This window comes from Schistocerca nitens, chromosome 10, assembly GCF_023898315.1.
Source record: "Schistocerca nitens isolate TAMUIC-IGC-003100 chromosome 10, iqSchNite1.1, whole genome shotgun sequence".
NCBI classification, from domain to species: domain Eukaryota; kingdom Metazoa; phylum Arthropoda; class Insecta; order Orthoptera; family Acrididae; genus Schistocerca; species Schistocerca nitens.
Genome location: NC_064623.1, coordinates 132858594 through 133002772, shown reverse-complemented (window position 1 = coordinate 133002772; position 144179 = coordinate 132858594). Strand labels below are relative to the sequence as shown.

At 44.7% G+C, this 144179-nt stretch overlaps 1 protein-coding gene across 1 annotated transcript; it reads left to right on the top strand.

Moving 5' to 3' along the window:
* The first annotated feature begins 24650 nt into the window (after positions 1-24650).
* LOC126209935 (uncharacterized) lies at positions 24651-27171 on the top strand. Its single transcript, XM_049939052.1, has 2 exons — positions 24651-25535; positions 27037-27171. Exons 1-2 carry the CDS (start codon positions 24651-24653, stop codon positions 27169-27171), a joined length of 1020 nt encoding a protein of 339 aa, XP_049795009.1.
* Positions 27172-144179: the final 117008 nt, after the last annotated feature.

Below are 144179 nucleotides of genomic sequence, written 5' to 3'. Positions count from 1 at the left end.
TAACAGTCGTCTGGAAATAGAAAATCGAGCTGCACTTGCATCAGAAATATTAATGCGGTGGTGCAGTGACTCTAAGTTACAAATTGCACCACATAAGTCATCATATATATTGTTAAAGGGAAAGCTTGCACGTGATCCCACAGTAAGAATAAACAACAGAATAGTGACAAGACAGAAAACCTTAAGATATCTAGGTGTATATATTGACGAGGCTTGGTCATATGCCCCACATATAGGACATGTTGCGATAAAGGCCACAAATATCTTCAACAAGCTGATAAGTATAGACCAAAGACGTTTCCATGTACCTCCTGTGGCTACCAAAATGTATCACAATTCCATCCTCGCACCGATTGTGGGGTATGGGGCCAGTGCGTGGGCCCACAGGCTCGCTCTGGTGAGACCCGCACAGTCGGTAAGACGTATACAACGTAACATCATTATACGTTGTGTTGGTGCCTTCGGCACCACACCCACAGATGCTCTACTTGTGCTAATGGGCTTCTGCCCGTTAGACATACTTGTACGACAGAATGCTTCAATAATTTGGCTTCAAAAACAAGCGTACGGCAAAATTTATGAGATAACGGGGAGACATCTAGTAAATGTAAAGGAAATAAAATCTTGGGCCTTGGATACGTGGCAAACAGAATGGCAAAATTCGGACACTGGGAGAAGGGTGTATAACCTCCTCCCAAACGTAAGACAAAGATTAAAGATAAAACATCTCTTGCCAACGCAAGGAATAATTCACTTCCTGACTGGGCACGGACGCTACCCGACGCATTTGTGTCGGATAGGAAGCCGACCCTCACCAGAGTGTGTCTGTGGCGCCCCTGAAGGGACGCCGGATCATGTAGTTTTTGAGTGTCCAGCATTCGAGCACGCTGTCTCGGAGCACAGGCAGGAACTTCGTGGTCATCAGTTAATCGACATAATAAGTGATCCAGACAAATATAACAGTTTACAAAGATTGGTAGATCAAATTTCAAAATCAGCAAGAACAGTGTTTGAGAGAATTACTGACGAATAAAACTTAGGGGAGAAACGCCCTACCTTTCAGCAGGTCTGAGTGGTATCGGCATCAATTAATGACAACACCAAGAAAATACAGACTCCCACGGTAAGTGGATTGGCTGGCCGGGGCCTGACCGCCCCGATGGGCGGTAATTCTTCTGCCCCCGGTGGCATGGCTGGTCCGGGGCCTGACCGCCACTGCCCTGGGTGTAACACGTATTATACAGGACAGCATTGAGGGCAAGTTGGGGTGAGTAGGTGAGACTCCCCTATCTATTGCGAAATACACTCCTGGAAATGGAAAAAAGAACACATTGACACCGGTGTGTCAGACCCACCATACTTGCTCCGGACACTGCGAGAGGGCTGTACAAGCGATGATCACACGCACGGCACAGCGGACACACCAGGAACCGCGGTGTTGGCCGTCGAATGGCGCTAGCTGCGCAGCATTTGTGCACCGCCGCCGTCAGTGTCAGCCAGTTTGCCGTGGCATACGGAGCTCCATCGCAGTCTTTAACACTGGTAGCATGCCGCGACAGCGTGGACGTGAACCGTATGTGCAGTTGACGGACTTCGAGCGAGGGCGTATGATGGGCATGCGGGTGGCCGGGTGGACGTACCGCCGAATTGCTCAACACGTGGGGCGTGAGGTCTCCACAGTACATCGATGTTGTCGCCAGTGGTCGGCGGAAGGTGCACGTGCCCGTCGACCTGGGACCGGACCGCAGCGACGCACGGATGCACGCCAAGACCGTAGGATCCTACGCAGTGCCGTAGGGGACCGCACCGCCACTTCCCAGCAAATTAGGGACACTGTTGCTCCTGGGGTATCGGCGAGGACCATTCGCAACCGTCACTTCCCAGCAAATTAGGGACACTGTTGCTCCTGGGGTATCGGCGAGGACCATTCGCAACCGTTGGGCCGTCTTCCGCTCACGCCCCAACATCGTGCAGCCCGCCTCCAGTGGTGTCGCGACAGGCGCGAATGGAGGGACGAATGGAGACGTGTCGTCTTCAGCGATGAGAGTCGCTTCTGCCTTGGTGCCAATGATGGTCGTATGCGTGTTTGGCGCCGTGCAGGTGAGCGCCACAATCAGGACTGCATACGACCGAGGCACACAGGGCCAACACCCGGCATCATGGTGTGGGGAGCGATCTCCTACACTGGCCGTACACCACTGGTGATCGTCGAGGGGACACTGAATAGTGCACGGTACATCCAAACCGTCATCGAACCCATCGTTCTACCATTCCTAGACCGGCAAGGGAACTTGCTGTTCCAACAGGACAATGCACGTCCGCATGTATCCCGTGCCACCCAACGTGCTCTAGAAGGTGTAAGTCAACTACCCTGGCCAGCAAGATCTCCGGATCTGTCCCCCATTGAGCATGTTTGGGACTGGATGAAGCGTCGTCTCACGCGGTCTGCACGTCCAGCGCGAACGCTGGTCCAACTGAGGCGTCAGGTGGAAATGGCATGGCAAGCCGTTCCACAGGACTACATCCAGCATCTCTACGATCGTCTCCATGGGAGAATAGCAGCCTGCATTGCTGCGAAAGGTGGATATACACTGTACTAGTGCCGACATTGTGCATGCTCTGTTGCCTGTGTCTATGTGCCTGTGGTTATGTCAGTGTGATCATGTGATGTATCTGACCCCAGGAATGTGTCAATAAAGTTTCCCCTTCCTGGGACAATGAATTCACGGTGTTCTTATTTCAATTTCCAGGAGTGTAGAACGACCAAAAGGGCGACCTGTGGCAAAACAAGTGGTAACATTAGAGAAACAAACAGTACAAGACAACGCAATAAGCAGTACATCAACCGCTATAAATCATCTCACACAAAAAGGTTCGGTCGTAGATCCCAATAGGGTATACCCCAACCTAGAACACGCATTACAACTTGCGCGCCTGGAGGAGCCGGCGGTCCTTACCACAGCCCTGAGGCATGTGGTACGTGTCGGTCATGAATACGGCAGAGACGTCACCTTCTCGGTAATGGAGGCTGTTGACAGAATACAGCTGAAGACAATGAACCTCCCCACTGACTTCGGAGCCCTGCGTGACCTAGTCGAAAAAGTTTTTTAAAGGAGAAATGAGAAATTCGATCTTGACGAAATTTACAGTCAATCTGTCATGACAAATGGAAGACTAGCTCACGATTGGAGCAAGAATTGGCCTGATTCACACATTAGAACATATTACGCACGTGACCCGTTTAAACGTACGACAGATTAACTCACACAATAGTAAATTAGTCATGCAGGAACTCCGCAGGGTCGTGGAGGAGAGGAGTCTGGATGTGCTCTGTCTGCAGGAACCATACTCCCTGGCTGGGCGAATCCCATTTGCAGCAGCTAATTGGCAAGTCGTTCACAGCGAAGCGGAACCCAGAGCGATAAGAGCCACAGTCCTGCGACGATTACTGCAACGACGTGGAACTACAAACACCAGCAGGAGTACTGTACATCATCAATATGTACTTCCAGTACGGCCGGGCAATAGATGAATTCCTAGACAAATAACCATGGCGTTGCGGGGACGTCCATGTGTCATTACTGCAGACATAAATGCCAAATCCCCCCTGTGGTTCAGCGGCACACGAGACGATCGAGGAGAAAAGGCTGAGGAGACCATCATGGCGTTACAATTAATGGTCGCCAACAAGCAAGGAAATCCACCCACCTACGTAGGAGGTGGGGGTGAGGGCACAAACATTGACGTCACATTGGTCACGCCCAATCTCGCCACCAGAGTAACCAATTGGATGGTCTGGGATCATGTAACAACCATGCAAAGATATAGAGAGGCAAAGGAACACTTCCAACAGGAGCTTAAGGCAGTAAGGCTACAGACCTGGGAGAAATATGTACGAACACAACTAGCTACGGACCCATGGGGTGTACCGTACAAGTTAGTACGGGAAAAGATTAGGTCACCCATGGTGCTGTCCACCGTCAGGGATCAGGGCAGGATGACGGAAACCTGGCAGGAAACTGCTGAGGTCCTACTCCGTGTCCTGCTGCATGACGATGACGAGAACGATGACTCTGAGGCACAGCAACAAATTCGGACACAAGACCAAGAAGAATACCAAAACAACAATATGGTATATCCCTTCTCTGAAGAAGAAGTAGCCGCTCAGATCAATGCCCTCAAAAGAGGCGAGGCTCCTGGTCCGGACGGCATCACCGCGGAGGTGGTGAAATTCCTGGCCCCCCAGTTGGTAGAACCACTTACAAAGTTATACAACGAGTGCTTGAGGCTCGGGAAATTCCCCCAAATTTGGAAAAGACCCACAGTAGTGATAATCAAGAAAAGCCCGGATAAAGATCCACAAGAAGCTAAATCCTATAGGCCCATCTGTTTACTAGACACACTGGGGAAACTTTTTGAGAGGTTGCTGGCAGACAGACTGGCAGCACACAGAGTTTTGTGCGGAATGAGTGACAGACAGTTCGGCTTCAGGGCTGGGAGATCGGCGTCTGACGCCATCGCCCTGGCTGCAGAGGTCTGTGCCACTACCCCGCACAAATACGTGGTCGGCATCAGAGGTCTGTGCCACTACCCCGCACAAATACGTGGTCGGCATCATGGTGGACATCAGTGGCGCCTTTGACAACCTGTGGTGGCCCTCGCTCTTCTCCCGCTTGCGAGAGGAGTGCCCAGGTTCGCTATATGAGAATAGATGGCTCACCAGTTCTTCGACGCCACGATGCGCGGTACTTGGGAGTAATCGTCGATGAGAGGTGGACTTGTGTATCACATATTAACACCGTCACACATAGATCATTAGAAACACTAAACAATTTCATAGCGATTGGTCACAAGCGATTCCACCTGCCACCAGAATTAATCAAATTATATCACAATAGTATACTGACATCAATTGTAGGATATGGGTCAGGAGTCTGGGCCCACAGACTCACGAGGGTTGTGCCTGCCATGGCTGTGAGAAGAGTGCAGCGGAACATACTTCTCATATCAGTAGGGGCATACAGAACAACACCGGGCGGAGCACTAACAGTGTTAATGGGGCTCTGTCTGCTTGATATAAAAATTAGAGAACAAGCGACATGGTACTGGGTTAAGAAGGGAAACAGGGAGAAAATAGTCGACCTAATGGGGATTCATGTGGGAAATAAAATGGAAATTAAACGCAGGGGGGAAGAACTTTGGCAAGAACAATGGGACAACGAAGAAACCGGTCGCAGAACATACGAACTGCTGCCCAACATCAGGGAAAGACTGCAATTAAAACACTTTACACCGTCACGAGGACTGCTGCACTTCCCCACAGGTCATCGACCCTACCCGGCATATTTATGCCGGTTTGGGAAACGGGCTACACCAGCGTGTGACTGTGGGGCCACACCAGGCACCCCAGAACATGTGGTGTATAAGTGCCACCTCTTCGACGACGTAGCAGCGCAATTACGTCAGCAGCTACCCAATTTCGACACGTATCACCTGCTCAGGCATGAGGACCATTTCTCAATACTGAATAAATTGGCGAATGAGATATCACTTAAAGTAATAAAGGAATATCTTAGGAACAACGACTAAGATGTCATCACACCAAATTTGACTCCGCGCACCTGTCCTGTTCCGCCGGGGCGTGGACTTGGCCAGCCGCCTCACGGCTGAAATCCGCCACGTCTGGGATTAGGGGGAGGGAGCGCCCAACTACTACCGATCTAGACACTCACCAATTTCGACGCTAGGCTAAGTTATGTTAGATGTAGGATAAGGTAGGATAACAAAAATAGTATAGTACTGCAGCGATCAACAACTCCGTCCAGCCCGGTGCCAGGGGCACGTTCACCGGGATTAGCTCGGTGAACAGGGCCACTCACATAGGTTTATACAACGCTGGCACGTCTGTAACGCTGCAGGTACATACGAAGTATGTAATAACTAAATTATCAATTACAAATGGTCAAAATTATGGTGGTGGAGGTAGTAGTAGAAGTAGTCAGTGGTTTCGGTAGATAGTAGAGGCCCACCTCCTTGCAGTAAGGATGGGCAACGTTCTGGGTTTAGCCTAGAGTGGTTAAGTGTTATGTAGTAAAATAAATTTTAACTATTGTCAGAAATGAAGTACTAGGCAATATTGTATTCAATTGTAATTATCATGGCCAATTACTAATAACACTGTACACTCAAATAAACAACACGAAGTGTATGGCCAACATTGTAATGTAGAATATAAGTTGGAAAATTGTAAAAACCACTGAGTAGTTAGTAGTAAAGTAGTAAACATTGTAAAGTAGAGCCCACAAAAAAAGTAGTTAGATAGTGGGCTGTAGAGTAGCAATAAAACCATGAAACCATGTAGCTATGAAACTAGTTGCATCAAGTTTTGAACGGTGCTCTTCCCGGCGGCCACGCTTTAACAGCGGGAATTGTGCAGAACCTCATCGCACCCGCCCACGCCTTAGAGGTGGGACAGCTTCGTCTTCAGTGCCGACTGGCGGACTCTCACTGCACCCAGCAGCATCGTGCAAGAATGTAGAAACCATTTGCGGACACTGTGCAGCACCTGGACATACTTTTAAGGAGTGTTCAAAGAAGGACCAAGTAGCCCAATGTGCAACCTGTAAGCAGACTAAAAAGGCACATACCACACCTCGTGCACGGAGGGCCAAACTGCCGCAAGCGAGACTCTGGCACGGACGCTCGTTGACACGAGTGAAAGTGACAGCGAAAAAGAACGCAAGGCAGCAGCAAGGAGGCAGAAGAAACACCTGCGGAAACTGGTAAAACAGAGATCGCAGAGTCCGGACGCTGCCACCGAGCTAACGCCGCCAACCGGCACCAAGAGCAGCGCCCAAGGCGGGAGATGAGTCGAAGCCAGCGAAGGTAGCCGGGCGCAAGCCCAGTGGCCCAGTTGGTGACGGCGCAACTGGGAAGTCCGACTCAAAGGCGGAGACGAAGCCCTTGTGGCCGACGACACCACTGACGGGAAAGACTGCAGGCAAGCCAAAGCTGGCACAGGTAGCTGGGCAACAACCCGGTGGCCCAGTCTGTGGTGGTATGTCCACCCTGCCTCGCCCAGCAGAAGAGACGGCGGCCACACAGCCTAAGTCGCAACCGCTGGAGACGGTGAATGACACGCAGGAACCGGCGAAGGTAGCCGGGCAGCAGCCCAGCGGCACAATCGGGGAAAGCGCCTGTAGTAGCCGTGCCTCTATGCCAATGTCAGGCACCGAAGGGCGCAAGTCCCGTAACTGACTGAAGAGGCAGAAATCGAACAAGCAACTGGAGTAGGCGCAGGTAGCCGGGCAACAGCCCAGCAGCCCAGTCGAGGATGGAATGTACCGCTGTAAGGCAAGCCCGAGCGATCTAGCGACCCTGAAGCTCATAGCAATGCAGCTCGAGGATGTCCTGGAATTCTTGGACGAGTCCTTCAAACCGGGGTAACTGGTTGAGGAGACGAATATGGACGACTTCAAGTGACAGCTGAGAGCCAAACTGTTTGATTGGGCCATGGCGCAGTCGGCCCTCACAGGAAGGGTGGAAGAATTAGAGGAGGAGTTGGCAAGGACGAAGGCGGCGCCCCCGGCGCAACCCAACAGCTTTGCACAAGTTGCCGCCGCTCTGCCCTCTCCAGAATGGAAGACCCAGGCCATGATAACGAAAGCCCAGACAGAGAAGGCAACATTCTTCATAAAGTCAAATGGCAACAAAAGCGGATCGGTAGTGAAGAAGTAGTTCACTTCCCTGGTCAAGCCAGAAGTCGAAGGTGTGAAGTTCTCACGGGTCATCACAAGTAGCCCGACATTCATCGCTGATGTGGCGTCTGAGACTGATCGTCAGAAGCTACTGGCTAACACCGAACTGACAGAAGCACTAAAGTGAGAACTGGCGAAAATGCTGAATCCGCAGATCATCATCTACCATGTAACTTTTGTCATGAAGAATGAGACTGTGGTTGAGCTCACTCGAAAGCAAAACGACCGCCGAGGACTTTAGGAAGCACAATTCCGCAAAGAGTTTAAGCCGAAGTTCTGGACTGGACCAAGGGGCAAACAGACATCGCATCTCGTGGTGGAAGAATGCCCCAGACTCAGTGTCGCTATCGTAAGGCAGAAACGACTGTGTATGCGCTTTGAGTCCATGCCAGTCGATGACTACCTGGACTTGGTTGTCTGCACACAGTGCCAGGATGTGAATCACTCAGTGAGGTTCTGCATGCAGGACCCGAGTATAGTAACGTGCGGGCACTGTGGCGAAACCGGCCACATGAGAAAAGTCGCAGAAAGGCAGGTGACCGAGCGGTCTGCATCCCGTGCAAAAAGCGAAACTGAACATGTGTAATGCCAGGCAAAGAGTGTGAGTAGTACAAGATTCTCACAAAGCGCAAAATCCAGAGAACAGATTATGGGAGACAAGACCTCTCGTCAACCGGCTCCTTACCGGCTGCTGCCTCACCTGTTCCCGACCAGACAGTGAAAACTCACAATGTTAGCATCGGTTAAAATAGGACAGCCGAACTGCACGCGAATGCAAGCAGTGATACACGAGGTACGACGCCGTGCAGAGGAGGAGTCTCTAGACATTCTATGTCTGCAAGAGCCCTACTCTAGAGATGGAAACATCGTATATATGCCTACTACAGCTCAGATCTTGGCTGAGGGAGAGCACCATATGGCAGCAACCGTTATGCTAAATCAATCTTTCAGTGTGGTGTCACCGCCAGACACCACACTTGCTAGGTGGTAGCTTAAATCGGCCGCGGTCCATTAGTACATGTCGGACCCGCGTGTCGCCACTGGGTGATCGCAGACCGAGCGTCACCACACGGCAGGTCTCGAGAGACGTACGAGCACTCGCCCCAGTTGTACGACGACGTTGCTAGCGACTACACTGACGAAGCCTTTCTCTCATTTGCCGAGAGACAGTTAGATTAGCCTTCAGCTAAGTTAATGGCTACGACCTAGCAAGGCGCCATTAGCCCATTGTAATATTGCATGTATCTCAAGATAGAGTCTCACTTGTATCATCAAGAATGCTGTATACCAAAGGATGCAGTAAAAGTTAAGTTTTCTAGTAGCTACGTTCTTTTCTTTATCGCATTCATTACGAATCCTGTTCCAGACTTCGCGCCAGTCGGCGTGTGTGTACGTGTGCCTTTCGGCTACCCGTCACTGTGGACTGGCTGCCTTGTCAGTCCACTACATTCAGAGCAGTCAAAGTGGCGCACCTAAGTAAAAAACGCAAGGTGTTAGCTGAGATAAACACTGACAATTTCACCTTCCTTGTGCTGAACATGTACTTCCAGTACAGGCACCGAGAGAGACCGTATACTGATCAGTTAAAAGAGGCGGTTGGGTTCTACCGCAATGACTTGCTCATTTGCACAGTGAACGCAAACGCCATGTCACCCCTATGGCACAGTGAAATAGACCCTCTCGGCGCACGACGCGCTGCCAGGCGAGGTGAGAGACTCGCTGAAGGAATTCACGAGGTCGGACACCCAAAACTACAAGAAGCAAAACGCTAGGCAAGCTGGTCCCTGACTATGGACAGCGGACAGCGCAGACCTGGCTATCAAGAGCCCTCTGATATATTAAATGATAGGAAATTAGATGTGGCTCTCAGACTGGGGGATACCAAAAAATGGTATGAGAGAGCGAAAGAGGGAACTACAAAACACTGGGCAGATGTAGCATTAGTAACTTCCATGAAGAAGCATCTCCATGCAGAACCTGAGGATTTACGAAAATATGGGTCCCATCCCTTACCGACCATATACAATAGGATCATTAGGAAACACAGGTGCCCTCGTAGTAGAGACTGGACTATAAAAGCTCACCCAGTTATTTGCAAAAATGTACAGATACAACTAGGTTATATGGCTGAACAAACCAGCAAACCAATAGCAGATCATATGAAAAAGGCTATGTATCAGCTGGAACATCTACAACTCCCAATTGAAGTTCAGAAACTTGCAACTTTCATGCCTCAGCTAGATCAGCTTGTGAAGAAGTTAAACAAGACACGACACAGCCTGCGTCGCCTATCCGAGACACAAAAACAAGAATGGTTAGTCAATAATGCTCATATGGAATTTAGGTCAATAGGAGTCTCCGTGATTTGGAATGGCAGAGTCTCTGTGATTAGAACACAATCTGAACTCCATGTTGTTCCGCAGGCCTATCTCTTGTTACTACACAACAAACTGGCAGATTTATTATCAGTCTTACTACTCGCTCATTACCAATCGGGGAAATCATTGGAGAAAACCGCATATGGAATTACAGTCAATTTTTTGCAAGAACTGGCTGATTTGGCAAGAAGACATCAGCAATCATACTACCACCTGGCCAAGGTCTTAGAATCCGTAGTAGCAGGAATAACATTGCAACAATTAGACGGGATACAAAACTCCTCCTATCTTAACACAGTCATAGAAGAATTACTAGAAACTACAGGGATAGATCTCAGAAACTCAGAAATCTTGACTATTCTCCGAGGTTGTTCAACTGCACTCAGACATGAATTGGGATGTTTATCCAAGGTCATGGGCCATCCATATGTCAACATGGAAGAAGGTGTTAGGAAACTATACAAAAATGTCCAAGAATCGCATGAAATAGACACTCATCTAGTGGATCTTACATTGGCCTACTGCATCAAAAATTATATAAAGTCACACCTGCTGCGGCACAAGAAATGGCCTCTAGTCAAGGCACTCCGAAAGATGCATCCCGGCCTAGAACTAGCCATGCTAAGGAATAAGGACCCAGATAGTGCTTTTATAACATCAAGATATCATGATATACCTATTGAAGCCTACCTTGACTTAGAATTGCAACCTTCACTGGAATTCAATTATCTTGATAACTTTATTCCTTACCTCAAGGACAGGACTATGTCTATTTTGAGAAGTCGGGTTTTCCAGTGTTATCTCAAAGACTACGCCTCTCGGGTAACATGGAAGGAGACACGTGTCCTTCTACATTACTTCCTTCAGTCCGAAATGTTGTCTGACCATGTCGAGTATATCAAGCAATACATTAAGAGCCCGGATTTAGAAGATCTACTAGATTACCTAGTAATTCGAGTGGTACCCAAGGAAAAGGAGCTTAAGGAAGCCTTTAGGGGATTTGGGTGCAAGACCTGGATGGACCGCGCCAGAAGCATTGCCCAGGAAGTGAACGTTAAACATTACCTGGACCTTTACTCTCACGAGCAAGCGATGACACTCACAGAGTTAGAGATTCTAACTAGACTTTACAGTTTCCGATCTATTCAAAAGGCATACCCCGGTTATACGCCCATCTATATAGTCATAGATGCGTCAGCTTGGAACAACCACTTCCGACGTGAGACGGTGGACCGGCTTATGAAAGATTACCTTGACAAATTATTTGGTGTCTCTATTTTCAGTAAGACAATGCTGGCGTTTGAGAAAAGTCTCATTTATGTCCCTGACACCGAAGGGGTCTGGTGGTGGGATGGTCAACTCGGAGGCATTGAAGGATTGAATCAGGACACATGGGTTAGTGTTTACATAGGGCAAATACATGCAGCAATGTCAGACTTCATGTATCCGTATCATGTTTTCTGCAAGGGAGATGATATGAGGTTAGTTGTTTGTGTACCAGATGAATCTCTGATATATGAAACCTTGGACCAAATCCGGACAGGGATTGTGAGACGGATCAGCCAAACATTAGCAAAACTCGGTCATAAAATTAACGTTCAAGAAAGCTATGGATCCCAGTTGTATTTCGCCTTCTCCAAAGTTGCCTCCTGTGGAACAATAGAGATGCCTGCAGCGTTTAGGAAAATCCAGAAGACATATGGAGCTAATAATGCCTTTCTGACAACACTGGATGATTACATAGGTGCATCCTTCAGCAATGCTCATAGTAGTTGCAAACAAACGGTGGATTACTTGCCGTGCTACTTGGTAGCATTAACGTGGGCTCTGTACCACTTGTTCCAGGACAAGTATTACAGACGCCTTACTACGGACCAACTGGCAGGGCTCATGCTAGTCCCAGGATTACTCGGAGGGTTCCCTATCATATACATACATAATATGATAGTAAGAGCTGAAAGTGATTTGTTAGCACCCTTCCTTGGAATCTTCGATTTTTGCTCTCGGCGACACAAGGAAGTTGCAGACTGCCTCAGAGCATTCCTCAAAGTTGACCTTCTCGGCAGGAAAGAAGCTTTCTCAGGTCTGTTACGAGATGAGTACTCTCTCCCACTACAAAAACCAGTGTCAGCCGCTAACATTCTACGTGCGCAGATCAGACCCATATTAGCATCCAAATGTAAAAATGAAGAAGTTCAAACTTTATTTGACCTGGCAGATAGAGGGATAACACAAAGTATCATAGATAGCTTGTATACGTGTAATGTGTACAATGCTAAGATCTTCGCGGCAGTGTATGCAGCCAGTCCAGGAGGATTGATAGACGAGCTAACAAGGAAATTCGAGACCGGGAGAAGTATACTTGAACTAATTGTATCTCAAGGCTCTTATGCGAAAGCTAACAGAATTTTAAGACGTGTCCGAGCTCAAGACCAACTGATAAATAGGCGTAGGGTGTCTATAATACGAGGCTTACAGGAAGGAGCTACTGACTTAACTAGAGTGATTAGCAAATATCGATGTCCAGCAGAGCAAGCACAACAACTGCGTGATTTTTGCTGGGGGAAACATATCGAGTCTATTACTGTGGCCCCACTACAGCACTGGTTATTTCTGGAACCGATCCAGGGAGGGCTTTTACCAGGATGGGAAGAGAACAACTTCTTTCAGTATATATGGCACAAACCCACACTCTGTGCGGATCGGTATACACTACCCTGCTATGCCACCTCAGGGCTTAGACCCTTCATCGGCCATATTACAAAGAATAGCATGACACAAGGCAGGCTCCATTTCATCGAAAAAGATTTAATCCTCTCTAAAGTGAAGGACTTGATTGATATAGTCTCATGGACTAATGTGACAGGCCTAGATTATAAAGGAGATGAGCAGGAGTCTAACTTCTCTGATCTCATATGCCACATATTGTCCTTGTACCTCGAAGCCAATCCCGAAGAGCTACTAGTTTTCAGAGCCAATAAACGGAGCGGAACGATAGCCCATCATGTTCGATCTCCAAATTTTAGAGAGGCTATAATGCCTAACAGCCTGTCTAATCTCTACCAGCAATTCTCAGCTGACAGTAATACCCACATCCGGTTTGCAGGACAAGGTATACATCATGCCTTCAATTTCCTCCATGCACTATGTTACACTATTGGTGTCCTGGGATTTAGAATTATGGAAGGTGGTCCAGAACCAAAGGCGTCAGAGATTTACTGGGCAGTAACCACACCGTGCCATTATTGCAATGAACCCATTATTGAGTCTCCATTAGTATTGGGAAAAATCCCACCTCGAGTCAAGGTCCCTCCTATCCGAGCATGTCGGATATCAGAAAGAACACTGAAGATAGTTAGCAGGTCCCTACAGGAGGCTAGAAGAGTGGTGAGATTAGATGGACCTCCACCAGAGTACCTGACAGTGGAAATGGCCAGCTACGCTATTGTACAGGAATTCTTGAATGCTGCCTTTTACAAGAGAATACAGATTCTGGATAATGTACGGCACGTGCAAGTATCAGATGAGGGTTACTCTACTCTGCAAGGGCTTTTCAACACTGGAACTCATCGGGAAGTGAGCACCACAGAATTGAATCGACTCCCGATTGGTCATCTGGCTTGGGGCATTGCAATGTCAATATATGATTATGCACTCAATGACTTAGGATGCCAGACCCTAGATGATCTAGACAACTATCTGACCAAAAATCCTGCAGAAGATCACCCGTGGTTCTTCATATTCCGGATACTTTACAGAAGTCATCGACTACCGGATGTCATCCTGGAATTAGACAGAAAGTCCCATCTGCTAGGTCTCCCCGCCACCAGAGATCTGCCTACATGTGCATCTTTCGCAGCAAAAGCGTCTTTTATATGGATGGGAGGATTATCCACTTCACCTCCACCTGTAGTCCATCTGTCTATGTATCATATTGAAAACTTACCGACACTGATAAAGCCGAGGATCAGATTAGCACGCAGAATCGTCAATCATCGTATCCTACAAATCACTGGATATACTGGTCTTAGTACCCAGGAACAAGAGCTTCTAAACGACCTATTGGACATGATGACCTTATATCAGCTGAATGACCCCCAGTATCCTCCAGAAGCTGAGACCACTTATGGGGTTCACACTATGGAAATTTACAGCATGACAACATTCAAAGATCATAGAGAAGGATTCAGGAATATGGGATTAGACCTTACTGCTTATCCACGACTAACCAGGGAGCGAATTGGTGACTTAATTGATTTTGTCGGAGATAGTGAGACAGACTTAACAACTTTCTGGCCTGTGCTTAAGGATGCGGGTCGGATTACCATAGTCTATGCAGACATACTAGCTTGCGTGTCACTCATAAGGGGCCTAGATCCTATTCCCATGATCAGAGAATTTCCCTCGGAACTTAGAACTGATCATGGCCTGACGGCCCCTAGAGGTATAAGGAGTGCATTCCATATCTCCAAGCTGTCGACAAAGCCCCCAGGACCGGGCAACTTTCGACCGCTAATGGGAGCTCCAGTTTACCAGGCACCACCTCTGTCAATCTATTGCAGAACGAGTATGTTGCACAGGCCCTGTACGGCAGGTAGTGCCGGAGTTAATAAACTGCTAGAGATTTTCCAATGGTTGAACATTCGAGCATTACCAAATTACAGGAACTTCTTATGTCTGGCTGAAGGTCTAGGAGGATTTGCTTGTGGACTCTCTATGCTGACTTTCCATAGCCGGATCATATACAACACTATCTTAATGGAGGATGAGGCTAGTTATGAATGCCTAGAACTTACCAGAATCAGTAGGCCAAGGACCAACGTTCCGGACTACACGTTAATACGGCAAGGCAACAGTGATTTGTCTAGAACCGAGTCAGCACATAATTACATGAACATCCTGGAGCAGTGTGTGGTTGTGACCTGCGATTGTAACGATGGCCCTGACTTCGAGACCGTCATCAGACATGCTATCCAGATTTATCTATCTGTTAGAACCCAAGGTGGAATGCTGATTTTGAAGATCTTCTTGAAGAATTGGCCATTAACCCTCCGGATTGTAAGGACATTAAGGGAGTATTGTGTTAATGTCTACCTAATCAAGCCCTGTAGATGTAGACGTGAAGTGTTGAAACGACCAAACTTCCCACCAACGTATGAAGGTCGCCGAGGGGCGACCTCGCACACTGATGTGACACTCAAGAGTGCACACGCTCTTCTCCGTGTGGAGAATTTGAAGGTATGGTGGGGAATGACACTAAGTGACCACAATCTGATCACATTCACTATAGGCTATGATGGAGAACCTCCTCAAGACCAAGTGAGCGGCATCGTCTTATAAAACTGGCGCAAGGCAGATTGGCATCGACTAAGAGGAAATGTAGTGGTATCAGATTGGCCAATGGATGGCGTTGTGGATGTAGACAACGCTGTAGAGGATCTGACGGTGGCCATACAGTCAGCAGCAACGGGCGCAGTGCCGGTAGCCCATACAGGGAAAACGCCTAGGGCGCCTTAGAACCCTGAGCTGCAGCGTCTCCGACGCAAATGGCGAAGGGCGCGGCGGCACTACCAGCGCAGCATTGGTGATAAAATGTGTGAAACCACGCTCGCGCGGTACAGGGGGGGCAAGGCGGTGTTTAAGCGGACACTGCACACAGTACGGACTGAGAGTTGGCGGACTTTCGTTCGCGACAGTCTGGCGGCTGACCACTGGGGCACAACATACAAGACTGCAGCGTCGAAGGTTCGATAACTGACCGTCCTGTCGACCCTAAGGAAGATCGATGACAGCCACAACAGGGACTGGCAAGAGTCAGCCGAACTCCTCATGAGCACCTTATTGCCCGATGATAGTAGCGAAGATGAGGAACACAGGAATCTTAGGCGGCAACTCAACGAGGTGTATGCCGACGAGACGCCGGTTGCTCCAATCACTGCTGAATGTGAAGTTACCATTGCACTTCTGGAATTCGCCGTAAAAAGGCGACAGGCCATGATTGAGTCGCTGCCGAGGCTCTCCAAGCCTTGTGCACGGACATCTGCCCCTACCTCACAAACCTCTACAATGAGTGTTTATATCAGGGAGGAGTACCAGTGTCGTGGAAGTTGGCCGAAGTGGTCATTCTGAGAAAGGGTGAGTACAAAGATCCGGAAGTGCCGAAGTCATACCGACCCATCTGTCTCATGAACTCCATGGCCACGCTCCAGGAGAATCTCCTATGCCTCCGGCTGGAGCACCACCGGGAGCTTAGGGGACGAAGTCCCGACCAGTATGGATTCAGGAGGGGCCTGTGTACGCTTGACGATATAAGTAAGACGATGTTGGTGGACATATCAACAGGCAAGTACGTTGCGGGGATAATGGTTGACATCATTGGGGCTTTCAACACCCTATGGTGGCTGGCACTGTTCGACAGTCCAATGAAGTTGGAATGCCCTGGCTCCTGTACCGGTGCCTGCTTCATTACTGCCGTGATCGGCAGGCAGTCCTGCGGCGCTGGGGCAGGTGGTCGAGATCACTAAGGGATGTCCACAGGGCTCGGTCTGCGGTCCCATATTCTGGGACGTAGGCCTTGAACCAGTGCTGGAGTAACTTGGAGAACTGCAACAAGGGCGAGGCATGATGGCGTACGCCAATGACATCCTTCTAGTGATAGAAGGTGACTCTCGGGTAATGCTGGAAGTAAACTGCAATGCAGCGCTCAATACACTGCAGCAGTGGTGCCGGAAAGTGAAGCTGAGGCTGTCTGCGGAGAAGACAGTATACATCTTGTCATGCGGGGCCAACAACGGAGTCATCAGGTGAACACACATACGAGATATCTGGAAGTCTATCTCGATGAGACCAGACTGTTCTCTGCACACATCGAAATCGTTGACGCAAAAGCCAAGCCCTATTTCACAAGATAGCCAGTATTGCGAACAAGCACTGAGACTGAATCACTCGAGTATTCTTGTCGCCATCACGGCCTATGGGTCCAGTGGGTGGGCTCATATACTGAGAAAGAGGAAGTCTGCGGCGGCGTTAAGGAGGTTACAGCACCTAGCACAGATACGCCTTACTGGAGCCTACAGCACGACTTCCGCCAATGCGCTACTTGTCATCTCAGCAATCCCCTCACTTGACCTGCTGGTCTGGGAAAGGGGTTCGCTGTATTGGCTCCGGAAGGGAAATCTGAAAGCGGTCAATAACATCATAGGCCGACTGGCAGACAGCGACTCTGAAGTCCGGAACTAGCTCCTTGACGAGTGCCAGCAAAGGTGGGACGCGCCCCGCACAAGCAGGTCCGTGCACCGTATATTCCCCAACGTGAGAGAGTGGATAAGGAATTAAACAGGAGAGATAAGGAATTAAGAAACTTTATTAAGAATGATAATATACAGTAACATCTCCCTGTACATCAACATATTTGGATAAAGTACCACTTATTTTACACCATAAATTAACTCTTTCATTCGTGTTAACCTTTCTTCTATAAGTGTGCTCAACACTCTTGCCTCTGCGATCTCTGCACAGGCATTAGAAGAATACTTGAAGCGGAGAGCCGTGGAACTCGTCAGGGAAAGGGCTAGAAGGCCCCATGACCCCGACATGACTCCAGAGGCCAGCAGCAATGATTCGGATGCTGACTCGTGGGCTGGCGATGACTTCGGGGTTCCTGGCCTAGAGTCCGGTCACATCTTAAATTCAGGGCTCGACGATGGGCAAGGCCTGGCTAGCCTGAGCCGAGTGCTGTTGAACCTGCTGACCGCAAGGTATGGCGGGGGAAACGTGCACCAGTTGATGCCCATTGTAGGCGGACGCTACGGCGGCACCACCTCCACACAGTTACCCATGGGCACCAGACAGCAGGCCGTGAGCCCTGACGCCCGGTGGCTAAGTGTGCTCCACTGAGGATATAGAGGGTCCGTACCCCCGCAAAGTGGTGATGGTGTAGGGGTAGTTTATCCGCGACTGCTTCCTGCAGTGGCAACGCTGGGGTAAAGTTGTTACTCGTCCTTTGGTAGAAGGCAAACATTCTGCTGTACATCAGTACTGTACTTACAGATCAGATGTCTCATGGCACTGCTTAGTAAATGATGTGGGGCCATATAGACAGATGATATATGCGAATGTACCTATGAAGCTATTTGTATCAAGTTTTGAACGGTGCTCAACGGTGTGAATTGTGCTGTCCCTCGCCACACCTGTCCATGCCTTGCAGGTGGGACAGCGATGCCCTCAGTTGCGACTGGCGTACTGCGACTGCACACAGCAGCAAAGTGCAAGAATGTAGAAACCATTTGCGGCCACTGTGGAGAACCTGGACTTACTTTTAAGGAATGCTCAAAGAAGGAACAACCAGCCCAATGTGCCAACTGTAAGCGGGCTAAGAAGGCACATACCCACGCAGTGATGGAGAAAAAAATGGTTCAAATGGCTCTGAGCACTATGGGACAACATCTGTGGTCATCAGTCCCCTAGAACTTAGAACTACTTAAACCTAACTAACCTAAGGACATCACACACATCCATGCCAGAGGCAGGATTCGAACCTGCGACAGTAGCAGTCGCGCGGTTCTGGACTGAGCGCCTAGAACCGCTAGACCACCGCGGCCGGCTGTGATGGAGAAATCGTGCCCTGAATACAAGAGAATAAATGCCATAATAAATAACACAATTGACTTTGGCATGTAATAACAATGCAGCAGTACAACCTGGAAGAAGACCACGGACACACACAAAATAATCGTCCCAGATCAACCGGCACAGCGAATCAGCGAAGAAAATATAAATGTGCTATTGATTCAGGAACCCTACTATGTAAATAATAAAGTATTTGGGTACCCACCAAACTTCCAGCTGATCTACAGCCCCAAAGGCGAAGCACCCACGGCAGCAACAGCAGTTAAGTCACAAACAGTAACAGCTTTGCAGCTGACAAGCTTCGGCAACATGCACATAGCTGATGCCAACATAGATGGAGCCTTTGGTGAGATTTACATAGCCAGCATATACTGCCAATATGGATCACCCATAGACCTTTTTCCCCATCAACTGGAGATTATCCTCGATAAACTCCCAGGAAAACCAGTTATTATAGGGATGGACACAAATGCGAACTCACCAGTCAGGCACAGCTCAACGATGGATGCAGCAGGCAGAATGCTTGAAGCCTTCATCTCACAACATGGGCTGATAATAATGAATGGGCCAGAGAATGTTGTTAGCTCTGACCTCTCAAAGGGGAAGAGCAATATTGACATCACACTCTGCACACCTCTAGCTGCCAAAGCGGTGTGCAAGTGGATGGTTCATGAAGAATGGACGTCAAGTGACCACAGGGCAATAACATACGAATTCATGGCACCTCAAAGAGCGAGAGCTACTGTGGAACTTGTCACTTACAACACAAGCTTCGCAAATTGGCCCACCTTTGACCGGCACCTCATCAGGTCCACAGGTCACTGGCCACAAAGCCAAAATGTAGGAGTCAATGAAATTGTCAGAAGGCTACAGGCAGCAATCCACGAGAGCTGCACCCGATCAGTGAGAAAGAGGACACAGGTGCAGAATCCAGTGCCATGGTGGAATGCAACACTTGCTAACCTGCAACGTGACACCATTTCAGCACGACGAAGATTGCAACGAGCGCACAAAAATAATAATGAACCCCACCTAGAAGTAGCAAAACAAACCTACAATAGAGTAAAAAATAACTACAACAAGGAAATTGCTAAGGCTAAAGAGGAGACTTGAAAGAAATGGGTCACTGACTGCGATCAGAATGATCCTTGGGCCATAGTAAGAAAGATAATTCGCCCAAAATATGGAACAGAAAACGTGCTGAGTAATATAAAAAGAAAGAACCAGACTCCTACAATGACATGGGAGGAGACTGTATGGTCATTACTACAGAGCCTACTTCCTGATGACAACCCAGAACAGGACACAGATGACCAACAAGCTGTGAAAACTGACAACAGCTATGACAACGGGGACCTTGACCCAGAATTCACACCAGAGGAAATAGGGGCAGCAATAAAGGCTTGCAAAACCAGGGAAGCAACAGGTCCTGATGGTATTGACGATGCTATTATAAAAAGAGTTTGGCGCACCAGTCCCCATCTTCTCTCAGAGTTATACAGGGTGTTACAAAAAGGTACGGCCAAACTTTCAGGAAACATTCCTCACACACAAATAAAGAAAAGATGTTATGAGGACATGTCTTCGGAAACGCTTAATTTCCATGTTAGCGCTCATTTTAGTTTCGTCTGTACGTACTGCACTTCCTCAAATCACCGCCAGTTGGCCCAATTGAAGGAAGGTAATGTTGACTTCGGTGCTTGTGTTGACATGCGACTCATTGCTCTACAGTACTAGCATCAAGCACATCAGTACGTAGCAGCAACAGGTTAGTGTTCATCACGAACGTGGTTTTGCAGTCAGTGCAAAATTTACAAATGCGGAGTTGGTAGATGCCCATTTGATGTATGGATTAGCACGGGGCAATAGCCGTGGCGCGGTACGTTTGTATCGAGACAGATTTCCAGAACGAAGGTGTCCGACAGGAAGACGTTCGAAGCAATTAATCGGCGTCTTAGGGAGCACGGAACATTCCAACCTATGACTCGACTGGGGAAGACCTAGAACGATGAGGACACCTGCAATGGACGAGGCAATTCTTTGTGCAGTTGACGATAACCCTAATGTCAGCGTCAGAGAAGTTGCTGCTGTACAAGGTAACATTGACCACGTCACTGTATGGAGAGTGCTACAGGAGAACCAGTTGTTTCCGTACCATGTACAGCGTGTGCAGGCACTATCAGCAGCTGATTGGCCTCCACGGGTACACTTCTGCGAATGGTTCATCCGACAATGTGTCAATCCTCATTTCAGTGCAAATGTTCTCTTTACGGATGAGGCTTCATTCAAACGTGATCAAACTGTTAATTTTCACAATCAACATGTGTGGGCTGACGAGAATCCGCACGCAATTGTGCAATCACGTCATCAACAGATTTTCTGTGAACGTTTGGGCAGGCATTGTTGGTGATGTCTTGATTGGGCCCCATGTTCTTCCACCTACGCTCAATGGAGCACGTTATCATGATTTCATACGGGATACTCTACCTGTGCTGCTAGAATATGTGCCTTTACAAGTACGACACTACATGTGGTTCATGCACGATGGAGCTCCTGCACATTTCAGTCGAAGTGTTCGTACGCTTCTCAACAACAGATTCGGTGGCCGATGGATTGGTAGAGGCGGACCAATTCCATGGCCTCCACACTCTCCTGACCTCAACCCTCTTTACTTTCATTTATGGGGGCATTTGAAAGCTCTTGCCTACGCAACCCCGGTACCAAAGGTAGAGACTCTTCGTGCTCGTATTGTGGACGGCTGTGATACAATACGCCATTCTCCAGGGCTGCATCAGCGCATCAGGGATTCCATGCGACGGAGGGTGGATGCATTTATCCTCGCTAACGGAGGACATTTTGAACATTTCCTGTAACAAAGTGTTTGAAGTCACGTTGGTATGTTCTGTTGCTGTGTGTTTCCATTCCATGATTAATGTGATTTGAAGAGAAGTAATAAAATGAGCTCTAACATGGAAAGTAAGCGTTTCCGGACACATGTCCACATAACATATTGTCTTTCTTTGTGTGTGAGGCATGTTGCCTGAAAGTTTGGCCGTACCTTTTTGTAACACCCTGTATGAGAGTACCAGACATGTGGAAGGAGGGAAACGTCTGCATGTTGCTGAAATCAATAGACAAACCTAGGGATAAGCCTAAATCCTACCGTCCAATATGCCTTCTCTCTATCTTAGGGAAAATTCTAGAAAGGCTAGTAGTCAGTCGTCTCGAAAAACGTTATGACGAATCAAACATCAAGGCCCAAAACCAGTTCGGGTTTCGAAAAGGTGCATCGACAGAAATGGCTATTAGGCAAGTGTTGGGTAGTGTGGATTGTGAGGAGAAGTATGTGGTAGCAATATTTGTAGATATAGCAGGAGCCTTCGATAACTCATGGTGGCCTAGTGTTATGAGGCGACAGAGAGCAATCCAGTACCTGCGTAATCTGTATGACCTAATGGCGGATTACTTTAAAAACTGGAAGGCCATGGTCAAAAATAGGGCTGGCTGTGTAGAAAAAATGGTCACAAAGGGCTGTCCACAAGGCTCCATTTGCCGTCCATTCCTGTGGAATCTCGTCTTCGATGAGATTGTAATTGAAAAAGAAGACGAGCAATGGACAAAAGTGGCATATGCGGATCACCTCGCAATCATCATTAAGGGTCAGAGCAGGAAACAGATAGAGGACAGAGCTAGAATCGCGCTGGGTGATGTAAGCAGATGGATCACCGAAAAGAAGCTAGGGATACCCAAACAAAAGACGGTTGCCATGATCATCAATGGCAGATTTGACAGTCACAGACCACCAACAATCTCTTTCGAGGGAGGAAATATCAAGTTCGTTGCAGAGTTTACATATCTCGTTGTAACTCTGGATGAAAGACTCTGGTTCACACCTCACATGAGGAATATCCAGAATAGACTTAGTGCTGTCTCAGGTTCCCTCCTGAGAGTAACTAGAACCGAGTAAGGTCTGCAGAAAAAATCTTTAAGGCTAATCTATCAGGGCTTGTGTGTCTCTGTTTGCAGATATGGTGCAGCTGCATGGGCAGATCGGACGAAGCACCGATATGTCAAACGAATAATTGATGCAATTCAAAGGCCATTTCTGTTACAGATGATCAGAGCTTGTAGGGCCGTATCGACAGAGGCCCTCCGGTAACATCTGTGTCTATAATGTTGCCCCCCGAGCCAAAACAATTTCCCACCCCTGCACCGAAAGGTTCAAGTCCAGGAACCGGAAACCGAACAAGCAGCTGGAATCGGCGCAGGTAGCCGGGCAACAGCCCAGCGGCCCAGTGGAGGATGGCACGTACGGCTATAATGCAAGCCCGAGCAATCTAGCGACCGTGAAGCTCATAGCAACGCAGCTCGAGGACGTCCTGGAGTTCTTGGACGAGTGCTTCAAACCGGGCAACTGGTTGAGGAGACAAATCTGGGCGACTTCAAGCGACAGCTGAGAGCCAAACTGTTTGATTGGGCCATGGCGCAGTCGGCCCTCACAGGAAGGGTGGAAGCCTTAGAGGAGGAGTTGGCGAGGACGAAGACGGCGCCCCCGGCGCTACCCAGGACCTTTGCACAAGTTGCCGCCGCTCCGCCCTCTCCAGAACGGAAGACCCAGGCCATGATAACGAAAGCCCAGACTGAGAAGGCAACATTCTTCATAAAGTCAAAGGACAAGGAAAGCAGATCGGAAGTGAAGAAGTAGTTCACCTCCCTGGTCAAGTCAGATCGAAGGTGTGAAGTTCTCACGGGTCATCACAAACACCCCAACACTGATCGTCAGAAGCTACTGGCTAACACCGAACTGACAGAAGCACTAAAGTGCGAACTGCCGAAAATGCTGAATGCGCAGATCATCTACCATGTAACTTTTGTCATGAAGAATGAGACTGTGGTTGAGCTCACTCGAAAGCAAAACGACCGCCGAGGACTTTCGGAAGCACAATTCCGCAAAGAGTTTAAGCCGACGTTCTGGACTGGACCAAGGGGCAAACAGACATCGCATCTCGTGTGGAAGAATGCCCCAGACTCAGTGTCGCTATCCTAAGGCAGAAACGACTGTATATGGGCTTTGAGTCCATGCCAGTCGATGACTACCTGGACTTGGTTGTCTGCACACAGTGCTAGGACGTGAATCACTCAGTGAGGCTCTGCAAGCAGGACCAGAGTATTGTAACGTGCGGGCACTGTGGCGAAACCGGTCACATGAGAAAAGTCGCAGAAAGGCAGGGGACCGAGCGGTCTGCATCCCGTGCAAAAAGCGAAACCGAACATGTGTGACGCCAGGCAAAGAGTGTGAGTAGTACAAGATTCTCACAAAGCCCAAAATCCAGAGAACAGATTATGGGGGACAAGACCTCTCGTCAACCGGCTCCTTACCGGCTGCTGCCTCACCTGTTCCCGACCAGACAGTGAAAACTCACAATATTAGCATCGGTTAAAATAGGACAGCCGAACTGCACGCGAATGCAAGCAGTGATACACGAGGTACGACGCCGTGCAGAGGAGGAGTCTCTAGACATTCTATGTCTGCAAGAGCCCTACTCTAGAGATGGAAAGATCGTATATATGCCTACTACAGCTCAGATCTTGGCTGAGGGAGAGCACCATATGGCAGCAACCGTTATGATAAATCAATCTTTCAGAGCAGTCAAAGTGGCGCACCTAAGTAAAAAACGCAAGGTGTTAGCTGAGATAAACACTGACAATTTCACCTTCCTTGTGCTGAACATGCACTTCCAGTACAGGCACCGAGAGAGACCGTATACTGATCAGTTAAAAGAGGCGGTTGGGTTCTACCACAATGACTTGCTCATTTGCACAGTGAACGCAAACGCCATGTCACCCCTATAGCACAGTGAAATAGACCCTCTCGGCACACGACGCGATGCCAGGCGACGTGAGACTCGCTGAAGCAATTCACGAGGTTGGACTTGAAGTGTTGAAACGACCAAACTTCCCACCAACGTATGAAGGTCGCCGAGGGGCGACCTCGAACATTGATGTGACACTCAAGAGTGCACACGCGCTTCTCCGTGTGGAGAACTGGAAGGTATGGTGGGGAATGACACTAAGTGACCACAATCTGATCACATTCACTATAGGCTATGATGGGGAACCTCCTCAAGACCGAGTGAACGGCATCGTCAAATACAACTGGCGCAAGGCAGATTGGCATCGACTAAGAGGAAATCTAGTGGTACCGGATTGGCCAATGGATCGAGTTGTGGATGTAGACAAAGCTGTAGAGGATCTGACGGTGGCCATACAGACAGCAGCAACGGGTGCAGTCCCGTTGGCCCATACAGGGAAAACTCTTAGGGCGCCTTGGAACCTTGAGCTGCAGCGTCTCCGATGCAAATGCAGAAGGGCGCGGCGGTACGACCAGCGCAGCATTGGTGATCACATGTGTGAAGCCATGCTCGCGCAGTACAGGCAGGCAAAGGCGGTGTTTAAGCGGACACTGCACACGGTACGGACTGAGAGTTGGCAGACTTGCGTGCGAGACAGTCAGGCGACTGACCCCTGCAGCACGCCGTACAACATTGCAGCGTCGAAGGTTTGGTCACCGACGGTCCTGTCGACCCTAAGGAAGATCGATGGCACCCACACCAGGGACTGGCAAGAGACAGCCGAACTCTTCATGAGCACCTTATTGCCCGATGATAGTAGCGAAGATGAAGAGGAACACGGGAATCTTAGGCGGCAACTCAACGAGGTGTACGCCGACAAGACGCCGGTTGCTCCATTCACTGAATGTGAAGTTACCGTTGTACTTCTTGAATTTCGCCGTAAAAATGCGACAGGCGATGATGGAGTCGCTGCCGAGGCTTTCCATGCTTTGTGCGTGGAGATCTGCCCCTGCCTGACAAAACTCTACAATGAGTGTTTACGTCAGGGACGAGTACCAGTGTCGTGGAAGTTGGCCGAAGTGGTCATTCTGCGAAAGGAACAGGACAAGGATCTGAAAGTACCGAAGTCATACCGACCTATCTGTCTCATGAACTCCATGGCCAAGCTCCAGGAGAAGCTCCTATGCATCCGGCTGGAGCAACAACGGGAGCTTAGGGGACGAAGACCCGACCAGTATGGATTCAGGAGGGGCCTGTGTACGGTCGACACTATAAACAAGGCGATGTTGTTGGTGGACACATCCATAGGCAAGTACGTTGCGGGGATAATGGTTGACATCATTGGGGCTTACAACACCCTATGGTGGTCGGCGCTGTTTGACAGCCCAAAGAAGTTTGAATGCCCTGGGCCCTGTAATGGTGCCTGCTTGATTACTGCCGTGATCGGCGGGCAGTCCTGCGGTGCCGGGGGCAGGTGGTCGAGAAGGGATGTCCACATATTTCGGTCTGCGGTCCCATATTCTGGGATGTAGGCCTTGAACCAGTGCTGGAGGAACTTGGAGAACTGCAACAAGGGCGAGGCATGATGGCGTACGCCAATGACATCCTTCTAGTGATAGAAGGTGATTCTCGGGTAATGCTGGAAGTAAACTGCAATGCAGCGCTCAATGCACTGCAGCAGTGGTGCCGGAAAGTGAAGCTGAGGCTGTCAACGGAGAAGACAGTAGACATCTTGTCAAGCGGGGCCAACAACGGGGTCATCAGGCGAACACGCATATGAGGTATCTGAGAGTCTATCTCGATGAGACCAGACTGTTCTCTGCACACATCGAAATCGTTTGTCGGAAAAGCCAAGCCCTATTTCACAAAATAGCCAGTATTGCAAACAACCAGTTCCACCAGCTGGTGCAATCACTGAGGCTGTATCACTCGAGCATCATTGTCGCTATCACGGCCTACGGGTCGGGTGTGTGGGCTCAGACTGACAAAGAGGAAGCCTGCGGCGGCGTTACAGCACCTAGCACTGATACACCTTACTGGAGCCTAAACCACGACTTCCGCCGATGCGCTAATTGTCATCTCAGCAATCCCCACACTTCACCTGCTGGTCAGGGAAAGGGGTGCGCTGTATCGGCTCCGGAAGGGAAATCTGGAAGGGGTCAATAACATTCTAGGCCGACTGGCAGACAGCGACTCTGAAGTCCGGAACTGGCTCCTTGACGAGTGGCAGCAAAGGTGGGACGCGCGCCGCAAAAGCAGGCGCGTGCACCGCATATTTCCCAACGTGAGAGAGTGGATGAGACTTTAGTTTCTGAAACCCTCATGGGGACTGGTGCACTTCATAGAGACATCAGGGCGTTACTCCGGAGCCGAGAGCACTCGAGTGTGCTCAACACTCTTGTCTCTGCGATCTCTGCACAGGCATTAGAAAAATACTTAAGTGGAGAGCCGTGGAACTCGTCAGAAAAAAGGGCTGGAAGGCCCCATGACCCCGACATGACTCCAGAGGCCAGCAGCAATGATTCGGATGCTGACTCGTGGGTCGGCGACGACTAAGATGTGATCGGACTCTAGGCCAAGAACCCGGAAAATTCAGGGCTCGACGATGGTCAAGGCCTGGCTAGCCTGAGCCAAGTGCTGTGGAACCTGCTGACCGCAAGGTATGGCGAGGGAAACGTGTGCCGGTTGATGCCCATTGTAAGCGGACGCTACGGCGGCACCACCTCCACCCAGTTACCCATGGGCACCGGACGGCAGGCCGTGAGACCTGACGCCTGGTGGCTAAGTGTGCTCCACTGAGGATATAGAGGGTCCGTACCATCGCACAATAGTGATGGTGTGGGGGTACTTTATCTGAGACTGCTCCTGCGGTGGCAACGCTGGGGTGAAGTCGATACTCGCCCTTTGGTAGAAGGCATACATTCTGCTGTACATAGTACTGTACTTACAGCTCAGATGTCTCATGGCACTGCTTAGCAAATGATGCGGGGCCATATAGACAGATGATATATGCGAATGTACCTATGAAACTATTTGTATGAAGTTTTGAACGGTGCTCCTCAACGGCGAGAATTGTGCCGCCCCTCGCCACTCCTGTCCATGCCTTACAGGTGCGACAGAGACCCTCTCAGTGCCGACTGGCGGACTCTCACTGCACACAGCAGCAAAGTGCAAGACTGTTGAAACCATTTGCGGCCACTGTGCAGCACCTGGACTTACTTTTAAGCTCAAAGAAGGACCAACCAGCCCAATGCGCTAACTGTAAGCGGGTTAAGGAGGCACATACCCACGCAGTGATGGAGAAATCTTGCCCTGAGTACAATAGAATAAAGGCCACAATAAATAACACACCTGACTATGGCATGTAATAACAATGCAGCAGTACAACCTGGAAGAAGACCATGGGCAGACACACAAAATAATGCAATAAGGATCCTTCAAATAAATGGGCATAGAGCAAAAATCGTCCCAGATCAATTGGCACAGCGAATCAGCGAAGAAAATATAGATGTGCTATTGAATCAGACACCCTACTATGTAAATAATAAAGTATTTGGGTACCCACCAAACTTCCAGCTGATCTACAGCCCCAAAGGCGAAGCACCCAAGGCAGCAATAGCAGTTAAGTCACGAACAGTAACAGCTTTGCAGCTGACAAGCTTCGGCAACATGCACACAGCTGCTGCCAACATAAATGGAGCCTTTGGTGAGATTTACATAGCCAGCTTATACTGCCAATATGGATCACCCATAGACCTTTTTCTCCATCAACTGGAGATATCCTCGATAAACTCCCAGGAAAACCAGTTATTATAGGGATTGACACAAATGCCAACTCACCAGTCAGGCACAGCTCAACGATGGATGCAGCAGGCAGAATGCTTGAAGCCTTCATCTCACAACATGGGCTGATAATAATGAATGGGCCAGAGAATGTTGTTAGCTCTGACCTCTCAAAGGGGAAGAGCAATATTGACATCACACTCTGCACACCTCTAGCTGCCAAAGCGGTGTGCAAGTGGATGGTTCATGAAGAATGGACGTCAAGTGACCACAGGGCAATAACATACGAATTCATGGCACTTCAAAGAGCGAGAGCTACTGTGGGACTTACCACTTACAAGACAAGCTTCGCAAAGTGGCCCACCTTTGACCGGCACCTCATTAGGTCCACAGCCCACTGGCCACAAAGCCAAAATGTAGGAATCAATGAAATGGTCACAAGGCTACAGGCAGCAATACACGAGAGCTGCAGCTGATCAATGAGAAAGAGGACACAGGTGCAGAATCCAGTGCCATGGTGGAATGCAACACTTGCTCACCTGCAATGTGACACCATTTCAGCACGACGAAGACTGCAACGAGCACATAAAAATAATAATGAACCCCACCTAGAAGTAGCAAAACAAACCTACAATAGAGTAAAAGATAACTACAACAAGGAAATTGCTAAGGTCAAAGAGGAGACCTGGAAGAAATGGGTCACTGACTGCGATCAGAATGATCCTTGGGCCATAGTGAGAAAGATAATTCGCCCTAAATATGGAACAGAAAAAGTGCTGAGTAATATAAAAAGAAAGAACCAGACTCTTACAATGACATGGGAGGAGACTGTATGGTCATTACTACAGAGCCTACTCCCTGATGACAACCCAGAACAGGACACAGATGACCTACAAGCTGTGAAAACTGACAACAGCTATGACAACGGGGACCTTGACCCAGAATTCACACTAGAGGAAATAGGGGCAGCAATAAAGGCTTGAAAACCAGGGAAAGCAACAGGTCCTGATGGTATTGACGATGCTATTATAAAAAGAGTTTGGCGCACCAGTCCCCATCTTCTCTCAGATTTATATAATAAATGTATGCAGGAAAGAACAGTCCCAGACATGTGGAAGGAGGAAATGTCTGCATATTGCTGAAATCAATAGAAAAACCTAGGGATGAGCCTAAATCCTACCTTCCAATATGCCTTCTCTATCTTAGGGAAAATTCTAGAAAGGCTAGTAGTCAGTCGTCTCGAAAATCGTTATGACGAATCCAACATTAAGGCCCACAACCAGTTCGGGTTTCGAAAAGGTGCATCGACAGAAATGGCTATTAGGCAAGTGTTGGGTAGTGTGGATTATGAGGAGAAGTATGTGGTAGCAATATTTGTAGATATAGCAGGAGCCTTCGATAACTTATGGTGGCCTAGTGTTATGAGGCGACTGAGAGCAATCCAGTGCCTGCGTAATCTGTATGACCTAATGGCGGATTACTTTAAAAACTGGAAGGTCATGGTCAAAAATAGGGCTGGCTGTGTAGAAAAAATGGTCACAAAACGCTGTCCACAAGGCTCCATTTGCGGTCCATTCCTGTGGAATCTCGTCTTTGATGACATTGTAATTGAAAAAGAAGACGAGCAATGGACAAAAGTGGCATATGCGGATCACCTCGCAATCATCATTAAGGGTCAGAGCAGGAAACAGATAGAGGACAGAGCTAGAATCGCGCTGGGTGATGGATCACCGAAAAGAAGCTAGGGATACCCAAACAAAAGACGGTTGCCATGATCATCAATGGCAGATTTGACAGTCACAGACCACCAACAATCTCTTTCGAGGGAGGAAATATCAAGTTCGTTGCAGAGTTTACATATCTCGTTGTAACTCTGGATGAAAGACTCTGGTTCATACCTAACATGAGGAACATCCAGAATAGACTAACAAGGGAACCTCCCCATCGCACCCCCCCCCCCCTCAGATTTAGTTATAAGTTGCACAGTGGATAGGCCTTGAAAAACCGAACCCAGATCAAATGAGAAAACAGGAAGAAGTTGTGTGGAACTGTGAAAAAATAAGCAAAATATGAAAACTGCCTAGTCCATGGGCAAGATAGGCAACATCATGGACAGTGTGAGCTCAGGAGCGCCGTGGTCCCGTGGTAGCGTGAGCAGCTGCAGAACGAGAGGTCCTTGGTTCAAGTCTTCCCTCGAGTGAAAAGTTTACTTTCTTTATTTTTGCATAGTTATTATCTGTCCGTTCGTTCACTGACGTCTCTGTTCACTGTAATAAGTTTAGTGTCTGTGTTTTGCGACCGCAAGGGTAAACCGTGCGATTAGTAGACGAAAGGACGTGCCTCTCCAATGGGAACCGAAAACATTTGATCGCAAGGTCATAGGTCAACCGATTCCTCCATAGGAAAACACATCTGATATATTCTATACGACACTGGTGACGGCATGAGCGTCACATGACAGGAAAATGTTGTCGACCCACCTAACTTGTACACTTGGCGAATGGGTAAAAGGATTCTTATACCTTGCCCGATTCAGGTTTTCTTGTGGTTGTGATAATCACTCCAAAAAAAGTGATGAAAACATAGACGGACAGATAATAATTGTCTGAAAATAAAAAATTAAACTTTTCACTCGAGGGAAGACTTGAACCAAGGACCGGTCGTTCCGCAGCTGCTCACGTTACCACGGAACCACAGCGCTCCTGAGCTCACAGTGTCCTTGATGTTGCCTATCTTGCCCCTGGACTACTCAGTTTGTATATTTTGTTTATTTTTTCACAGTTGCACACAACTTATTCCTGTTTTCTCAACTGATCTGTGTTCAGTTTTTCAAGGCCTATCCACTAAGCCAACTTATAACAAAATCTGAGGAGGGTGCGATGCGGAGGTCCCCTTGTAAGTGCTGTCTCAGGTTCCCCCCTGAGGGTAACTAGAACCGAGTGGGGACTGCAGAAAAAATCTTTAAGGCTAATCTATCAGGGCTTGTGTCTCTCTGTTTGCAGGTATGGTGCAGCTGCATGGATAGATCGCACGAAACATCGATATGTCAAACGAATAATTGATGCAATTCAAAGGCCATTTCTGTTACAGATTATCAGAGCTTGTAGGCCTGCATCGACAGAGGCCCTGCAAGTATTAACAGGATGCATGCAGCTCGACATGGAGATAGTGAAGGCAGCCTTGCAGTACTATACTCGACATGGTGTGGCTGGCTCGGTCGCAGGGTTCCAAGTTCCAAGAGCCACTGCTGGGCAAAGCCCTAGACGCGATACCAGCACGCAAATAGACATCATGTTGCAGGAGGAGTGGGAGAATAGATGGAATCAGGCAGAGAATGGTAGGGAAACCAACAGCGGGATACCAGATGTGGGAGGCAAGTTGTCGGAGGGCGACGATTCCACCATACTCACTAACATGCCTGCTGACTGACCACGGTCTAAAAAAAAAAAAAGATTTGCGGCCTGGGCATTGAAGACGCCAGATGTCCATGTGGTGATGATGAAGAGGATTCCAATCCTCTACACCTGTAAACAGTACACTGAGCCTAGAAATCAGCTCATACAAGCAGTGGAACACGCATCCTACCAGAGAAAGGAAACTCTGCTCCAAACAACAGATAGATTCTCAGCAATAAAGGCATTAGCTGAGGAAGCATTTGAAATCAGGGAAGTAGCAAGAATAATCAGTGAAGGAATTTAAATAAATATATAGTAAATATTCAGAAACAATTGCGACCAAGTACAAGAACTAGTACCAACTGGAAAACACAATATTTTCCTTGACCCATGATTCCGAAACAGCCCTGAAATCTCGCGCACATGGAGGAATCACGGCTGAGTGTGGAGGGGTGACGAGCTGTCTCTCAGAACCACCGATGGTGCCTCTACATAGCTCCTGGGACACCAGTGGCGAGAAGGGTATGTCGGAGGGTAATAATACCAGTATATGGACAGGAACTGGCCGAGATCCTGGGAAACTGGTGATCGACAGCATGTGGGCCTCGCCAGCCCGGGGGCTACAGGTTGTCCCCCTGAGCACCTCTGTAATTACGATCATGCTGTATGTGGATGCTATACTGCAGTTGAAAAGGGTCGCCATCAGCAGTGGTGGCGCCGCCTCCACGTGGTTCCCTGTGGGCACCCAAAAGGGTCGCTAAAGGAGCTCTTCAAATGGAAGGTCCATTCCCCCACAATGGGGGAAGTTTTTCCGAGCTGGTTCCCTTCTTCGTGGTGGAGTTGGGTAATGGATGCATGGGTTGCACTTAAAGGGAGTATGAGCGGAAGCTCAGGTATCCCTGATGGTGATCCACCTATGGCCAGAGGAAACCCAAACCAGAGACCCCATGTACAGTACTGTACCTATGAGACCATTTGTATCAAGTTTTGAACGCCGTTTTTTCCCGGTAGCCGCACCTCAACGGCGGGAATCGTGCCACACCCGCCCATGCCTTACAGGTGGGACAGCGAAGCCCTCAGTGCTGACCGGCGGACTCTCGTAGTACCTAAGAAACTGAGCTTGGTGGAGCAGGTGTTCGCTAGAAGGGGCCGAAAATTAGAAACTGAGAAAATGTATGGGCCAAGGGGACTGCGCCTGTTGCTGCAACAGATGGGTCCAGGGCTCTCTGTGGGAAAACATAGGTATGGTGAAACTTTTAAAAAACAAGTTACAAGCCGAAGACACAGACAGTGATATTCTGGATTTTCATTGTATTTTACATCAGGAAAGCCTCTGCAAGACTGCACTAGACTTAAAGCATATGGTGTGAATCAGAACAAGGGCACTCCATCACAGACAGTTCAAATCTCTTCTTGAGGAGGTGCGGGCAGAACATGAAGATGTGATTGACCGTAACATTGTGAGGTGATTGACCTTGGGCAAAGTATTAAAAAGCCTGCGCATTACAGGAAGAAATTATTTTATTTCTCGACACTAGAGAGATATCTCACGAAGAGTGGAGATATGAGATGATGTATGCAGCTAATATTTTTGAAAAACTGAATGAGCTGAATGTCACATTGGAGGGAGAGGGGTTGTTTGCTCATGAAATGTGGACACATGTCAAAGCATTTAAAACAAAACTAGGTCTGTTTGCAAGGCAAGCAAATGAATGCAAATTTTGTCATTCCCTTTTATTAGGGAAACAAAGTTCCTGGAAGTGTTTCAGCTAAGATTAGGGATTATCTGCAGAGTTTTGAGGCTAAGTTTACTATAAGATTTCAGGATTTTAAGAAATTTGAGCGTCAATTTAATGTTTTATCGTATTCCATCACTGCGGATATTCACACTGCACCACAGGAGCTGCAGCTTGAACTGATTGACATGCAGGCAGATCACGCAGTGAAAGAAATGTTTAGTGCTGTAACTTTAGTTGACTTTTATAAATCTCTGACAACTGAAAAATTTCCATGTATCAAGAAATTTGCAGGCAAAATGTTATCCATATTTGGACTGACCGATATTTGTGAAAAAAGTTTTTCTTGCTTGAAAATCAACAAGAGCAAATATCGAAGCTGTTTAACAGACAGTAATTTGCAGGCTGTGATGAGAATATCAACTAGCAGTCCGACTCCTGATTTCAAAAAATTGTGCAAAATTGTGATAGGATGCATTTGTACCATTAAACTTGTTTTGAAATTTAATGTACTTGGAGATGATATTACATTAGCAAAATAAATGAAATTGAACACAACTATCTTATTTCAGGATGTCAGAAGGAAAGAGGTACAAGTGACTTTAGTCTTATTAAAATTATAAGAAGAATACTTATACCCCTTTGCTTCTGACTCTTTCATTTATATATAACGATTTTTATGATACCTTTTATGAAATGTAAAGCTAACTAATGAACACATTTTAACGCTTTCAGTACTACACCCGAAACTGCAACTCTGTGTGTGTGATAAGTGATTAGAAATAAAGAAAACTTGCATTTTCATAAAAATTTTGGGAAAATATACATATATATGTCGCCAGTATATATACGACATTAGAAGTGAAAGATTTATAAGGTGCAGCCCTCCGGTAACCTCTGTGTATATAATGTGGCCCCCCGAGCCAAAACAATTTCCCACCCCTGCACCGAAAGGTTCAAGTCCAGGAACCGGAAACCGAACAAGCAGCTGGAATCGGCGCAGGTAGCCGGGCAACAGCCCAGCGGCCCAGTGGAGGATGGCACGTACCGCTATAAGGCAAGCCCGAGCAATCTAGCGACCGTAAAGCTCATAGCAACGCAGCTCGAGGACGTGCTGGAGTTCTTGGACGAGTCCTTCAAACCGGGCAACTGGTTGAGGAGACAAATCTGGGCGACTTCAAGCGACAGCTGAGAGCCAAACTGTTTGATTGGGCCATGGTGCAGTCGGCCCTCACAGGAAGGGTGGAAGCCTTAGAGGAGGAGTTGGCGAGGACGAAGACGGCGCCCCCGGCGCTACCCAGGACCTTTGCACAAGTTGCCGCCGCTCCGCCCTCTCCAGAACGGAAGACCCAGGCCATGATAACGAAAGCCCAGACTGAGAAGGCAACATTCTTCATAAAGTCAAAGGACAAGGAAAGCAGATCGGAAGTGAAGAAGTAGTTCACCTCCATGGTCAAGTCAGATCGAAGGTGTGAAGTTCGCACGGGTCACCACAAACACCCCAACACTCATCGCTGATGTGGCGTCTTGAGACTGATCGTCAGAAGCTACTGGCTAACACCGAACTGACAGAAGCACTAAAGTGCGAACTGCCGAAAATGCTGAATGCGCAGATCATCTACCATGTAACTTTTGTCATGAAGAATGAGACTGTGGTTGAGCTCACTCGAAAGCAAAACGACAGCCGAGGACTTTCGGAAGCACAATTCCGCAAAGAGTTTAAGCCGAAGTTCTGGACTGGACCAAGGGGCAAACAGACATCGCATCTCGTGTGGAAGAATGCCCCAGACTCAGTGTCGCTATCCTAAGGCAGAAACGACTGTATATGGGCTTTGAGTCCATGCCAGTCGATGACTACCTGTACTTGGTTGTCTGCACACAGTGCCAGGATGTGAATCACTCAGTGAGGTTCTGCAAGCAGGACCCGAGTATAGTAACGTGCGGGCACTGTGGCGAAACCGGCCCCATGAGAAAAGTCGCAGAAAGGCAGGGGACCGAGCGATCTGCATCCCGCGCAAAAAGCGAAACCGAATATGTGTAACGCCAGGCAAAGAGTGTGAGTACTACAAGATTCTCACAAAGCGCAAAATCCAGAGAACAGATTATGGGAGACAAGACCTCTCGTCAACCGGCTCCTTACCGGCTGCTGCCTCACCTGTTCCCGACCACACAGTGAAAACTCACAATGTTAGCATCGGTTAAAATAGGACAGCCGAACTGCACGCGAATGCAAGCAGTGATACACGAGGTACGACGCCGTGCAGAGGAGGAGTCTCTAGACATTCTATGTCTGCAAGAGCCCTACTCTAGAGATGGAAAGATCGTATATATGCCTACTACAGCTCAGATCTTGGCTGAGGGAGAGCACCATATGGCAGCAACCGTTATGCTAAATCAATCTTTCAGAGCAGTCAAAGTGGCGCACCTAAGCAAAAAACGTAAGGTGTTAGCTGACATAAACACTGACAATTTCACCTTCCTTGTGCTGAACATGTACTTCCAGTACAGGTACCGAGAGAGACCGTATACTGATCAGTTGAAAGAGGCGGTTGGGTTCTACCGCAATGACTTGCTCATTCGCACAATGGACGCAAACGCCATGTCACCTCTATGGCACAGTGACATCGAGCCTCTCAGCGCACGACGCGCTGCCTCCTCAAGATCGAGTGAACGGCATCGTCAAATACAACTGGCGCAAGGCAGATTGGGATCGACTAAGAGGAAATCTAGTGGTACCGGATTGGCCAATGGATCGAGTTGTGGATGTAAACACAGCTGCAGAGGATCTGACGGTGGCCATACAGACAGCAGCAACAGGCACAGTCCCATTGGCCCATACAAGGAAAGCGCCTAGGGCACCTTGCAACCCGAGCTGTAACGTCTCCAATGCAAATGCAGAAGGGCGCGACGGCACGACCAGCGCAGCATTGGTTATCACATGTGTGAAGCCACGCTCGCGCGGTACAGGGGGGCAAGGCGGTGTTTAAGCGGACACTGCACACGGTACGGACTGAGAGTTGGCAGACTTTCGTTCGCGGCAGTCTGGTGGCTGACCACTGGGGCACAACATACAAGACTGCAGCGTCGAAGGTTCGATCACTGACCGCCCTGTCGACCCAAAGGACAATCGATGACAGCCACAACAGGGACTGGCAAGAGTCAGCCGAACTCCTCATTAGCACCTTATTGCGTGATAATAGTAGCGAAGATGAGGAACACAGGAATCTTAGGCGGCAACTCAACGAGGTGTATGCCGACGAGACGCCGGTTGCTCCAATCACTGCTGAATGTGAAGTTACCGTTGTACTTCTTGAATTTCGCCGTAAAAATGCGACAGGTCATGATGGAGTCGCTGCCGAGGCTTTCCATGCTTTGTGCGTGGAGATCTGCCCCTGCCTGACAAAACTCTACAATGAGTGATTACGTCAGGGACGAGTACCAGTGTCGTGGAAGTTGGCCGAAGTGGTCATTCTGAGAAAGGGTGAGTACAAAGATCCGGAAGTGCCGAAGTCATACCGACCCATCTGTCTCATGTACTCCATGGCCAAGCTCCAGGAGAAGCTCCTATGCCTCCGGCTGGAGCAACACCGGCAGCTTAGGGGATGAAATCCTGACCAGTATGGATTCAGGAGAGGCCTGTGTACGGTCGAGACTATAAACAAGGCGAAGTTGTTGGTGGACACATTCACAGCCAAGTACGTTGCGGGGATAATTTTGACATCACCGGGGCTTTCGACACCCTATGGTGGCCGGCGCTGTTCGACAGCCGAAGGAAGTTGGAATGCCCTGGGCCCTGTACCAGTGCCTGCTTGATTACTGCCGTGATCAGCGGGCGGTTCAGCAGTGCCCGGGGCAGATGGTCGAGAAGTCGATGACTAAGCGATGTCCACAGGGCTCGGTCTGCAGTCCCATATTGAACCGATGCTGAAGGAACTTGGAAAACTGCAAGAAGTGCGAAGCATGGTGGCATACGCCGATGACATCGGTCTAGTGATAGAAAGTGACTCTCGGGTAATGCTGGAACTAAACTGCAATGCAGCGCTCAATGCACTGCAGCAGTGGTGCCGTAAAGTGAAGCTGAGGCTGTCTGCGGAGAAGACAGTATACATCTTGTCACGCGGCTGTTTGGCACGGGACCGTATACTCCTAGTCGCTGGCGGGGCCAACAACGGAGTCATCAGGCGAACACGCATGACGAGATATCTTGGAGTCTATCTTGATGAGACCAGACTGTTCTTTGCGGTCATCGAAATCGTGTGTCGCAAAAGCCAAGCCCTATTTCACAAGATAGCCAGTATTGCAAACAAGCAGTTCCACCTGCAGGTGCAAGCACTGACGCTGCATCACTCTAGTATCCTTGTCACCATCAGGGCCTACGGGTCGAGTGTGTGGGCTCATAGACTGAGAAAGAGGAAGCGGAAGCGTGCGGCGGCGTTAAGTACTGATACGCCTTACTGGAGCCTAAACCACGACTTCCGCCGATGCGCTGATTGTCATCTCAGCAATCCCCACACTTCACCTGCTCGTGAGGGAAAGGGGTGCGCTGTATTGGCTCCGGAAGGGAAATCTGGAAGGGGTCAATAAAATCCTAGGCCGACTGGCAGACAGCGACTCTGTTGCCACTCGTCAAGGAGCCAGTTCCGGACTTCAAAGGTGGGACGCGCTCCGCACAAGCAGGCGCGTGCATCACATATTCCACAATGTGAGAGAGTGGATGAGACTTTGGTTTCTGAAACCCTCATGGGGACTGGTGCACTTCTTGATGGGACATGGGCCTTTCCCACCTACTTGTGTAGGACAGGCAAACGAGAAACTACAGTCTGCGACTGTGGCGAGGAAGGATCCCCGGAACACACACTGTGGGATTGCCCACAAAAAAAAAAAAAAAAAAAAAATGGTTCAAATGGCTCTGAGCACTATGGGACTCAACATCTAAGGTCATAAGTCCCCTAGAACTTAGAACTACTTAAACCTAACTAACCTAAGGACATCACACACACCCATGCCCGAGGCAGGATTCGAACCTGCGACCGTAGCAGTCCCGCGGTTCCGGACTGCAGCGCCAGAACCGCTAGACCACCGCGGCCGGCTATTGCCCACATTTTGCTGACGTACGGGTAGGCGAACTGACCCCTAACAGAGACGTCAGGGCGTTACTCTGTAGCCGAGAGCACTGGAGTGTGCTCAACACTCTTGCCTATGCGATCTCTGCACAGGCACTAGAACAATACTTGCAGCGGAGAGCCGTGGAACTCGTCAGGGAAAGGGCTAGAAGGCCCCATGACCCCGACACGACTCCAGAGGCCAGCAGCAATGATTCGGATGCTGACTCGTGGGCTGGCGATGACTAAGATGTGACCGGACTCTAGGCCAGGAACCCGGAAAATTCAGGGCTGGACGATCGGCAAGGCCTGGCTAGCCTGAGCCCAGTGGTGTGGAACCTGCTGACCGCAAGGTATGGCAGGGGAAACGTGCGCCGGCTGTTGCCAATTGTAAGCAGACGCTATGGCGGCACCACCTCCACGCAGTTCCCCGTGGGCACCTGACGGCAGGCCATGACACCTGACACCTGGTGGCTAAGTGCGCTCCACTGAGGATACAGAGGATCCGTACCCCGCACAATGGTGAAGGCGTGGGGGCAGTTTTTCTGAGACTGCTTCCTGCGGTGGCAATGCTGGGGTAAAGTCGATACTCGCCCTTTGGTAAAAGGCAAACATTCTGCTGTACATCAGTACTGCATTTACAGCTCAGCTGTCTCACGGCACAGCTTAGCAAATGATGCAGGGCCATATAGATAGATGATATATGTGAATGTACCTATGAAACTATTTGTATCCAGTTTTGAACGGTGCTCTTCCCGGCGGCCGCGCCCCAACGGTGCTAATTGTGCCGCCCCTCGCCACACCCGCCCATGCCTTACAGGTGGGACAGCGATGCCCTCAGAGCCGACCGGCGCACTCTTGCTGTACCTAAAATGCGAAGGACGCATCAAACCAATCAAATTCATACAAGGTGAGACCTTGAACCCAACGGTGCTAAACACAACCGTAACGCAAGCAAGCACAACTGGAGGCCAGACGGAAAACATGGACAGATCAGACACCTCAGACTGTAATCAAATCAAACGCAAAATAACTCTCTCTGACTCACTGTCCGCAGCTCGTGGTCGTGCGGTAGCGTTCTCGCTTCCCACGCCCGGATTCCCGGGTTCGATTCCCGGCGGGGTCAGGGGTTTTCTCTGCCTCGTGATGACTGGGTGTTGTGTGCTGTCCTTGGGTTAGTTAGGTTTAAGTAGTTCTAAGTTCTAGGGGACTGATGACCATAGATGTTAAGTCCCATACTGCTCATAGCCATTTGAACCATTTTTTTCTGACTCACTGACAGAGGAAGAAGACGACGTCTATTATTGCCCTTACGCCAGAGATTGTAGTGTTCATAACAATGATATTCGAAACCGTAATACCGACCTTGAACAGGCCACAGCGCCGGCAAACACCACGAATGCCACACAAAAAGCCGCAGCAACAACCGCAACAAAAGTCTGCGGAGGGTCTGGCAACAGAGGCGACAGTGCGCATATCATACCAAAAGCTGTTATGTCTGTCACAGGTAGCGTAGACGAGCAGTCAAGTGGGAACCAAATCACGTCAAATCAATGCAGAATGGAGGCACAAACAACCAACACATCTGATACACATCAAGACTGCACAAACGAAACACACACAAAAAACAAACGAATCATCGCAGCCTTTAGGAAACTAAAACCGCATAGAAAACCCAAACAGCCTAAGAGAGTCCCGAAAGTGAAAGCGTGTGACGACCAATCGCGGCAATCGCAGGCTGCCTCAAAACCTAGTGATACGAAAGTGCATACCCCTGATGATACCAACAACTTCGCAGACCCCCAACCAACAACCTCAATGCCGACGCCCAAGGAAACCCCCACAACAACCAACGACAAGTCAATCCAGCGCCCCCCGCAGAGGTGCACAACAGCGCCACTACACCATCACGACACGTCACGGCTGCAGAGACGCCAACACACGCCATCGACACCAATAGTTTTAGTTACGACAAGCTAGATATAAATGTAAAATTAAGTAGGCTAGAAAAAAGAGACATCTTAGAGACGGCACAGCGGATGCTCATCCGCACCCTACACCCGTACGGCCAATCTGTTTGTTTCCGTACATCGGAGCAAACCGATAGACTGATTCTCAAAACGGAGAATATTCCAACAGATCCAGACAGCCTACTAGACCTGCTCATGCAGGTGTGCGCCCGCAGGGAGGAACCATCCGATATGGACAAGCTTTACAAGGATCACGTAAGGGTTCATGGGAGAACATACTTCGATCACAGTCAAACTGGCAGCAAGTGCTACGCCACAGTTAAACACCCAAACTGCTAATAGCACAGCTTAATGCTAAGCGGAGTATACTTGTAAATTCGGAGCTCCCACGGGTCCTACGTGAACTAAAAAGTGACATTCTGTGCATACAGGAGCCCTACACTAGACAAGGGCATATCCCCAACTTTCCTCGAAGTGCGGTGACAGTTGCGGAGGGGATAGGCTGCATGGCATCTGTCATAATCCTAAATAAAGAAATACATCCAGTCAAAATTACAGAACTCAGTTCCGAGCACCTAGTTACAGTTGAAGTCACACACAAGGGGGATACTTGGATCATCGCGTCGCTGTACGCCCAATTCTGTCATTGATCTACTCGTCGTAGTTTCAGCAAATAACCGTGCCCAGCTAGAAGAAAGAGCCAATGGAACACTTAGGACAATAACCCAATGGTGCACAGATAATAAATTAAAGATAACAGGAAACAAAACAACTTATACATTGCTAAAGAGTAACCTGCGCAGGAACCCAATAGTCAAAATCGGGGACACAAACATAAAAAGACTAGCAGTCACACGCTATCTAGTAGTATACATTGATGAACGATTGAACTTCCACGAACACATGCGAATATGCACAAACAAAGCAGAAAAGATACTACACAAACTGGCTAGGCTAAATTCGGAACAATTCAGACTACCCCTGTCAGTGACACGAACATACCATTGCGCTCTCTTCGAGTCAGTACTATGCTTTGCTGCCAGTACGTAGGCCCACAGGTTAAATCTCTCAACCAACAGAACCATTGTACGTCGAGGCCAAAGAAGTGTTCTACTTCGACTAACAGGGGCATTCAACACAACATCAAATGACGCACTGTGTGTCGTCATGGGAATTTTCCCCATAGATATCACCATCAGGTACCGCGCAGCAATGTACTGGCTTAGGATGGGGAGAATAGACCAGGTTCGGCAGATCACTGGTGTACCGATTGAGACAACACGCCAACTCAGAGCATGGCGAGTGGATACCTGGCAGAGCGAGTGGGCCAACAGCGATAAGGGCCGCCGTGTATACAACTTCTTCCCTGACATCCGGGAAAGACTAAAACTAAAACATATTGATCCCACCCGCGGTATGGTACATTTCATCACAGGACATGGCCCTTATCCCACGCACCTGTACCGCTTGAGTCTGCAGCAGACTAATAGATGCACATGCGGGGAAGAAGGTTCCCCTGAACATACTGTCTTCTTCTGCGGACAACGCACGAACATAAGACACACAGTACACATAAATCGCCTGAACACACAGAACGAACTACATGCCATAATACGCGACCCGGAAAGGTGGACTGAACTCAACAAACTAACGGACGAAATCTCGAAGATCCAACAAATAGAATACTTGCGCAACAGACCCTACCGAAGGCAAGTCGGTCCAAACAGACTTCACGATGCCCAGGGGGACACAGATATGATTAGCACCACGAGTGATGAAGAAGAAACAGATACAGACCAGGGCACCGACACAGATATTGAAGCGTCCAGCGCGGATGATCCATAGTGTCAACCAAATCAAATTCAAAGAACAGAGTGGAACAACCGACAAGAGGTGCACAAGTCACACACAATCCTAAAAACAGATTGCACCATATACATAAATAGTTAACAGCATCTCCATGTCCAATAAGAGCTTAAAGCTAGGTACCTCTTCAAGGGACCTACGCCTTCCGTTAAGAGGCAGCGCACAGTCTGTATGGAAGGAACTTAATTGTGGTCCCTCTCTTTTGAGCCCAACGCGACGGATACCTATGGTAGATCGGGGAAAACCACCGCTCAGGCTGTGTTGTCGGCGGGGCCGGGAGGTGCTTGCGCCTGATGTACTCTACTAGGAGCCTTGTAGGCTCAACACAAACCGTTAGCGTCATTACCTTATTACTTTTACCACGAGTACCCTTTCATTAGCAACTTTGAGCCAAGCACAAAATCAGTTACCTCTCTATTGTACATCGTAAATAGTTTAGCAGGCTGGACATGGAGGTCTTAGTCTTAGTTTCTAGCTTTAACGTACCCTAATCTCTTCTAGTTAAGGTAGTTTTTAGGATGGTAGTTGTTAAAGGCATGGTGAGCAACGGCCAGCGTCTTGAGGGTCATTCCAAGACCCGGGCCGCCGCCCACAACCAGGTGACGGGCAATATTATACCTATAACTTTTCTATTCAGTTCTCTTCCTTCCTTCTTTCTAAATATTCAATTTCGTTTTGTTTATTAATATCTTACTTGATTTTGTATTAGTTATAAGTTTTTCTAATGCTGCACAAAAAAAAGAAGATATCAAATGGATCTAAACAGAGCCCGCCTCCACGTGGCGGGACACGGGCAACGGTGTGAGTGGGGACGGGAGCCGGTGTGGTGTTACTTTCAGTCACTGCGGACCCCGGACCCAGTCACAGCGGCTAAGTGGCAATATACGACCCACCATAAGAAATTAGACGGTGGGTCATAAAATATAAGCAGCTAGTGAAAAAAAAAAGTGTACCTAACAATTGCAGCAGCCAGACATGACCTGGAAGCAACCGACTCGCTCATACATGCGAGACTGGAGGGCCAGACTGATATTCTCAAAGACGAGAATAGCAAGCTGTCCGTCCAAGTAGAGGAGTTCAGGCTAGAAAATTTCAATCTAAAAAGAGACAACCAAGAACTACAGAAAGAACTGGACGAGGCAAAAACAATTAAACCAGAGACAATAATCCCAGCACTACCAACCTTCGCCAGTATCGCCAAATCCCAACCGAAATCCAAAGAAACAGTAAAAATAGAACACGCCAAAGCTAAACAAGCGACAACACTGTTCCTCACCTCGACAGAAAACAAGGACCCAAAATTAAATTCCGAACAGGACCAAGAGGGCGGGGTTACAACCATTAAGTAATTGAGGCCACGCCGAATCTGCACAAAATATTGACAAAACGGGATAGAGTCTATATAGATTTTCAGTCTCTAACTGTCAAAAATTTCGCTTAAGTCCCCACCTGCTATAAGTGCTGTGATATAGGACACACCACAAAGCAGTGTAAAGACACAGAAATCACGTGCTCAAATTGCAAAGGGAAGGGCCACATAAAAAGTCAGTGCAAACTAGCAGAACAAGACATGTGCATCCTCTGCAGAATCCGAGGCAAATTGTGTGCCAGACGAAACACAAATTCCTCCAAGATCGACTGCTACAGAGCTTCGACTATGGAGAATGAAAGCAGTCCAACAATGCATTCTTGATTGGGGCAAAGAACGAACTATAAGTCACCATCAACCGAAACCACCAAAGAGCTATAAGCTGGCGCAGGCAGATGGGATTGCCCCCCAATTACATCACACATACAGACGATATCCCATCTCTTCAAGGCATGCATGCACTGCGTGACAGCTACATAAATACCGTAGACTTCATCGACGACATGGTATTTAATGGAGCAATACATTATAACATAGCCAAACAACTGAAAAAACAGATGCATTACTGGGTCTATTACCAACAATCACTGCAGGCGCGAATTAACAAGCTGGAGTTTGAAGTGCTATATAATGCACACAGCAACACTGACCAAATAGGAAACAATAGCACACAAACAAAAACACACACAGACAAGTCTGTAACCCCAAACAAACACACGGAAAATGAACAAATGGACAATACACAGAAATCTCACACAACACTCGACGATACCAAAGCTAACAGCGAAGAAAGAACAAATGACAACACACCAAAAATGTATTACACAAAAAGATGTACAGGTTATATAAAACCAGTGAACTTTGTGTCTGGAGGGTTAATTAACCCTGCAGATCATACACAACAATGCATAACACCTCAACAACATAATGAAACACGACAGCTGACCGGATGTAACGAAACAAATAGGAAAAAGATAGTAGTTCTTGACACAAACCTACTTGTAGGTGATCGCGATAGTGATGATGAAAGTACAGATAGTGGTAACAAAATGAAAGGTGATGATAGTGCAACAGGTAGCGTTAGCAAAAGAAAAAGTAGTGGTGAAAGAAGAAGAGCCGCAGGGAGCAGCTCATCAGCCTCAGCATCAAGGAAGACGGAACAAGACACCACACCGGTGACATCTGCACTTCGAGATAAATATAACGGAATCATCCCATATGTAGAAAAAGAACAGAAGGGAAAAGTCGGTCAAAAACCATGGCATGCCGACTACAACAATGTAGAACTAAACTTAAGACTAAGTAGGCTAGAACATAAGGACACATTTATCACAGCACAGAGACTACTAACTAGACTCCTTCACCCACTAGGCAGCTATGTATGCTTCCCGACCACCGAACAATCTGACAGAATGACTTTAAAGACCGAAAATATACCCACAGACCCAGCAGAACTAGAAAAATTAGTTATACTAGCGTGTAGTCGGAGGGGGGAAACATATAACCCACACCAGGTATACAAGCACCAAGTGAGGGCACATGGCAGAACAGACTTTGACTACTCGCAAACAGGAAACAAATTTTACCTTCATGTGAAACACCCATGAGAATAATAGAACTTAATGCAAATAGAAGCACACTCGTTAGTGCAGAACTGCCACGGGTAGCATTGGACTTGCAACGGATATTCTCTGCCTACAAGAACCCTATGTAACAACCCAGGGAAACTTAACCAACCTACCCTGGGACGCTGTCACAATCTCAGACAGTCAAATTACAAGGCTGCCATTGTTGTTCTCAACAAAACGTTAAACACCACAAAGATTACGCAGCTATGCAACAGCCATCTGGCCACGGCAGAAATAACCAAGGGTCAAGACACATGGGTGGTCTTATCATTATACGCACAGTACAGTGACAACGTAGAGCCATACCTACGTATGATACAAGACATTGCTGAGTATTCTAGAAATAAGAACCTAATTATATGTGCAGATATTAACGCCAGATCCACACTGTGGCACTCGGACAGAACGGGCGACAGAGGACGGAAAGTCAACGACGTCGTACAGGAGACGCAACTACACATTATAAACGAAGACGGACCTACACCTACATACAGAGTGCAAATGGTTCTGCCACTAAAATCGATATTACTCTGGTGAATGACAGAACATTAGGACGACTGCAAAGATGGACCATACACGACTCTCTGGCCACAAGTGATCATAACATAATCGAAATAAGACTCACAACAAACAATTATCGCACCACACACAACACAACACACTTCAACTTCAAAAGAGCAAACTGGGACAGACTACAACAAATTGTACAAAATGAAAATATATACAACATACAGGGAAGCGTGGACTACAGAGCACACAAACTGACACAAATCATCCAAAAAGCACAAGAAACAGCAATACCTATCCGCACACACAGCAAACAACGGGAAACACCATGGTCAGACGAATTAACCAGACTCAAACGTGACATGGCAAGGAAACGTAAACTATACCAGAGGACATGGATACAAAGAGACAAACTACTAAGACTAGCTGCATATAGGGAAGCCAAAGAACTCTTCAAAAAGACATTACTTCAGACCAGAAAACAACACTGGGAGAGCTTCTTGGCCACACACACACACACACACACACACACAACAGAATATCTGGGGGGAACAATACAAGATTCTGACAGAAAAAAATCAAGACCCCCATTGGCATTAAGCACGCTACGGCAGGATGACGGCACAATGTTCAGCAGATATTGCGCTGTGTTTCTCCATCCCACTGTCAAACTCCTCCCGGAAGACGCCACAGACACAGACACACAGGAACAGATCACACTCAGGCAAGAACTACACGAACAGTATGACACCGACGCCGTCACCTGTCCCTTTGCGCACGAGGAAGTTGCGGTAGCGATAAGAGAACTAAAAAATAAGAAAGCACCTGGACCTGACAGGATCCATGCAGAAGTGCTTAAGAGGCTAGCACCACAGATCACCCCACACTTAACAGAACTACTAAATGACGCCTTAAGGCTAGGCCGTGTACCGACAGTCTGGAAGACCTCAAATGCAGTCATCATACGAAAATCAGCAGATCCGAAATCCTACAGACCTATATGCCTCATAAACACCATGGCAAAAATCCTAGAGAGGCTACTGTGTGACCGCTTGCAGGCTCACAGAACCCTACTTGGAATGAATCCTCACCAGTTTGGATTTCGGAAAGTGAAAAGCATTGATGATGCAATAAACAGAGCTCTAGAAATTACGCAAAACACAGATAAAACATACTCTTTGGCAATCATGATAGACATCGCAGGAGCATTTGACAACCTGTGGTGGCCAGCACTGTTTCTGAGGTTACGCCAGATGAAAGTACCCGCAGCCCTATACAACAGTCTATTAGACTACTGCAGAGACAGAATAGTGGAATGGCGTGTTGTGACATTACAGCCTTTATCACTGCGATTTTTAACATGTAAAAGTTTTTTTTCTGTATTGGCGTCAGTATGTGCGAACTTTTAACATATACCAATGAATGTTGTAACCAGATATCTTTGCCGCGCTCCTGAAAAGCGCAGAATATCACGATAGCTATAAACTGTTATACGCTGCTATCGATCAGTAAAAAAACGATGCACCTATGTTTCAAAATAACAATTGCCAATTTTTTACTTCTGCAGGGAGCCGCGCCGCTCTCTAGCAGTTCTTCTGTGACTGTGTTGCGAGTCGGACGCAAAAGTATTGTGCTCCATACTGATATAATCATTTTATTGTAAATTTAAGAGTTTAAGTGTTTAAAAATATATGTAGCCACAAACAAGCGAGAATGTGTATCATGAAAATTCGCTCCACCGCCACAATGGGTGGCCATGTTAATGTAAGTTTCCGTTTCATAATATAATACTTGAAGCCTTGAAGTTTATTTAATTTCAAAGAAAATCTCTCAACCTTATTTTCATTAATTATACTTGTGATAATCTTTTCTGTTTAAAAGATTTATGTAGCTTATGATCCAGCGTGTGTTCTGTCGGAACAGGAGGCTGTCGTGACGACATCGTTATAGTAATTTATTCCAAGTTCTTTCAGTTCCGTTTATATGTTCGTACAAATCCAATTAGTTGGTCCCTTAGGTTTCTTTCATGTAACAGTGTGGGCAACCGGAAGGTAATAAAGAAAATTACCAAAGGATGTCCGCAGGGATCGATCTGTGGACCCATCTTCTGGGACATAATTTTTGAACCTCTCCTGCAACTGCTGGATGAGGATATGAGGACAGACGGTGGTGTCGCTTATGCAGATGACCTTCTGGTGGTTATCTCAGCAAATACCAGAGCCCAGCTAGAGGAGCAGGCGAGTGGCACACTGCAAACAATAACACAATGGTGCAACACAAACAAGCTCAAGATAGCGGGCAACAAAACAACATACACACTGCTGAAAGGACAACTCAGACGCAATCCATCAATTAAAATAGAGAACAACACCATAAAGAGAATGACAGTAACCCGCTACTTGGGCGTATACATAGATGAGAAACTGAACTTCCATGAACACATCAGAATAACAACAGACAAGGCAGAAAAAATACTACATAAACTGGCAAGGATTAATTCAGGACAATACAGACTTCCTCTGTCAGTCACACGAACTTACCACTGCGCACTCTTCGAATCAGTGCTAAGCTTTGCGGCCAGTACATGGGCGCACAGACTCAACCTCGCCACAAACAGAACAGCGGTTAGGCGAGGGCAGAGAAGCGTCCTTCTGCGACTATCGGGAGCCTTCGGCACTACATCAGTCGAAGCACTGTGTGTCGTGCTAGGAATCTTCCCGATAGATATTACAATCAAATATCGGGCCGCTCTGTACTGGTTAAAGATGGGTAGACTAGACCAGGTCAACATAATAACTGGTTCCCCGCTGAACAATAAGCGGGACCTCTAAAAATGGAAAATCGACACTTGGTAACAGGAATGGGGTACAAGCGATAAGGGACGGAGAGAGTAAACATTTTTTCCGAACATAACGGAAAGGTTAAGAATGAAACATGCCGATCCTAGGCGTGGCATGGTGTATTTCTTGACTGGCCACGGACCTTATCCCACGCACTTAAATCGCGTGAGTCTTAGAGACACGTCAACATGTACATGTGGAGGTATGGGAACCCCCGAACATACGATCCTATTCTGCGGGAAATACAGACAGCACAGGAACACACCTGGGATACAACACCTACAGACAGCGGAACACACATACGACGCGATCAGAACACCAGAACTTTGGGACGAATTGAACGCACTAACAGACAAAATTTCTGATGGATGCCACAAAGAGTACAGGAACGGAAGACTACACAGACGATAAAATATAAAACGACTGACACGCAATAGACTCACATGAGTAGTCCTGCAATGGACAATACCGACTAGATTAATGTATGAAATTAGGTATAAACAGTGTCGGCGCACCGTCGCAATTGCCATCAGCTACCACGGCACTTTAAGCCTGTATATAAAATAACTTTCTAGAAATAAATAGATATATCAATTGTTACAAATAGAATAGAATAGAACTTCCTAGGCTAAGGTTAGGAGACTGACGATCAGAGGCTTGAAGATACATCCCAAGGCACTCATCGTCAGTACCCTAAGGTGGAGGGACTATCATCTCTTCCTTTCCTATCGTCTTTTCTCTTCTTCAGTCTAAACTATTCCTTGTATTTCCTTCTTCTAATCCAAATTAATTTTGTAAAATTTTGTTAAAACGGTTTTGGGAAAGCTGCCAAAGAAAAGAAAGAAATAAGAAAAAAAAAAAAAAGAAAGACCCGCCTCCACATGGCGGGACACGGGTAACGGTGCGGCCGGATGCGGGAACTGGTGTGAGTTTCATCAACTACATTAGCACCCGTACACCGGTCGTAGCGGCCAAGAGGTCAAAATAGATCCACCTTAAGCACTTAGGTGGTGGGTCGTAAAATCAGGGCGGCAAGTGAGGAGAAAAAAAAAAAAAATTGTACCTATGCAATGTCCAGAAAATGTTCATTTTGGGAAAATTATTGGCGTATGAGCTGATTGTACGAAATGGAAATTTTGGAATTAAAAACTGAACTCAGATGGACTAAGGCTGCCCATGCTGAAAAAATACCAGTACAGGAAACATATGCTTCCAAGGCATCCACCAAAGTGATGCCCACAAACGAAATTCAATGCCCAAAATCTGAGCCCAAATTGTTAGTTGTGAAGCCAGCAAATCATCTCGAGGAGACAGTAAAGGAAGTCATCACAACATCGCTGAAAGATGTGAGGGTCACGAAATTTAAGACTACAAGGGACAAAAACGTCATACTAAAATCCCCAGATACTGAAGAATCAAATAGGCTGAAGAAGTGTGAAGAGTTTAGCTGTTCTGGGCTTACCATCCAAGACACCCCAATAAAGGAATCCCAGGGTAATTCTTTTTTAAGGTTCCAAGAGATACTGAAGAAGAACCGCTGAAAACTGAGCTGTGTGAAAGGAATCTGTCAAGGGCAGGCCTCACCCTTGAAGATGTAGTGAATGGAACACAGATCGCCTTCAAAACTGGACCAAAAAATCGAGAAGTGGTGAACCTAGTGCTGGAGGTGGCACCAAAAATATGGAACAGGCTGACTGGCCAAGGACGAGTGTATCTCCACTGTACATCCCACAGGGTGCAAAATTATACAAATATTAGCAGGTGCTACAAATGCCAGGGCTTCGGTCACATAACAACAACATGCACAAGTGCTGAAACAATATGTTGACACTGTGCAGCACCTGGACACTCCTTCAAAGAATGCAGGCATAAAGAACAACCACCAGAGTGTGCAAATTGCAAACGCTGGAGGAAACACTGCAAACACTCAGTTCTGGACCAAAACTGACCCGAGTACAAGAGAGCAAAAGAAGCAATTCAACAAATAACCGATTATGGGAAGTAATAACAACGATGTGGTACCTTCACAACATAGATCCTCAATGGACCAACAACTTAGCCCCTTAAAAGTCCTCCAAATAAATGGACAAAGGTCAAAAACAGTATCTGACCAACTAGTCATGAAAATGGAGGAAGAGGGGTTAGATGTACTACAGGAACCATACACAGTTGACGACAAAATCAAAGGCTATCCACCAGGTTAGAAAGGCTATCCACCAGGTTAGAAAGGCTATCCACCAGGTTATCGAATGGTCTACAGCTGCCAACATGGAACATCAAAGGCAGCTATAAGAACTTAAAAGCGTAAGTGGAGCCTTTGGAGAGCTGTACCTGGTGTGTGTGTGTGTGTGTGTGTGTGTGTGTGTGTGTGTGTGTACTGTCAGTATGGTAAACCTATTGACCGCTTCCTGAATAAACTTGCGGACATACTGCACAACACGGCTGGGAAACCAGTAATTATAGGCCTACAGGAAAATGCGACATCCCCATTATGGTATGGTGATATGGCAGATGGGGATGGTAGGAAGACTTCATCTACCAGCATGGTCTTGTCCTACTGAATGAGCAATCTCCATTAACGACTTTCAGTGGACCAAATGGAGATAGTAACATAGACCTCACTATCTGTACAACAATTGTGGCTAGAACCACAACAAAATGGAAGGTCCATGGAAGATGGACAACCAGCGATCACAGGGGCCACAACATATGAAATTTCCCCACAACAGATAAACAGAACAGCTATAGTGCAACAAAAATACAATACACAATTTTCAAAATGGGCGATTTTTGATCACTGCTTTGCAAAGGAAATAGAAAATCTGGGGAATATCCAAGCAATGAATGTTAATGAGGTCTGATGCGTGGAATAGGCAGTACGAGTTAGCTGCAAAGAATTGATAAGAAAAACCTGGCTACTGCACCCTATACCATGGTGGAACGAGACACTTAGACTACAGCGACATAACACAATGACAGCACGACGAACCCTGCAAAATGCCTGCAGAAATGGAAATGCAGAAGAAATTGCAGCAGCGAAACAAGAGTACAACAGAAAATGAAATGAATACACAAAACAGATGACCATTGCTAAAGAGGATGCATGGAAGAAGTCGGTATTTGACAGTGACAACAACAACCCCTAGGCAGTAACTCAAAAAATACTCTGACCAAAAAGAGGTACAGAAAACGTCCTTAGCAACATGAAACTTCCAAACCAGACTCAAACAATGACGAGGGAGAACACAATCCAGCATCTACTAGGCTCACTTCTGCCCGATGACAAACCAGAGAAGGATACAGCCTATCAGGAAGAAGTTAAAGTGGAAAACGTAAGTACAACAATATAGAAAACGCACCAGAGTTTACAAGAGAGGAAGTGGCCGCTGCCATAAAAGCATGTAAACCTAAGAAAGCCACAGGCCCAGATGGTATTGACGACCAAATAATCAAAAGAATTTGGTGAACACATCCAACTCTCCTAATGGATGTATTCAACTCTTGCCTTCTGGAACATACTGTACCAGAGCCACGGAAGAAAGGATTAGTGTGCATATTGCTCAAGTCCCATGAAAAGCCTAGAGATGAACCAAAATCGTATCAGCCTATATGTTTCTATCTATACTAGCGAAAGTACTTGAAAGACTAATGGTATGGCGCCTGGAGGAACAATGTGAAACCTCAGGTCTTAAAGCCCTAAACCAGTTTGGGTTCAGGAAAGGTGCATCCTCAGAGATGGCTATTAGACATGTGCTACACACTACTGTATGTGAGAAGAAGTATGCCATGGCCATCTTTGTGGATATCGCTGCGGCGTTCGACAATTTATGGTGGCCAAGTGTCATGAGGCGCCTAAGAGAAATAGGCTGCCCACTAAACATATATAAACTAATTGAAAACTATTTCACAAATAGGAAGACCATAGTGCAAACAAGTGCGGGCACAATTGAAAAATTAGTCACGAAAGGGTGTCCCCAAGGCTCCATCTGTGGTCCATTTCTTTGGAATCTAGTTTTTGATGAAATAGTAGCGGAAAAAGAAGGGAACCAATGGACCAAAGTAGCGTATGCAGATGACCTGCCCATTATCACTCTAGGCAACAGTCGCAAGCAACTTGAGGACCAGGCAACACTATTTTTCTTGGCCAGTCCCCAATCTCTCTCAAGGCTAAACTGCAAATCTCAAAACCGAAGACTGTAGCAATGACACTAAAAGGACACTTTGATAGGGAGAGGCCACCACAAATGAAATTCGGAGGGCAGAACATCAAGTTTGTGAAAGAATTTACATACCTGGGCGTTACGCTAGATGAGAAACTGTCGTTCACTCCACATGTGATGAGAATCCAACAGAAGCTGGGTGCAATATTGGGTGCATTAATACGGGTCACCAGATCAGAGTGTGGTTTAAAACGACGATCATTGAACCTCATCTACAGTTGTCTGTCAATTTGTAACTACGGTGCTGCAGCTTGGGGAGAAAGAGCGAAGACTAAGTACATCCAAAGGATACTCTATTCAGTCCAGAGACCATTCCTACTGCAGATGACAAAAGCCTGCAGGACAGTATCAAATGAAGCCCTACAGGTACTATCTGGATGCTTCCCATTGGACTTTGAGGCTAATAAGGGCAGCACTATTGTACCACACCAGACATGGTATGGTTGGAACTGTTGCAGGGTTTCCAGTACCCGGGCCACAGACACCTCGAACAAGACCAGCAAAGGCAATTGATTGCATGCTGCAACAGGAATGACAAGCAAGGTGGGAAGGCTCAGAAAAGGGAAGGGCCTCATATGAATGGACTCCAAATGTCTACACTGGCGGACAGGCTGGCGTAAAACTGTGACACCATCATACTCACTCACCTGCCTGCTCACTGGACATGGCCTACGGAAGAAGCTGCATCAACTCACAATTGAAGCTGACCCAATGTGCACATGTGGAGAAGAGGGCCATATCCTCTACATATGCAGGAACTACCAGGAACAGAGGCACAGACTCATAACAGCAGTGGGTGAAACAACTTCCGAGTCAAAACATATGCTACTGGTAACCAGTGAAACATACACTGTAATAAAACTGTTTGCTGAGGAAGCCTTTGAAGTTAGGGAAGTAACGAGAATATTCAATGAAACAGAGCAGATAGGATATGTGAATAGAGCAAACAACAGAAACATCCAAAGGATTCTAATTGCAATACAGAGAGCTTTTCTGCTACAAAAGACCAGGGCATGCAGAACAATATCTAATGAAGCCCTGCAGGTGCTTGCCTGATGCTTACCACTGGACCTGGAAGTCATTAGGGCAGCTCTCACATACCATACACGACATGGTACGGGTGGAAGTGTAGCAGGATTTCCTGTGCCTGATGCACAAACACCAGGGTTTAATCAAACCAAGGCCATAGAATCCCTGCTATAAGTAGAATGGCAGACAAGGTGGGAGTCCTCAGACAAGGGAAGAGACACGTACAAATAATTTCAACAGGTGTCACACTGGCGTACTGGATGGAGTAAAATGAAAACACCACCCTATTCACTTACCTGTCTTCTCTCTGGACATGGGTTAAAGAAGAAACTATGGGAATTAAAAATCCAAACAGATCCCACCTGCACTTGCGGAGACACTCGAGTGACTTAGCCCGGTTATCAATTACCTAGCTTAAAAAAAAATGTAAACCAGTAATAAATAGATATACTATAGAAATAAGTAAGTGGGCGACCCTGAATCTGAAACACGATGACAAATAATTAGGACTCCAGTGGCCTCTCCTGTCCATAAACTATGCAGCAGGAACATAGGAATTAGTAATTAATTGGTATAGTGTAGTAAAGTAAAGTGATCAGTCTGAAAGAAGTATAAAATAAAATAAAAATAATTAAAAATAAGTAGGTATAATATAGTATCATAAAAGTGAAGTGGTCCATATGAATATAAACATGCATATTACAATGAATGGCACGGAAATTTGGCCCAGATACAGGATTTCCAGTGTTCAACAGCATGCAGGCCTGGCCAACCTGGAGGGCGACCCTCCCATGCAAATGGCATGCTGTTGTGGATGCTTTATCTCTGGCTTAAGGGTCGGTGCCAGGGATGGCAGCACCGCCTCCACGTGGTTCCCCAATGGGTGGCTAAAGGTGCTCCTCCACGGAGGGTCCATTCCCCCACACTGGGGGGTAGTATTTAAAAGACAGTTGCCTTGCAGAAAGAAGCTAGATTGTGGACCACGGAGAGAATTAGAAGGGAGTATGAGCGAGAGCTCCGGTATCCCTAATGACAATTCACCTCTGGTGCAGGCTAACTCCTAAACCAGCGAGCCCATGTACGGTACTGTAGCTATGAAACTATTTGCATCAAGTTTTGAAAGCCGCTCTTCCCGGCGGCCGCGTCTCAATGGTGGGAGCTGTGCCACCCCTCGCCACACTCGCCCATGCATTACAGGTGGGACAGCGACGTCCTCAGTGCCGACCGGCGGACTCTTGCCATGCCTATGAAATAGGGGAAATCAGTCTGCGTGGCGTCACCTGGGGGAGGTGTGTTGCCTCCCATAACTGGGTTAAAACCGCCAGGAGACCCTCTGATTCCCTGAAATCTTCATACACACAAGGGCTCACAGGAACCTGAGTGGGGCAGGGACCATAATGTCCAATCCCGTGGCCTTGTTGTGGCACCCCGGTTCAGTAACCCCCTAGGATGTGGTGAAGCTAACATGTGATGGGCCATCCACACATGACGTTAAACGGCTAGCCCTTAACTGGGTGCAACCTTCACTGGTCCGCACTGGCCTACCATGAATTAAGAAAAGCGGTGGGCGAGACATGGTTGGTCATGATACCCCAGTACGTGTGGGGACCCTCCGGGGAACGTAATTCAGGTTTGAGTGCCGCACTGTCTCGATGATGTAAAACTCCACAAACATAAGACCCGGGCCACAACATCGCAAATCATATCATCATCAACATCACCTTCTCTGGGCTGCGTGATAGGTGAGGGTTGTCATTGTGTCAAGGCAGGACATAGAACTCCCATCATGGCAGGACGTTAAATGCCCCCAACCCAAGCGAAAGCAAAGGGTGCACGGCGCAGGGGGAGCTGCGTTACGAGAGACACACCATCTGTCTCTTCTGAGTTGAGCACGCTGGTTGGGAGAGGGTATGAGGATAAGTGTAACGACGATCCCGGAACCCTGCGGTCTGGCCGCTGCAGTTCCTCACATCCTGGACAACATTAAAGGTCCCCCAACCCAAAGCGAAAGCTAAGGGTGCGTGGCACAGGGGAAGCTGTGTCAGGTGGGACAACATCTGTCCCTATATACAGGACACAACAACATCAGTGCCCCATTCTTCCCATGGCCACATTCGCTGGGGAGCGATCGCAGCCTGAGCCGGCAAAGGCTCATCGCCGTGGACGGGATGCCCTGGACACGTTCCGCAAAGCCAAGGCATGGTGACATGTCCCTGGCTCGGTTAGATGGGCCAGACCCCCGAAAGTCTGGGGGACCGACCCAGCACCTGGGTAGGACTGGGTCCTTGGCCTCAGTGTGGCAACTCGGCGTAGTAGGAGGCAAAGGCTGAGAGGTGAATCTGCCTCTCCGGAATATGGTGGGCACTTGCCAGGGAGGGGTGGGTGAAATCTCCAGTGATGTGGTCATGATAGGGGACTAGCGCACTGGGAATCGCGTGCTAAACCCAGCAGCTCAAAAGGCTCTTGGTCAAGGTGCGGGACTGGTGAGTGAGTAATTTTGACATAGAGGAGGCCGTTGAGGCCCTGTCAGCATCGATCAGGACGGCAGTGGCTGTGCCAATACCGATGAGAAGGCATCTCATTCGTAAGATGACTTCTCCAAGGACTCCACAGCTGACGAGGTTCCAGCAGTCTATGAGAAGAGCGCGCCGCAATTATCAAAGGTCTTTTACCCTGGAGGAACGGCAATACCATCTCGCTAATTACAGACGGCAAAAAAGTGTATTCAAAGAGACCTTATTCCAACATCGGCAACAGAGATGCAACTGGCAATGAGACAACAACATCAGATCGACTATCACAACATAACACAGGTATACCCATTTTCATCAGCGGAGGTGGCATATGTCTGCTAGATGTAATGGGAAAGACCTTTGAGAAACTGCTGGTGTCTAGACTGTCGAGCCGTACAATTCTACATGGAATGAGTGACTTGCAATACGGCTTCCGAAAAAGCAAGTCAACATCGGATGCGATAAACCAGGTAGCTAGTATTGTACACTCATCTATGAGGAAATACGTTCTCGGAATCATGGCGGACATTTCCAGTGCCTTTGACAATCTGTGGTGGCCAGCTCTCTTCTCTCGGTTATAGGAGATGGAGTGTCTGGCAACGCTCTATGGTTGTCTACAGGACTACTGCCGGAACAGAGTCGCCAAAATAACGGCTCCTGGTGCTGTGGTGTCTAAGAACATCTCAAAGGGTTGCCCGCAGGGCTCGGTGTGTGGACCAGTATTTTGGGATATTAACATGAACCCGTTGTTAATAACCGTAAATGAGAGCAACATGGTACTGGGAGTCGTGTATGCAGACGACCTTCTCATCCTTGTTGACGGAGACAGTCGCGTTGCGATAGAGGCAAAAACAGCTCGAGTGTCGGAAATCTTGTCGCAATGGTGCAAACAATCCAAGCTTCACTTGGCACCTCATAGGTCAAACTATATGTTGTTGGGAAGATTGGCTTAGGATCCGGTCATAAGATTAGAAAACCGCATGGTAGGCAGAACACGATCCGATAGATACTTAGGCGTCTTCATCGACAAAACCTGGAGCTATGCTCCACACATTCGCTATGTAGCTTCTAACGCAATAACGTTGTTCAACAAGCTTATAAGCATCGCACAACGCCGATTTCATCTGCCTCCGGCAGCAACACAAAAGTATAACAACTGCATTCTTGTGCTGGTTGTGGGGTATGGCTCCTGTGCCTGTGCCCACAGACTCGTTCAGGTTAGGCCTGCAATGCAAATCAGGCGAATACAAAGAAATGTCATCTTACAATGTGTAGGTGGCTTTGACACCACTCCAACAGATGCTCTTTGTGTAATGATGGGACTTTGTTCCCTTGATTTGAAGGTTAGACAGCATGCAGCAACCTATTGGTTAAACAAGAGGGACTATGAGAGGGTATGAGGTATAATGGGGACCTACTTGTATAACGTTAAAGATATCAAACAAAGAACCATTCAATTATGGCAGGAGCAGTGGGAAACCTCAGACACTGGGAAGGTGGTCAAAGACCCACCTGCCAGTGTACACGAGAGATTGAAGTTTAGGAACATACTTGTAACTTATGGCATAGTACACTTTCTATCAGGACACAGCCGCTATCCGACCTACTTTCATAGGCTAGGAAGCTGGCCAACACCTGAATGTGTCTGTGGCACCCCAGTGGGGACGCCTGAGCATGTTGTTTTCAAGTGCCCAGACTTTGATCAGGTTGCCTCAGAAGCAAGGCGGGAATTAAGAAACAGACAAATAGTAGAAATACTAACAACCACTGACCTATACAAAGTTTTACAGGATCTAGTCGATCAAGTTTCTAAATCTGCGAAGCTAATTTTTGAATAGAAACACAGTTAATAAAGAAAAGCCGTACTCATCAGCCGGGCTGACGAGTACTGAGCATCAAGAGTTTAGAAACACACAATTAATGGCCCATAGATGGTAAATGGCGGTCTCGGTCCCGCCATCTGGAGATCCGTCGATGGGGCTTGGCTCTCCGCCCTCACCGAAGGGAAAACATCAGTCTGGGGATGGTATTGAGGGCAAAATGGAAAAAGACAGGTAGGCACCCCACTCTATGGCAACATAGAGAGGAGGGATGCCTAAGGGTGTTTCCAAGGCTGTGTTGCCTTCATGCCTTCCTAGATAATTCCTGATAAGACAATAAACCCGGCTAGATAACAGTATTGTATATGTATATGTATATTCAAGACTATTTTTTCAAGTACTCTATCTTTCTGTTGTAACGGCAACTGGAATGGAGCGGCCCGCGAACAACACCACAACGGGAGAGGACGGACACGACCAACTGAGGACCTTACGACACAACAAGAACAGACAACAGAGTCACGAACCAAACAAGACAACCACGTCCACTCGTATAGAAACACGAAAGTCAATACGCTGTCTGAGGCGATATGTCCCGAGACACGCGCGAGGTTAGACTGGCAGGCTGAGCAACAGGCAGGCTCTTAAGTACGCGATCGTGGACGCCGCTACTGGACGCTGCAACCACGTGTTCCCTGTGGCGCCCTCACTCTAAATGTGGGCCAGGAGGCGCGCGCCGCCACAGCTTACGGCGCCATGGTGCAGAGACCTCTATGGGTCTTCGACGTCCATGACGTCTGGCGGGGATTGAAATTCCGCGGCGCGCGGTACCAGACTTTCCATGTATTATTATTGTATGAACATGTTTATTAAGATTATGTCTTCAAAATTCTTATAATTACTATTTCATCATTATGTTGAAGAAAGTTAGTAGTTTGAGCAGAAGTACATGTTATTTGTTCTTAAAAAATGTAGATGTAGATATGTATATGTAGATGGTGTATCATTATGGGTGGTGGAGGGATGATATAATAATCAAATATACCAAGGCAGTGGTTTCGCGGTAGTAGTCGGCCCGCCTCCTCATGGCTAGGGACGGGCAACGCTCCTGGTTACTCGGAGCAGCTAAGAGGCCAAATGTTATAGATTGTTGCATTGTACATGTTAGGTAGAAATCACTGTTTGTAACAAGTAGCTGTTGTTTAGCTGTAGTACCCACTTTTGTGAACTAGGTAGTGGGTTATTGTATGTTACAATAAAGTTGTTAAAAAAAGTGGGCCAGCAACGGCCTCAGTGCCGACTGGCGGACTCTCGCTCTACCTATGATAGGCGCAATTAATGAGTGCAACTTATTCATATTAAATAAAGCAGGACAACCCCCAACTCTTTGTGGACATGCAGGAGGCGAAATCAACATTGACATTTCTCTAGCGAACACCAAGTCCATACCATTCATCAATACCTGGGAGGTTATGGACCAAGCTACACAGAGTGACCATAATCCCATTGTCATTGGGATAAACCGTTCTATGTACAGCACAGGGACACACGACATCAGCGCTTATTGATGAGTAGGGCAAACTGGCCAAAACTGAGGGATATGGTTACGGCAGCATCATTGTCAACAATCAACGGCAGCATTGACTACAGGACACACGTTATAACAAGTGTCATACAGAAGGCGCAGCATGCAGCTATTCCTACGGTACACGATAAGGGTGGTAAGCAGCTGCTATGGTCAGCAGAACTGACCAGATTGCATAGGGAATCTAGGGTCAAAAGAAAGCACTACCAGACCGCGAAAATGGCGCCGTAAAGACAAATTAGGCTTGAACTCTACAGAAATGCAAGACAGAAATATAAGGAGGAATTGCACAAAACCAGGAAGAATCACTGGCCCAATTTTGTTAAATCGCAATTACAAAAAGACATATCGGGGCAGCCATATAAACTTCAGTCAGAACGCCTAAGGGCACCGACTGTACTTTCAACATTAAAACAAACTGATGGTACCATGACAGAGGGGTGGCGGAGTTCGGCCGAGTATCTGTTAAGCAGACTGCTGCCAGACAATGATCATACACAGGATTAACAGTGTCATTTAGATCTAAGACGGAAAATGAGGGAAAATTATGTAAGTGACAGAATTACTTTGTTGATTGCCATTCTCACAAGAAGAAGCTGCAATAGCAAACTTAAGATTGGCAAAGCACCCGGCCCCAGGTAAAATTCTTCCAGAAACAATCAAACAAACAGTTACGCAAATTACGCCATTTCTCACCAAACTGTTTAATGATGCACTAAGCTTAGAATCCCACATTTGTGGAAAACAGCTGAGGCGGTTATTATTCAAAAATCTGAGGACAAGGACCCGACTGATCCTAAAACATACCATCCTATATGCTTATTAAACACACTGGCTAAGGTGCAGGTAAGGCTTTTGTGTGACGGGCTACAGTCACAAAGACGTCTTACCGGCCTTACACCCTTCCAGTATCGCTTCAGAGAGGAGACGTGCATAAATGATGCTATTAATCAAGCATTGCAAATTACGAATAGTACTCGTGACAAGTACGTGATAGCTATACCTATTGATGTAGCTGAGCCCTTGAGAATTTATGGTGGCCATCACTCTTTGCTCGCCTTAGTGAGATCCAGCTACCTACATCTCTATATAACAGTCTATTAGACTATTGCCACAATAGTGTGGTGGGGTTGAGGGAAGGCACGCGAAAGGTAGTTAAACGAATTAGCAAAGGCTGCCCACAAGGCTCGATATGTGGCCCGATTTTTTGGGACATCGACTTTGAGCCCCTTTTGGATATTATGGCCCGAGATCACTGTGTAAGAGGTGCGGTTGCTTATGCTGACGATCTCCTACTTCTGACGTCGGCAAACTCACGAGCTGTACTCGAACAAAACGGCACGCAACTCCTTATGAAAATCGACGACTGGTGGAGGGAAAATAAACTTCACATCGCTGCGAACGAAACGGTTTACATACTACGTAAAGGAGTACTGCAGAGAAATCCTAATCTAAAGCTAAACGATGTAAGCATACGGAGAAAACAGGTTCCGCGTTACCTTGGCCTACAGTTAGATGAAAAACAGACTTTCGGTGAACACACAAAACTCACAATAGATAAAGAAAGTAAAAAAAAAAAAAAAACGTTTTGGGCAAATTATCCGTGTATGAACAGATATTAAAAAATACGAGGCAGAAATAATAGAACTAAAAACCGAGCTAAGATGTCTCAAAAACGCCCACCTCAATACAGCACCAGTGCAGGAGACTTATGCTGCAAAGGTTTCCTCAACAGCTACAGTTCCAAAACGAGTTGCACCCTCAAAACCCCAGCACAAGGTTTTGGTCATAAAGACAGAGGAAAAGTCACAGAAGGATGCAAAACAGGTGGAAGAAACCACGAAAAAAGTTATCAAAACAACACTCAGAGATGTAAGAGTCTCGAAATGTAGGACCATGAAGGACTATAGCGTCATTATCGAAGTCCCAAACGATGAGGAGGCTCATAAAATTAAAACATGTGAAGACTTTAGGAGTTCAGATCTAATTTTCTCAAACCCCAAGAATAGAAACCCTAGGGTAATGATGTATGATGTCCCCAGAGACATGGAAGAAGAGGCTCTAAAATCCGAACTGCATTAGAGGAATCTCTCCAGGATAGGAATGACCCTAGAGAAAGTGTCAAATGGTACCCGAGATGTTTTCAAAAGTGGACGGAGAAATAGGGAAGTAGTAAACATGGTACTTGAAGTAGCACAAAAAACATGGAACCACATAACCCAACAAGGTCGTATATATATCTCAGCTGCACATCCCACAGGGTGCAAAACAATACAAACATTAGCAGATGATCCAAGTGTCAGGGACATGGCCACACATCAGCAAGGTGTACAAGTAATGAAACCATCTGTGGACACTGTGCAATCTCAGGAAACAGCTTTAAAGAGTGAGAAAAGAAGGAGCAGCCACCACAATGTGCAAATTGCAAGTGTGGGAAGAGGGATTGCAACCATTCAGTTCAGGACCAAACTTGTCCAGCGTATAAGAGAATAAAGGAACTATTAAACCGAAAAACTGAATATGGCCAAGAATAAAAATGAAGAAGCACCCTCTGGTAACAAAGCACAAGACATGGAAAAAAAACTCAGTAAAGATTTTGCAGATAAATGGCCAGAGGTCCAAAGCAGTGCCTGGCCAACTTGTTCATGGCTCCTGCACCAGTAGCACATCCATTCTTTTCACATCTACTGACAAAATCAAGGGATATCCTCCTAGTTTTCGAGTCGTTCACAGTCCTCAGCTTGTAACACAAAAGGTGGCCATAATAATCAGAATCAAAGAACTAAATGTGCTGCAACTCACCACCCTATGTGATGCACACACAGCTGTTGCAAGTATAGGTGGGTCCTTTGGAGAGCTCTACCTTGTAAGCATGTACCGTCAATATGGCCAACCTTTAGACCGCTTCCTTCACAAACTCGAAACAATTATAAACAAACTGTCAGGGAAACACGTAAATATAAGGATGGATGCAAATGCAATCTCCCCAATGTGGCATGGCAACACAACTGATGCTGAAGGAAGGATACTGGAAGACTTCATAAGCCAGCACAGCCTTGTCATAATAAACAAGGACTCACCACTAACAACCTTCAGTGGGTCAAATGGCGAAAGTGACATAGATCTCACCCTGTGTACAGCAACAGCAGCAAGAACCATAGCGGAATGGATGGTCCATGAACAGTGGACAACCAGTGACCATAGAGTAATATCCTACACTGTGATACCTCCACAAAGAACAAGAGAAGCAACAAAACAAGAAAAATACAATACACATAAAACAAAATGGCCAATATTTGACCAAGGTTTTGCAGGTGAAATAGCCAACCTGATGAGCAGTGTGGAAATGAGCGTAACTGAAAAAGTGAAGCGCCTGGAGGAAGCAATAAATTTAGGCTGCCACAGATCCATGAAGAAAAGGACACAGCTGCAGGATCCCGTACCTTGGTGGCATGACACCCTCACACAGCTTCGACGCAACACAACAACAGCCCGACAAAACCTACAACAAGCACCCAGGAATGGGGGTGAGACCGAGATTGAGGCAGCAAAAAGAAACTACAACAGGAAGAGAAATGAATACACAAAACAAATAACAAATGCCAAGGAAGATACTTGGAAAAAAAATGGGTAACAGATTGTGACAAAAACAACAATCCCTGGCAAGCAGCACAAAAAATACTTAGACCAGAACGTGACACTGATAATGTTCTTAGCAATATAAAACTCCCCGACCAGACTCACACCCTAACATGGAAGGAGACCATAAAACACCTGCTAAAGTTCTTGCTACCAGGCGACAACCCAGAGGAGGATACGGCTGACCAGGATGCAGTGAAAGAAGAAAATAAGAACTACAACAACATAGTCATTGCACCTGAATTCACATGTGAGAAAATTGCTGCACTCATAAAAGCTTGCAAACCAAAGAAAGCCACTGGCCCAGATGGTATCGATGACTAATCAAAAGGATATGGCACACACGCCCAGACCTACTAATGGACATATTCAACTCCTGCCTAAGGGAACAAACAGTACCAGAAGCATGGAAAGAAGGAAGAGTATGCATACTGCTGAAATCGGAAGAGAAGCCGAGGGATGAACCAAAGTTGTACCGTCCCATATGCTTGCTTGCCATACTCGGCAAGGTGTTGGAATGACTGATTGTTGGCTGCCTCGAAGAACAGTATGAGAAGTCAGGCCTCAAAGCCCCAAACCAGTTCGGTTTTAGGCAAGGTGCCTCCGCAGAGATTGCAATCCGGCAGGTCTTAAACACCACCCAATGTGAAGATAAATATGTCATGGCCATCTTTGTGGACATAGCAGGAGCTTTTGACAACCTATGGTGGCCAAGGGTAATGAGGCGACTAAGAGAAATAGACTGCCCACAAAACAACTACCACCTGATAGAAAGTCATTTTAGTCACCACAAAGCCATGGCAGAAACCAGTGCTGGCACAACTGAGAAGGTTATCACGAAAGGCTGCCCCCAGGGCTCCATCTGAAGTCGCTTCCTATGGAACCTTGTATTCATGAAATAGTGAAGGAAGACGACTGAGATAAATGGACAAAAGTGGCATATGCAGACAACCTTGCCATCGTGATAAAAGGCTGCAGTAGGAAGCAACTTGAGGAGAAAGGAACACAAGCTATACAAACAATAGGGAAATGAGCGAAAAGAACTAAGGTACAGATCTCCAGACCCAAGACTGTAGCTATGACACTAAAAGGTCATTTTGACAGAGAAAGAAAGGCCCCCCACAAATAAAATTTGAAGGACAGAATATCAGGTTAGTCTCTGAATTCACGTATCTGGGAGTCACCCTCGATGAAAAACTGTCCTTGACCCATCATCGAAGGAGGTTGCAACAAAAACTTTGTGCAATTTCAGGGGCACTGGTAAGAGTGAGGAGAACAGAATGGGGACTCAAACAACAGTCCCTGAAATTAATATACAGCGGGCTTTGCCTATCACTATGTAGATACGGTGCTGCAGCATGGGGGGATAGAGCAAACAACAGATACATCCAAAGGATTCTATTTGCAATACAGAGACCTTTTCTGCTACAGAAGACCAGAGCATGCAGAACAATATCTAATGAAGTCCTGCAGGTGCTTGCCGGATGCTTACGACTGGACCTGGAAGTCATTAGGGCAGCTCTCACATACCATACAAGACATGGTACGGGTGGAAGTCTAGCAGGATTTCCTGTGCCTGATGCACGAACACCAGGGTTTAATCAAACCAAGGCCATAGAATCGCTGCTACAAGTAGAATGGCAGACAAGGTGGGAGTCCTCAGACAAGGGAAGAGACACGTACAAATAGTTTCAACAGGTGTCACAGTGGTGTACCGGATGGAGTAAAATGTAAACACCACCCTATTCACTTACCTGTCTTCTCACTGGACGCGGGTTAATGAAGAAACCATGGGAATTAAAAATCCAAACGGATCCCACCTGCACTTGCGGAGAAGAGGACGACGTAGACCACATCCTCTATGTATGTGCTGATGCGCTATGTGCGCTGATGCGTCACCATGCCGGCTGCGCCGCACCGGGCCGGGCCGAGTGGGGTCAGGCGGTGCGAGTGCTGCTGGGTGGCGGGGGGGGCGAGCGATTGGTCACTGAATGACTGTCCACTCCTGCTGCTGTGCCGGGGCGGCTGTGCACAGTTTGGCCGGCCGCGTCCGGACAACTTAGTGGCGCCGCCCAGCCGAACGCAATGTTGACTGACGTCGGTGCACGCGGTCGGCGCACAAAGTACAGTGGGGAGTATGGGCGGTCACCGTTCCTGCGGAAACAAACTCATCCACAACGGAGGACTTAACGCGGAAGCAGGCCAGTGTCCACGGGTTGGGGAAGGGCGTTGACTGCGAGGTGCCCCCTGTCTTTCAGAGGATGCAACACGGGTGACGACTTGGCCACACTCGGAGGATTCCCAGTGCATGATTGCAAAGGGGAGGCCGGACGCGGCCACCGCAATGCGGAACTCACCAGGAGCTGCCCCCAGGAGGATGCTCCTGAGTGGTCTAAGACCACGACCATACGGACAGAGGGTAATGCAGCCTCCGTTTGGGCCTGGCAAACCCAGGGTACCCTAGCCCAGAGCTGGCAAGCAGTACCAGCGAAAGCTGTAATCCGATACTCGCGCCTCAAAGACCTCTGTGAGGCGTGCTGTGGAACATCATACATGTGTCGGACTGGAGTCTTGGGTTAATCGCCTGGGCAAGAGAAGGACAATCTCTATAATCACCCCTCACCCTCTGCATTAGCTGGTGGCTATGGGTGCAAGGCTGTTGAGTTGTGAAGTCATGAGTCGGCCACCTCCAAGGTGAGTGGGGCGACGCCTGGGTGGACCACATACATCCCTAGCTACTCATGGAAAGCATATGGATTCTCTCGAACACATCTCTCACGACGTAAACAGTGGGCCGCCGTGGAGTCATCACACTGACCATTCAGGGAGCGAGTCTGACACTTCGTGTCATAACGACCTCCCAACACAAGAGCAGTCGGAGGCCCCTTGGCCACAATACAATGACCCCACGCTTAGTGCGCCAGAATTGGATTTCCGAACACCTCGTGCACGGAGCGCCAAGACTGCCGCAAGCGAGACTCTGGCACGGACGCTCGTTGACATGAGTGAAAGTGACAGCGAAAAAGAACGCAAGGCAGCAGCAAGGAGGCAAAAGAAACACCTGCAGAAACTGGTAAAACAGAGATCGCAGAGTGCGGACGCTGCCAGTGAGCTAATGCTGCCACCCCGCCAACCGGCACCAAGAGCAGCACCCAAGGTGGGAGATAAGTTGAAGCCGGCGAAGAAAGCCGCGCGCAAGCCCAGTGGCCCAGTTGGTGACGGCGCAACCGTGAAGTCCAACTCAAAGGCAGAGACGAAGGCCTTGCGGCCGACGACACCGCCGGTGGGAAGGACTGCAGGCAAGCCAAAGCTGCTGCAGGTAGCTGGGCAACAACCCGGTGGCCCAGTCAGTGCTGGCATGTCCACCCAGCCTCGCCCGGCGGAAGAGAAGGCGGCCACACGGCCTAAGTCGCAACCGTCGGAGACGGTGAATGGCGTGCAGGAAGCAGCGAAGGTAGCCGGGCAGCAGCCGAGCGGCCCAGTCGGGGAAAATGCCTTTGGTAGCCGTGCCTCTATGCCAGGGATGGGCAAATAGCGGCCCACTGCCCACATGTGGCCCGCAGAGGGGTTTTGTGTGGCCCACCAAGACATTTACAAAAATCATAGGAAAAACAAAATTTCCCTTCCACGCGCGACTAAAAAAATCCGCGAGCGTCTGCACTACTTGGTAGTGCGTACTACCGACAGATGTCTCTACAGTCATGCAACCAACCTAGCTGCATGTTGGCGTGGTGGATTATGGGAGCACTACCATCAGCCGCCACGGGCACGGAAAAAAGCACTGTGCATCCTGCTATTGGCGCAAATTTATGCTCCACGCGGTGGCTGATGGGAGCGCTGTATTTCTCCCGCGCCGAGTGAATAGTACGACGTTCGGAGCAATTTTCTTCTTCTTAGGGTGGTTTACTTGTGTTTTGTCTGTGCAGCAGGTCGCCTATAACCTTGCTAAACGAAACAAACCTTTTTTGGATGTCAAGTTTATTAAACAGTGCATGGTAGAGTCTAGAAGTGTATTGTGTCCTGAGGTTAAAAACAAATTTGAGAGCATTTCGTTGTCAAGGAAGACTATAGCGCGGCAAATTGATTTAATTAGTGACGAACTTGCAGACCAGCTAAAAACTGTGAGCGAAGATTTTGTTTGGTTTTCACTGGCAATGGACGAAAGTACAGATATTGAAGACACTGCACACGTACTCATCCTTATCTGTGGAATTAACGAACATTTCGTCATCACCGAGGAATTACTTGGTATAGTATCCACGAAAGATACAACCACTGGTCAGGACTCGTTAGAATGTGTTGTTAATTGTGTGGAAACAAGTTGCTTATCCTGGAACAAAATGTTAAGCATTACAACAGATGGGGCCAGAGCTTTCTGTGGGAAAACTGTGGGTATGGTGAAACTTTTAAAAAACAAGTTACAAGCCGAAGACACAGACAGCGATATTCTGGATTTTCATTCTATTTTACATCAGGAAAGTCTCTGCAAGACGGCACTAGACTTAAAGCATGTGGTAGATCCTGTTGTTGGTGTTGTGAACACAATCAGAGCAAGGATACTCCATCACAGACAGTTCAAATCCCTTCTTGAGGTGGTGTGGGCAGAACATGAAGTAATTTACCATAACAGTGTGACGTGATTGACCTTGGGCAAAGTATTAAAAAGTCTGGGCATTACAGGATGGAATTATTTTATTTCTGGACACTAGGGAGATATCTCATGATTGTGAAGAGTGGAGATATGAGATGATGTTTGCAGCTGATATTTTTGAAAAACTGAATGAGCTGAATGTGACATTGGAGGGAAAGGGGTTGTTTGCTCAGGAAATGTGGACACATGCCAAAGCATTTAAAACAAAACTAGGTCTGTTTGCAAGGCAAGCAAAAGAAGGCAAATTTTGTCATTTCCTTTTACTAGGGAAACAGAAAGTACTGCAAGTGTTTCAGCTAAGATTAGGGAGTATCTGCAGAGTTTTGAGGCTGAGTTTACTGTAAGATTTCAGGATTTTAAGAAAATTGAGCCTCAATTTAATGTTTTATCGTATCCCATCACTGCTGATATTCACACTGCACCACAGGAGCTGCAACTTGAACTGACTGACATGCAGGCAGATCACGCAGTGAAATTAATGTTTAGTGCTCTAGTTGACTTTTATAAATCTTTGTCAGCTGAAAAATTTCCATGTATCAAGAAGTTTGCAGGCAAAATGTTCTCCATATTTGGACTGACCAATATTTGTGAACAAAGTTTTTCTTGCTTGAAAATCAACAAGAGCAAATATCGAAGCTGTTTAACAGACAGTAATTTGCAGGCTGCGATGAGAATATCAGCTAGCAGTCCGACTCCTGATTTCAAAAAATTGTGCAAAATTGTGATAGGATGCATTTGTCCCATTAGACTTGTTTTTAAATTTGATGTACTTGCAGATGATATTACATTACCAAAATAAATGAAATTGAACACAACTATCTTATTTGAGGATGTCAGAAGGAAAGAGGTACAAGTGACTTCAGTCTTATCAAAATTATAAGAAGAATACTTATACCCCATTATATATAAATGAAAGAGTCAGAAGCAATGATTTTTATGATACCTCTTATGAAATGTAAAGCTAACTAATGAACACATTTTAACGCTTTCACTGCTACACCCGAAACTGCAGTATACGGTCTCTTTCAGCGCCTGTACTGGAAGTACATGTTCAGCACGAGGAAGGTGAAATTGCCAGTGTTTATCTTGGCTAACACCATGCATTTGTTGCTTAGGTGCGCCACTTTGACTGCTCTGAAAGATTGATTTATCATAACGGTTGCTGCCATATGGTGCTCTCCCTCAGCCAAGATCTGAGCTGTAGTAGGCATATATACGATCTTTCCATCTCTAGAGTAGGGCTCTTGCAGACATAGAATGTCTAGAGACTCCTCCTCTGCACGGCGTCGTACCTCGTGCATCACTGCTTGCATTGGCGTGCAGTTCGGCTGTCCTATTTTAACCATTGCGAACATTGTGAGTTTTCACTGTGTGGTCGGGAACAGGTGAGGCAGCAGCCGGTAAGGAGCCGGTTGACGAGAGGTCTTGTCTCCCATAATCTGTTCTCTGGATTTTGCGCTTTGTGAGAATCTTGTAGTACTCACACTCTTTGCCTGGCATTACACATGTTCAGTTTCACTTTTTGCACAGGATGCAGATCGCTCGGTCCCCTGCCTTTCTGCGACTTTTCTCATGTGGCCGGTTTCGCCACAGTGCCCGCACGTTACTATACTCGGGTCCTGCTTGCAGAACCTCACTGAGTGATTCACATCCTGGCACTGTGTGCAGACAACCAAGTACAGGTAGTCATCGACTGGCACGGACTCAAAGCCCATATACAGTCGTTTCTGCCTTAGGATAGCGATTCTGAGTCTGGGGCATACTTCCACCACGAGAGGTGGATTCATAGGAAGAATTCTAAGAAAATGTGACTCATCGACGAAAGAAGTAGCTTACAAAACGCTTGTTCGTCCGATTCTTGAGTATTGCTCATCAGTATGGGACCCTTACCAGGTTGGATTAATAGAAGAGATAGACATGATCCAGCGAAAAGCAGCGCGATTCGTCATGGGGACATTTAGTCAGCGCGAGAGCGTTACGGAGATGCTGAACAAGCTCCAGTGGCGGACACTTCAAGAAAGGCGTTACGCCATACGGAGAGGTTTATTATCGAAATTACGAGAGAGCACATTCCGGGAAGAGATGGGCAACATATTACTACCGCCCACATATATCTCGCGTAATGATCACAACGAAAAGATCCGAGAAATTAGAGCAAATACGGAGACTTACAAGCAGTCGTTCTTCCCACGCACAATTCGTGAATGGAACAGGGAAGGGGGGATCAGATAGTGGTACAATAAGTACCCTCCGCCACACACCGTAAGGTGGCTCGCGGAGTATAGATGTAGATGTAGAGATGCGATGTCTGTTTGCCCCTTGGTGCAGTCTAGAACTTCGGCTTAAACTCTTTGCGGAATTGTGCTTCCGAAAGTCCTCGGCGGTCGTTTTGCTTTCGAGTGAGCTCAACCACAGTCTCAGTCTTCATGACAAAAGTTACATGGTAGATGATCTGCGGATTCAGCATTTTCGGCAGTTCGCACTTCAGTGCTTCTGTCAGTTCGGTGTTAGCCAGTAGCTTCTGACGATCAGTCTCAAGACGCCACATCAGCGATGAGTGTCGGGCTGTTTGTGGTCACCCGTGAGAACTTAACACCTTCAACTTCTGGCTTGTCCAGGGAGGTGAAATTCTTCTTCACTTCCGATCTGCTTTCGTTGTCCTTTGACTTTATGAAGAGCATTGCCTTCTCAGTCTGAGCTTTCGTTATCATGGCCTGGGTCTTCCGTTCTGGAGAGGGCGGAGCGGCGGCAACTTGTGCAAAGATCTTGGGTAGTGCGGGGGGCGCCGCCTTCGTCCTCGTCATTTCCTCCTCTAAGGCTTCCACCCTTCCTGTGAGGGCCGAGTGCGCCATTGCCCAAGCTCTCAGCTGTCGCTTGAAGTCGCCCATATTCGTCCCCTCAAGCAGTTGCCCCGGTTTGAGGGACTCGTCCACCAACTCCAGGACGTCCTCGAGCTGCGTTGCTATGAGCTTCACGGTCGCTAGATCGCTTCGGCTTACCTTATAGCAGGACGTGCCGTCCTCGACTGGGCCGTTGGGCTGTTGGGTTCTACCACAATGACTTGCTCATTTGCACAATGGACGCAAACGCCATGTCACCTCTATGGCACAGTGACATCGAGCCTCTCGGCGCACGATGCGCCGCCAGGCGAGGTGAGAGACTCGCTGAAGCAATTCACGAGCTCAGACTTGAAGTGTTGAACTGACCAAACTTCCCATCAACGTATGAAGGTCGCCGAGGGGCGACCTTGTACACTGATGTGACACTCAAGAGTGCACACGCGCTTCTCCGTGTGGAGAATTTGAAGGTATGGTGGGGAATGACACTAAGTGACCACAATCTGATCACATTCACTGTGGCCTATGATGGGGAGCCTACTCAAGACCGAGTGAACGGCATCGTCAAATACAACTGGCGCAAGGCAGATTGGGATCGACTAAGAGGAAATCTAGTGGTAACGGAGTGGCCAATGGATCGCGTTGTGGATGTAGACAAAGCTGTAGAGGATCTGACGGTGGCCATACAGACAGCAGGAACAGGCACAGTCCCATTGGCCCATACAGGTAAAGCGCCTAGGGCACCTTGGAACCCTGAGCTGCAGCGTCTCCGACGCAAATGCAGAAGGGCGCGGCTGCACTACCAGCGCAGCATTGGTGATCACATGTGTGAAGCCACGCTCGCGTGGTACAGGCGGGCCAAGGTGGTGTATAAGCAGACACTGCACACGGTACGGACTGAGAGTTGGCAGACATTCGTTCACGACAGTCTGGCGGCTGACCACTGGGGCACGCCGTTTAAGATTGCAGCATCGAAGGTTTGGTCACTGACGGTCCTGTCGACCCTAAGGAAGATCGATGACAGCCACAACAGGGACTGGCAAGAATCAGCCGAACTCCTCATGAGCACCTTATTGCCCGATGATAGTAGCGAAGATGAGGATGAGGAATACGGGAATCTTAGGCGGCAACTCAACGAGGTGTACGCCGACGAGACGCCAGTTGTTCCATTCACTGAATGTGAAGTTACCGTTGCACTTCTTGAATTTCGCCGTAAAAAGGCGACAGGCCATGATGGAGTCGCTGCCGAGGCTTTCCAAGCTTTGTGCGTGCAGATCTGCCCTTGCCTGACAAAACTCTACAATGAGTGTTTACGTCAGGGACGGGTACCAGTGTCGTGGAAGTTGACTGAAGTGGTCATTCTGCGAAAGGGTGAGGACAAGGATACAGAAGTGCCGAAGTCATACCGACCCATCTATCTCATGAACTCCATGGCCAAGCTCCAGGAGAAACTCCTATGCTTCCGGCTGGAGCAACACTGGGAGCTTAGGGGACAAAGTCCCGACCAGTACGGATTCAAGAGGGGCCTGTGTACGGAGGATGCTATAAACAAGGCGATGTTGGTGGACACATCCGCAGGCAACTACGTTGCGGAGATAATAGTTGACATCGCCGGGGCTTTCGAAAACCTATGGTAGCTGCCGCTGTTCGACAGCCTAAGGAAGTTGGAATGCCCGGGCCCTGTACTGGTGCCTGCTTGACTACTGCCGTGATCGGCGGGTAGTTATACGGTGCCTGGGGAAGGTGGTTGAGAAGTCGATCACTAAGGGATGCCCACAGGGCTCGGTCTGTGGTCCCATATTCTGGGACGTAGGCCTTGAACCAGTGCTGGAGGAACTTGGAGAACTGCGACAAGTGCGAGGCGTGGTGGCGTATGCCGATGACATCCTTCTAGTGATAGTAGGAGACTCTCGAGTAATGCTGGAAGTAAACTGCAAGGCAGCACTCAATGCACTGCAGCAGTGGTCCCGAAATAGAAGCTAGGACTGTCTGCGGAGAAGACAGTGTACATCTTGACACGCGGCTGTTTGGTACAGGACCCTATACTCCTAGTTGCTGGCGGGGCCAACAACGGAGTCATCAGGCGAATACGCATGACGAGATACCTGGGAGTCTATCTGGATGAGACCAGACTGTTCTCTGCGCACATGGAAATTGTGTGTCGCAAAAGCCAAGCCCTATTTCACAAGACAGCCAGTATTGCAAACAAGCAGTTCCATCTGCTGGTGCAAGCACTGAGGCTGTATCACTCAAGTATCCTTGTTGCCATCACGGCCTACGGGTCGAGTGTGTGGGCTCATAGACTGAGAAAGAGGAAGCCTGCGGCGGCGTTAAGGAGGCTACAGCACTTAGCGCTGATATGCCTTACTGGAGCCTACAGCACGACTTCTGCCGACGTGCTACTTGTCATCTCAGTAATCTCCCCACTTGACCTGTTGGTCAGGGAAAGGGGTGCGGAAGGGAAATCCGGAAGGGGTCAATAACATCCTAGGCCGACTGGCAGACAGCAACTCTGCAGTCCGGAACTGGCTCTTTGACGAGTGGCAGCAGAGGTGGGACACGCTCCGCACAAGCAGGCGCGTGCACCGCATATTCCCCAACGCGAGAGAGTGGATGAGACTTTGATTTCTGAAACCATAATGGGGACTGGTGCACTTCTTGACGGGACATGGGCTTTTTCCCACCTACTTGTGTAGGACAGGCAAACGAGAAACTACAGTCTGCGACTGTGGCGAGGAACGATCCCCGGAACACACGCTGTAGGATTGCCCACAATTTGCTGACGTTCGGGAAGGCGAACTGCCCCCTAACAGAGACGTCAGGGCACTACTCCGGAGCCGAGTGCACTAGAGGGTGCTCAACACTCTTGCCTCTGTGATCTCTGCACAGGCATTAGAACAATACTTGCAGCGGAGAGCTGTGGAATTCGTCAGGGAAAGGGCTAGAAGGCCCCATGACCCCGACACGACTCCAGAGGCCAGCAGCAATGATTCGGATGCTGACTCGTGGGCTGGTGATGACTAAGATGTGACCGGACTCTAGGCCAGGAACCCGGAAAATTCAGGGCTGGACGATCGGCAAGGCCTGGCTAGCCTGAGCCAAGTGCTGTGGAACCTGCTGACCGCAAGGTATGGCGGGGGAAACGTGCGCCGGCTGTTGCCCATTGTAGGCGGACGCTACCTCGGCACCACCTCCACACAGTTACCCATGGGCACCGGACGGCAGGCCGTGAGACCTGACGCCTGGTGGTTAAGTGTGCTCCACTGAGGATATAGAGGGTCCGTACCCCGCACAATGGTGAAGGCGTGGGGGTAGTTTTTCTGAGACTGCTTCCTGCGGTGGCAACGCTGGGGTCGAGTCAATACTCGCCCTTTGGTAGAAGGCAAACTTTCTGCTGTACGTCAGTACTGTACTTATAGCTGAGCTGTCTCACGGCACTGCTTAGTAATTGATGCAGGGCCATATAGATAGATGATAAAAGCAAATGTACCTATGAAACTGTATAAAGTTTTGAACAGCGCTCTTTCCGGTGGCCGCGCCTCAATGGCGGGAATTGTGCCGCTCCTCAACACACCCGCCCATGCCTTATAGGTGGGACAGCGAAGCCCTTAGTGCCGACCGGCGGGCTCTCATTGTACCTACGAAACTGAGCTTGGTGGAGCAGGTGTTTGCTAGGAGGAGCCGAAAATTTGACATTGAGAAAATATATAGATGTATGGTCAAAATGTACGGAATGAAGCCTTGGCCACTAGTTGATGGTGGCACCAAGAAAGTCATTGTATATGTTACCGAAGGGAAAGCTCAATAGAGACCCAACAGTACAAATTAATGAGGTAATTGTTTCCAGACGTGGCTCAGCTAGGTACCTGGGAGTATATTTGGATAAACACTGGAATTTTGGAGTACACATTCAGGAGACTGCTGCAAAGGCGTTGCCACTGTTTAATAAATTAATAACTATTGGGCAGCAGCATTTTCACTTGCCGCTGAAGGCTATACATATATATCATAACTGCCTTTTAGCTCCAATTGTTGGTTACGGAGCAAGTGTGTGGGCCCACAGGCTAGACCTGGTGTAGCCTGCAATGGCAGTCAGGAGAGTTCAAAGGAACGTACTTGTCAGATGTATTGGAGCATTTGGTACCAGCCCTACAGATGCCTTGCTGGTAGTGATGGGACTGTGTGTGTTGGATTTAATGATTCACCAGCAAGCTGCTATCTAATGGTTACATAAACAAAATATACAACGTGTTCGAGATATCATGGGTGTGCCTCTTACTAGCATCAGGGCGATTAAAGAGCAGCTACTGAATTTATGGCAAGAGGAGTGGGATCACTCAGAGACTGGACGGCAAGTTTATACGTATGTTCGAAGTGTAAGGGCACAACTCAAGAACAAGGTTATGGTGCCATCTCCTAGTGTCATTCACTTCCTGATTGGCATTGGACCTTACCCTGAGTACTTACACAGGACTGGAAGGAGACCTACGCCAGGGTGCGACTGTGGGTTCCCGAAAGGTACACCAGAGCACGTGGTGTTTCAGTGACCAATATATGAGCAAGCTACCTCAGTGGAGAGGCAGCTACTACCAACACAAGACGTAACCAACATTTTACTAATGCTGATAATTACAAGATCTTTTCTAAACTGGTTAACGCTGTCTCAAGAGGCTCAGCGGAATTTCCTGAAATGAATACTGTCACACAAGTAATAACTAAAATTTAAATAGAGCATTGTAACTGACGTGACACAGTTGGTCGGCGACAAGCGTTGGACCGCGCCTGGGGCACGGCCGCCGAGTGAAGAAGGAACGGTCAGCGAGAGGATGAGACGGGAAGCAGACGTATCACCTGTGAGTAAGTTTTATTTCAGGGTATGTTTGGTGTTGGTGATGGCTGCCTCTCGCTCCTTAAGTTTCTGTGTGATGATTATATAAACAAGTGCAGGAAGTATTGATTGTGTTTTGGAAGTAGTATGTAAACAGTTGTGAGTAAAGTAGTGTAAAGTTGATCAAAAGGGGTGGTGGAGGGTAGACAGTAGCGGCCCGCTTCCTCATGCCTAGGGACAGGCAACACTCCGGAAATAGCCTAGAGAGGCTAAGAGGCCAGTTTTGGTGGTTTTGCGAGCAGAATGCTCATTTTAGTTGTTATTAAATGTAACCACTTTTGTAATACAATAGTGTTGTGTAGTCAGCAGTACACCCACACATAATTGTTAGTCAGTGGGTTTTGTATGTATAATAAATTCTGGGAAAAAAAAAATTCTGTACATATGAAAGTTTTGAATGGCGCTCTTCCCCGCGGCCGCACCTCAAAGGCGGGAATTATGCCGCCCCTCGCCACACCCGCCCATGCCTTACAGGTGGGACAGCGAAGCACTCGGTGCCGAACGGCTGACTCTCACTGCACCTATATTATAAATTAGTATACACTTATCATGAACACGGTAGTATATATTATTCTTAAGCTTCCTTCAATTTCCGTCTATGGTCACAATTTTTTTGTTTAACAGATTACCGGTTTCGGTCTTTGATGACCATCATCAGATCTGTCACATAAAATCAATGTCCTAATGCACTGCAGCCATAGTGGCATAGTCAACTATTAAATGCGGAATCAGCACCAGCATCGTCAAATACATACAAATCACATCACATGCACAAGTCATATTATTCTTGTTTTCTTGTATGATTACTAATGCTTATGCTTCTTGTTTACAATAGAGTAACGAACATATATAGAGGTTCCAATGTACAAAAGCCAAGTCCACTATTACAGGCTCGAGGATTTGCCGAGCCCTCATGTGGGGTGTGGCTTTCCGTGGAATCAGAGCTTCCAGTTCTTAGTCATTCTTGTTTTGGCCATCTGCTAAAAAAGTAGATCGTAAGTTCACAAATTATCTCATGTAAATTTTATTTTTCTTTGATTTTATATATTTCTTAAATTTCAAACTTTCTAAATTGTTTTTAGAGTTTCTTTGTATTAACAATATATACAAAAAAAGCAATAATAAACAGAGGAAGACTAGTGGCACACCGTGCAAGAAATCTGGTCCGCCTCCACGTGCCTAGGGACGGGCAACGGTGTGAGAACTTTTATGACCATCTAGAAGTTCTCACACCGGCTAAGAGACAATGAGTGCCACTAACGCTACATATTGTAGTAGCAGTACAATCCACGATAGCTACTAGACGGTGGGTTTCTCTGTAAGTTAAATGAAAAAAAAAAAATTTAAAAAAAATAAAATGAATGTACCCTTGAAACTGTCTGTGGCGTCTCATACTGTGTGGAAGGTCCCTTGTTGGGCTTGGATGGTGCTGTAATGGCGCCGTTCTGGCCTGCTGGGTGGCCTTTTCCACCTCAGCGGGAAAAAGGCGTCGGGGCTCGAGACGTGGCGATTCGGCCGCCTCCAGATCGGTTCTCGATCTGGTCGTCGGGATTCCGGTTGCCATTGTTCTGGAGCTCTGGGGAAGGATGCGTTAACAGCCGGAGAGGCTGTGCAGATGTGCAGATGTTAAGCCTTCGGGCGACCAAAGGGTAGGGGTGCGACGGTGTGCTGAACATCTTGCACACCGGTTCCGGCGGCTGCATTTGTCGCGGCGGGATCCTGGTCCAAGTCGGCGAAGGTCACCCGCCTTGCCCCTGGAATTATGGGGCACGGTCCGCCAAGCCGGGGCGTGGTGACATGTCCCCGGTCAGGTTAGATGGGTCCAGACCCCTGAATGTCTGGGGGACTGGCCTGGCACCTGAGTGGGACCGGGTCTTTGGCCTTTGGTGGGAACTCGGCCTAGTAGGGGGCGAAGGACAAGAAAGTGAACCCGCTCTCCCGGAATGTGGGGGGCATTCGCCAGTAAGGGAGCGGGTGAAAACTTTGGTGCCACAGGGCTAAGAAATGAAAGAGGAAGCCGCCTGGTAGAATTTTGCACAGAGCTTAACTTAATCATAGCTAACACTTGGTTCAAGAATCATGAAAGAAGGTTGTATACATGGAAGAACCCTCGAGATACTAGAAGGTTTCAGACAGATTATATAATGGTAAGACAGAGATTTAGGAACCAGGTTTTAAATTGTAAGGCATTACCAGGGGCAGATGTGGACTCTGACCACAATCTATTGGTTATGAACTGTAGATTAAGACTGAAGAAACTGCAAAAATGTGGGAATTTAAGGAGATGGTACCTGGATAAACTGAAAGAACTAGAGGTTGTACAGAGTTTCAGGGAGAGCATAAGGGAACAATTGAAAAGAATGGGGGAAAGAAATACAATAGAAGAAGAATGGGTAGCTTTGAGGGATGAAGTAGTGAAGGCAGCAGAGGATCAAGTAGGTAAAAAGACGAGAGCTAGTAGAAATCCTTGGGTAACAGAAGAAATATTGAATTTAATTGATGAAAGGAGAAAATATAAAAATGCAGTAAATGAAGCAGGCAAAAAGGAATACAAACGTCTCAAAAATGAGATCGACAGGAAGTGCAAAATGGCTAAGCAGGGATGGCTAGAGGACAAATGTAAGGATGTAGAGGCTTGTCTCACTAGGGGTAAGATAGATACTGCCTACAGGAAAATTAAAGAGACCTTTGGAGAGAAGAGAACCACTTGTATGAATATCAAGAGCTCAGATGGCAACCCAGTTCTAAGTAAAGAAGGGAAAGCGGAAGGAGTATATAGAGGGTCTATACAGGGGCGATGTTCTTGAGGACAGTATTATGGAAATGGAAGAGGATGTAGATGAAGAGGAAATGGGAGATACGATACTGCGTGAAGAGTTTGACAGAGCACTGAAAGACCTGAGTCGAAACAAGGCCCCAGGAGTAGACAACATTCCATTAGAACTACTGACGGCCTTGGGAGAGCCAGTCCTGACAAAACTCTACCATCTGGTGAGCAAGATGTATGAGACAGGCGAAATTCCCTCAGACTTCAAGAAGAATATAATAATTCTAATCCCAAAGAAAGCAGGTGTTGACAGATGTGAAAATTACCGAACTATCAGTTTAATAAGTCACAGCTGCAAAATACTAATGCGAATTCTTTACAGACAAATGGAAAAACTGGTAGAAGCGGACCTCGGGGAAGATCAGTTTGGATTCCGTAGAACTGTTGGAACACGTGAGACAATACTGACCCTACGACTTATCTTAGAAGAAAGATTAAGGAAAGGCAAACCTATGTTTCTAGCATGTGTAGACTTGGAGAAAGCTTTTCACAATGTTGACTGGAATACTCTCTTTCAAATTCTGAAGGTGGCAGGGGTAAAATACAGGGAGCGAAAGGCTATTTACAAGAAAGCAGATGGCAGTTATAAGAGTTGAGGGGACATGAAAGGGAAGCAGTGGTTGGGAAGGGAATGAGACAGAGTTGTAGCCTCTCCCCGATGCTATTCAATCTGTATATTGAGCAAGCAGTAAAGGAAACAAAAGAAAAGTTCGGAGCCGGTATTAAAATCCGTGGAGAAGAAATAAAAACTTTGAGGTTCGCCGATGCAGTTGTAATTCTGTCAGAGACAGCAAAGGACTTGGAAGAGCAGTTGAACGGAACGGACAGTGTCTTGAAAGGAGGATATAAGATGAACATCAACAAAAGCAAAACTAGGATAATGGAATGTAGTCGAACTAAGTCGGGTGATGCTGAGGGAATTAGATTAGGAAATGAGATACTTAAAGTAGTAAAGGAGTTTTGCTATTTGGAGAGCAAAATAACTGATGATGGTCGAAGTAGAGAGGATATAAAATGAAGACTGGCAATGGCAAGGAAAGTGTTTCTGAAGAAGAGAAATTTGCTAACATCGAGTATTGATTTAAGCGTCAGTAAGTCGTTTCTGAAAGTATTTGTATGGAGTGTAGCCATGTATGGAAGTGAAACATGGATGATAAATAGTTTAGACAAGAAGAGAATAGAAGCTTTGAAATGTGGTGCTACAGAATGCTCAAGATTAGATGGGTAGATCACATAACTGAATAGAATTGGGGAGAAGATGAGTTTGTGGCACAACTTGACTAGGAGAAGGGATCGGTTGGTAGGACATGTTCTGAGGCATCAAGGCATCACCAATTTAGTAATGGAGGGCAGTGTGGAGGGTAAAAATCGTAGACGGAGACCAAGAGATGAATACATTAAACAGATTCAGAAGGATGTAGGCTGCAGTAGGTACTGCGAGGTGAAGAAGCTTGCACAGGATAGAGTAGCATGGAGAGCTGCATCAAACCAGTCTCAGGACTGAAGACCACAACAACAACAACAACAACAAAGACAAACCAAATCAGGACAACCAACAATATACTCATAGCTGAATTAGCCTCTGAAGAGGACAGTGGTAAGTTAATTAATAATACAATACTAAAAGAGTCATTTACCTGTGAGAAGCCTAGAAAGAGACGTCCTCTGATGATGTATGACGTCCTGTCATACATGTCACAGGACGACGTAATCAATTGTGTATACGTGCAAAATTTCGAGGAAAAGATGAGCCGTGAGGAATTTGGTGAACAGTTCAAGTTGTGATTCAAAGCAGGTCCTCATGACCGACCCACTGTTCATCATGCAGCAGAAGTTTCGCCAGAATTGAGAAAACAAATAATACATACAAACAGGTTGTATGTAGGATACAATGCAATTTTAGTCAAGGATTATACCGCACTGGCAAATGTCCAGATTATGGCCATGTGGCCAAGTATTGCTCATTTCAGAAATCTGTGTGTGGTAAGCGTGGAGACGACAGTCATGACACAAAGAGCTGTGAAAACCAAACAGCAATGTGCATCCCCTGTAAATACAGGAAACGAATATGCCACACTCCTGCAAAGGAGTGTTTAACATACAAATTGTTGATACAGTGCATGATACAAAGAACAGACTATGGCGACTCGTTGTAGGAATTCCAGACGTTAAGTTGCCAAGTAAGTTATTGAGGGATGCTGAAAGATGGAGACTGCTACAATCGTCTCAGTCCTCTCTGGACGACGAGGAAGGAGGTTCTTATACTGTTGCAGTTCCCATGGAGCAGCCAGATATGTCGGACTTCTCCTGTCAGGTTGGGTCTTTCCTGGCCACCAGGGGGCGGGGAGGGGAGGGGGGGGGGCGGGGGGGTCTTTCGGATGCAGTGGTGGAAAATTAGTTGAAACATGCATCATTGGCCACAATGGCTCCAATGACACCAGCAGAGTGGAAAAGAAGTCGAGCTAAGCAAGATCCACAGAAGAAGGAAATGGAAAGACAGAAAGCACGTGAAAATATGAAGAAACCCCGAGAAAGTAGGAAAGGTAACAAGAAAATTCAACAAAAGGTGAGGGAAGCTTCAAGATTCCGCATGAAAAGAATGAGAGAACACCGAAAACAGGCTTCTGACGAAACGGCATCCCCTACAATGCCAACAAGTACCATACAAAAGTGCTCGGTCACTACAAAAAGCTGTCAGAAACGTGTATGAAGCTTTACCCTACAGTCCTCGAAAATGAAGAAAAGTGATAACAAAATTATTTTCAACAAGTTTGTGTAGCTTATCTTTGTGTGACAGTGTCAAGACATAGGTCAACTGCAATCACTGAAGAAACGAAACAACTTGTACAAGTTTTCTTACGCAGTGATACAATTTCACGCCAGTTGCCTGGTAAGAAAGATGTGAAAGTTGTCAGGGATGCACAAACAAAAACAAAGACAAGCATGCAAAAGAGGCTCATGATGTTCAATCTGAAGGAGGCCCACTTTTTGTTTAAAGAAAAGTACCCTGATGTGAAAATAGGACTGTCACTGTTTTGCCAACTGCGTCCACCACATGTTGACTTGTTTGGCTCTTTGAGACAAGAAGTGTGTTATTGTTTATACTGTGAGAACTTTGAATTCCTTCTTCACCAGATCCATTTGTACACAAGTGCAGAAACATCCACAAATGGCTTTGTACGTTCTATTGAGTGTGATATGCATAACAAAAACTGCATGATAGGAATGTGTCACTTGTGCTTACCTTCCGAACAATTAGTAGACATGTTGGAGTTCAAAGTGCAACAATCAACTGAAGAACTTGAGAACTGCAAGATTCAAGTCACTCAGTGGGACAGAAGGGGTGCAATTGTGAAGCAAGAATGGAATCTTCTTGAAGCAAGAGATGAACTAACATCTCAACTCCAGGAAGTAAAATTACACCTATATAACATATACCAACAGGCATCAGAATTGCAGAAACAGAAAGACTCTCTCCAGCCAGTAAGTGTGATACTGCGAACAGACTTTGCTGAAAACTATTGTATAAGACACCAGAGTGAAGTAATGGCAGCACACTGGAACAACGATTGTGCTGTGACAATATGTACTGCAGTCATACCTCATCGACCAGAATCTACCGAGGATGTCAAGCATCAGTGTTATGCTGTGATTTCAGATTGCACCAGTCACATATCTGCAGAAGTACAGATTTCTGACAAAGCCATCATAACACATTTTGAAGAGCACTTTGAGACAGCTGAAAAAATTACAGTATGGAGTGATGGAGCAGCCAGTCATTTCAAGAACAGGTATTCCATGGCAGCTATGCCGGCGTGCCCTAAATACTCTGCTTGGAACTTTTTTGAATAGTATCATGGTAAGTGCATACATGATGCTGTGGGTGCTGTCGCAAAAAGATATGTGTGGAGGCGTGTCCTCCAAGGTGACGAGCATATTTCGAATACTAGAGAGTTCTATGATGTTCTTGTTGCTGGTAATTTGAATATGCAGGTCCTGTTTGTTGTCAAGAGTGACATGCAAGAAGAAAAACGTGAACTTAGTAACTTTTTTAAATATGTAGCTCCTGTCCATGGTATCATGGGAGCGCATTGTGTGAAAAGAGTAGGAAATTTGCAGGTTTTGCTGTATGAAAACACAGTAGATGTGGTTGCCATATCTGATAGTGTAAGATTTTACACTGTCAGTCTTCATAATAGCAATGATGATTCAGATAGCAGTATTCCCCAAGAAAGACTTTAGTAATGTCCTAACATTTGGTAATTCTGATTCTACAGAACTATCTGTGCACGACTGGTGCATTGTTCAGTATGATAATCAGAGGTATCCTGGAGAAGTTGTTGGAGTGGATCCTGAGGATTCTAATTCTTTTCAAGTGTCTGTCATGATTCCTGCTGGCACATCTGCATATAAATGGCCTGACAAAAAGGATCAAATTATTTATCACAAGAATGACATGTGAAGAAACTGCAATCACCACCATGCCCACTGAATCATCATGGTCATTTCAAGTTCAGTGAGGCTATATGAGATTTATCCAATGCTATATGCTTTGTATTTACACATGTGCTTCAATCATAAGGCTGTAGCTTATTCTGAAATAAAGTTAATAGTTATATCCACTGTGTTACGTTTGTCACAGCACCTTACTGATAAAATCTTCATAATAATCCACATAATAATTAGCCACACAGCAATAAGCAGCTGGTAAGAAGTAAGGTAGAGTACAGAGGCCAAAGTCATATATTAAGGGTGAAACTAAACAGCATTGGTACTTGACAAAAGCTGTTACATCAGTTGGTTTTTAAAGTTTCACACAAATGTTACATTTGTCACACTTTTTTAAATTTTATCTATAACTAGGCTATTGTATTTATAGGCAATTTGTGAAACTCTCAAAGAAGCCTGGAAGTCAACCTATCACGTGTAGTATAAAGGTTGTGAAAGAGTAATCATTGTTGCCAAAAGGGAGGGGTTAAAATATCTGTTGTCACTGAAAAATGTTACATTAGTGACCACAGAATGACGTAGGATTTAGTAAGTCTGTACTGGAGAGGAAAGCTGTACTCTTCAGCTCCATATGAAGAGTAATGTGCAGTAATTGTGTCAATAAAACGTATCTACCATTTATTCAAATATTTACTGTTTGTGTTTGAATCAGTCAGAATTAAAAGGCACTAACTGATATTGTTGGGTTAAATGAGTTATATACATTGGTCAGTGTACTTTCGTGGCAGACCAATCAACTGGCGGTGGAGGGAACTAGCTACAGCGGATATGTGGATGTAAATCAGAACTTATTCTGCATAGTTGGTGATGAAAAGAAACAACTGTTGCATTTAGTTCTGTTCACTTCCAAACACAACAGCTGATATGACACGGAGGAATACTGAAGGTTATGTGACGAAAGAAGTACAAATATCTGCACATTTTCCACTCTGTGAATTTTATTGAAAGTGAAATAATATTGTGCAAGGATTGCCGGAATCACTCAGCAAAATTATGGAGTCGGGAGAGCCACAATATGAGCTGAATTTTCTAGGTGAAGGTAAGAAGGGAAAGAGGAAACCTGAAACATGTAACATTGGGAAAGAAAAGATGGTGGAAGGGCAACCCTACACACCTACACACACACACACACACACACACACACACACACACACACACACACACACACAAAGACATTCTATCAAAATTCTGTGATTTTACATCTACAACAGCTCATGGATGATTTTAAGCATTGAATATTCAAAACAAATAAGAGAAAGCTTTAAGTTCTATGCGCTGCAGAAGTCAAACCACAAAGAAATTTGTACAGAAGCTTTTCATCAATGCTCACTACATATTACAGAAAAAGGTTTTGAGGTTAAGTTCACTTTTATTCTCAGGTTCCAAACCACCAGATGGCAGCAATTTCAACAATTAGTCCCATGCAGTTTCAGAAGATCATTTCCTGTTAAAACATCACACTATGGAGGAAAAGAAATAAAATGCCTGCACTCTGAATTAAATCTGGAGACTACGTACAACCTCTTCCAATGTCCCATGCTGGAACAATAGTTAAACACAGCTTTTATTTATCATACTTCAGTAACAATTTTAAATTAATATTTGGGAGACCACAAATGGAAGTCTGCAGCACTGCGAATCAAATTGAAAACACGTCACCTGCCCGAGTCTGTTAAATGGATGGCACAGGCTGAACTGGACATTTATAAACACTGAAGCCACAAATTCCACAAGGAACTAGAGAAGCGCCCACAGTTAACTGCCAGAGACTACTCTGAATGTGGAGTCGTGTTTGACTTTATGCAGAACTTGTCTCCACTATATATCCCAGTGTAAGAAGTGTTTTACTTGAGACAATTATCTGTTTGTCTTTGTGTAACAAATCTGAAGGACAACGGTAATGCAGATGAAGCTGTTTGACTTATGCAGTGGTTGCACCTGCTCGAACACCCTTGCCCGAGCAATGTTCTTCAGTTTGGGAGCCCTTTTCCCGCACGATACACGGCGAACTATGGATGAAGGGCAACAGGCAGATTCTTATCTGTAGATTCCCAAAAAGTATTTGACACAGTGTCCCGCTGCAGACTTAACAAAGGTATGAGCATCTGGAATAGGTTCCCAGATATGTGAGTGCCTCAAAGACTTCTTAAGTAATAGAACCCAGCATGTTGTCCTCAATGGTGAGTGTTCACCAGACACAAGGGCATCATCAGGAGTGCCCCACAGAAGTGTGATAGGATCGTTATTTTCTATATACATAAATGATCTGGTGGACAGGATTGGCAGTAATATGCAGGTGTTTGCAAATGATGGTATGGTGTACAGGGAAGTGCCATTGTTGAGTGATACCAGATGGCTTAGAAACGATTTGTAGTTGCTGTGATTAACGACGACTAGCTCTAACTGTAGAAAAATGTAAGTTACTGCAGATTAGTAAGAAAAACAAAGCTGTAATGTTCGGATACAGTATTAGTTGACTCCTGCTTGATACAGTCACTTAAATATCTACAACAGGTTGGATTAAAGAAGGACACTGAAACAATTCAGAGGCAGGCTGCTAGTTTTAGTTTCACTACATTCGAGCAACGAGGAACACTTACAGAGATGCTTTGGGAACTCAAGTGGGAATCCCTCGAGGGAAAGCGACATCCTTTTTGAGGAGCACTACTGAGAAAATTTAAGGACCCGCATTACAGGCTAACTGTGGAACATTTCTGCTGCCTCCAACATGAATTTCATTTAAGTGCCATGTAGTTAAGATATGAGAACTTAGGGCTCATACAGAGGCACATACTGTGTCTTTTTCCCTCGCTCTGTTTGTGAATGAAAGAGGGAAGGAATTGAATAGTAGCAGTAGCAGCAGCAGTAATAGTAATAGTGGTAACAGCAGCTGTAGTACAGAGTACACTACGCTCATGGATTATGTATGTAGATCCACATATAGAGCAACAAGGCCATCCTCTGCGTCAACTGAGCTGACGGAGCTGTGATGGCATTATCAGTGGGCGCCTTTTTCTTCATTCACTGTCTGGAGCTTCACAGTTGGGGCAGCACTCCTCCTAATCTATCATGGAATGACACTTCCGCAAGGCCTGCGGTGTCTCCATTGTTCATCTCGTATTGCACAATTGGGCATACGACATGTTCGCTTCTGGCAGACCTGTGGTTTCTCGAGTAGCCACGACTGGCAATGCTGCTTCTGGCTTCTCGGGTAGGTATGCTGCTAGATTTGTTACTGGTAGGTTCAATCAACATATGAGTAGTAAGGAGACATTTGCTTGTTGAACTCAAATGGGAATCGCTGGAGTGACTATGATATTCTTTTCGAGGAACACTGTTGAGAAAATTTAGAGAACCGACATTTGAAGCCGACTGCATAATGACTTCACTGCTGGCGACATACATTTTGTGTATGGATCATGAAGAAAAGTTGGGACTTGTACAGAGCCATACAAACAGTCACTTCTTACTAGCTCTATTTGCCACTGAACGGGAAAGAAAGTGACCATTAGTGGTACCATATACCCTCCGCCATCCACCATATGGTGGTTTGCAGAGTATGTATGTATGTATGTATGTATGTATGTGTAGATGCTGACCAGGTGGGAGCAAGTCATCCTCATGGCACGTACACACTCACACCATCTAACAGACCAGGTCACGCAGAAACAGGTACATTATTCTCTCTGCAATGCTCTAAATTAGTATGTCATGTGTTTGCTGCCGATTTCTAACTGCAGGGGTTGTTATTAAAATAGTGCTGACTGCTTTTTCCAAGTTATGTAATAATCCAATATTTCAAAGCTATGGTAACATTAGCTAATTTGTAAAAACGGTTTGTTTAAATTTTATAAAAAATTTTGTGCTGCTGATATGGGGAAGTGATATGCTCGTTTTATTACCCGATTATTAGTAAAAATGAATAACTGAGGCCAGACAACTATGAAAAGATGCCGGTTATTCTGAATTAAAATACCATCCCTGGATCCAGTCCCCACCCCCACATCCCTTATGACGGACGAGCCACGGCTGGCCGAGCTGTCTCCGGCTTCTCGATTAGCCACAAATGGCAGAGCAGCCTCCAGCAGTACTACGGCATCTTCAGTAGCCACAACTGGCGAAGCTGCCTCTGGCTTCTTGGCTAGCCACATCTGGCAGAACTGCCTCCAGTTCCTTTGGTAGACACAAATGGTGGAGCTCTCTCCAGCAGTGCTGTGGCTTCTTCAGTAGCCACGACTGGTGGGGCTGCTTCTGGCTTCCTGGGTGGCCACAACCGTTCCAGCAGCCTCCAGCAGTGCTGTAGCTTCTTCAGTAGCCACATCTGGTGGGGCTGCTCCTGGCTTCCCAGGTGGCCACGACCGTTGCAGTAGACTCCAGCACTTCTCAGGTAGTCACGGCTGGCATAGCAGCAGCTGGCTGCTTCTTCCACTTGTTGGGAAAGGCCTTCTCGTGTCCCTCAAGATGGCAGACCCAGCCATTGGTGGTGAGGCAGTGGGCAGCAATGTAAACGTCTGCTGACTGTGCAGGGATGGGAAAATTAAGACTGTTTAAAAGCAATAATGGTATTCTGATTCACAACAACTGGCACCCTTTGATATTTGTTTGGTCTGCTGTAACAATTTCTTAATTTTTTTTACAAATAATCGGATAATAATACTGGCGTATCACTTTACTATTGCGACAGCACTAAAGTTTTTTATTTTTAAATAAAACTTTTTTAAAAGCTAGTAATGTTTATTCGCAAAACTACCATTGCTTTGAAATATTGGATTATAACATAAATTGGAAAAACCACCGAGCACTGTTTTGATAACGACACCTGCAGTTAGAAATTAGCAGCAAACATATGACATAGTCCTACAGCATTGCAGGGAGAATAATGTACCTGTTTCTGAATGGCCTGGCCTATCACATGCACTGCAAGTATGTGCAATGTGCAATACTTGTCCCCACCTGGTCAGCATGCACACGCACGCTCCGCAAGCCACCATATGGTGCACTGCGGAGGATGCCTGGTACCACTACTAGTCACTGTTTACCATTCCAATGATGAAAAAAGCGAGCGAGAAATGACCGTCTGACTGCCTCCGTACAAGCCCTACTTGTCTTCTCTTCATAAAATGTACATCGGCAGCAGCCTGTTTCAAAAGTCGGTTCCCTAAATTTTTTCAATAGTGTTCCTCAAAAAGAATGTCGTCTTCACTCCAGGGATTCCCATTTGAGTTCAACATGTAAGTGTCTCCTTAATATTTGTGTGCTGATCGAACCTACAGGTAACAAATCCAGCAGCATGCCTATGTACTGCTTCACTTTTTCAATCTGACTCTGTGCAGATCCCAAACTCTCCAGTGGTCACCGAGAATAGGTCAGACTAGCGTCCAACAAACGGCCTCCTTTTCGACACTTCTCCCAATAAACTGAAGTCTACCATTCATCTTCCCTACTGTCATCCTTACGAGCTCGTTCCATTTCGTATCTCTTTGCAACGTTATGCCCAGATATTTAATCAACGTGATTGTGTGAAGCAATAAACTACTAATGCTTTATTCACACATTACAAGCTTGTCTTTTCTACTCATCTACATTAACTTCCAGTATTCTAAATTGAGAGAAAGCTGCCACTGACTGCACCAGTCATCTCGTGTCATCCTAATGTCACTCAACGACACCTTCATGTACAACTACAGTACCCCCAGCAAAAAGCCTGAAGATTGCTGCTCACCCTGTCCATCACATCATTTATATATGAGGCATGTTCAAAAAGTAATGTAACATAATTTTTTTTCTTTTTTAAAGCCGGTTGGTTTTACGTTCAATGCAACTGTCTTACACCAACTTACTGGGAGGACCAATATGTCCTCGTGGTAACACTCCACGGGTCGACAACAGTGCCAAAGTCTCGCTGCATCATTAACCTCCCCATAACCCACATACTGCATCCTGTGAACAGCACCTTTCATACGGCCTGTGGACTGAAGTCTGAAGTTGTGACATCCAGGCTGTAGGGCAGATAAAGGACAGTCCATTACGTTTTGCGAACTCCTCTCGGGTGTACAGCCTCGTGTAAGAACCAAGGACCTCTTGTTCCGCAGCTGCTCACGCTAACCACGCGACCACAGCGCTCCTGTTCCCACATCATCCTTGATGTTGCCTATGTTGCCCATGGACTACTCAGTTTGTATATTTTGCTTATTTTTTCATAGTTCCACACAACTTCTTCCTGTTTTCTCGATTGATCTGTGTTTAGTTTTTCAAGGCCTATCCACTGTGTGAAATTATAACTAAATCTGAGGGGGGTGCAATGGGGGAAAAGTCTGAAAATTCCATGATGCACCACAACATATTCCATATACTTTCAACTGAACTGACTGAGAAAAAACGTGTTGCATTATTTATTTGATGCCACTCATAAATAGAAAATAGAAGTGGTTCTATAACACTTCTTTAAGGCACTCCTGATGATACCCTCATCTCTGGTGAATGCTCTATCGAGGACAACTTACTGTTCCCTCTGTAGGTGTCATAACGTTTTCATAATGACAGTCTGCGAGCCACTCAGACAACCGTGCACTCGTAACTTCGTTAACAGTTTGCAATGGTATACTAAGTCAAATTCTTTTCGGAAATCTAGTAAGATGGAATCTTCATCATCGTATCGTTCACAGAATTCTCAGGTGTCCAGCTGGGTCACATCTTAACTCCTCCAACATATTTTGTGTGTGGTCCCTGATGAATGGCGCTGCTCCTCTTGGCATACTATATATGCTGACCACTATTCCCTCTACCAACTCACATCACTTGCTGTCCACGCACCTCCCGCAGCTGACGGTGGCAGTGGTAGGGAAGCGGCACCCCGGTCTGCACTCTGGCCTGCAGTGTGCACACTGCCGCCGTGGGGTGCAGACACCACCTCTGTGAACACTTCTTTTTTTCCAGGTTCAGTGCAGGGTTTTATACCTGACTGAATTGTAGGCCACTATCTTCACTGATTAAACCATCTTGCAACCTGATTTCTGTCGCTCCTTTAGATATGCAATTCCAAAAGCAGGACGACTGTCTAAATCTTTTGGTGTTTTCGTAATCCGTAGTACTGCTAGTTTTTATACTACGATCGGACACTGCTTATTTGGTGGTCTGGTGTAGTTCAGTATCGTGTTTATGTTCACGGCACCTCTCTTCTACTGGGTGACCATTTCTCCAATTTATGATTTGCCACCCTAGGAAGGGATTTGGTAAACACCTGGTTTGAGGTGGCCTAGATCATCCTTTACTGAGCCTAGTAGTCAGCATTTTCCCAGGAGTCGAAACACACATTTTACTTGCACTGTGTCACTATTATCCTGAAAGTTTTTCTGGAAGTCTGCACACCAGTGATTCATACTCTTCCTTTTTTTATTCCCACTGTTGCCTTGGAACAGTCTGTCTGAAGGCACGTCTTATCTGATTATTGCTATGCCCATTTCTTCCGAATGTCATCTCGAGGTGCTTCAGCTCTGCTCGAAGCCTGTCTCGGTCAGAGATTGATCGTGCCCTGTGAATGAGTGTGCATAAGAAGCCTTCACGCTGCTCCCCACGATACAGTTTATGACTGGGGTGAAACAGGACGGTGCCCTTCCATTTCTTAAAACACTAGTGAAACGGAAACCTGACAGCAACCTGGGACACAATGTGTACGGGAAGCCTACACACACTGATCTGTATCTGCATGCCTTCAGTAGCCACCACAAGTCCCACTGCGAAGGCGTTTTATGGAGACTCATTCACAGGGCCGATCCACCTGCAACCCAGACAGCCTTCCAGCTGAGCTGAAGCATCTCGAGATGGCACTCAGAAAAGATAAGCAGAGTGTGCAGACACTGTTTCAAGGCAATGGCAGGACAAAGACAATGAAGAGTTTAATCGCTGGTGTGCAAAATTCCGGAAAAATCAGTAAGATACTAGAGCGACACAATCTAAGAAGTGTATCTCAACCTCCTGTGAAAACTCTGCCTCTACTCAACCCAGTAAAGGATGATTTAGGCCTCCACAAACCAGGTGTTTACCAAATCCTCTGCCAGTGCAGCAAATCATGCATCGGGGAAACCTTTTGCACTGTAGAAAAGAGGTGCTGTGGATATAAACTCCATACCTAACTATACAGGCCACTAGATCAGCCATGGCCGACCACAGTAAATAAAATAGCTATACTGTGGATTACGAAAACACCAAAATACTTAGCATTCATTCTCCTCCTAGGATTGCGTGATTAAAGAGGCCATCGAAATCAGACTGCAGGATGATCTGATCAATAAAGACAGCCAGGTGTGAAACACTGCACTGAACTCTGAGAGGAAGAGATGTTCCTGGACTGTGGCGTCCACGTCCAGCAATGGTAGTGCGGACACTGCAGACCAGAGCGCGGACCGAGCTCGACTTCCCTCACCACTATCATCGTCCACTGCGGTAGTTGTGCAGGTAGCAAATGGAGCGAGTGAACAGCAAAATATAGAACGCCGAGAGCAGCAATGCAGCATTCACCAGAGACCGTATGTTTCCCTAAATATCATGGAGGAATTACGGCATTACCTGGCTGGACATCTGAGAACTGTATAAACGATATGATACCTGGGGACCTACCCCCCACCCCCTCCACTGTCACCATCCCCCTCCGGCAGCCACGCAGACAGCAAGCAAGTGAGGTGGAGGACGAGGAAACAGTCAGGATATATAGCCTCTTCATTCCATTGGTCCATAAATGTGGACATAAGTTCATTATTTTTTTCTCCGACAATAGGTGTACTTTTCTGCGTATAGACCGATGAGCCATGAGCATGGATCTTCTAGTTCTTCATTTCAACTCCAGAGCCCAGCAGCTTGCAATGAACGACTAGTGTATTAGTTTACATTTCAGCGTTCGCTGAACATGGCTGCTTCAACGAGTTGGAAAGGCATGTAAATAATTATTATGCCTAAATATTAGGCAGAGAATCTGTGCTTTCTCTGAAAGTGCCGTAAGTATTCTAGATACTGAAAATTAGTTCGGATTGGCACAAATTTTGCTTGTTACCTATGAAATAACGCACTGTACGAAGTGTTCTCGTATGTGGACCTCAATTCATAATGCATATTTGCTAATTACAGTTTGGTCTTTGTAGTGTAATACTCATATGTAATACTTAAGTAACTGTCATTTTTTTCACTTTACAGAAATGTGTGAAATCTTAACAGATGAGCAATTAGAAGCTCTTTTTAATGATAACAATGAAGAATTATCTGATGGGGAAGACAACAAATTCTCGTTTTTGACTGAAGATAGTACTGTTGAGCTAGAAGACAATGACAAAGATGATGGAAATGGAGAGTTTATTGTTTATAGGAATTATTAACAATAATTAAAAGTTGTGTAGTCCCATTACCCATGTTTTACTTGTTTTACATGCGCCACACAAAATTCTCATTATTCCACCTTGTCTGCCAGTACAATACATGAAGTGGAAAATGAAACAAACACCACATATGAATCCTTGTGGCAGTAAAATTCATCTTCCACATCATCAAGAAGAGAAAGAAATTTTTGAATCCTTCCTAGAATACTTTCCACTGCCATTCTGGTTTGCAAACAAGAGCTAAGATCTGTTAACACCAATACAGAAGAAATTTTGCATTTAGCTGGGACAGAAGTTCTAACAGGAGTCCTGGGTTATGCACAAAATAAGCTTTACTGGCATCATGACACTCAGGTTCCAGTTGTTGCTAAGTGTATTGCAAGAGACAGATTCTGTGAACTGAGGAAATACATGCATTTTGTGGATAACACCACTGAGCACCACGAGAAGCTTAGGAAGGTAAAACCTTTACTTCATTGTGTGAAGGAAAGTACCTGACCCTTCCAAGATCTCATCATATTTCCATTGATGAACAGATGGTGCCGTTTTCTGGGAAGGGTGGCTTTCTCACTTACATACCATCAAAACCTAATCCATTAGGATTAAAATGCTTAATTTTGGCTACACCCGATGGTCATGTGCTGGACTTCATGTTTTAAACTGAAGCAGGTACTGTGTCTTGGTGCAGCAGTTGTTAAGCTGTTGACAGAGTGTTCCTAGAGGCAAGCAGCACTATGTATACACTGACAGATTTTTGACAATAAAATCTGTAGAGATGTTACTGGAGAGAAACATTTATCAGAGAGGTTATGAAGAACAGGGTGGGTTCAATTATGAAGACATTGCAAAATGACAGACTACTTATGGGGGGGGGGGGGGGGGATGGGTTAGGGAATATGACAAAATTTGTCTTATTAAGTGAAAGGATAATATAGGTGCGGTGCTGTTTTCATCATGCATTGGAAGCAGCCCTCCTACAACATGTAAGGGGTAGTCAAGAGGAGAGAATAAAATATTACATGATCTACAACTAATAGCAGTGAAACTCTCTAATGAAAATACAGGTGGTGTTGATCATTGTGACAAATTTATGTCCTATTACAGGTGCTACTATTCCACAGGAAAATAGCCTGTAAGGATGTCCAATCATTTTATAGCCCTTGTGATTGTCAAGTGGCGGGTGATGTACCGCTGATGGTATTCGAACAATTAATTACCCAAACGACAAAGGTTGTCACTCATGGACTATGAGGTGGAGTTGGAAAATAAGTTTCCCCTGCCGACTGTGGGCAGAGTTGTGTGATATGGGCGAAAGATGACACGGCAGGTGAACGTGAACGCGCACGTGCAAGACACCGATACACCACTGGGTAGAGGTCGACCGCAATCAAGCAGATCGCGCTGTCACAGTGCCCGCGCAAAGCGGAGGCCAGCCGCTCAGTCTTTTCCCGGAGCTATGGAGAGAAGGTGCATTTTGGAGTTGTGGTCAAAGGTGGAAGTGAGAGCTGTTATCCGCTATAAATGGACGTGTGGAGTATCAGGCACAGAAATTCATAACCGCCTTTTTGAGGTGTATGCGTCAGGTGTGATGTCGAGACAGATGGCGCAGAGATGGTGCCAGCAATTCGGTGATGGACATCAGCAAGTGCAGGACATACCGAGACCTGCACAGACGTGCACGGCCACTACAGATGCAAATGTCAGGCAGGTGGATGACATGATTAAAGCGAACCAGTGTAGCACCATCGATGGAGTAGTGGCAGAACTTGGAATCTGACATGAGCGAGTTCACAAGATCACCTGTGATATTCTTCGGTACAGAGGTTGGCAGCCCTGCAGCCAGGCGACTAGCGCGTGTTTTGGTGTTCTCGTAAAGATAAGTCATTTTAGATTATAAAACTTATAGATTAGTACTGATTCGTGGTAAATAGGTGTATTAGTGTGCCTTTTAAGTGTATCATTAAAGGTTTCATTTTTCTTTACGTAATATAGCAGAAAACGCGAAAAGACCTTACAGTCGTATTTTCTGTTTAAAGTTCTGCTGCAGCAAATCTATAGAATTTCGTTTACATGTTCCTTGCTCTCTCCAGCAATTTAACTTAGCGTAGCTCTTCATTATTTAACTAGCATTTCCGGAAAGTAGCGTAAAGTTTAAGTTGTTGTTTCAGAAACTTTGCTTTTTTGTTTTTGTTTACACACAGTTGCGTATAGGCCAAATTTGTGTAACCATATTTTCGTGTTTATCTGTAATTTAACTGACTTATTCTTAATAAACTATTACGTTTATCATGAGTGAAAAGTGCTTGACTTGCCATAGAATTGTTAGGTCGGGGCTTTGGTGTGATGGGTGCTGTAGTTTTTTCCATGTGGGTGACTGTAGTAGCGTGGGAATAGGGGAAGTAAATGAGACTCATCAGTGGTTTTGTAGGATTTGTAGTAGAGATAGGAAGATACTAGAACAGGAGGGGAAAATTGCCACCCTTCAGGCTGAATTAGGCAAGGCCAGGGGAGATCTTGACAGGTTAAGGAGGGAGAAGGGTAAAGAGAGGTGGGAAGTGGCAACACGAGGAACAGGCCTAGAACTTTGTCTGACAGCTTCATGGTGAATGTGGAAAATAGATTTGACCTGTTGCTTCAGTTAGAAGATGGTGAGCCTCAAGAAGTTGTAGGTGTAGACAGGGCACAACAAACTTTCAGCAGCAAATTGAAAAGTACGAATGTAGGGAAATCAGTAAAGAGAAGGAAAGTGTTGTTGTTAGGTAGTTACCATGGAAGAGGTGTTGGCCAACTTTTGCAGGATGAACTAGGATCAGAATACCAGGTCACCATTTTTTTTTAAACCTAGTGCTGGTCTGGAGCAGGTGACAGAGGATTTAGAATCACTTTGCAAAGATTTCACTAAGGAAGACATTGGTTATAGTGGGTGGGGCAGGTAACAGTATTGACAGAGATCCTGGGTACAGTATAGTCTGTGACCTGGCGAAGATTGCATCAGCATCGAAGCATACTAGTGTTGAGTTTGTATCTGTTCTTGGGCGCCATGACCGACCTCATTTGAACTCTTCTGTCAAGAGAGTTAATTTGGAGCTGGAACGGGTGCTCATGTCGGGTGCAGGGTCACACATTGGTGTGGTTCCTGCTGATTCTCTCAGTAGGTGGGATTATACTAGGCATGGCCTTCACCTCAACAGGAAGGGGAAGGGTAAATTGGCTGGGGAAATAGCAGGAAAGTTAAAAGGGGGAGGCACTGTCATGAGTGGTAAAATACCAGTGGTTATAGGGTTCAGAAAAGACCCTTTTTTAGGGTAGGGAGGACAGAAAGAAAGCAAATTTTAAGAGGGGTTAGAACTGAGACAAACCTTTAGTTTGAGAAAGAAATCAAAAAACATAATTCCAGCTTTTTACATCAGCATAAACAGCCATTGGTTAAGAACTTTCAACAGTCAGCAGATATTTTAACTCTACCCAATTTTAACTCAGTCAATGTGAAATGTCAGCTATGTTTATTGCATTAAAATATTCGAGGACTGAGAAATAAAATTAATGAATTAACTATCTGCATAGATGAATTCAACTCTTCAAACCCAGCTGACATAATCTGCCTCTCTGAACGTCATGTGACCACTGGTATAGAACTTTTAAGTGTTACAGGGTTTAGGTTAGCATCTCACTTTTGTAGATCAGAAATGGAGAAAGGAGGAGTTGCCACATTCATCGGGACTGTCATAAATTTAAGAACATAGACATTCATAAATTTCGCCTAGAACAGCATATGGAAGCATGTGCAACAGAATTAGAATTTCACAAAAAATCCTTCATAATATTAAGTGTATATCGAGCACCTGCAGGTAACTTTAATCTGTTTGTAAACCACCTTGAAGCTGTACTGGCCCATTTAACAACCAAAAACAAAGAAATAGTGGTTGCTGGTGATTTCTATGTAGATTTCCTTAAAGACTCTCCCAATAAGAACTTATTTGAGTTAGTAACACTATCATTCAACTTAATAACCCACTGTAAAGTTCCCCACTAGGATAGCCACTTGCTCACAAACAGCCATTGATAATATCTTTATAGAAAAGTCCAATGAACAAAATTATATTACAAAACTAATAGTCAATAGCCTCTCAGACCATGACATGCAGTTCCTTCTGTTAAATTTTAATACTGAACAGAATATAAAATCTGTTAAATCTGAGCTCAAGAGGTTAATCAGTAAGCCAAAAATTGATTATTTTAGTACACTCCTCAGAGAAATTCACTGGACTGATGTTTACAGTGCTCATGGCATGAATGAAAAATATAACACTTTTGCTAAGAAAGTGCTTACCTTATTCGAACACTGTTTTCCCCCAAAACGTACCACGGTTAGAACAACGTCTACAAAGAAGCCATGGATTACTCGAGGAATGGGGTATCTTGTAAAATAAAAAGAAAACTGTATCTGTCAATCCGAAACATTTCCAATGTTGATGCCATAGCACATTATAAGAAATACTGCAAAATATTAAAGACTGTAATACGGATGTCAAAGCAAATATATTACAAGGAAAAGATAGTCATATCAGATAACATCATAAAGACAATATGGGATATAGTGAAGGAGGAGACTGGTAGAACCAGACATGAAGAGGAACAAATAGCATTAAAAGTAAATGATACATTGGTGACACATGTGTATAGTGTTGCAGAACATTTTAACAAACATTTTATAACTGTTACTGAAAAGATGGGGTTGTCAGGTTCGGTAGATGCTGCTATGGAATACCTCAGACCAGACATTTCAAGTAACTTCCATAATATGAATTTGACCCTCACTACCCCAACAGAAATAATGTCCATCATAAAATCTTTAAAATCAAAAACATCTGGTGGGTATGATGAAATATCAACAAAGTTAATTAAAGAATGTGATTCTGAGCTAAGTAACATACTAAGCTATCTGTGTAACCAGTCGTTTATCAGTGGAATATTTCCTGAATGGATGAAATATGCTGAAGTTAAGCCACTGTTTAAGAAGGGAGATAAAGAAATAGCATCAAATTTCCGTCCAATTTCACTGTTGCCAGCATTCTCAAAAATTTTAGAATAAGTAATGTACAGTCAGTTTTATAACCATCTTATCTCAAACAACATACTGTCAAAGTCACAGTTTGGATTTCTAAAAGATTCTGATATTGAGAAGGCTATCTACACTTACAGTGAAAATGTGCTTAATTCATTAGACAAAAAATTGCAGGCAACTGGTATATTTTGTGATCTGTCAAAGGCATTTGACTGTGTAAATCACAAGATCCTTTTAAGTAAATTAGAATATTATAGTGTAATAGAAAATGCTGCAAAATGGTTCAAATCTTATATGTCTGGCAGGAAACAAAGGGTGTTATTAGGAAAGAGACATGTATCAAGCTATCAGGCATCATCCAACTGGGAACTAATTACATGTGGGGTCCCACAAGGTTCCATTTTGGGGCCCTTACATTTTCTTGTGTATATCAATGACCTTTCATCAGTAACATTACCAGATGCCAAGTTCGTTTTGTTTGCCGATGATACAAACATTGCAATAAATAGCAAATCAAGTGTAGTCTTAGAAAGATCAGCCAATAAAATATTTGTGGACATTAATCACTGCTTCCTAGCCAATTCTTTGTCACTAAACTTTGAAAAAACACACTACATGCAGTTCAGAACTTGTAAGGGGTGTCCCAGGAGTATGTGTCTAACATACGATGACAAGAAGATAGAAGAAGTGGACAGTGTTAAATTCTTGGGATTACAGCTTGATGATAAATTCAACTGGGAGGAGCACACCACAGAACTGCTGAAGCGTCTTAACAAATCTCTGTTTCCAATGCGAATTTTGTCAGACATAGCGGATATAAAAAAGCTGGCATGCTATGTCCTATGGGATTATTTTCTGGGGTAATTCATCAAGCCAAGCTAAAGTTTTCCAGGCACAAAAACATGCAGTAAGAGTTATAGGTGGTGTGAACTCAAGAACATCCTGCAGAAGCCTGTTTAGGGAACTAGGGATACTAACTACTGCTTCCCAATATATTTATTCCTTAATGAAATTTGTCATTAAAAATATATCACTTTTTCAAACCAACAGCTCTATTCATGGAATCAATACTAGAAATAAGAATAATCTTCACACAGATTTAAAGTCACTTAGTCTTGTACAAAAAGGTGTGCATTATTCAGGAACACACATTTTCAATATCTTGCCAGCAGCCATAAAAAGCTTAACAACCAATGAAATTCAGTTTAAGAGAAGCCTAAAGGATTTATTGGTGGCCAACTCCTTCTACTCCATTGATGAATTTCTCAGTAAAACCCTCTGATTTGTATATAAGTACAATCTAACTTCTGCACCATTTCAGTGCAGTAATGTGTTCATTGTAAATAAGTATTATAGTAGTTCTATTACATGTTTATTACCTTATAAATAAATAAACTTTTTTATTTTAAATTCAGTGCATTAGTATTTGTAAAATGACTCTTTCATATAGTGTTCATTAAAAAATGACGATAATTCCACTTAGGACCTGTGGAATGGTACATTAGCTTATTCGTTTTAGTTGTAAATATTTGTCATGTATTGTTGTTTTTCTGACATGTTCCACATCCTGGAGAACCACCTCACTACGGATCAATTGGAATGAAAGTAAATCTAATCTAATCTAAACAGGAAGGTGTCAGCATGATGGGTGCCCCGCCAACTGACCCTGACACACATGGAACAACGCATGGCGTTCAGCCTGGAACAGCTCATGCATTACCATGAACCTGGCAATGACCTTCTGTTTCGGATTGTGATGGGGGATAAAACGTGGGTCCACCATTACAAACCCAAATCGTAGGCCGCTTCAATGGGGTGGAAACGGCCATCATCACCTGTCTCAAAGAAGTTCAAAAGCACTCTGTCTGCAGGTAAAGTGCTACTCACCGTTTCCTGGGACGCCAAAGCAGTTTTGCTGCTGGACTTTCTGGATGATGCAACCATCAATGCTTTGCAGTACTGTGCCACTCTGTTGAGTTGAAAGAGGTGATTTGGAAAAAGTGGCCTGGCCTTCTCAGATCTGTCATTCTGCTGTTGGATGACAATGCGAGACCACGCACGACGACGGCTTTGCAAAACCATATTGCAACTCTTGGTTGGGAGTGCCTACACCACCCGCCTTACAGTCCGGATCTCACACCAAGTGATTTCCATATGTTTCCTGTTTCGAAGAAGACTCTCGGTGGAAGCCACTTTGGCAGAAATGCTGACATCAAACAAGGCGTTCAACATTTCTTCCGTATGCAACGCCCTGATTCTTTCCTGGAAGGCTTTTCGAAGCTTATAAAGTGTTATGAGAAATGTTTCAATGTACTTGGAAATTATGTACAAAAATATATGTCTTATCTTTAATGTCTCATTCTCTTTTTTTCCCTTTCACAACAACTCTGACCACAGTTGACAGGGGAAACTTATTTTCTAACTCCCCCGTGTACAAAATACATGTTAGCAAAGCTATGATTAATTACAAATCTGTTGTGTCGGTGCCTACGAGAAGAGGACGCCACAGAACAGTGATTCCTCTGACAGTGAAGATGTCGATGATGCAGAAAATATAAATAAAAAACCAAGAAGAGATCTGTCACCACCAATTGCAGACATTAGGTTTGACAATTTTGGCCATCTACCGAAATCTGTTGAGGCCAAGAATGCCTCCAAATGCAGGAAACCTGGCTGTAATTTCAAGATGAGAGTTGTGTGCTGCAAATATGAAATGTATTTGCAGGTTGTGAAAAATAATTGTTTTGAAGCCTATCAAAAGTACAGATGTGTTCAGTGTCAGTAGCAAATATCTGTATTAGAAACCATATTTTTCAAAAATGTTAATATTAAAATACACATTTTCATATTAAAAATATTAATATTATTAATACATGTTTTCAACTCCGCCACTGCCAGTCCCAAGCCCGGGGCCTAATCTCACAAGCAATGAGGAAGGTGGAGGGGGAGGAGTAACACCCTGTAAAAAAGACCGGGTCCATCTGGTTCCGGATGGTAGCACCCTCTGAGGGCTCCTGCCTAGGGTTACATGTGAAGCCTGGTCAATGATCTCAAAGGCGGAAGAGAAATCCTAACTCCTGACGGCAGAGAGAGCAGAAGAACCTAATGGAGAAAACCATGAAAAATAATTATTTCGGACTAACAATCCGATCTTACTTTGGAATTTGTTTCCTACCACGTACAATGTACAATTTCAATTGTAGAATGGAAAATCCACTAGAAGAAAGCACTACCCCAGGTGGTAACTCAAAAGAGGAATCCACCATTGCTTTATGCAGTGCATCGGGAACTAGGGTTCTGGGGAGTCCCAACATGTGCATTAAGGATGACTTGGAGCATCCTTGGTATCCTTCCAAACTCAAGTTCAAAAGGAATTTCTTTGCTGCACCTTTTTTTTTTTTTTTTTTTTTTTTTTGCTTAACATTTAACTTAATGTCTCCACCTCTGGTACCTCAATTCTGGGTGTGAATTTCCAACAACATGACTGAGCAGCTGAGTGTGTCTATAGTGACCACAATGTATAGTATATTATCTTTACTTCACTAAGATCCTTGGTAATTATCGCAACCCCTCCATGCATATTCAATACACCTGATGAATGAAAAGCATGAAAGTATACAAGATAAATTTGAAGATGTAGATCTGTGGGAGTGAAAGCAGTGCAGCAGAACAGCCAACCCTATAAAGCACGTACCAGGCACCAAAGAGGTTTCTGTTCACCTTGGACGAAGCTCTTTTATAGGTTGGTACTACATAATACAGAGCTTTCTGGGCACTTCTGGAGGAACGGGATGCGTCCATTTCAAAAGAGTTCATTCGGCAGTGTTCCCGGAGACGCGAGACAGGCGACACCGACTAATTGCGAGTATGGCTATTCATAGTTAATGCGATATCTTATTTTTGTAGATTTCAGCTCCAGTCAACTCTCGAGCATCAATCCCCAACCTAATCACTCACCTACAGATATCCTTCACTAGGACAGCAAGAGATTATTATTGCCAACATGCAGCAGCAAAATTAAAAGAGTACACCAAAAGACATTGTACAATACAGAATGAATGAAATATTATTTCAAGCAGATATGAGCAATTCTGATTAGAAGTCTGATATAGAACAGCAAACTAAGACTTTTAAGGTGTTCAAATGCTATTCTACTAGAATGAATAAAACTGATTTAAAGTTTATAGTTCTTCTCTTTAACTGAACCTTTGAACATACATATATAAAGATTAACAGAAATTGTCTTGCCAGGTAACCCACCCCACAGAGTTGTAAAAAGTTGTGCAAATTCATTTAGAATACCTGCACGTTTCTTTGAATATTTTCAAGGCATAGATCTCAAAGGTAAAACTGAACTGTGTTCAACGCCTTGCCACCAACTGTCAAGAACAACTATTCAGTTTCATCACTGAGTGTTCCTCTTTGTGTATACAAGCGTCTCGACCTCTGGCTGCTTCTTAAGAAATTACACAGTTGTTTACACACAGAAGATTATGTTTCCTTAACACCCGGAAAACTCCTGACAAAATTCTTAGTGTTCTTTACTACCCTCCTAGCTTAGCTGAGTCTGTAGCTCAACACATGTTCCACCGACTGTTGTGCATGTTCACCAGATTGAAGTTTCAACATACGTTCATGCAGGGCAAATGCTTTGTCTCCAATGAATGTTTAAGGCACATTTTTTGTTCTCCCTGCTAGTTGTGCCTTGTCTGGCATACCTAGAACATAAGCTTCAACTTGCTTAAAAAATGAAGTATTTTTCAGAACTCCACCATCTGATGTGTGTCCTTGGGAACCAACATCTGGTTATATAAAACAATATTCTGCATCAACAACTCCTAACAGATCTAAACTAAGAGGCCTTCATAATTTCAAAACTCAGTCCCACTATTGGCAGGACTAATTTCACAATGTCGGCCATCCGTCGCTCCGAGGCAGTGTGGAAAGTTCCACTGCTCTTCACAATGTGAAGCCAATCTCTTCTTTGGTGAGGAAGTGAAACAACATGAATAATTATATTATTTTACTGTATTGGCCTTCAAATCTATAAATGACACTTTTTCAGCAGAAACTGTGGATACACAATGCTTCAAACAGTTGTATATTACTGACTAGCTTATTAGACTATTCTGTACGAGTATGTATGGATACAGAACACATTTTATTACATAAAGCAGTGGTCCCCAACCTGGAGGTAATTACTCCCTTAAGTGTAAAATGAAATTTTCTGAGGGTGGAAGCAAAAGGGTTTGATTGTCTCTGACAGAACTAAATTCTTTCTGAACGATTGTTGTTATTAGCACAAACACATGCATTCACTTTTGTACCATGCATAGGAGTGAGGCATGCAAGTGACAAATGTTAAATGTATGAAAATGTCTCCTCCGAGTTTTGTATAGTTTCTATAATGCACTAAAAATTTCTTCAGTATTCATTTTGAAACATCACCAACATCACCAGTGTCACTGCTCAGACATGAAGCACTGACATGCTGAAGTCTTCTAATTTCAGCCAATTTGGAAGTAAGGAGGTCCAGCAACCAAATAATTTACAAACAGTAAGCATAGTCAACATAATTTAACTGGGTTGATTTTACTTAAGGGTAGAGGGTGTGGAAGAAGCTGGCAGTGCAGTGATGCAGCTTTCTTTTCTAAGGAGGATGAGTAAATAGCACCTGTGATGCACTGCGAACTGCTTCATCATTCATTCCAGCACACAAACTACTGAAACAAAGCACACAAAAGAAACACTGTATTCAAGATATACGTGTTTGAAAGTACATTTTTGATTATGATATCAATAAAGCAAAAAGGGCCTAAATAGATTTGGAGCTTGACTTAACCATATGCATTGCCTGAGAAGAAACCAAATGTAAAAAAGTTGATTAGAAATAAGCAGTACCAGCATCTTGGTTCTTTGTTTAATAAAACGCAAACAAGAAGTAAATATTGCTTATCTTTCATCATTTTATAAATAAAAGTGATCAATTTTTTTTTTCATTCAAAAATGAAGTTTGGTAATGACAGAATGTGTATATTTGAGGACTTGTTCAATCAAATTCAGCACAAAGAAAAAACTGGAAGGATGTATCTCATTCTCCAAAAGCAGTCACACAGAAATACTTTCTTAGGGTAGGAAATAATAATAGTATACATATGTGCAAAAAGTACTTCTTAGGGACACTGCAAATAAATGGAGATTATACAGGTGTATAGGAAAGCAGGAAGTGTTTGCTGTTCCTGATTCACAAGGAAGAAAAACACCTGGAAATAAAATAGACAACAGCAGTGTTCAAGAACATAACAAGTTGTTTCCATCTTACCAGAATCATTATACCAGAAAGGATAATCCCAATGGACGATATTTCAGCCAAGATCTCACAGTGAGAAAAATGTACAAACTCTATATTCAACAGTGAAGGAACACTGGCAAAGAACCAGTGAAAGCAAAATATTACTATCATGTTTTCATTTCAAAATTTAATCTACACTTCAAGCCTCCATCCAAGGATACTAGTAAAATGTGCGACGAACTAAAACTGGATATTGCAACTCAGGATGATGTACAAAGGAGACATAGGCTGCACAACGAGAAGGGTGGACACCTAGCACAGGCTGAAGAAGCAAGCAAGTTGATGAAACAAGACAGAAACGCAGTATCTAGTGACCATCACATGTTTACGTTTTATTTACAAAAGGCACTGCCCTTTCCAAAACTGCAGACGTCTATTGCCTACTATAAGATAAATTTATGTGCGTTTAATCTGGAATGCCATTCTTTCAATGGTGGAAACAGATACATGTAGATGTGGGATGAACAAAAGGGGGAGATCGAGGTTCCTAATATTATGTGTCCTATGTTGTGAAACGCCTTCAGGAATACATAGATGTACAAAGTAGTAACTGCATATAGTGATCTATGTACAGGGCAGAACTGTAATTGTAACATGTACGTTTCCTTGATTAAATTAGTGCAAGACCCAGACATGAAAGTGGAAGTAATAAACCACAAATTTATGATACCTGGCCATAGCTGCCTACCTAATGATGCACGCTTTGGTCTGATTGAATTAGCCAGTAGCAAAAAAATATATTTAGTCAGCTGGTGATTGGGTGGATACTGTATTATCCAAGGATGTAAAAACAAAATTCTATTGATTGACATCGGTTAAAATATCTGCAAAGCAGATGGATGCAATTTGAATGGGCAGTGCCATTTTCCATGAGGTTTAAATCAAGTTTCCGTCACAGTGAAGAATTTCATGAGGTGGATTTTCGTAAGCACACGTTAGGCAGACCTATTCAAAGCCTTGCATCAATGACACAAGGGAGACTGCACAAGACAAGAAGAATATGCTTGATCTTCTAAAATCATTCCTCCTGTGTACCGTCCATTCTTCAAGGACTTGCCTACAAAGGCGTCTATTCGACATTCGGATTTCTGGGATCAGACTTCGGACAAGGAAGACGACGAACCTGTATTCACACACTGTACTTGAAGTTACAGTGGATGACTCAAAGTGTTCAGTGCACAAACTAAGTAACTCCTTCCTTTTTTGTTCAACATATCATTTCCTACACATTTCCTGTATGATATTCTGTTTTGTTAAAATATTTTTGGAGACACTTTAGTGCATATTATCCTGTATTCATCAATATAAATAAATTATTAACATTAATAATTTTTTATACTTTTCTTAATGAATGCTCCTCTTACTCAAAACTATCCTAGGTGCAGTTACGCCACTTGTGCTCTGACCCCGTCATATATAGTAAAGACTAGCCCCTACTGTAAGAAACCCAAAGTTTCACTTCTGCAGACGATCATGCCATCATAGCTCACAGAATTTGAATGCATCAAGTTAACACTGTCAAAAGCCCAAACTTACTATCCACCTACTAAATGACAACCAGCTGATGCAGGTGTGTGCACTCTATGTGAAGAACAAGCAGGCCACTAGAAGCCTTTGCACAGTAACTGGGGAGGGAAATTGCACAGCCTCTAAATATCTTTGGGTCTCACTGACCTATAAGAAAGAATGCCTAAATACTGAGCAGAAAGTGGGTGCAACAAACAATGTGGTACTCAATATCACAACAGAAGCAGCTCACAAGAGTAGAGGCACTAAAAACATCTGCATTGGCCTCGTAGTACTCCGTGGCAGAGCATGCCTGCCCAGTGTCATATCAGTCTTGCCATTCTAAGAACTGTCGATGAAGCTCTTAACAAAAAACACAACACAATCACAGGCTGTCTCCACCCCACACTTCTGGAGAAGCAGTACTACCTTGCTGGAATAGCACCCCCAGACATATGAAGGCTTTCGGCAAAAGAGAACGACGACTGAACCCACAACATCTGCAACCTACCATTTGTTTGGATACCAGCCAGCACAACCAAGACTCAAGTCGAGGAAGGGCTTCCTGGGAACAACCGAGGCACTTGCAGAACCATCTAAGCATCAACCACAATACTTCGGGAGTCATGCACCAGGACCAACAATGGAAGGCTGGATGGTACTGGACGAGAAAGCAACCACTGGCCACAAAGACAACTGGGCTCTCTGAAGACACTCAACTGACTTCGAAGCAAGTGTCACACGCTGCAGATCCGACGTACACAGATGGGGCTACACGGTGGGGACCGAATGTAGTGTCGAACAAGCCACAGAGCATCTTGCACTGCGGCCTGTGCCCAGCTAGGTGCACACTCAAGCCCATATTACACGAAGTGCCTAAACCGTACACCTATGCACGAACGCCCCTAACGTGCGTACCTGTAACTACAGACTGGTTCACTTCCGACCTATTACACCATCCACGCTGGATATACCTAGCGCGCATGCGCAGCAGCAGACTGTACGCACGAAAAGAGAATAGATGTCTTATGTCCTGATGTCTTGTAAAGTCGTTCGTTCTACCACGCGCAACTCAAGAGCGACTGTATGATATACTGAAGCACATACGTTCAAATTACTTGTGAACTTGAGGTTCCTATTTATAAAGAAATTGTTTTCTACCATTATGTATTAAGTAATAGTTTTTCTCTAATGTAGGTTAGTACTGTTCTGAATTACAGACAACAGTTTTATATTACGACACTTGATTACACAGGTATATGTATATCGAAATTTACATTTATACAGCATATTGCACATGGAGGATCCACTTGTTTCTGGTGCTATTGCCCTGGCAGTGACAGTAAATCTTCGGATTCGGTCAGAACGGCGATGAAAACGAAAAGTCAAACATTGTTGGGTTCGACCCTGGGTGACAAGAAGGGTGGAAGGCAGGGAAATATATTCACTGTTAATGAAAGAACTGAGGCCCGAAGATCCGCAAGAATTTCGTAACTTCATTAGGATGGACATGGCCTGTTTCGAGAAACTACTGTCTATGATAAAAGATGGAAACAGAAAGTGACACACAGTCATGAGTGACGCTATCTCACCTTCTAGAGAGTAAGAATTATATGGTTATGTTTTGTGATCATACCAGGATAGTCATTCCATGTAGGCTTTCACGGCCGGCGTCTTTATCAGTAAACTCTTCCGGGCTAAGTTGCCGTGGTCGATCTGTAGAACTTCTTCTCCCTGACGTTTCGTTCTCAACTACGGAGAACATCTTCCGAGGTGAGTCGACTCCCTGACTTCTTCTCCCTGATGTTTTGTTCTCCATAGTTGAGAGCGAAACGTCAGGGAGAAGAAGTTCTACAGATCGACCATGGCAACTTAGCCCGGAAGAGTTTACTGATAAATACCAGCCTAGATCACTGATAAAATACCGGTGAACGCCCTGTTATGTTGCTGGCTGGTTGTAACATTACGTTTCCTGGTGAATGGGGAATCTTTTAGGAGTCTGGCTTTTAGCCACAGAATAGCACAGCCCACCATTTCAAAAGTTGTTGTGGATGCATGCACTGCAATTTGCAACACATTAAATGACTGCTCCATTTCATTTCTAGAATACGAAGCTATCAATAGAAAAAATCCTTTCACAAACAGCTAGTATATAATAGTCTACTGCAAAAAAAAGTTTCTTTTCTGCATTTGTGAAACCTGTTTACTGAAAAAAATGCAGAAGATCCCCAACGCGAATAATCCCCAACATGAACGTCTGAAATTAGCCACTAGACGCCTAACAATAACCAAACAACAAGCAGAAAGCACCGTGGTACACCCTTCTGCGCATGCGCGAATTATTGCTGCCTACTGCGCAGCGGATTGACGGCAGTTTAGAACTGCTCTCTATTTCTGCGTGCAGATAATGTGTCTGCTAATTTTCGTAGGCTTCAACTGACACACACACACACACACACACACACACACACACACACACACACACACACACACACACACACACACACACACACACACACAGCGGCCAAATATTGGTCCAGGAAAATTTAAGACACATGTAATAGCAATTTCCATTGTAATGATCATTACAAATGCATGTAACTTATGGTATACTTCTGTTTTAATTATTACAATGCATGTTGCTAAGTTAGTGTGTAGCTCTTCGATGTACAAATGCTTCCGACAGGAAATAAATAAATAAAAATGCTGGCGGCTGAGATGGTGCACTGATTACTCGAGTTACAAATCGAACAGACTACTCACCACTGTGGCAGACTTGGCAGGTGTCTGGCAGTAACCGGGTTCTGTGTACAGTACCTGAGATGGTCACAGAGGAGCAACACCTTACCATGGCAGCTGACGCTTCTGCTGAGAACGAGATTCGTGTAGCGCAGCAAAGACGAAGCCTCAAAGTTGCTAGATGTCAAACGGTGTCAGAAGCAGTTGAGACCACCTGTAAAGAATGATACCACGTACTACATGGGAAGTTTTCTGGGGAGAAAATACAGAAAATTTAAGAAGGCTGATAACTTTAGCAAGGTAACACAAAAGGATGGTTGGGACAGAGGCTAAAGCCCGTCTCACATGGAGCAAGGTTCGCCGCCAAGTTTGCGAGATGGCGTGCATGCCTGCCGGCTTGCAGGGAAAGGAGCCGGCTATCTTCCATGCCGAAGCTCTCCCACAGTGCAAGATCGGCAGCTAGTTGTGTTGTGATCGGCTGCATGTTGTATCGAACGAAGATGGCTGCTTCAGGTACAGATGTTCAGAGCAAACTGGCGTTATTAGCTGTTTTGGTGCTAAATGATGCAGAAATACATGCTAATGAGAGACGAAGAAAGAAAGAATGGACAAAAAACTGGATTAAGAGGAGAAACGCTGGAAAAGGTGTGCTCTCCATGCTTCATGAAGAGACGAGGTTAATTCGCATAACACCTACTTTTGTTTGAAAAGTATCACCATTTCATTACTGTTTGATTTTATAAATATACCAATAATGACTGTTATATATGACTTTATTTTATAGGATAGAAGATCGTACATCCTTTGCAAATTTTATACGAATGGATGTATTGGTATCTGTAACTCTTTCGAGTGCCTCTGCACGCAAGTGTTTATTATAATAGTTTGCACTTTTCACGACGTACAGACACTGTTCTTCCCTGTAAGTACATATCAATGCTTCAATCGCTTCCTTGGACCACTGCGGTGTCATTATTTAATAATTGTAAGAACTTCCTACCGCACCTCACAACAGCAGAAAAGTGACTATCAACAAAGGCTTCCCGCCCAAGCTTTCTGGGCCTGACGTCACAAATGAAATGCCTCATGATTGGCCCACGCAGGGTACCTTGCAAGAAAAATTGCACCGGACCTATCCTGGAAATCTTACAAGGTTCCCAGCTAGGTAGCCCGCTAGCAGGCGACGGAGCCCGCAAGGTAGCCGGCGCGCGAGCCAGCAAGGAAACTTACAGCGAATCTTGCTCTGTGTGAGAAGGGCTTAACAAATTTGGGGCTAGGATTATGCAAATGAGCCTGTGAACTAAATACATGTACAACAAGAGAGCTAACTTGTTTCAAACGAAGTTACAGCACTATGTTACAGTAATAAGTCAGAATATCAATGTGCAGAAAAATGCTCGAATCAGACTAAGAAGAGACAGAAAACACGGGACAGATGAAGGAATAACTTAAGAAGAATGTTGATAAACATAAATTAATTGTGGAAAATACAGTAATAGGAGTAATGAAGATCTGTACTACAAAACTGGACAATAAATTTAAGGATGACAAAACTTACAAGGGAAGGCCAAAACATTGGGATCACAAATTTACTTCAAACTTTGTACACCTTTCGTAGGCCATTAAAACAACATAATATGCAAATAGTAAGGTGCACTATGGCAATACTGAGAAAATCGCAAGAGACATTTTACACATCTATTATGTACCTGATGTATCTGTGCGAAGGTACCAGCTGTAGGCCACCTGTGTGGTCACGTTCTTAGTGTTCGTGCTAAGCAAGAGGGTCGGGGATGAGCCGACATTTTTAATCCCCCCACCATTAATTTTTTAAGCTTCATTTTTTCATCTATGGTCACATTAATTTATATTATATTTTAGAGGTAATATAATGAAAAAAGTGCATTTTCATGAAGTTGTAGTGAATTTCGTATGTTATTTGACTATTTACTATTTTAATTAAATTTTCATGGATGAGGAACAGGCTTAGAGAAAGTCAAATCCCAATAAATAATGGTGCGAGGTCATTCCACGTCAAATCATGCAGGTCATGTCACCCATCATCTCAGATTTTCATGAAATTTTGCACATTTTCTTGCACTTATAAAAACTTGTATTGTACAAAATCTTTTTGCTCTCAGAACTTTTTTTATATCGAATTTTAAATGCAGTGATATTCCGGTAACTGGGCTCTGCAAGAATATCAGAGCAAAATTGTACATATAGAGATAAATTACCATAACTTAAGAGTTTATGAAGCTTTTAGTTCGGATTTTTTTTTCCGTAAGTTAAGAGAAGCACATAATTAACAGACATGTGATTATTTAAGCAGTAAAGCTACAAAGAACAATACAAAAAAATGTAATGTGTGTCACTCTCCAATTTCTGGAAAAAGTACAGACACATTGATAAATGCTTATATCAGATTTGTCCAACCTGCTGGGAACTTATAATTGATGTTCAATAATTCCGAAGACAGTACACATTGTAATAAAATAAAATTATTCATGGGTCTTCTACAAATGGACAAGATTAAATATGAAGTCACAATACTTCGTGTTCTGATGAAAAAAAAAAAAATATCTAAGAAAGATTATCCATACCTGACACCCACTGCTTCAGATTTTCACAAAACTACTCTTCTACTTGTTACTGTCTGCATGGCAATAGTCAATGCAAAATTTCTACACATACTTCATGTAGTTTGAGGGGGAAAAATGGAAATTTTTTACAGACATAAATGCTGCAACTGAAATTTATCATTTGGATTGCATTACTTCAACTTCAACAACAACAACTACTATCTTACTTTCAACACATCACTCTCATATTTCCCAAGATGGCACAGAAGGGATGTATCTCTATTGGAAAGAAATTAATAACTATTCTTGACTTATGGGAATATAGAAAATTAACTTAATATAAGGGGTTAGTCTATGTTGTTGGCCCAGATGATGATTACACGAATATTTTGTCAGGATTTGTAAGTGGTCGGTCCTTGAGGTACGGCATTACGTAAACACGAGAAGTAAGTTTAAACAGTTTTATTGACAAAGGCAGATTATAAAACACGCATGCTATGCACACCCATCATCACTGTGTCTGACATCCTAACACCGGTTAATTACGGTCGTATCGAAAGGCTCCATGGTGAGCTAGGAAGAGAGAGAAATTCGCGCCCGAGGCCGCACTAATCAATACTGCCCGCTGCGGACGGCGGTCAGTCACGTACTCTCCGTCGCAGTGCTGCCGGACGCGCGTCTACTGCCCAAGCGAATCGTCAGTATCCCAGATAGGCCAGCTGGCGAGTCCGTGTTAAAGCACCGTACGGCTGCAAGCAATCCGTAGATCCTTACATCACTCTCCCCAGAGAAAAAGAGCAACCATAGGTGGCTCTAAACGACCTACTGGGTGTTATGAATCTATTTCGCCATTTGTGGCATCAAAAGGCATTGCAACATGTATTTCATTTGCAGACACAGTAATGTTCAGTACAGAGAAGTGTGCCTTCAAGACGACAATTTCATACATGACAAACGCTGTTGACAAAAGACAAATTAATAAAAGCAATAAAGACACAATACTGACAATCAAGTAAGCATTAACATTACTGGAGGAATCAAAGTACTTAATTCTATTTGCTGCTTCAATGAAATATAACTCATTATTTGAAGAGATTACATTTTCATGGATGTCCTTAAACCAATTTATTGTCTTCAGAAAAACTTGTTACGGAATGCTTTCCATATGTTAATATGTATGACTCATTGTAATAAACAGATAACATTCTAGTTAATGGCAAATGTCCAGTTGCCTGAAATGTAGTTGGCAACACACTAGGCATATCAAATAGTTCACATGATAAATCAGAATGTGACATTCAAGATTAATCCACTTTTGTTCAATTTTAGTGTAAAGAGTAGCTCAGATGTATCATAGTTTTTACATGTAAATGTGACATCAAGGGTGGAGTTCAATGAGAAAATTATACCTTCAGAACATCGTTTAAGAAATGGATGATAAAGATGCATTAAAATTCTAGGGCAAAAATCTCTTGGGGGATAATTCATAAACAATTCTTTCTCACTGCTGTACACTCTACTGTCTAAGAATACTGCCGATTTAGAGCAAATTAACTTATGACTACGTTTACACATATGCAAATCATTTTCATTTAGGGACACAAAATATCTTTGATCCTTGCTTATCAGTAGATAATCATTCAGTACATACTTCACACACGTACCTGCCTGTCTTCATTTCACAGGGTAAGTATAAATCTTATACATTTCAAAATTATGCTTTGATCTAGCAATGGGAATAGAAACAATAACAGTTAATTCATCTTCAGTCATTAAGGAGTGTGTGGTGGTTAACTTATAGTAAGCATATACAGTGTACAAGTTAACAGGGTAAATCATGGTATATGTTGCATCTAGCTTTCGTTCAATTGATAGTAGGATCTGTAAAAATTGTTCTGGATGTAGTAGTACACTGCTCAAACAATCATTTGAACTACTTTCTAAGGCTGTTCTTAAGTTAAGGTCATCAATTCTAGCATTTGATAAACTATCAGTAATCCTTAATAAAAGAGAGTTTAAGTCTAAGTGTCCACTCGCAGCATTTAATCCTTGGAATAGTTCTTGGATATTTGTATTTGTTTCATTACAAAGTACGTGGAAATGTGAGATAAATTGCTTTACAATCTGTTCAATGAAAACTGTGTGGTTAGTAACGGTTCTTTGCATATTCTTTAATACGGTAATTTCATTAGAGAGGTTAGTTGAATCTGTACTGGACTGTTGTTCAAGAGCTAATATTTTGCCTTTAACTTCCAGTAGATCTCGACTAGTTAAAGTACCAAATACACAACGAAGGATACTCCCTCCAAAATCAAACCAGGCTCGTTTATGACTAATTAAAGTTTTATGTGGCAAAAGCTTTAAAAAAACAGTAAATCTCTTGTACATAATTAGCAAATGTAGACTCTACCTGCATTTTGGCTGTGATCCAGTTATTATACCAAGATGTACCCATTTCCAAAACTGTATCATTACCCTTAACAGAATTAATTAGGTCAATCTGCTTCTTTACAGAATTGAACTGTTGCTGGAGTTCACTCAGATTGTACTTGAGGACAAGTTTTGTATTACTTGTTGAAACTACCATGTCTGATCGTGGTTCAAACAAAACACCTGTACTCTGTGGTACTATTACTACAACATTAGTAGAATACGCTAGCATAGCAAGCATTAGAATAAAAATGAACATGGTTAATTAGTTCTAAATACTAGAGTTAACAATGAACATAAAATAGATGAGTTTCTTGGGGTAACCTGTGGAATAAAAGGTTTAGTTTCACTTGTGCACTCATGCAATAGCTTCAATACTAAAATTTCACAATGCATTCACATAAGCACTTGCCTGAAATAAACACACACATTGCACTCTCACACACTAAACACGTTTTATGCAGATTTTAAGGGTGTCTGGAACAGGATCACTCAGAACATGATGATGCCTTGGCCTCTAAGTCTGGACTGCGACCTCGCAATTCTCGCTTCCTGGGTTTGAGAACAGCAGGTCTGCCTCTTAGTCAGTCCTCATCGCCTTGCGATACCACAGAAAATCTACCCAGAAATAGCTTTACATGATTGACATGAACGACAATCGAACGAAAGGGCAGTTGGAGCTTAAAAGAGACTGGCAACAACACCTCCAAGATTGGATATGGTCCTTTCCAAAACTTCTTAAACTTTTTGACTTGACTCTTCATTAACATCATGTTGCTCAGATACACAAGATCTCAAACTCAATACTGTGGCACTGGTGCTTGGCAGTCATGTCGTCTTGCTTGCTGAAGGAAGGATTGATGTTTCCGTTGTTTCACTCCCCTCCATACTTCCTTTAGCGAGTGCTAGATCCCTTGAGTGTTCATTGCTGATTCTGGCAGTTGATTGTGCAAAGTCCAAGGATGAAAACATTCTTCTTCCATAGATGATCTCATATGGACTCAGGCCAGTTGAGCTGTGCATTTAGGCATTGTAACAACTTACCCAGTACAGTAAACAGACATCCCGATTGTTGTGTTTGCTGCTCACATAATGGTTAACCATTTTAATAATTGTTCTGTGGACTCGCCCGACTCTTCCATTTCCTTCAGGATGTGCTGGTGTAGTCCTTAACTATTTGCATGAGCTTACAAGTCTGTTTAAGTAATTCACCCATAAAATTCGTCCCTTGATCGTACTAATTATACTTAATGATGACCCGAACTTTTACAAGAACTTTAGCTATAGTCTCAGCACTCTGATCAGGTATTCGTATCATGAGAAGGTATCTAGAGAAATTATCTAACATTGCCATATGTATTTGTTTCCATCTTTAGTCTTAGGCAACGATCCTACGACATCTAGTGCTACTCATTCAAACGGTTCACTTGTTTCTGGCAGTTCTTGCAATGGCGCTCTACTTTTTCCTACATTGTTCCGTCTGTTACAGGAATCACATTGTGAAACAAACTCGAAAACATCAGCTTTTGCGACTCGGCCACCAAAACATTTCAGCTATTTTAATGTTTGTTGCTTTTTTACTGCATGTCCTGATAATAAAGAATCGTGTTGCTCTCTCATGGTTTGCTCTTTCATGCTTTCTGGAATAACTAGGCGGTTTCCTTTACTAGTGCTTTTGTACAACAATCCCTCTATTTTGACAAAACGTTGATCATTTTTCCATAATTTGCACTGCGGATCTTCTTCTTGAGCTGCCTTTAACTCTTCTTCTCGACTTATTGTAACACAAACATTGACTTTTCGACTCATTGCATCAGCATTCACATGTTGTTTACCAGGTTGGTGAATAACCTTAAATTGGTACTCACTCAGTCTTACTGCCCATCTTGTTAATCTGGAACTTGGATCCTTTACGCTCAATAACCATTTAAGTGCGGCATGATCTGTAATAACCGCAAATTCTCTTCCTGTTAAGAAACTTCTATTATGTGTTATACCAAAAACCAAAGCACAAAGCTCCTTCTCAGTAGTAGTATAATTACATTTCGCTTTGTTTAATTGTCTGGAAGCAAATGAGATTGGACGTTCATGACCATCGACTTCCTGAAACAAGATTGCACCTATGGCAGAATTGGATGCATCGGTTGAGAAAGAATAAAAAGTTTACTGAAATCCGGATAGGTTAACACTGGGGCTGTGGTTAGAGCAGTTTTAAGTTCTTCCATTGCCTTTTTGCATTCTGTTGACCAATTAAACGTGGCTCCTTTCTTCAGTAGCTGTGTCATTGCATGTGCTATATTTGCATAACCGGCTATGAATCGTCTGTAGAAATTTGATAATCCCAAGAATGATTGTAGCTCTTTCATATTCTGAAGTTCAGGAAAATTCTTTACATCTTCAATTAATTTTGGATCAGGTCTAACACCTTCACTGGTTATAACATGACCAAGGTAGTTAACTTTACTTTGTGCAAAATGACATTTATCTACTGATAAAGACAGGTTTGCACTTCTTATACGCTCAAAAACAGCTTGTAGTCTCTCAGTATGCTGCTTCATGTTTTCACCAAAAATTATTACATCATCAAGGTAAACAAGTGCTTGTGTTGGGGTGAGCCCTCGTAAAACTGAATCCATCAGGCGTTAAAATATAGCTGGGGCATTACGAAGTCCAAATGGCATATGAAGATACTTGTATACTCCTGTTGCTGTTACAAATGAAGTTTTTGGTTGATCATCTGGATGCACTGGTGATAACCACTTGTTAAATCACATACTGAAAAAATTCGACATCTGCCCAAGTAATCCAAGGTTTCCGCTAAATTTGGTACGGGGTAAATGTCGGGTGTGGTCACAGCATTCAAAGATCGGTAATCAACACAAAAATGGAACTGTGGTTCTCCTGAAATTTATTTCTTCTTTACAATTACAACAGGTGAACGCCACGGTGGGTCTGAAGGGTCTCTTGGTTTTATAATTCCGGCTTCTAATTGTTCTTTAACCTTGTCTTCTACCACCTCTCTTTGACTAAATGGTATTCAGTACAGTTTCTGTGTGTTTGGGGCAGCATTCCCTGTATGAATAAGATGCTTAACTAAGTGAGTGACAGGTAAATTTGCACGTTCTCGGAATAAACCTGCATACTCCAGCAAAACAGGCGCTAAAATCTTCTGATTCAACTGTCAAATGTTCTATCTTTTCCCAAATCTTGCGCTTCAGTTCATTATTGACTTCGTCTCCTCGTTGCAATTTTGCGGTACTGTTACAAAAATCTGTTTATAACTGCAGCATTTGTTACCTCATCTGAAATCTGTATTACGTCATTTTTACTTACGCTCGACACTTCAGCAACTTTCGTTCCTCGTGGCAAAACAACATCCTCATTGCTCATATTCGTTATTGTAACCGGGACTTTTGCGCCATTGTCTCATCATTATGGCGACACCTACACTTTTAGCAACATAACAATGCATTGTATCCAGTAGCTCACTTGTCTCGGATCACTGAATTAATAACAAAGTTCCTTCCATGCATTGGGGTGACTTAACTTCAACGTAGATTGTCTTTCCTGCTCCCTTGGGAATCTGCTGAGGCTGATCAATTTGAACATCGATTCGGACGGTTTGAACTGATGTATCGTTTGGGCGGTCCATTCCCACGACGTCAGTATTGCTGCTCCTTTGAGTACGATCTGAAGATTGATTTCCTAGGTTGTAGTTGCTACGGCCTAGTCTGATCTTTCTTTCTGTGACAAATATCTCTGCCTCGTTAGCAGACAAGAAATCAAATCCAAGCACACCGTACCGAGCGGGGTGGCGCAGTGGTTAGCACACTGGACTCGCATTCGGAAGGACGACGGTTCAATCCCGCGTCCGGCCATCCTGATTTAGGTTTTCCGTGATTTCCCTAAATCGCACCAGGCAAATGCCGGGATGGTTCCTTTGAAAGGGCACGGCCGACTTCCTTCCCCATCCTTCCCTAACCCTATGAGACCGATAACCTCGCTGTTTGGTCTCTTCCCCCAAAACAACCAACCAAGCACACCGTCATAACGCGTTTCGTTATTTGAAACTACTTGCACCCTTGCTGTGTATTTATCTTTATTTTCATCTTCATCTTGGCCTTGGCCAAGAATTAATTCTACGTCACCATCTCCATAGTGACGTAGCTTTCCTCCGTTTAACCCTCCCACTTTTAATAGCGGCGGTTTCAATTTATCCCGTTTATCTATGCAACACCATATTAATGATGTCTGTGCTCCTGTGTCAATAAGTAGTTTGATGTTTCTCTCACGAAATACAGCACCTACCACGAAGTCATTTACGGTCAGATTTTCGCTGGAACTAACAGGAATCACTGTGAATGGCAAGGGACGGACGGAGTGATGGCCCGTACGTCCCCGTACTCGTTTAAAGATGTGGCAGATTGTCTGTTGTTCGCATTACCTTTCTTCTTGTTGCGACAATCTCTCGAAACATGACCCTCCATCTCGCAATGATAGCAGATTCGATTCTCTTGACAATCCTTACGCTTGTGACCCAGCTTATTTCATCTGTAACATTTTACTGTTGTGTTGAAAACTCTACACTCTTGTTTCTGCATCTCATTCGGTCGTCGTCTTAGTGCTTCAACGAAACCAACAGCTGATTCTACTGCTTCCTGAAACGTTTCACATCGCGCCAATCTAACAGCTTTGCTTACTTCCTCTCCGTGCAACCCATAAATGAATGTGTCCAAGGCTCTCTGGTCGGCCTCGAACAAATGAATTCGATTTTCATTTTCATCTTCTACTAACTCGTACGTTTGAGCGTTGATGTTTCGAATTCTGTCGGCAAGCTGCTCGATAGATTCGTCTCGTCGCATTCGCAAACTGCGAAGGTGCTCTCTGTAAAATCTGATCGCATTTTTAGGTTTAAATCTCTGAACAACAGTCGGTCTAAACTCATTGCAATCTTCTATTTTCAGGCAAGTAGGCTCCGCGCTAATGAAATCTTTTGCTGCTCCCTAAATTCTTAATTTGGCAACCACTAACCTATCGGAATCTGTCCATGATCCGAACAGGGCGGCACCTTCGAGCTTACGAAAAAAACATTTTCACGTCACCTTCGGGTTTCCCGCTAAACAATGGTACTTATGGCAATAATGAAAAATCCTTTGTTGTAGTTGTACCTGTACTGATTGAACTATCATTTGACAAGTCTCTCGGAATGTTACGCTCGCTTCTTTCTGCTTTTAACTGCCGAATCTCTTTTTGCAGTTCATTAATAACAGTTTGTAGATCGACAACGTTACTCTGACTGGATTGCGACATTTCGTCTAATTTAACGCCAATGAGTCACTCAAATGTAAAATAAAAATCAATCACTGCCTTTCGTATTCTAGCGAAACTGGAGTAGATCAACCTGAATTCCAGCGTTGGATGTCCCCGCGTAGTCGGAAGATGTTCACGCTGCTGCTCGAAGTTCACGTTGTACTGCGCCTCTCCAGGACTGTAGATTTTTCTATAATTATCCCCATACTGACACTTCTATAAGGGGGTTAGTCTGTGTTGTTGCCCCGGATGAAGATTACACGAATATTTTGTCAGGCTAATTACGGTCGTATCGAAAGGCTCCATGGTGAGCTAAGAAAAGAGACATATTTGCGCCCGAGGCCGCGCTAGTTAATACTGCCCGCTGCGGACAGCGGCCAGTCGCGTACTTTCCGTCGCAGTGCGGCCGGATGCGCATTTACTGACCAAGCGAATCGTCAGCATTCCACATAGGCCGGCTGGCGAGCGCGCGTTAACGCACAGTACGGCTGCGCGCAATCCGTTGACCCTTACATTGAGCTTGTAATATTATTGGGCTTTCCGTCGTATGAATGCTGTAAGTACCCTTGCAAAGGCATTCCCCAACCAAGCTGCGTAACAAATGATCAACTTATAAGATGAGACCTATTCTTTGAAAGACATTTAGTTTATATAATTTGCGTAACTGTAAATATGCGCATCTAGCATAAACGCTAATACATCGACTGCGCAGTCAGAGAAACATTTTAACAGAAGCTGAACTGAGCGTTCCACTTCGATCTACATAAAAAATATGACTGTAAAAACTTTCGTAGATCTTCAGATTTTATCGCATTACTTCTTGTAATGTGAAAGGGTAAAAAAGGTCGACTGTGAGCCATAAAACTGAGCGGTCTTGCCAGCGTGCAGACAACAGTTATTAATTGGTAAAATTCAAGTAATTTATGTTCGATACTGTAAATCGGCAAGTTATCGTTATAAAAATGTTAAACAGTGAAAGAATTCCAACGAAAGAAAGAGAAAGATAATGAGTGTAATTTGTGATACAGACGCGAACCAAGAAGCGATCACAGGACAGGCTGAAATCTTATCGCACCAACATAGTCCGAAAATTATTTATGTAAGTTACACTGTTTATACATAGGCCCTAATTGCTTGTGAGAATTAATTGAATATATTTAGTGTTTACCAGAATTCTTATTCTATTCTTTTTCCTTTTTTTTACCTCCATGTCATATTTTTATAAATGTCAATCAGCCTTTACTACAGCAGAGAATAGCACGGCATCCTGGTTATACACAGAAGGCCGTTCCTTATTTTCTATACAACTCATAGACGCCCCGTTTATTAATGATTTCATTTACAAACGTAATTTTTATTGCTCATTGTTAAGGGTCCCATAGGTAATTATAAAATTCATACTGATTACGTATAGGAATCCGGGTTGTTCTTTTCCAAATAACCGAAGCCTTTACGTAATCAAAAAGGATCAGGAGCCGACCAGAAGACGGATGTCCTCGGTCTCTTTCGTGTTTCCAGTGGCAAAGCTGTGCCAAACTGGGAACACGACATTCTAGTACGAAATATAAAACTTATATAAGTATTAGACTAAAATTGAAAAAATTAAAATATATCAGTATTTATTTTTATCATACTAGAAGCTGTTGTGGTCCAAACAATGATTTTTAAATATGTAAAACACTTTGACAGCTGATACAATATTTATTTTCATCAAAACTCCGATATTATTTTAAAAGAAAGAAAAAAAGTGGAAGCACCCCGAGATACTGGACGTTCATTTAATTTATATCACATCATTGCTCAGAAGATCATTCAAATCAGATTTCATGAAGTGACGACCGATAGTAAGGCTGCCTCACGAAAGTGCAGAGCTAAAAGTTATAAATTTAATAGAAAAATTTTCACTACACAGGTTAACTTTATTTAGGGTCTCAAATTAGCATCTTTAAACGACAATTATTCTAGCAACACTAACGTTAATTTAATCAAACATGGAAGATCCAGGCTGGAATGTAACAATACTATGAGAAGGAAAGTAGCTACTCATCATATAGTGGAGATGCTGAGTCGCAGACATGCACACGCACACATGTGTGAATTGCATTTGCATGAGTGCGCGCGTGCGAATATGTGTATTGTTGATGAAGGCCAATGGCCGAAAGCTTTAATTGTGAGAGTCTTTTTGTTATGCCTATCTGCGACTCAGCATCTCCCCTATATAATGCTAATTTAAAATGTGTATATTCAACAGTGAAGATTCCTGAAACTATCAATGAAACTTCTTAAGAGCACCTTTGTTTTTAATTCACTGTGGCAAATTATATTCTGTTAGCTTCACATCTTTTTCATTAAAGTAATACATCCTGCACAATAATGATGATTTACGTACACCAACAGCACATAAAATGTTTCCCAAAGGCACAAAACAAGAGTCTTCCTTCTCAGTCAAAAGAATGACACTGCTGGTCCAGGTAGGTAGAGGAAAAGTAGTCCAACATCTCCTTTTTTATCAAACATTTCTGATGAAGGCAAAGTACCATCTGTCATCATATACAGCTGCTACAAAAAAAAAAAATTGTTGAGGTTGAGGGCATGTCCATTGTGGAGCATTTTCACTGAATGGAAAAATCAAGGAAGGCTTTTCAGAAGAAGTTACTCTTCTAATCTCTAAAGAATAAAAAAAGTGGTTTATAATGGTGAAACTTCCTGGTACCAACTATTGTGCAATATTGTGAGGATCTTGCATAGGAAATCTACAGTGACTTTCTCTAAGAAGCGGAAAATACGTTTGTCAATATTACCTTTTGTTGTGTACATGGTTCCGCGTAGTCAGCATGTACACAACTTTCCCACTACAGCGCGCCCCGCTTAGCACAACAGCGCAGGCACAGCGCTCATCCATCTCCGCACTACGAGATGGCGCTGCCTTAGAAACGGACCAAATTCTGCTTCCGCCGACCAGCGTATTAATATGTAACGCAACCAATGAGATTGCTGCTAACGTAGAACCTTTTCTCCTCGTGGACCACACTCGCGTAGTGATACCTGAACACGCTTGGTATTATAACGAGTGTACAGACCTCCAATTAGTCAGTCTGTACCAGTCTGCATTTATCTGCAGCTGTATGTAGCAGTCTACATTAGTCTGTACCAGTATATAGTCAAGTTTCAGTCTGCACCTAATAAGATTACCATATTCCTGTACATAGCCACGAAGATAAAATTATAGGCACTTTGTCAAGTATCAGAGATATGTGAGGATAAGATTAACGTACCTAGACCAAAGGAACTTCAGATTGTCAATTGTAAACAGCATCCAGAATCAAGTTACATAAGGTTTATGCTTGTTACTATTTTAATAAATGCGTGTGAAAATTAATCAAGTTCTGTTTAAAGTTGGTCATCGTCAATCTGCTACTCTAAGCGTGCAAGTGGCATTTCTATCGTCTGACCTAATGGCAGAAGATAAACACGCCACGATAAGACCACAAGACATTTTGCTGACACTCGCCTACTTCGTTAGAGCGACAAGTCAAATAATCTGAAGGTGTGTGTACCAAAGGTCTTACAGTACGCACACCACACCTTTGCAGAAATCGTAAGCACCAGATGCAGATGTTATTTGTGCATCATCCGCTAGTTGATGACTAGCTCTTCTCAATATACATTTTATTGTTCCTCCGAAACCATCGCACACAGATTTACTGTGCCAAGCAGCAAAAAAGTAATGCCCAGAATCAACAGAAAAATTGTTTTTGTGCTCACTCATTTTTAAAGCTTTTTCTATTCTTACATTGAGCAGCACATCCACCAGAGACATAATGCATTTTCTTCACTTGTGTCTAATGCACTGCCAGCCACATACCCTTTTCTTTCTGGACAGCATTTACGAATCCTACATCATGTTCCATATGATCACTTATAAAGCAGTGGTTCATTATTGCCAATTTACTTACTTTATTTACCACATAAACACACATGGGATGGATTGTACAGCTGCTTCTTGTCCAGTGGTAACTCTGAATTTCATTCTGAATTACAAAACTGTAGTTTTCAGCAAAGTCTATTAACAGAATTGCTTTTTTATGGGGATAGATTTCCTTTCCATTTTTCAATGATTTTGACTGACACTTAGATACAAATGAGTGTGGTTTACATGCCTGTACTTTCGTTATCAGCATGTCTATGCCCGATGATATGTGTTTATCCACTGGCTGAACTCAATTTCATCATCAGCATCTTTGTAAGCTAATTTCTGTTTTAATAATTCTGACAGTCTGTCATCAATGAGACAATTATCACAGCGATTAAGCATTCAGTCATAGTTTTCAGAGTCACATACAACAAATTTTATAAGTTCTTTGCATATTCCTTCAATGTGTTCTGCATCCGAAAGCAGTTTCACAGTTTGGTGAATTCCCCCCCCCCCCCCCCCCCCCACACACACACTGAATGAGTGCCAGCACCACCAGCTAAAATGCACCACTTTGGTCTTAGCGAACAACATTTAGAAAGACCAATGCAAATGTTTGGTTTCTCGCATTTAAAACAAGAGTACAGTTCTCTTAAGTTGCATAGGATGAGTTTTTTGCATAAATGTTCTTCTGAATGCTAACTTTGTCTTTTGATCCTGGTAACATTCGAGTACATTCATAATTTTGGTGGAAATCGGTGACAATCTTTACCAATTCACCAGCAATAACTTTCCCCCTTTTTGGTTTAGGAACTGATAAAATACCCATTTTTGTTTTCAGTTTCCTTGCTTGTCGAACCACATACTCACTAACACTGAATTCTGACATTACATTTTCCTTTGACCAAGAGGGTGGAGCTACAGTTAAAATTTGAATTTGCTCAGCTATTCTTACACTAGCCAACTTTTATTTCATTGACAGTATCATGCCATCAAAATCTTTGGCCTTCTTAACAATTTAATCATCAAATTTTTCTTCTCTACAGTCTGAATCTTCAATACTGCAATCTAATGCCCAGCACACTTTTCTTTCCAAAACATACTTCACTTTTTCTAGCTTCTTTTTGCTATGTGAGGCCTGTGATTTGGAATGGAGTGAAGTTTTAAGGGACAGCACCCCAAATTACGTAAAGTTTTATTTGTATCCTCAATACTTTGACATTTTAGTACTGATTCGAGAAATGTCACCTCCATGTCATATGCATCACTTTCATTTCTATTACTGATGTCAGTTGTCTGTTCACAAATCTTACGACATGTTGTGCACAGTTTTTAGCCAGGTTTTACATAGATTCTTTTAGCGCTTAATGTATTAGACAAAGACAAGCAAACTGACCTCAAAGATTTTTTAACTGTTTGTGTTTTTTGAAAGGATCACAAGTTATTTGATGACTTTCAAAAATTTTTAAGTAATAGTATTTGTGATGTTCACATACAGCAGCACTTTCTTGATTTTGTGGAAACCTTATACTGGATCACAGCAATATCAAATCCCATTGGTCTTTGCTCAGATCTTCTACTTTTTGCGGATTTTTTACTAAGGTATAGGTTGTCAAATGACATGGTGTTTTTAGTAATTTTCCAACAGCGCATGAATTCACATTTTCCATTTCCATCAACTGAGCACTAATTCACTGAAAACATACTTTATACAAGTGGAATGATAGGGTCGCACCAGGAACAGATACAACCTGTCTCACGTCTCACAGAAAGGCAAAGAGCACCTGAAGCCAAATAGACTACTTGTTGCATGCCAGTTATTCTCAACAATGAATTTCAGCAACTGTTGCATTGATTCCATGCCTACAAAGATTTCAAACAACTTACTGCTGTCTAAGAACACTTTTTTATCACTGTGAGCAGGTGATTGGCTGAACACACAAATCACATATATTATAGTCTTTAAACAATTACTGAATGAGTCAAATGAAAGGAAATAAATTTCCACACTTAAAGTTTAATTGCATGCCTAGAATGAGTTTTACTTAAAAATGCTAATTTGATGCCCTTGCATCTGAGGCAGTGACACAGTGAGTGGATGAACTTACTTAAAATGAACCTTTTCAATCCCAGCGAAAAGTATTTTGATTTCAGATGTTTGTGTCAGTTAGCCGAAGATCATTAAAAGTGTTATTTTATTAGAAAGCTTTCAATCTAGGAGATTATTTAAGACCAAAATCTGGTTCCCAGAAGGTTGGAGAAATGTGATATAAGCATTTTTCTACATCCTTGCAATTTTTTTGAAATTGAGAATTGACATACATTAATAATTTTTTAAAAATTTTCTTTGTGACTTTATAGTTTAAATAATTACATGTCTGTTAAGGGTGACTCGAATTTGGTCATTGATCTGGTCGTGATGTTATTTTTCTCCAGTTCAGTTTGCAGGGTTGCAATTGTAAACTTCAAAGAGTAATCCCCTCATCGCAAGATTTACGGGTGTCTCGTTCTCCGTGGAGTACATGTAGTGTTCCCATTTTCTCTTCTTCAGCTCTTGCAAGACGCTTCTGAAGTCCTCTACAGTTTTGGCAAAGAGACGATATAGGTCATTTCCTGCTACTTTGAACCACATACTTTCTTTTGTCGCTTCTTAGATTACTTCCAGCAGTTCGGTAAATGAGTTTTCAAACTTGATGATGATAGAGGAAGCCTACTTTGCTTTGGCAGAGCAATTTGAAGTGGCTGCTGTGAGTCCGTCCATCCTGTTCACTGTCTTCTAGGGCTTGAAACAAGTTCCTCGTCAGGGCAGGGTCTGCAGTTATAATGCACCTTGGTGGAGTGGTCCTGGTCAAGCCATCTGAGTCTGGTGTCCCTTCGGCTCTCTTGCGGTTGCCTTTGGAGTTATCCTCTGAGGCTAGGGCGCTGGTGGGAGTCTCGTTTTTCTGTTTCCTGGACTCTGCAGTACCAGGCCACGTCTCCCAATCGGCTCGTGCCTCTGCTGCGGCTTGTACTGCCAGAGACTCTGTGGTTGCTGCTGCTACTTTTTCTTCTTCTTCTTCTTCTGCAGCAGGTGCCTGGTTGGAGTAGAACCCCAAGGTGAACCTGACGATGTTTGGAGACACCTCTGCTCGGAGGGCTATCAGGAGTTCGTCCTGATCTTGTAGATGGTTGTAAGGACTGGGAGAGGGAGATGGTAGCATTTTCGTATGCACTGTGGCATGTAGAAGTTAGGACGAAAGAGAACAGAGCTTTCTGGCCTACTGACTGTGGCCCGATACCTCGTGAACAATTCCCAGGACAGCTGTGCTATGTGAACTGCAGATTTTTCTGGCTCTTCACGACAGAATATTGCTTTCCCACACAGTGTGTGATCTTGATTTCTTCTTACTGGAGTGAAAGTTATTTTGTGAAGTCAGCCATTCTCGTAAACATCTCCTTAAATTTCACGGCTGTTGCTTCTTGGCGCATGTTATTCACTAATATAGTAAGTCACCATATGCCAGGCCACATGAGGAAGGTACAATTATTTGTTGGATGGTATTTGTCATACACACATCAGAAACATAAATTGAAACGGCATTTACTACATCAAATGAACGCAATTTTCTCATATTTACAGGGAATGTTCCGAATTTAACGGATAAACACACCTCGCTGACATTTTTAAAATGTCTCTTTCTTCCAGTAGTTTAGATGCAAACCATATACAACCAGTGACGAAAAATATATATTAAAATTAATTGTGAGCAGGATTCCAACCGTCTCCTTATACACGTTTGCCTCGTTCGCACAAAAGCTAACAACTTCACCCCACATGAACTCTAACGTCCAAGCACCTACGCACAGATACATCAGTTACATAACAGATGTGTAAAACTTCTCTTGTGATTTTCTAGGAACTGTCAGCACATTATGTTGTTTTAATGGCCTACTAAAGAGTATGAAGTTTGAAGTAAATCTGTGATTGAAACGTTATGGCCTCTCCTTGTTAGAATGGTGTTTTACTGAATACTATGACGTTCTGAACTAAAACACACTTTTAAAGAATGTTTTAGATTACCATCTCCACAGAAAAGTAAAAACAGAAAACTGAAGCTATGCTGTCAAAAATTTGGAAACATCACCACTCGGTCTGGCTGAATAAAAATTACTGGAAAAATTGGGAGGTAAATCATGTGGCCCATAGAAGACAAGTAGAGTGCAAAAACTATGAAGTTTAACTACAGTAAAATATGAGAGAACCATATACATACATTCTAAGATGCACCACAAAGAAATTATCCAAAAAATTACGAAAACCAGAATTGTACATATACAGACAAATGAATGATTATAATTTCAGAAGAAATGGATGTTTTATTCAAGACAAAGAGCTTCGAAAAATGAGCACATCTGGCCCTTAAGCAAGCAGTTATTGAGCTTGGCATTGATTGTGTTGCTGGATGTCCTGCTGAGGGGTATTGTGTCAAATTCTGTCCAATTGGTGGGTTAGATCATCACAATCCCGAGCTGGTTGGAAGGCCGTGCCCATAAATGACCAAATCTTCTCAATTGGGGAGAGATCCTACAACCTTGCTCGCCAAGGTAGGATTTGGCAAGCAGTAGAAACTCTCACCGTGTGAGGAAGGGCATCACCCAACTGAAATGTTCAGGATGGCTTGCCTTGAAGGGCAACAATTTGGGCGTCAAATATTGTCAGCATACTGCTGTGCTGAAGGATGCCCCTGACGATGGCCAAAGGGATCCTGCTAAGAAAAGAAATGGCACCCCAGGCCATCACTCCTGGCTGTTGGGCCTTATGGTGAGCGATAGACAGGTTATGTCACCTCTGTCTGGGGCATCTCCAGACATGTCTTAGGTCTGGACTCTCACTGACTGGAGTATACTTGTCTTTAGTGATGAGATCCGCTTCGAACTGAGCTCCAATGACCTTCAGAGATGTGACTGAAGACACCCGGGACGGTGGTGGGATACCAACCGAATGTTGCCCACAGTATGGTCCGACAACCAGGACTGATGGTCCGGGGTGTCATTTCTTTTCATAGCAGGACCTATTTGGTTGTCACCCATGGCATACACACAGCACAGCAGTATGTAAACAATATTCTACTCCCAATTTTGTTGCCCTTCATGGCAAGCCATCCTGGGCTTACATTTCATGAAGAAAATGCAAGTTGCACATGGCAAGAGTTACTACTGCTTGTCTTCATGGTTGCCAAATCCTACTTTGTCCAGCAGAGATGTCTCCCAATTCAGAATGTTTGGACCATTACGGGTAGGGCCCTCCAACAAGCACAGGATTTTGACCATTTAACACAGCACCAATTGTAAAAAAATTGGTACGATACCCCTCAGAAAGGCATCCAACACCTCTCTCTATCAATACCAAGTTGAGTTACTGCTTGCATTAAGGCCAGAAGCGGACCACTACTTTGCCGATTTACTCAATTTGTGAACCTCTTTCTCTTGCATAAATCATTTAAATTGAGTGTGGAACACTCATGTACAAAATTTTAAATTCCCCTGCCAATTAGTTCCAGAATTATAGCTTGTGAAAGAAGGTGCCATGACCCGGAAATTGCAACCCGCATCTGGCAATCTATCTTCAGACCCAAATAACTTAATAACTTTGGAACTATTCCGCACAGTCCAGTGAAATTTTTACAACCCAGTAACATCCACTTAGAGAACACACTCTATGAATCAAAACACCACCAACATATTTCTGAGAGAAAATGAAAAATTCCAAAATGTACATAGTGTAGGTGCCCTCTATGCCAAATATAATTCACTCAAAAAGGGTATAAATTTTTTGTGGTAAACTTAATGTGGCCTAAACACACACAGAACTCATCAGTCACACAAACAGTTACATGCATAGGAAAATACAAAAATTTGAAAAATTACCTGAAAAAATGGATTTTCTAAGTGTGGTAGCACAAAAGGGACAAGTGATAGCCAAGCCAAATTTCAAACACTGCATAAGTAGACCATAATATAATATGTGGCAAAATTTCAACTTGTTATTGCAAGGCATTTGTGTACAATAAAAGTTGACAGATGTATTTGGTTACATTTCTTTTAACATGATTTAGCAAGTAATAGTGATGATGCAGACAGCTTATTTCAGATACAGCTGCAGCAATTGTTGAGAACCATTAGGCAACAGAAAGTTAAACAATGGTAGTTTTCAGGGACAGAATGAGTCATTGTTAGGCAGGAACAACAAAGGAAATAAGCAACAATTACAGGTTACTCATGTTTTCAAGATTCTAGTTCAGACTGGTCAGTAATGTTGTGGAAAGTCAGTATGGACTCAGAACAGTGTACTAGTGGTGCTTTTGTTCAAACAAGTTGCAGCATTGGTAGAGCACAAGCATCTGAATGTCATAAAACAATGTATGGAACAAAATGTGGCATTCGCTTTGTACTGTATGACCTGGAGGAATCTTACCAAGATTTGCTGCTATGGAGATCCGGGATACACCCTGTGGGCACAAGAAGTACAGTTCCAGGAAACTTTAGTGTTTGTTATCATCATATGAAAGTGTTTCTGGATAAGTATTCTTTCCTACAAAGAAGATGTTTTGATCCATTTCAGATTCATAAGAAGAGAGTGAAGTGTAGCCTCAGAGAAATTGATATAAAATCAGTGTTGAAAGTGAATCAGTGCATGAGACTTAACATAAAACCAGGACAAAAGTTATGTTCCAGGTGTGTTACACTGCTAAAAAATGAAGAATATTCTGATAATTTACATGACAGTGATGAAGAGTATCAGCCACCTACAACCACAGTGGATGAGCAATTAAATACTTCAGTGACTACTCTTGGTTTGTCTCCCATGAAGACACACAAAGTTGGGAAAAAGAGACAGGACCAGCTATGGTAGAAGAATACCACAAGAAGCTCAAACGGAATTGAAACACAAAATAGCTGACACACTAATGGTGGAAGAGGAAGAACTATCTGCTCCAAAGGAACAGAAATCATGCAAGAAACACTCTGATTTGGACAAAATTGTGCACAATTTGAATGAAAAATGTGCCATATCCACACGCCAGAAAAAAGTAGCTATTCTTACCCTTGCACCTTCCAGCTGGTTTACTGACTACACTGCAAAGGAATTCAATGTTTCTACATATATGGTAAAGCAAGCTAGGAAAATGAAAGCAACCCAAGGAGTGCTTCCACAGCTTCAGCAGGCTCAGGGTAAGCAACTGAGTTCAGAAATAAAGGTGCTAGTGACAGAGTTTTATGAAAATAATGACTACAGCCGAATAATGCCTGGAAAAAAAGACTACGTAACAGTGAAAATGGTAAATGTACGTGTACAGTTGCAAAAAAGACTGTGTCTAAGCAACATATCAGAACTATATGTAGAATTCAAGGAAAACTATCTCAATACCAAAGTACGTTTAGCCGGCCTGGGTGGACGAGCGGTTCTAGGCACTACAGTCTGGAACCGTGAGACCGCTACGGTTGCAGGTTCGAATCCTGCCTCGGGCATGGATGTGTGTGATGTCCTTAGGTTAGTTAGGTTTAAGTAGTTCTAAGCTCTAGGGGACTGATGACCCTAGAAGTTAAGTCCCATGGTGCTCAGAGCCATTTGAACCAAAGTAGGTTTATCATATTTTTTCAATATTCAGTCAAAATGGGTTGTGCCTGTAAGTGCAAGGGGCACACACAACATTTGTGTATGTGAGACCCATCAAAATGCTAAGCTGATGTTTGCTGCTATAAAGGATTCTGGTCTGGATTACAAAGGTGCAATGAAGCTGCTAATGTGTGACATCAGTTCCTACCAGTGCACGACACAGGTGTGAAAAAGGTCCTGGTAAGGCAAATCTTGCAGAACGTGTGAATAACAAACTGTATGGTGAACTCCTTATGGATGACGATGAACTTGTTTCTTATAAACAATGGACAAACATGGATCGCACAAGTCTTGAAATAAAACAAAGTACAGTGGAAGATTTTGTTGAAATGCGTGTTCAAAAAACAGACAAACTGACCACACACAGCTCCACAGCAACAGCACAATCGGCTTATCTCCAGTTTTGTAAGGATAATTTGAAACAAGATGAAATTATAGTAATACTAGACTTTTCTGAAAATTATGCATTTATAGTTCAAGATGCCATCCAAAGATATAATTGGGATAACAGTCAAGCAACTCTCCAGCCATTTGCGATTTACTACAGAGGTGAATCAGGTGATGTGTCTGTCATGAACATGTGCGTTTTTAGTGACTGTTTAATTCATGATGCCATTGCAGTTCATGCCCACATTCGCACTGCCATGGCATATGTGAAAAACAAGCTGCCTCACATACATTTTGCGAAATACTTCAGTGATGGGGCAGCTAGTCAGTACTAAAACTGTAAAAATCTCAAAAGTTTATGCACGCATTACCATGATTTTCAGATTCACGCAGAATGGAATTTTTTCACAAGAAGTCAGGGTAAAAATGTATGTGTTGGTACTGGTGATACTATTAAGCACATGGCATCATGAGCTAGTCTGCGGCACCCTACAGAAGGTCACATTCTAACACCTTTTCAGTTATTTACCTGGGTACAGAAAAATATCTCTGGCATACAATCATTCTACGTTTCGAAAGATGAGGTGAAATCAGTCAAAGAGTTGCTAAAAAGCAGACTAGAACACGTTAAAACTGTTGCAGGTACAAGGAGCCATCATCACGTCTCTCCAGCGGACTCTGACAATGTGCAGATGAGCAGACTGTCCGGTTATAACTATAGGTTCATGCACAACATGTGTCTTCATAGTGTGTCTGACTCAGGATTCAGAAGCAAAAGCAGCAACATACAACCAGGTTGCTATGCTATTGCTGTTTATGATGACAAATGGTACTTATGATGTGTTGCAGAGTGCTGTGAAGCAGAAGGTGATTTATTTGTGAACTTCATGGCACCAGCAGGACCAGCAAGATCATTTCACTGGCAACGTTTGGCAGACAGGTGTTGGATTCCTTTTGAACATATTCTTGTGACAGTTCCAGTTTCTACCACAGTGTCAGGAAGACAGTACAATTTGCCACTCAATGTACAGAGTACAGTAGCTAAAGTGCGGGAGAACTTCTGTTCGAAGCACAATCGACTGGTTTTTAGCGTTAAGGTGCAGTAAACATTAATGATAGGTTGTGTTAATCTGTCCATATGTTGTTGCTTCGTGATTAAGCAGTTGTGGCAGAGGATAAGAAGAGGCAGAACAGTTTACGATATGTTTTTACAAACTTGGGTTGTGGAACAATGGTGACATCACCAAATACATCTGTCAACTTCCATTGTACACAAATGTCTTGCTGTAACATGCTGAAATTTTGAGATTTAGGCCTATATCATTATGGTCTACTTATGCAGTGTGTGAAATTTGGCATGGATACCACTTGTCCCTTCTGTGCTACCACACTTCGAAAATCCATGTTTTTCAGGTAATTTTTCAAATTTTTGTATATTCGTGTGCATGTAACTCAGTTTTTGTGACTGATATGGGCATGATGAGTTCTGTGTGTGTTTAGGCCGCATTAAGGTTACCAAAAAAAAATTTATACCCTTTTTGAGTGAATTATATGTGGCACAGAGGGCATCTACAATATGTACCTTTTAACATATTACACTTTTTAATCACATTTTGGAATTTTTTATTTTCCCTCAGAAATGTGTTGGTGGTGTTTTGATTCGTGGAGTGTGTTCTCTAAAGGGATGTTACTGGGTTGTAAAAATTTCACTGGACTGTGCAGAATAGTTCCCAAAGTTATTAAGACCTGAAGTTGGGTCTGAAGATAGATTGCCAGATGCAGGTTGCAATTTCCGTGTCACGTCACCTTCTTTCACAAGTCATAATTCTGGAACTAATTGGTAGGGGAAACTAATACTTTGTACACGACTGTTCCACACATGGTAGGATTAGTGAATTTCAGTCAAATCTGAGACTATGATGAGCTGGAGCCCATGGTTGAACTGACATGGAATGACCCAGTAGGAAGAGAGAGAGAGAGAGAGAGAGAGAGAGAGAGAGAGAGAGAGAGAGAGAGAGAGAGAGAGGGGGGGGGGGGGGGAATCCCTCTTTATCCAGTAATACACTTGAAGCATGAATAATAAGAACACACTACCTGAAACCCCCAGATTCTATGATGAAATACAAATGACTGATTGATTGATGACACAGTCGGCATACACAAAGGTAGTGCTGGGAATGCATCGTTACAAAATCACTGATCAAAGTTGATAACTAGAGTTTTATTCTTAGCTATAGTTTGCAGATTACACTAATGAAATTTGCACAATGACTGAAATGGAAAAAAAGGGCAATTCATGCAACATGGATATTGAAGGTCAGACGGCTGTGGCAAAATCCAATTTTTGTCAAAGAACTAATAACAAACCACTTTGTACAGAAAGGTAGAAACAGCACAGTGAGTTAAGTTACCTGCATGTTCAGGAGAATGTAATTGTTACCTATCTCTATGCTATGGAGCTAGTCAATTTTAACAGACACTACATTACAGCGGAAAGTAGGCTATAGCAACATGTTGACTGTTTATGTCTGAGTTGCTTCTTTTCCCTTTCTACATAACCAATGCCACTACTTATTCAGACATTCTTCCGTGCAGTAGCAAGTGCTCTTAAGCAGATATATCTTTTCAGTTTTCACTTTAAGTTAATTTTACTACCCATTAAATTATTTATAACACTGGACGGGCGGTCAAATATTTTCATGACCAAACACCTCACTGCTTTCTGTGTAATACCAAAGCTGAGTGATGGACACGGTCAATAATTTATATTTCTAATATTCTATTCTGGAATGTTAATGTTTTCAAGCTGTGACTGTTCACAAAAAACTTCATTTGAGAGTAAACATACTGTGAGGCTGTAGCCAAGTCCATATGCATCCCACTGTGTAATAAGCTGTCTAAAGTTTCCAAAGAGAAAACCACATACGTTAATTACATGCTTCTGTGCAACAAACATTTCCCCCTCAATGAAACATTTGTGAATGCAAAAACAAGAAAAGCCAACTTTTTGACATTTTCATCTCCAAAACATTCACGGCTACACTTAAATGTGAAAGCCAAAAGTGACCTATCTAACGTTCTTGGTCTGTCTACAACTGTTGCCATCAATTTAGGCCTAATGTTATTTATGTTCAGCTTGTGTCTATGTGCAACTAAACAGCCAATTTTCATTCCCCTTAATTTACTGAGTCTCCTTCAGCATAACATACTTCCACTGACAATACAACAACATATTACTTCAAAATGTGTCAAACAAAATGAAAAGTGATTTTATTTAGATGCACAAAGTTACATCCTGCAAAATACAGACATAATGAGAGTGTCTAAATGTAACACCAATTAACATATATCCAAATATTTTTTGGTGTAACCCACTAATTAATGTCACCTGAAAGTCTTTTACACTGTACAAGAACTTCCAATTTACTCCACCAGAAGGTCACAATTGAAAATGCGAATCCTACTCCACTAAAGAAAAGGGCAATATGGTACCATTATGATATGTTTGCTTCGAAAATAAATAAGATCTGCCTGTACTACACCGAAATTGCATTTCAGACTTTTGTCATTCTCCATATCCTTACGGAGGATCTCACAAGTCTACATAATAAGATGTATTTAATGTAACCCAGAGCTTTATCAGATCAGGAAGGTGAAGCATAAACTGCTACTGATACATAATTTTTTTTGACGTTAATATTTTTCCATGTAGGCATGTTTTGGACACGATTTAAAACACAAGAAACTCGTTTCCACATTGACAAGGATAATTTTTTATATTTATTGTTTCAGATCTTTGTACGGACCTTAAGCCATCGACTGTATTGAAACAGTATGACTGTAGTTTACTTAATCGTTAATACACAATATTCAGGTAATGATCATGTCATAACAAGCTCTCGACCCTCTGTCGTAAACGTATGTGTTACATGTTTTCACGTCGAACACTTTCCTCTACAATCTACAACATAATGAAATGCCTAGATTCCACAAAAATGTCATACATAAGTTCCGCTATTACGTAGAGCACATTCAATGAAAAGCTTGTGCATTGTTTCCAGGTACGGTGCATGGTTAATTTAAAGAACTCTCTTACTTCCTTCGCTTTGTGATGTATTAACACTGTGGTCCGAGTTATCTTCTGTGTGTTACAATATTGAGGTTATAACTTTCTTTTTCTGGTAACTTCTTAAACTGGGCAACTTAAAAATTAAATCTGTGGAATCTGATTACATAATAAAAGCACGCGCTGTAATTACTAAACTTACATAGGCACAGCAGAGTTCTTGTAGCAGCAATAACTCTCACAATACCGCCACTTACTCGTATTGACACCACGTGACCACTGACCCGCTCTTACAGAAGCGTCCAACGTGAAAATCGGTAACAAAACAAACGCGTTGGCGCCAAACCAAATATGAAGTCAGGTTCACATGAACGATGAGACAGAGAAATTGATTCCCCATAGCATACTACAGGCTCTTTGTCTATGTCTCTCCAAGACACGGAGCAGGGCTACAAAAGTAGGTTTACTTAAGAAAATAAGGCGAAAAGGAATGCTGTGCATGAAAATACAAAGGAGGAACCTCCACGTAGAATTTCGGAAGTATCATCATGTACGAAGATCACGGATTTGTTTGTAGGTAATGCCAACAAAGGAGAAGTAATTGTGGGTGAGGATATAGTTGGTCATGGAGACTACGAAGGAGGTTGTTGGTTTGAAAACCATAGGGCGTCTGGAAAGGTAGTGTTCGATAGCAGTAAGTCCATGGGCATTAGGAATGTTAGTGTACTGGGCATCAGTAGTGACGAGCAGGGCACCATGTGGCAAAGGGACAGAAACTGTGGAGAGTCGGTCTAGGAAATGATTAGTATCTTTTATATAGGAGGATAGGTTCCAGGTAATAGGTTGAAGGTGTTGGTCTACGAGAGCAGAGATTCTCTCAGTGGGGGCACAGTAACCGGCCACATGGGGCGTCCTGGGTGGTTGGGTTTATGGACTTTAGGAAGCATGTAGAACGTGGGAGTGCGGGGAGTGGTAGGGTTAAGTAGAGAGACGGACTCTGGGGAGAGGTTCTGGGATGGGCCTAAGAATTTGAGTAGCGACTGGAGATACTGTACCTATGTTTTTCTTCCGAACTTCTGTTATCGCCCTTTTTAGGGATTTCCATTCCTCTTCAACTGTACTGCCTACTTAGCTATTCCTTATTCTGTATCTATGGCCTTAGAGAATTTCAAGCGTATTTCGTCATTCCTTAGTACTACTGTTCCCCCATCTGTGCGTATTGATTCTTCCTGACTAATGTCTTAACTTTAGCCTACTGTTCATCACTACCATGTTGTGATCTGAGTCTAAATCTGCTCTTGGGTATGCCTTACAATCCAGTATTTGATTTCGGAATCTCTGCCTGACCATGATGTAATCTAACTGAAATCTTCTCATATCACCCGGCCTTTTACAATTACACCTCCTCTTGTGATTCCTGAACAGAGTATTCGCTATTACTATCTGAAATTTATTACAGAACTCAGTTAATCTTTCTCCTCTCTCATTCCTTGTCTCAAGCCCATATTTTCCTGTAACCTTTTTTTCTACTCCTTCCCCTACAACTGCATTCCAGACTACTAGATTTTCATCTTCCATTACATACTGTATTACCCTTTCAGTATCTTCATATATTTTCTCTATCTCTTCATCTTCAGCTTGCGATGTCAGCATGTATACCTGAACTATCGTTGTCGGTGTTGGTTTGCTGTCGATCCTGTTAAGAATAACCTTATCACTGAACTGTTCACAGTAACACACTCTCTGCCCCACCTTCCTATTTATAATGAATCCTACTCAAGTTATACCATTTTCTGCTGCTGTTGATACTACCCTATATTCATATGATCAGAAATCCTTGTCTTCTTTCCACTTCACTTCACTGACGCCTACTATATCGAGACTGAGTCTTTGCATTTCCCTTTTCAGGTTTTTCAGTTTCCTTACCACATTCAAGCTTCTGACATTCCATGCCCCGACTCGTAGACTGTTATTATTTCGTTGATTATTCAATCTTTTTCTCATGGTAACCTTTCCCTTGGCAGTCCCCTCACAGAGATCAGAATGGAGGACTATTCCAGAATCTTTCGCTAAAGTAGAGATCATCGTGGCACTTTTTCAGTTGCAAGCCACATGTCCTGTGGATACACGATGCATGATTATTTGGAAAATCTATTGTTGTTTCTGTCCGCTGGCGATGTTTCTTCCTGCACTCCTGCAAGGAGGTCAGATACCCATCTTACATGTCAGTTGTGTGGGCCCTCTAAATATGGGCCGCTATGAAATTTCCCCCTGGGAAAAAATGCACAACACCACAAATGTCCATAGGAGCAGGGGCGTCCTGGTCGACGTCCGTGGATTCGTGGCCAGCAGGGGTGGGAGGAGGCTACTCAATAAGGGCAGTCAGCGGCAGAGACAGTTGCTGAGGCAGAGATGGAAGCGGAGGTTCCACCAGAGTGCTGCTGGCTATAGGCACTGGCAGCTTCTCTGGGGCATCGTGGTCCACCAGAGGGTGGTGGAGCTGGTTGAAGTGTCAGCAGGTGGTGGAACCGTCAGCCCACTGGAGAGACACTATTGCTTGGCCGCAGAGCTCGGTGATGACCACAGGTGCCCATGGATGAGAGAAGATCTGCATCCAGACCTCCTGTCTGACATGAAAGGAGTGTGCCAACATACGGGTAGGAGGGTGAGATGCTCCGAGAACCAGGATAGATAGGAGAGAGCAGAATGACCGACCGTGAAGTATTTCCACTGGACTTTTATCAGCATGGCGGGACAGCGTGGTATGTAGCCAAAAGAAAAGCACAGCCTTCTCCTGTGGCTGATGGTTCAGCAGCTTGCCACTCTGGGTCTTGAAAATCTGCACAAAACATTCTGCCTGATCATTTGACGTAGGGTGAAAAGGGGCAGTCTGGATGAGGGAAATTCCATTGGCAGTACAGAATTGCTTAAACTTGGCCAAAGTAAACTGTGGACCATTATTTGTAACAATCGTTTTGGGGAGTCTCTCAACAGCAAAAAGGCTCCAGAGAATTTTGATAGTCTCAGTAGGTTTTCATGATACGGGAGACTTAAGGGTATCCTGACCCAGAGTCGATCAGTGTGAGGCACTGGGAACCATGAAACGGCCCTGCAAAATCCAAATGGAGAAGTTCCCACAGAGCAGCTGCATCAGGTCACGAAAAATACTTACGCGGGGCTGCTGCCTGACGTATTAGGCATGTGGTGCAGGCTGACACGAGGGAGGCAATATCTTTAACCAAACCGGACCAATAAAGATATTGGCGGGCCAGCTGTTTGGTGAGGATAATGCCCCAATGGCCAGCATGGAGGAGGTCGAGGACCCAGCGGCGCAACATTTGGCGGCAGAGAGCTTGCAGTGTCTGGCCCTGAGCAGTGGCCCACCAGACCGCTTTGGCATCCAATAGAAGCGCATCCAGAGCTGAGTCCACGTCCAGTCCCACATGGAAACAAACCAAGGCGGTGGCGCCAAACTCACAGTCCACCTGGGCAGGCAGGTAGGACAGAAAATCTACGTTTGTGTGCTGTTCAGAGGTGCGATAAACAATATCCAAGTCGAAAGTAGACAGGAAGAGCGCCCAACGCTGGAGGCTGCGCGCTGTCTGGATAGGCACTGCAGCACCTGGGTGAAACAAAGAAACCAAAGGTTTGTGGTCGGTCTGCAGAGTGAAATGACAACCATACAAAAAATCGTAGAGTTTCGTCAGGGCGAAAACCAGCGCCAAGGCTTCCTTTTCAGTTTGACTAAACTTGGTTTGAGCATCGGTCAATTTTTTGGACGTGAAAGCCACCGGCCGCCGTCGACCACGTGCTAGAGGACCGGCCGGAGTGGCCGAGTGGTTCTAGGCGCTACAGTCTGGAATCGCGCACCCGCTACGGTTGCAGGTTCGAATCCAGCTTCAGGCATGGATGTTGTGATGTCCTTACGTTAGTTAGGTATAAGTAGATCTAAGTTCTAGGGGACTGATGACCCCAGCAGTTAAGTCCCATAGTGCTCAGAGCCATTTGAACCATTTTTTCAGGCTACAGTCCGAGGCAGCGGCGGCGACAATGAGGGGCAGGGGGGATCGTAAGTCACCAGACAAGGAGGGTGGGAGAGAGCTTTTAGACATGTGAAAGCCTGCTCACATGCCTTGTTCCAAACCCAACCCGCACTCTTGCGCAACAACCTGGTCTGGGGCGCCGAAATCTCGGAGGCGTGGGGTATAAAACGCCGCTAATAGTTGATTTGACCGAGGACAGACTGCAGTTCCCTCACGTTGGTGGGAGGAGGCAGGTTTTGAATCACCTAGACATATTCCTAATAGGCGTGGAAGCCGCGGGAATCCATCGTGAAGTCGAGATAACTGACTTCTCGCAGAAAAAGTCACACTTTTCCTTCCGGCAACGCAGATTAGTCTCGTAAAAAATCCGAAACTGCCGATCCAGCTTGTCGGCGAGGTACACCGCGGACGAGCCACCGACGATGACATCGTCCATATAATTTGGCGCACCAGGCACCTGGCTTGTGAGGTGCCTCAGTAACTTTGCTTAATTGTGCCATGTACGAACCATTAGGTTCACCACGCCTTTCTTAATGTTACACTGAAAGACAATGAACAGCCTATGTTTTTCGGGGCTCGCCCCGTTCCAATTGCTTTAAGAGACCAAGTAGCCAGTGAATTGAAAGAAGTGCAAAGATAATGGTGTAACTATTCTTATTCAAGCTAGTCAGTGGCCCAGCCCTGTAGTTTTGTTGCCTAAGCGTTCTGGTTGCATTCGTATTTGTGTCCACAGACGATAGTTGACACACACCGTTACCTAGCCCTGAGGAACTCGTGGGCAGGCTTGGTGCGGGTCGTTACTTTTCTAAGATAGATTTGCGTGATACCTACTAGCAAATTCCATTGGATAAAGAACCACAGAAAGTGTTTGTTGTAAATACACAGTTAGGACTGTTCAAGTATTTGCGTTTGCCTTTCGGCAGTGCTTCTACACGCACCACTTTTCAACGTCAGTTGGAACAGCTGACTGCAGAGGTCCCATTTTTTTCAAACCACCCTGACGATATTGTCGTCTCAGGTCGTACACCAGAGGAACATATTGCCAATCTGCATTCCCTTTTTCGAGTTTTGTCTGAAGCAGGACTCAGGTGTCGTCTCAAAAAGTGTCACTTTTTTCAAACTGAACTACAATACGTAGATCATGTGATAGACAGGGTGTGCACCCACTCCAATCTCATTCGCCTTGAATCCGTAACCTGCCTGTTCTTCGCAATGTGTCTGAACTGCAGTCAGTATTAGGCAAGATCATACTACATTCGGTTCATACCGAGAGTATAACGACGCATTTCAGAAACTCAAAAATGCTTTGCTTAGTGACAGATGTCTAGTGCATTTTGACCCTGCCAAGCAAGTAATTTTGCAACCTTCTTCCTACGGAATCGGCGCTGTGCTTTCGCACAGACTCGGTGCACATGACAGACCAATTGTTTTTGCATCAAAGCTGTTAACTCAAACTCAGTGCAATTATTCTCAAATAGACAAAGAGGCTCTCGCTATTGTGTATGGTGTGACGAAATTCCATCAATATTTGTATACTCGCAAGTTCGTTTTAGGGACAGATCACAAGCCTTTGCAGTCCTTGTTTCATCCATTAAAGCCGGTTCCTACACGCACTGATCAAAAATTGCATCGGTGGGCTTTGTTGCTTTCGCAGTATTAATGTGAAATTGAGTGCAGACCTACGGCAAAGCATGGCAATGCAGACGCCTTATCTCTCTTTCCGATTGGCCCAGGTTCTGACCTGTCTGCCGCATCTTGTTGCCAAGCCGATGCGCAGGATTCCGATTTCCTGGAATTTTTCCCCTTGCGCTAGAAGAAAATTGCGCAGGCCACGGAAGTAGACTCAGATGTCAAGACTTGGTTGCATTACATTCGCACGTCTTAGCCTCGTTCATTGAACTGTATCCAGAACTCAGTTGTGCGCCGATATTTTGGACGTCGGCACAAAGTTCGACAGGATGTGATTCTCGTTCAGAATGACAGCGGACAATCGAGTGTGCTTATGCCCAAAGTGTTGCAAAAGGATGTGTTGTGATTGCCCCACCAAGGACACTGCGGAATTGTTCGCACTAATCAGTTAACGCGCTGGCACTGAACGCCCCACATTGAACAGATAACGTCACTGTGTCGCGCATGCCCGGAAAACCAATCCGCTCCGCCACAGACATTCTCAGCTTGGCCCAAGACTCAACTGCCATGGCAGTGAGTGCATATAGACATTGCAGGACTATTTTCGAACACCCGTTGGCTCATAGTGGTAGACTCTTTTAGTAAGTTCCCATTCGCAGTGCCTATGACTTCTACCATGTTGTGTACATACTTCCGCGTAGTCAGCGCATACACAACTTTCCCACTAGAGCGCGCCCCGCTAAGCACAACAGCGCAGGCGCAGCGCTCGTCGGTCTCCGCACTACGAGATGGCGCTTCCATAGAAACGGACCAAATTCTGCTTCCGCTGATCCGCGTATTAATATGTAATGCAGCCAATGAGATTGCTGCTAATGTAGAACCTTTTCTCCTCATGGATCACACTCGCGTAGTGATACATGAAAGCGCGAGGTATTATAACGGGTGTACACACCTCCGATTAGTCAGTCTGCACCAGTTTGTACCAGTCTGCATTAGTCTGTACCAGTCTGTACGAGTTCTACATTTGTCTGTACCAGTCTATAGTCAAGTTTCAGTCTGCGCCTAATAAGATTACCGTATTCCTGTACATAGCCATGAAGATAAATGTATAGACACTTTTGTCAAGTATCAGAGGTATATGTGAGAATAAGATTAACGTACCAATACCAAAGGAACTTCAGATTATCAATTGTAAATAGCATCCAGAACCAAGATAAGTAATTTTTATGCTTGTTATTATTTTAATAAATGTGTGTGAAAATTAATCAAGTTCTGTTTAAAGTTGGTCACCGTCAATCTGCCACTCTAAGCATGCAAGTGGCATTTCTATGGTCTGACCTAAAGACAGAAGATAAACACGCCACGATAAGACCCCGAGACATATTGCTGACACTCGCCTACTTCATTGGAGCGACAAGTCAAGTAATCTGATGGTGTGTGTACCGAAGGTCTTACAGTACGCACACCACATACCACATCACGCAGCACCATTCAAGCATTGTCCTTAATATTTTGCATAGAAGGTGTAGTGGACTGACAAGGCAGCCAGTCCACAGTGACGGGTAGCCGAAAGGGCACACGTATACACACGCCGACTGGCGCGAAGTCTGGAACAGGATTCGTAATGAATGCAATAAAGAAAAGAACGTAGCTATGGAATATACTTAACTTTTAATCCTTATTTGTATACAGCATTCTTGATGATACAAGTGAGACTATCTTGAGATACATGCAATGTTACAAATGGCGCCTTGCTAGGTCGTAGCCATTAACTTAGCTGAAGGCTATTCTAACTGTCTCTCGGCAAATGAGAGAAAGGCTTCGTCAGTGTAGTCGCTAGCAACGTCGTCGTACAACTGGGGCGAGTCCTAGTACGTCTCTCGCGACCTGCCGTGTGGTGGCGCTCGGTCTACGATCACACAGTGGCGACACGCGGGTCCGACATGTACTAATGGACCGCGGCCGATTTAAGCTACCACCTAGCAAGTGTGGTGTCTGGCGGTGACACCACAGAAGGTTTGCAGAAGCACTTTCGATGGACGACGGACCACAGTTCACTTCATGTGATTTTGAACAGCATTGTGAACCAAATGGCATCCGACAAGTGCTCTGTTTCACCTCCAGTCCAATGGAGAAGCAGAATGCTTCGAATGCACTTTTAAACAGCAGATGGCCAAGATTCGCATCACCCACACACAGGAACAGGTGCTGCAACCCGTTCACGTCGCTTATCGCTCCCACCCACGAGACGGACCACGACCGGCGGAACTTCCGCATGCCCGCCACCATCGGACACTGCTACACTTGCTAAATCAACCACAGCATATGGTGCCACCAATGTTCCGCAAGTATCGCTTTGCGCCGCGCGATCTTGTTCTTTTCAGGGTTTATGGTAACCGTGGGCTCTGGGAAAGAAGCATGATCGAGAAATGCATTGGCCCTTTTATGTACTTGATTGCAGGTCCCCATGTTTTGCTGCGCCGCCACCAGAACCAAATTCGTGTGCGTCATTTTCCCTGTGATTCTGCTACAGCTCTTCCCCCAGATTCACAGCCTCCCAGGGATGTGCGGCCTTCGCAGCCGCCCGCTGGTGCACCAGGGCACCCCAGGAGGAGCAGATGGACGATGCGCCCTCACCCCCGCCGTCCCCACTGGACCTGGAGCCGCCATCACTGTCGCCATACCCGTCACCGTCGCGTCATAACCCCAGGACATGCTCTCAGTCCTAGACGTTTGCCCTGGCAGCAGTTTTCTGGAGGATGTTCCTGTTGCCTCGCATGCCAGATGGCGAGGTACTTCTTCCTCCACAGTCATGGCTCCAGGCTCGTCTCCACATTCAGCATCATGTCTCCCTCCCCATTGTCGGTCGCATCTTCCCTACACGACAACGGTGCAGCATTTTGGGGTGAAAGGAATGTGCTGGCGTAAGCTAGGAAGCTGTCACCAGCATACTGGACGGCAAAGATGTAGCATGAAGATCGATAGTAGGTGCTTGATCAAGTGCGCCTATCCCTAGAGAGGCCAGAGACAGACTCACAAGCAACATGCCACCAACGCCCTCTCTACTGCAAGTACTGAGGCCGCCGCCGCTGACCGGCTCTTAGTCACTAGCTCACTGATTCGGACTAACCCACTGGTGTCTGTTGGTGTCTGTCAGTTTACATCTTAGGTTATGACAGTGTATAGCGACCAGATCGAGACTAGCAGCGAGATTAAAGTTGGTAATAGCAAGATTACTGATACTGTCTGCAGGAGGTCTATTCTTACTGAGCTTGCACCACAACATTTGGACTCTGGTCACGATAAGTAGCTTCCTGGTATTGTAACTAAAGAACTGTGTTAATCTATGTGTGCATTTGTGTTATAGAAAGAGGATACCGGCTACCAAACAACATCCTCCCCCTCGATCCGTACAGTACAAGATTCTACAATTCCATACAGCACCTTGTATCCTGTATATTGTTCAAATAAAGAGTATTCGATACGCTGCGGTCAATTTCCCGACAAATTCTTTAACTAAATAAATAAACTATATTCCATACACCGCTTTGCATCCCACAAATTGTTTCAATAGACAGTATTCCATACATTCTAAATTGTTTAAACAATATTCCATAGACTGCAATCGATTTCCACCGAAATGACTGATCCTTTTTCCCGCCAACTTTCAGGTGGAGGAGGGTGAATTGTTGATTAATTTATCGATTTAATTGATTAGTTAATCAAATTGGTATCAAAAGCGTGCTTGTGTCGGCGAGGGGAGTTCCAGAGGGATTGGGGGGGGGGGGGGGGAGTGGTAGGGGGAG

Bases quoted from the DNA above. Each gene is read 5' to 3' on its own strand.
- LOC126209935 (XM_049939052.1), top strand. From the start codon at position 24,651: ATGCCAGGCGACGTGAGACTCGCTGAAGCAATTCACGAGGTTGGACTT. The intron at 25,536-27,036 runs GTACTTCTTGAA...ATCTCTGCACAG, and splicing joins CTGAATGTGAAGTTACCGTT to GCATTAGAAAAATACTTAAG.